This window comes from Daphnia magna, unplaced genomic scaffold, assembly GCF_020631705.1.
Source record: "Daphnia magna isolate NIES unplaced genomic scaffold, ASM2063170v1.1 Dm_contigs021, whole genome shotgun sequence".
NCBI lineage: Eukaryota > Metazoa > Arthropoda > Branchiopoda > Diplostraca > Daphniidae > Daphnia > Daphnia magna.
In genome coordinates this window covers 1,196,715-1,340,040 of record NW_025533118.1, presented here as the reverse complement: position 1 = coordinate 1,340,040, position 143,326 = coordinate 1,196,715, and the positions used below count along the sequence as shown (strand labels likewise).

At 38.2% G+C, this 143,326-nt stretch overlaps 9 protein-coding genes, 3 long non-coding RNA genes and 3 pseudogenes across 23 annotated transcripts in view; 10 read left to right on the top strand and 5 right to left on the bottom strand.

The window, feature by feature from the left end:
- Positions 1 to 1,089, bottom strand: part of LOC116933997 — a 2,551-nt gene extending 1,462 nt beyond the window's left edge. The window contains exons 1-3 of the long non-coding RNA XR_006652578.1: positions 689 to 1,089; positions 365 to 620; positions 255 to 302 (exon numbers count right to left, since the gene is read on the bottom strand). This is a non-coding gene — a long non-coding RNA (uncharacterized LOC116933997). The remainder of the gene's footprint in view (positions 1 to 254; positions 303 to 364; positions 621 to 688) is intronic.
- Positions 1,090 to 24,965: 23,876 nt separating this feature from the next.
- LOC123477366 lies at positions 24,966 to 25,925 on the top strand (annotated as a pseudogene).
- A 92-nt stretch (positions 25,926 to 26,017) lies between these two features.
- On the bottom strand, positions 26,018 to 45,315 carry LOC116922286 (protein Star). 2 transcript variants are annotated; one of them, XM_032928661.2, is made up of 6 exons: positions 45,183 to 45,315; positions 36,392 to 36,567; positions 36,124 to 36,318; positions 32,721 to 32,969; positions 26,382 to 26,419; positions 26,018 to 26,302 (listed from the first exon to the last, which is right to left on the bottom strand). In XM_032928661.2, the coding sequence occupies exons 1-6, from the start codon at positions 45,250 to 45,252 to the stop codon at positions 26,254 to 26,256; spliced, it is 777 nt and encodes a 258-aa protein (XP_032784552.1). In that variant the 5' UTR covers positions 45,253 to 45,315; the 3' UTR covers positions 26,018 to 26,253. The 2 variants fall into 2 exon arrangements, with proteins under 2 accessions (XP_032784552.1, XP_032784554.1); XM_032928663.2 differs by lacking the exons at positions 26,018 to 26,302; positions 26,382 to 26,419 and adding an exon at positions 31,691 to 31,845.
- LOC116922287 lies at positions 31,132 to 32,165 on the top strand. 2 transcript variants are annotated; one of them, XM_032928665.2, is made up of 4 exons: positions 31,132 to 31,555; positions 31,640 to 31,742; positions 31,809 to 31,868; positions 31,938 to 32,165. In XM_032928665.2, the coding sequence occupies exons 1-4, from the start codon at positions 31,376 to 31,378 to the stop codon at positions 31,940 to 31,942; spliced, it is 348 nt and encodes a 115-aa protein (XP_032784556.1). In that variant the 5' UTR covers positions 31,132 to 31,375; the 3' UTR covers positions 31,943 to 32,165. The 2 variants fall into 2 exon arrangements, with proteins under 2 accessions (XP_032784556.1, XP_032784555.1); XM_032928664.2 differs by having other exon boundaries at positions 31,809 to 32,165.
- LOC123477367 lies at positions 40,213 to 41,362 on the top strand. The gene is made up of 2 exons (XR_006652567.1): positions 40,213 to 41,128; positions 41,203 to 41,362. It is a non-coding gene; the product is annotated as an uncharacterized LOC123477367 (long non-coding RNA).
- A 2,209-nt stretch (positions 45,316 to 47,524) lies between the features above and the next one.
- On the bottom strand, positions 47,525 to 50,220 carry LOC116922288. Its single transcript, XR_004393940.2, has 7 exons — positions 49,477 to 50,220; positions 49,288 to 49,412; positions 49,181 to 49,226; positions 49,002 to 49,095; positions 48,820 to 48,931; positions 48,223 to 48,751; positions 47,525 to 48,155 (listed from the first exon to the last, which is right to left on the bottom strand). It is a non-coding gene; the product is annotated as an uncharacterized LOC116922288 (long non-coding RNA).
- Positions 50,221 to 56,448: 6,228 nt separating this feature from the next.
- On the top strand, positions 56,449 to 61,299 carry LOC123477438. The gene is made up of 5 exons (XM_045180773.1): positions 56,449 to 57,803; positions 57,850 to 58,394; positions 58,446 to 59,459; positions 59,568 to 59,870; positions 60,254 to 61,299. The coding sequence occupies exons 1-5, from the start codon at positions 56,449 to 56,451 to the stop codon at positions 61,297 to 61,299; spliced, it is 4,263 nt and encodes a 1,420-aa protein (XP_045036708.1).
- Positions 61,300 to 70,525: 9,226 nt separating this feature from the next.
- Positions 70,526 to 71,401, bottom strand: LOC116923387. The gene has a single exon (XM_032929835.1). The coding sequence runs from the start codon at positions 71,399 to 71,401 to the stop codon at positions 70,526 to 70,528; it is 876 nt and encodes a 291-aa protein (XP_032785726.1).
- Positions 71,402 to 75,755: 4,354 nt separating this feature from the next.
- On the top strand, positions 75,756 to 78,188 carry LOC116922291. Of its 2 annotated transcripts, none has more exons than XR_006652573.1 (5): positions 75,756 to 75,939; positions 76,004 to 76,129; positions 76,202 to 76,325; positions 76,401 to 76,744; positions 76,804 to 76,893. XR_006652573.1 is itself a non-coding variant. In XM_032928668.2 (5 exons), the coding sequence occupies exons 3-5, from the start codon at positions 76,604 to 76,606 to the stop codon at positions 77,277 to 77,279; spliced, it is 549 nt and encodes a 182-aa protein (XP_032784559.1). In that variant the 5' UTR covers positions 75,756 to 75,939; positions 76,004 to 76,325; positions 76,401 to 76,603; the 3' UTR covers positions 77,280 to 78,188. The 2 variants fall into 2 exon arrangements, 1 of the variants encoding a protein (XP_032784559.1); XM_032928668.2 differs by adding an exon at positions 77,023 to 78,188 and having other exon boundaries at positions 76,004 to 76,325; positions 76,804 to 76,954.
- Positions 78,189 to 96,312: 18,124 nt separating this feature from the next.
- LOC116923388 lies at positions 96,313 to 108,716 on the top strand (annotated as a pseudogene).
- Positions 108,717 to 108,827: 111 nt separating this feature from the next.
- Positions 108,828 to 110,957, top strand: LOC116923389. Its single transcript, XM_032929837.2, has 4 exons — positions 108,828 to 108,860; positions 108,923 to 109,450; positions 109,713 to 110,016; positions 110,095 to 110,957. Exons 1-4 carry the CDS (start codon positions 108,828 to 108,830, stop codon positions 110,955 to 110,957), a joined length of 1,728 nt encoding a protein of 575 aa, XP_032785728.1.
- An 87-nt stretch (positions 110,958 to 111,044) lies between these two features.
- Positions 111,045 to 111,848, top strand: LOC116923390. The gene has a single exon (XM_032929838.1). It carries the CDS (start codon positions 111,045 to 111,047, stop codon positions 111,846 to 111,848), a length of 804 nt encoding a protein of 267 aa, XP_032785729.1.
- Positions 111,849 to 112,627: 779 nt separating this feature from the next.
- On the top strand, positions 112,628 to 113,599 carry LOC116922293. Its single transcript, XM_032928669.2, has one exon. The coding sequence runs from the start codon at positions 112,640 to 112,642 to the stop codon at positions 113,411 to 113,413; it is 774 nt and encodes a 257-aa protein (XP_032784560.1). The 5' UTR covers positions 112,628 to 112,639; the 3' UTR covers positions 113,414 to 113,599.
- Positions 113,600 to 115,582: 1,983 nt separating this feature from the next.
- LOC116922294 lies at positions 115,583 to 140,892 on the bottom strand. Of its 9 annotated transcripts, none has more exons than XR_006652562.1 (7): positions 134,973 to 135,130; positions 134,408 to 134,876; positions 116,610 to 116,823; positions 116,286 to 116,535; positions 116,001 to 116,203; positions 115,875 to 115,941; positions 115,583 to 115,713 (listed from the first exon to the last, which is right to left on the bottom strand). XR_006652562.1 is itself a non-coding variant. In XM_045180649.1 (6 exons), the coding sequence occupies exons 2-6, from the start codon at positions 134,984 to 134,986 to the stop codon at positions 116,017 to 116,019; spliced, it is 1,134 nt and encodes a 377-aa protein (XP_045036584.1). In that variant the 5' UTR covers positions 134,987 to 135,056; positions 135,154 to 138,545; the 3' UTR covers positions 115,583 to 116,016. The 9 variants fall into 9 exon arrangements, 6 of the variants coding, with proteins under 6 accessions (XP_045036584.1, XP_045036582.1, XP_045036583.1 ...); XR_006652563.1 differs by having other exon boundaries at positions 115,875 to 115,926; XR_006652561.1 differs by having other exon boundaries at positions 115,875 to 116,203.
- Positions 124,064 to 126,122, top strand: LOC116922295 (annotated as a pseudogene).
- Positions 140,893 to 143,326: the final 2,434 nt, after the last annotated feature.

The following is a 143,326-nucleotide window of genomic DNA, read 5'->3' as shown; positions in this document are numbered from 1 at the left end:
AATTTAGTAGTGAAATCTACATTCATATTTGATTGTACATTCCACAATTTTAACTTCATCAGTTAGCCTGTAATCTTTATCGGTTACAACTAACCCAAGCACAACAGACATGCCATAGTAGATCTTTCTAAATATGGAGTGCATGCCATGAAGCTATTGTGTTGGGGCTATAATAAATTTGTAAATATACACTAATTACTATATCTTACAATCACACCCAAGTTCTCAATAACAAAGTGTTATAAAAAACTTACCTCGATTAGTGTTTAGCCCTGAGTTTGCCATGGATAGCATGCCAGCACCTACACATAATGAAACAATATAAATGAAGAAGCCGTGGTTCTATATTTATTCAGGAAATAACCTGTATTGTATCATTCATCATGTAGTTCATCAGAGTAGTTCACTAATATATGTAGTGAGCTCACCACCTATTTCTTTTATAATCAAAATAATAAAACAATTATTTTGTCACCTTGAATCGTAACTCTCAGATGATGCGATGAAATTTTATGCCAGAATAACAATTCCAAAAAGCTGTGCACAGTTTCTGCAGGTATTATAGTGTCACGGTTCCAAAACAACTATATAAAAAGTTCTCCCATGCTGCAAGAAAACATCTGAATACCAAAACATGCATTATAAGAAGATCATGTGAAATCTTAATCAGAGTATAACAAAAGTTTACCAACGTAGTTTGAAGTACTGAAAACAGTGTTCCCCAGAATCAACAGGAATCGATACCAACCTACAGCAAAACACTATATTTAAGTTAGCAACATTGACAGGTAATTGAACATGGAAAAAAATACAACTGTTAGTATTTTAATAAATTAAATCAAAGCATCCTTTGTGCACAGTAGTATGCATAGTATATTATGGAAAACACCCTGCGACGAGCATAAAATGCGGAACGAGGACTGCAGAATACATTTGCATAGTCGGAACAACTAATATCATCAACAATTATAGATCAATTAATAAATTTGTCAACATATTAATATTTTTACAGTAATACAACAGTAATACAAACAACAGTAATACCTTAAAGATGTCAAAAAAACCAATCCACTGGTCCAAAAAATTAAAACTTACTATAGCCAATTTAGAAACAGAAAACGAAACATTAAAATTAGCACTAGCAGAATCAAATGGAACCATAAAATATGTTGAAGAAGAAACTAAAAAATTAGAAACGGTAATAATTATTAATTATAACATCACATATATTTAACTTCATACTATTTTTCCATTTCTGGTTTAGAAAATAACAATAGCATTAGGACAAGAAGAAACAAAATCAACTAAACCGGATCTCAAATCAACTTTCCAAAACCTATCAATATTAACCGATGTAAATATAACTATTACTATAATAAAACTTTCTATTACTAGTTACAAGGAAAACAACAAACTTTAGGAACTAATATCAAAAACAATAATCGACGCAACTGAAAAGTCTATTAAAACAGAAGAAAACACCACACATCACCAAATTTGCTCCACCCCATTAAACAATACGGTAATGAATTTTACTTTTCAATCGACACTCTAACACACTTAAAAAACTATTTCATAGGCATCTAACTTTACATTCAGTGTAGACTCCTCAAACATAAACTTCTCCACAGACATAGTTGACGAGACACCTATTCCTAATCAATTTTGTTTTTCCGAATAATCTGTATTCTTAGTTTCAGTTCTTAGTTTAGTTTCAGTAGTAATTATGTATTCTTCAAATAACTTTTTTTCTAAGTTATCCTACACAGGCAAATTAGCGTTGTCTTATGTATTGAATTTTGTAATTGCTTTCCTTGAAATCGGGGATTGCACCGAGCACCGAAATCACCGCACCGAGCACCGCAATCACCGCACCGAAAAAAAATTCACCGCACCGAATCGACTAAAAAACTCCCCGATTAGTGCGGGGCCGAGCCCTAATATCTATATACGAATTTAATCTATATTACCAATTAATGACGGCAACATTGCATTCCAACAGTTGGCAACATTGGAATTTAAGCCGAACATTTATTCAGTTTACAAGTAAATACAGATCAGTTCAGTATACTTGCTTCTCTGAATTCAGTAAAAGTAAAGTAACAACAAAGTAACAATAAAGTATACTTTGGTCGGGTAAAATAGACTTTATCCAAAGGATATTTATTCATCCTAACGGCACCACTAGGATTTCTTTATTCTGTCCTGAAATCCTACAATGACGACTTAAAGACGATTTTCGCAGTTGTAGATGACCGGCAAAAACTGCTCTAATACACGTATTTTTATGGTCACCAAAGCTCTCATTTAGGCGTTCACTGGGACGACTTTTTGTTCTTTAAAAAAAAATTCAAAAAGTAGTTTTATTCCATGGGATTCGAACACGAGTCTCCCGCTTGACAGTCGAGTAGTCTACCATATACGCATCATTCAAATATATTTAAATATTTTTAGACTGACATATTTTACAGTGAAATAGTTTTGGCTTCCATCATTAAAAAATGAATTTTTGAATAAAATTTAGCATTTAATAAATCTACACCTTGCGCTCTTTTACCAAAATACCAGAAGATAAACATAACTATTATGAGTTTTGATCATTGGACTCCCGCATCATAGACTGAGCTTCTTCTTCTTAACCAATCACTACGTATTGAAAAAGAAATTCTGGATTATTATTTGATTTTGTGTACGTAATTCTTACAAAATTGAATCCCAACGCTACACTGTTAATTGTGGAAACGTGGCTTTTAAAGAAATGGATCAAAATAAGACGTCTTTAGAAGGACGTGATTTATTTTTTAAAAGAACCGTGGCTTAAGCGCGTCGTTATAACGTCATTTGGCGGTCCAGTACTGCATGTCCTAGTAAGATAGATTTAGGATGAGTTCCTGTATTAAATTGTTATGTGGGACCTAATGGCGAAGTTATGATTTCCACGTGGTCGGTGTCGATTTTTACCTCCGATTTTTCACATGCTTGACGTTGTTGATCAGGCAAGCTTCCCATATACATGTGGTGAAGTTCTTTGATGTCTTCGTAGATACGAATTATTTCGTCTCGTCATGCTGCAACTTGCAACTTCTTGAGTTTGATGGCTCCCATCTTGTGATCTGCCACTGCTTTTCTCAGCTGATTCGTTAACTTTTTATGAGCCACCTTTCTCTTGCCACGTTTCTGCTTGAGATTGACGTTGTCTGGGAGGAGGGGGCCTTCATTCTTCACTGCTTCTGGCTTCATTTTGTCTTCTTCAGAGATATTGCCGCCCGACTCAATACTTTCGGCTTTTGCTACGGCTTCACTCATGACGTAGAAACGTTCAAAGACAAGGAAGTGGTCACACGTAAACAGATGTCTATGATTCACGTAGATACAGTGACGATACAGTCAGATGCTTAACGCGTGGTAGACCGGGCATAGCCTTCAGGCTGGCGTGGACGTATGCCAAAGTCTTACAAAGGGGAATTCCCGACAATTTTACTGAATCTAACACGTTTTTACTGAAATTACGAAATAAATGCACGTAATCGTTAAATCCCGGGTTTGGTCGCCATTTGTTCCGAACGTCAGGTGCAGATGGACGTTGGAACAGAGTTTAAGTATGAAAGGGATGATGATGAAATGAAAATCCTGCCCGTTAGGGCAGGATTGTAGGTGCAATTGATTGAGGCACTGTAACATAGATAGGAATTGTTGTCTCATAGTGGCTCCAAAGCCGTACCAATGACAACGCTGCGACCCGTTCATCCAGTAGATGTCCCAATAAAATCCCTTGAAAAAAGAAGTACTTCCGTTTTTCCGCTATATTTCGTTTGTCCCCCGTCAATGTCCCTAGCCCATTCCATTTCTTTTCTTTTGGCTCTCTATCAACACTTAGAAAAATTCGTTATTATCATGTCTTTGTTCAGCGGGGGGAAATTTTCTCACTCCTTTTTTACGACAGAGTTAAGGTTTCTCTCACTAAATGGCTAGTTCAATAAATTTTGTAAACAGTTTCTATTATTTTTTAGAATAATTTTTTATATGCTATTTTTATTATCCTTGTTGCTGTAGATTTCTTATTGTTTATTGGTAATTTATGGGAAAAATATTTTTACTTGGCTGTTCACAAACAGTGCTTGGCAACGTTTACGCTTATTCTGGACTTTGATTGTAGCGTCTGTGTTCTGTCTCGTTCAATTTTTACTCTACAAGGTATTTTTTTTACTATTTTTCTATGATTCCAGGGCTCTATTTGTTGATTGAGCTTATTACGTTCTTTTAGAAACATTTAACTCCGATTGTGTTATTGTAGTTGAGTCACGAGCAAGTCAACCAATGCGTTCTACAATTTTAACGCTAGATGGTTGACAGATATTTATAAATTCTGAGTGGTTTGCTTTGACGCATTACGACTTACATTCACGACATAATACGGCATTAAATTTACTTTTGGTCTTATTAATTTACACTTTTATGTTTGATTTGTTATCGGTAGGAAAGATACTGATACTGACACATCGTTTGGAACTTCAAAGAGTCATCAGTGTTGACAATAATGGCTGCAAGTGTTTCTTCAAGACATAAACGAAGACTCATTCAGAAAAAATTTGTTACCGATAGTGTGTTTTACGAGGAAGATACCGAAAAACATTCATCTGCTACTAAAAGTGTCACAGGTGCGAGTGAATCAAACAGTGTTCAAAGTGATTCATTCCCTAACAATCTATTTCAAGGTGATTTCATTGCAGAAGTTGTCGAAGTTGTTATGCAATGATTAAATTACCTATTTTGAGTTTTATATTGTACCTGATAAGTTAAACTATTTTGTATTTCATATTGTAATTGATTAATTTGATTATTTTGAGTTTCATATTGTACCTGAAGAAATAAAATAAATTTGAGTTTTTTTTAGATAAATTACTGAGTCTCTTTATTTTATTGAAAAAAGCGAGATTGCCGCAAATTCATCAATATATGCAGCGGAGAAATTGAGAACGAATGAGGATACTATTCGTATACAAGACGTTTATTACGCATCTCACTTGTTTCATTGACATCCCCATTCCGTCCGAATGACGTCCAAGGTCTATCCAATGGGACGAGATAGGTACGAATATGAGATCTCGGGGAAGCGGACATTACCCATACGTAAAAGAAGTCCAAGGAATGTAAATTTGGAAATCTGGTATGTTCCAAGTACATCTCAGACGTTTCAAAATGACGTGTTTGGGACGTCTCTGGGACGGCACTGTGTTATCTGGAAAGTGACAAGCCGCTTTTTCCCCTTATTTTTCGCCTTCCAATTTTGTCCCTCCCTCATTCATTTTCCTTTTCGTTTTGTATTATCATCTTTTTATGCTTTCGTTTTTCATGGAAAAAAAATAAATAAAAAATAAATAAAATGAAGCAAAAAATATATAAAATAAAAAAATACATTTTCTTAACTTGTGACTACCGAATATATTTTTTTATCATTGGTAAAAATAAATAACGAACAACAACAAACAAATAAAAATATACTTATACATATATTTATAATTAACATACTTGTAGATATATGCTTAGGGACAACTTTTACTTTCTCCTTTCTTTTTAAGGAATATGTATCAAATAGTAAGTAAGCAATAGTAACATTTTTCCCCATCAAACAGTACAATTCTTTGATCTTTGACATGAAACTTATTCAAGTATACCTTCAGAAAATCCTGCTGTACTAACAATGTTCTGCACCATGGCATAGACATTCGAGATTATAATCTGCAGCTTCGATAACCCATCAGCAAGAAAACATTTACAAACGAATGACGAGAATTGCCTGCCATTGCTAAAACCAAAGCAAAAAGATGTCGATTATATGCTATGGACGAACAGAACGGCTGGAATTAAATTCCAAGCTTCAATCTGCGGAAGATATATGAAAATCAACCATATCACAACAGATTTCTTCGGTCAACAAATAATTGTCCCAGAAACAGTCGCTATGGAAACTTCACTGACCGAATGCACAATTATATCCAAAACAAAAAGATGCAACAACCTTCGATGAACCTAACCAATGATAAATGGACCTATACACCAGATCCATCTACAATTCGAAACTGGTTTTACAACGGCGGAGAAGGCGCTCTCATCAAAACATCGACTCCAGGAACATTTCCCCTCGAAGACGAGAAACAGCAATTGGCATTTCATATTAAGCCCGAAGGCAGATGCCTCACAACTGCATGCCACCACAATAATGAATCTTTTAAAGTTACAGGGGATGAGTATCTATTCATCTCAATTCCCCATCTTGACGACGACAGCGAAGAATCAGAGTATGAACCTCCTCAAAGAGAAACGACAACCTTATCAAACACAAGCAAAAATATTACATTAACTCCACTCGAACAAATACCCAATACTCAAGTCGGTTTAGCCGCACACGTACAGTTTGTACGCGACAAATTGACAAATTCAGAAAACGATATTCTTAGAATCTTGAGGAATACCCAATGCGAATTAATACGGACTAAAAGAGTTCTTGCAATTTCAGCTGCTCAAAACGATGGACGGCTAGCAGCCAGCATCCTTCAACTTCCCGAATGCGTGATTCTTCAAGCACAAGGAGAGACTGTACTATTGAAGCAATGTAAACCCTTAAGAATAACATCCGCTACCGATACTGTGGACCTCAACATCGATTTAAAACTTCGCCATCGCCACAAACGGCTGGGAACTTGTCCCATACGGTCCTTGGTAACGGATGGACCATTACATCAACTTCAATGGAAGATGTCATGTGTATCGTAACGGCACTTGGAAGAAAACTAGTTAAATGTGAAATAGATTGCCCATTTTTTATTCCACAACAAATGTGGGTAGTGGAAGCCGTTGTTATCGAAAAACTGTGCCCTTCGTTATAATAATTAATTCATTAATTATAATGGGCAATCTAATTCACATTTAGCTAGTTTTTCTACATACTGTCATTTGTCTTTTTCATCAAGTCTCTGTGCATAGTCACTTAATTCACAGATTGTTATTATGGGCTCCCTTATCAGCCCACCAGTTTCCTCTACAACATCCATTTGTCTGCTACAGACACGTCTACAAAAAAATTAAAAATAAATAAAGTACAGTCTATATCGAGGTCAAATAAAAATTACAAGATTACCTGATAACGAAGGAATTTCGTGATCCAATTATAAATGGAACGGAAGATCATTTCAATGGAAAAAATTAAAACTAGAACTACAACGTGCGAAACTCCGTAAGCCGCCATGCAAGAACTGTTACTAGTTCGTGTCCAATTTTTTTTTCACAATTTCATCGAACTGGCAACTTCGGACGTTAGCCAACTCTATTCGGGACGATACCGTCCATACGGCTCATAAAAACCGTGACTGTTCCTCCCAGGTGATGACCGCCTGTCAAATCTCTATCTAAATTATTTATCAAAATATTTTTTTTTTGTCCCGGAAAGAATGCGCGTTTTGAAAATAAGGTAAAAAAATGGCGTGTTTCATGGGCGGTGAGTTGAAAGCATCAATCGTCTTGATCGATACGATAGTTTACATCTGCCGCAATGAAATTTGAACGCAAAAGATCGATTTGTTTATAGTGTTTTCAATCAATCTTTTCCCATTTTTTGAATTTAAAACTTTAGGACTTAATTTTTGAGTGCTAAGTTTGGGACTTAATTTGTGGAGCAAGATTTAAGTCTATTTTTATTGTTTTTTGATTTTTTTTTTTAATATTATAAATTAAAGTTTTAAAAATAATTTTTAATGGTTAATAAATAGTTGTGTTCATTGTTACTTTTGAGATGGAAGCATTAGAAATCGATTTTCCGTGCCCGACGATCAAAAAATTTCGATTCGCCCACTTAAGCGTTAAACCAAGTAGGACCTGCAGCTGGCTGCACCTTTATTCCTTTACACTATCATTAAGATAGTACTCGGCGTCGAATGCCTTCTTTCCAGCCACTCGGACGTATTTCAGATCCAATGCACCCTGTCTTTCATTTTCTTCCTGATCTTCTACAGTCAGCAAGTCAGTATGGAGGGTTTTGGCTCGTTTCAGTAAGGGTTTCAGTTATCAAACTAGGTAGGAAACTATTCCACGTGAACTGACTGCCTAGAGGTGTTAGTCGAGTTGGCGGATTGTCATGGTAAGGCTGCATTTTGTGGTCAACCTGAAGTTGAACTGCTCAACTTTTTGGTTGACCATAGAATGCCTTTTTGGTTGATTAATGTAGTCAATACGTTCTAGTTTAAGTATTGTAGTATTTTATCACACTTTATTTGTACGAGCACGTAAGTTCAAATTACTGGCATTTACAGTTTCAAACGGGTACAATGAAAAACGAGCGATGTGACTGTAACTTGCGAATTCTTGTACCTCTAAATACTGTCGCAAAAACGTGTTCTTCCCTAGTCACTGCGTCGTCCATGTTCCCCTGCCTCCATTCTCGCCTATGGCACAATGCCAATCGTGACGAAGGCTCTGCTAGCTATTTCGGAGTTGTAGGATTCAGAACAGTTGAGTGCAACTTTTTAGTTGAACTATTGTATTAATAATAAAATGTAAAATGAACTCACCTTGAAGAAAGCCCTTTCTCTTTTCACATCCTTTTCTTGAATGTTTATTTGTAATTTGGATTAACGTATACAAAAATAGTTGTTTTTAGTTATTTCAGTTTTTTTTATTTAAAAAATTTTAATAAAATTATTACATTGATAACTGGAATACACTAAAATGATTTAAAATATTTGGAATTGTGTGCAGTAGCAGGCCTAAATTTAAACGTAAAACGTAAGAAAACAAATAACACATTTTCATTTTTCAATGTTTCTTGAATCGTGTTCGTCGATTCGTCTCTCATCTCTCATTTCCAGAATTGTAATTAATTAATTTCCCAATAAATTCCCACTTATTATTATAATTAATATTTCCATACAAAAACTACATTGTAGTAAACGTGCACTTAGTTTGAGTACGTACTTCAAGTCTAGATTTCCGTCTGCAATGACGGCTAGAATAAAAACATCAGTGTTTCCACTTTCCAGATGAAAGAAAATATGATTTCTTATAAACTTGGAGGGTCAACCAATTTGGAGTTATTTCAACCATGTTCTGGACTGTGGACTGGGAAGTGTCCCCACTCGTTTGTTTCAGTTGTTGTCTTTGTATTGTATAAGAAAGTAGACTATAACGCCTAGTTTGCCCCCCCGTATTGTATCCAAGTAAATCCCCAGTCTATCTTTAAGTTTCCCCACTCCGGTGGCAGTGATTTGTTCCCCCCTTACACTCTCAATTTTTGATTTCTACCTTTTTCCTACTTTTCGGCCACCATGCGTAGTAGAACGAAAAAGGTAGAGAAATGGTAGAAAATTTTGTTTACTTTTAGCTAGTAGGGGAATGGAAGATGACCTACCATATGGTAGACAAATGCGTGTCTAATGTAAAATTAATGGAATGTAAAATTTATACAGATATTTGTACTTTGAGCTTTCATTTAAGACTTAAACCGTTTTCTTTTGTTAATTTCCTTATTTTTACTTATATCGAACAAGCAAAAAGAATTAATTCGACACACAAATAATTGATTAACTCTTTCAACCATTTATTGATTTTACCAATTTTTTAGCATTACGTTGTTAACTTTTAAAAAAAGTAACATTTCCAAATGTTTGTCGTTAAGTTGATATCTCTTCGCGGTAAAAATTAGTCCAGCTTGACTAAAAAGTTTCCCTAGTGCACGACTTCAATAGTAACATTCTTGGCACTTAATTATATTTACTATTACTAGATGGCGTGCAGTAAGAAATATTGATTGGAAAATTGAGTTTGAGTTCGATCAAAAATTTTGAGTTTGATCGCGATCAAACTCATTCCTAAATGAGTTTAGCGATCGATCAATTTTGGAGTTTGAGTTTGATCTCGATCAAAAATTGAGTTCGATCACGGCAACTCTGCGCTATCGTGATTTACGTTCGGAATCAGTACTCAGATGGACGAGTATTCCCGGGTAGGAATTTTATCTAGGTCCAATGTTGTTGCCGATACAGAATCGGCCATTGGTTCAGGATCAGAATCGCACATCGGCCCGGGTCATTTCCAACTTGAGTCGCCAAACCTTGTCCATTTCTGCTATGCCAATATTACACATGTATTTTGGTAGAACACCGGCAAGCAGTGTTGATCCGGGATTAATTTATCAATATTGGCATAACAGAAATGGACAAGGTTTGGCGACTCAAGTTGGAAATTACCCGGGCCGATGTGCGATTTCGATATGCAGCCAATAATGGCGCAAAACAACATTGTATCAATGTTAAAAATTGAACACCTAACCAATGTTATAAATTTATTTTGGTAGAACATTGGCGAGCAGTGTTTATCCGGGATAATTTTATCAGTAGTGGCATAACAGAAATGGACAAGGTTTGGCGACTCAAGTTGGAAATGACCCGGGCCGATGTGCGATTTCGATATGCAGCCAATAATGGCGCAAAACAACATTGGACCAACATTCAACATTCCAACATCAAAAATTAAATAGTAGCCTAAAACAAAACAATAGCTTTATTCATCGTAACATAAAGTAAAGACAGACCTAGCCGGATTTGCCGGATTTGAACCCTAGACCACTGTACAACAATTTTATCTTTCAGACGCTTTATCCACTTAGCTATTTCTATACATATCAAGAAATATGTTTTCCGGAGTAATTCCGGAATTTGGTTAAAAACTTAGAAAAAATTTCCCAGTGAAAACCAAAGTTAGTTTAAATTTAGTACGTGGTTACAGTTTTATTATTTTTACTGATTATAGATACTAATTAACACAACAATCATTTGATTTTCATGTTTAATCGTTAATTTAGACCAAACATTTCAAAAATACAACAAAAAATGTAATTAAGAATAACAAATTTAAAAAGCACACCCGGGTAGGAAACAATACTGACCATTCTGTTTTCTTCATCCGATGTTGATTTTAGGTCGGTTCACATCGTAAATGCGTTATCAGTTACATGAGATTGGTCCATGGTTGGAAAAATATTGGAATGTGGTTTTCCAAAAACCAAATCAATTCCATCCTGGGCCATTCTTAGAAAGTTGAGTTTTAACGATGCATGTATCCCGCTACTAAACCAATGTCGATACAATTTCGAACCTTTGCTGTTGTTCGATATCGACTAGCCAATAATAATCCAATGTCCAAAACCCAAATTTCAACGATTTATATATCCCAATATTTATCCAATGTCAATACAATTTCGAATTTTTGATGCTGTTTGATATCGAAATGCCAATAGTACCCCAAAGTCAGAAATTCAAATTTAAACGATATATATATCCATATACTAATCCAATGTTGGTACCATTTCGAATTTTAGCTGCTGGTTGATATCAAAATGCCACTAGTACCCCAAAGTTAGAAACTCAAGTTTAAACGATATATATATCCATATACTAATCCAATGTTGGTACAATATCAAATTTTTGCTGCTGTTTGATATCGAAATGCCACTAGTACCGTAGTACCCCAAAGTCAGAAACCGAAGCTTAAACGATACATATATCCATATACTAATCCAATGTTGGTACAATTTTGAAGTTTTGCTGCTGTTCGATATCAAAATGCCACTAGTACCCCATAGTTAGAAACTCAAGTTTAAACGATATATATATCCATATACTAATCCAATGCTGGTACAATTTCAAATTTTTGCTCTTGTTCGATATTGATTAGCCAACAGTAAACCAATGTCAGAAATCGATGTTTATCTCCCGATACTAATCTAATGTTGAAACAATTTCGAATTTTTGCTGTTGATCGATATCAATTTGACAATACTAAACCAAAATTAGTAAAAAAAGATTAAATGATCTATATATTTCGATACTAATCCAATGTCGATACAATTTCAAATTTATGTTATTGTTCGATATATACCCGGGCAGGAAACAACATTCGCCAAAACTAATCCGATGTTCGTATAGGCTTGGATTGATACACAAAAATACAAGCTTTCTATTGGCAAGCCAATGCTCGGCCAATGATGGAATTCTGCACTTATATCAGTTATCGAATGACGAGACTAGGTAACATCGTAGGACCTATGTTAAAAATTCCTCACTAAAATTAAACCCGGTTCCAAAAACCAGTTCCAAACACAGGGTGTTTACCGTTCCCCGACTTCTACCCCAAAACTATACATATATACATACATACCAATAATATTATCGTTAAACAACAACAAAAATTCGTATCGCATCGACATTTGGTTGGTATCGTGGTATAAAGATCGTTTAATCTTGTTTGTCCAATATTGGCTTATAATTGGCTAATCGATATCGATCAAGAGCAAAAAATTGAAATTATACCAACATTGGATTAGTATATGGATATATAAATCGTTTAAACTTCGCTTTCTGACTTTGGGATACTATTGGCATTTCGATATCAAACAAGAGCAAAAATTTGAAATTGTACCAACATTGGATTAGTATATTGATATATAAATCGTTTAAACTTGGGTTTTTGACTTTGAAATACTATTGACCTTTCGATATCGAACAAGAGCAAAAATTTTAAATTGTACCAACATTGGATTTGTATAGGGATATATGAATCGTTTAAACTTCGGTTTCTGACTTTGTGGTATTAGTGGCATTTCGATATCGATCAGCAGCAAAAATTCGAAATTGTACCAGCATTGGATTAGTATGTGGATATATATATCGTTTAAACTTGAGTTTCTAACTATGGGGTACTAGTGGCATTTTGATAACGAACAGCAGCAAAACTTCAAAATTGTACCAACATTGGATTAGTATATGGATATATGTATCGTCTAAGCTTCGGTTTCTGACTTTGGGGTACTAGTGGCATTTCGATATCAAACAGCAGCAAAAATTTGATATTGTACCAACATTGGATTAGTATATGGATATATATATCGTTTAAACTTGAGTTTCTAACTTTGGGGTACTAGTGGCATTTCGATATCGAACAGCAGCAAAAATTCGAAATTGTATTGACATTGGAAAAATATTGGGATATATACATCGTTGAAATTTGTGTTTTGGACATTGGGTTATTATTCGCTAGTCGATATCGAACAACAGCAAAGGTTCGAAATTGTATCTACATTGGTTTAGTAGCGGGATACATGCATCGTTAAAAATCAACTTTCTAAGAATGGCCCAGGATGGATTTGAGTTGGTTTTTGAAAAACCACATTCCAATATTTTTCCAACCATGGACCAATCTCATGTAACTTATAACGCATTTACGACGTGAACCGACCTAAAATCAACATTGGATTAAGAATGGTCAGTATTGTTTCCTACCCGGGATTAGTACGGCACGTGCGGGCAACAACTAAATTAGCACCCAAAAAGACGATCGCGCTGCCGAAGCTAGAACTAAATACTTCTCTGCCAGCAGCACGTTTGGCGCGTTCGGTGCAAGGTGCAGTCACCCGAGTCTTACATCGTCGGTATTTATGGATCGATAGCAGCACTGTAAGTTACTGGATTAGGGCGACCGCGTCAAATTATCAGATTTTTGTCAGTCATCGGAATGGAGAAATAAAAATACTGACACACCCGGAAGAATAGCGTTTTGTACCGGGCAAGGAAAGTCAGCTGATATCGCTACCCGCTCAACGATTGGAGAAGAAGCCCTTCCAACATATTGGTGGAACGGACTGGCATGCCTACAAGAACATGAGGAGAACTGTCCTGCCGATTTACCATGGATCGCTGTGGTAGAAGAAATAAGGCCTGTAAGATCACATCAAATCACTGTCGATGCCTCAACATTCGATTGCGAAAATGTCAGGATCAGAGTAGAAGATATTCCAGCCTTGGTGAGACTGGATAATGTGTTTTACGATCTCGTAAAAAGGTGCCAATCTGAAGCATACAGTGAAGATGTCCCTCGCCTCAAGAAAGGTAAATGGCTTCAACCCACCTCAAGTCTAATCTCTCTAGCACCAATTTTAGGAAAAGACGGTCTTTTAAGACTCGGTGGACGAGCCGAGCTGGCTAAATTGCCCTACGAAGAGATACATCCGCCATTGCTACCCGTGCATCAGAGTTTTACAAGAGTCATCGTTTTAGTGTTCCACGTTTTATTGAAGCACGTTGGAACAGTCTACCAGATTAGTTACATCAGACAGCACTTCTGGATACCAAGAGGCAGAGAACTAGTCAAAAGGATTAGATAGGAGTGTGAGAAATGCAAACGGGATCGAGTCAAACCCGGAGAACAACTTATGGCCGAGCTTCCAGATTCTCGCCTTGAAGCTGGCTCAACTCCTTTTTCCCAAATAGCCTGTGACTTCTCTGGACCACTGGAGGTCGGGCTCCCACGAAATCGTACTACAAAGCGATGGGACGTTCTGTACACCTACCTCGTAACCCACGCTGTCTATTTGGATCTTGTGAACTCTCTCTCGACTGATGATTACCTCATTAGTCTTCGTCGTTTAATTGGACTCTACGGTAAACTCCGTGTAATGCACTCCGATAACGGAACAAACTTTGTTGGTACCGAGCATGAACTGCGAGAAGAAATGGAAACATTGCATGCCAGTGAGAAAATCAACGATTTCATGAAGAATAAGAAAATTGATTGGCGATTTCAGCCCCCTCGGACACCACATTTTGGTGGAACACATGAGTCGCCCGTGAGATCAGCCAAAAGAGCGTTGTACACCGCTCTAGACTTGGAAAGCCAGAAAATGCGACATCTGACGGAAGCAACACTTCACACCCTCCTGTACGAGGTAACTGGCCTATTAAATGGACGTCCTCTAACAGCGGCCAGTACGGATCCTGATGACTTCCACGCGTTGACTCCCAACGGTTTTATGAATCGTCCGAATTCAGCCGATCAACCAGCAGGAACGTCCGATGACGCATTGCCCAGAGAATATTACAGATATGTTCAAAGGATGGCCGATTTGTTTTGGTATTTATGGAAGAAGTTTTACCTCCAATCCCTTGTCGTAAGAAAGAAGTGGAAAACCCCGTAACTCAACTTTAAGGTTTGCGATATCGTCTTGGAGATAGACAAAAGCTTAAGGCGTGGGCAATGGAACATCGGCCGAATTGTCAAGACATTCCTAGAACCAGATGGACTAGTTCCAGTCGTAGATGTACAACTTGAAAGAGGACTACTTCGTCGCGGGATCGACACTCATGCGCTGTTGGAGTCTAGCTCATCCGGTGATTCCGTTCCAGCTCCACCGGCTACGGGGGAGGATGTTCCGGCGAAGAGTTAAATTTATTGGTTGTCTTATTTGTAGATGCGGCCACTAGAGGCCTATTTACGTATTCGCTTTATGCCCCTCTTTTGTTTTACCTCCCCTCCCCTCTGTTCTGCGTCTTTGTCCCGTAACCCGCGTAAGAATCGTTGATGTAGGCCTGCTGGAATGCACAGTCTTGAGACACGAACGACGAACCCATCACTGGACACTGTTAATTCTTCTTTCACTCTTTCGTATTGGGATTTTGCTTCTGGTGACACAATTCTCCATGTTCCCGACAGGAGCGCTTCCTTCACCTTACCCAGTTCCAGGTCTTTTTCCATTTCTGCCAGGATTTCTTCGTGTGACACTCGTTTTGGCCGCATTGAATTTACTATGAAGTTTACATGGGCATCCGCGACTTCCACTTGTTTTGTTGTTTTCGCGGAATCGCCTTCCGGATGTCGAGACAGGTAATCTGCTGCATTGGTTTCTCCAGGCGTGTATGCCACAGTCATGTCGAAAGCTTGCTTTCTCAACATCCAGCGCTCCAGACGAGGGGAAAGCTGAGCCGTGGGTTTGTTAAAAATGTGAACGAGTGGTTTGTGGTCTGTAAGAACCACAAATTTTTTGTCCAGGGTGAACAGCCGGAAGTGTTCGGCTACCCAGATGACAGCTAGAGCTTCTTGATCTATCTAGGGGTATCTGTTTTCAGCCGGGCTGAGTGCTCGGCTGGCATATGCCACAATGTGGACGCCTTCCTGGGATCGTTGAGTCAGCACCGCTCCTAGTCCAACCGGGCTGGCGTCGACAAAAAGTTCTGTTGCGCGTTTGGCATCGAATGAATCCAGCGTCTCAGCGGTTGTTATTGCCTCTTTCAACTGTGTGAATGCTCGTTTGGCGACCTGGGACCAGTAGAACTCCACGTCGTTCCGCGTTAGACTGCGAAGTGGCTCGGATAGAGAGGCATAGTTTGGAATGAACTACCGACTTACTACTTCCGACTTCGAGTTGGGTTTGGTTGCTTTGACAATTGCTTTTACTTTACCGAGATCCACTTCACAGCCTTTGTCTGACAAAATTAGTCCAAAGAACTTCATTCGATTTGTGAACTGCTCGCCTTTCTTTTGGTTTACTGTGATGCCGTGTTCAGCTAATCTGTTGTCAAGAGCACTTATTCTTTAACTTAACTGCTCCTTTGTTTCAGCGTGCACAAGAATGTCGTCACTGGGGTTCATGACTCCCTTTAGGTCACTCACATGTTTTCTAATTAAGTTGTGGAAGATTTCGCTTGCACTGTTAATGCCGAAGATCAGCCGCTTGTAGCGTTGTAGCCCGACATGCGTGGAGAAGGTCGTGATATATCGCGACTCAGCGGCGAGTTCCACTTCATGGTTTGCACTGTTCATGTCCCGGTTCGCAAACCATTTAGACCGGTGCACTTCATGCAAAATGTCATCAACAGTCGGCATGATGTGTCTCTCACACTTTATGGCTTTGTTCGCACACCACATGTCTACACAGATTCGGATTGGGTCCTTAGGATCTTGTCTCGGAACACACACGATTGGTGAAACCCATGGTGTTGGACCTTCAACATGTTCGATGACGTCCTGTTCTTCAAGCCACTTCAGCTGGGCTTCAACTGCAGGCCTTAGGTGGTGAAGAATCCGTCTGTGTGGCTTGGCCACTGGCGGAACCGTGTCATCTATGTGCAACTTCATTTTATAGCCCTTGATCTTACCAATTTTATCCACCATCGAAACTTGATTTACAGTTTCAGAGGTGACGCTTGGGTCTAGCTTTAGGAGTCCAAGTGTTTCGGATAGTTTCTTGCTTAGGATGCATCCACTTTTATGCTTGTTGACAACGTAAACTGTACTCGTTGTTTTATCGTTACAGCTCTGAAATGTGGCCTGTAACTGGTCTTTTAGTTTTAGTGGTTTCTTTGATCCATATGGCACGATTTTCAGATTTGCTTCCTCAAGAGAGGGCTGTTTCATGTTGTTATAAGCCCTTCTGTCCATGACCGTTACTCCTGTCGGAGTCTACGATGAATCTGATCGTAACACCATTCACCTGGATATTCGCCACTGGATGTTTCGCCCCAACTATACTGTTAAGGGTAAAGGCTTGTTCGAAATCGCTTTCCGAGGATGAGTCCACCAGGCAGTCGACTCGTTTTACAGATGCTCTGTCCCAGGTTTCCGGCTGGTTATTCTGCTTTACAGCCTTAGAAAGACATTGCGTGGCAAAATGATTGGGCTTACTACATGATCTGCAATAATTTCCCCGGGCTGCAAAAGCTTCCAGGCCCTCTCTGTGGTAATCTCGTCCACAGAACAATTTCTCTGCAATTGTTGGCTGTTGCCGCTTCGGCTTGAGCCAGAAGTTCACCCGCGGCGTTTCATAAAAGCTACTTCGGCCACCTGCCCGCGATCATCCATTTCGTTCATATGGAGTTTGACGACCTCTGCAGTCCTGGCAAAGTCTAGTAGGTTGGCCAATTCCCATTCTGGCTTCCGAAGACCCTCTTTTCTGAGACTGCTCGATCTGCAGCCAAAAATGATCTGGCGTTTGATGGCTTTGTCTATGTCTGCAAAGTCACACTCTTCCGTCAGCTGTCAAAGACGTGTGCAATATTGATCCACCGTCTCGATCTCTTCCTGGTTAGTTTTCCGGAAGACATATTTACCATACTCTGGGTTTCGTTTGGCTGTGAAATGTTCCGCTAAGGCACGTTTTGTTGCATCGTACTCTGTTTCCTCCGCTACATCACCTTGTGCTTCTCTCGGCGTGATAGTGAGGGTGTTCACCAGGTCAAAGAGCTTCCCCCCGCCACAATGGATGAGCAGCGCCCGAAGTCTGGTGTTGTCTGTGACGCCTGATACCAAGGCGAATAACTCGAATCTATTGAGCCAAGTCACCCACTTTGCACCAATGTTTGTGCGTGCAGCATCACAATTAAAATGTTCAATACGTGCGATAGTACCTTGTAACATCTTCAGCTTATTCTCTTCGTCGCAAAAATGTAGTGATGTGCAGAGGGGTGTATTGTCAACCGTGTCCTACAGAAAGAACTTCGCCCACCTCAGCCCCATACACTCCATCCCTAAAAACGGTTACTTATTACAGAAGGGTAGGGGAAAGAAACAAAAGAATGGAACAAATAAGGTATCTCAACCTCTGCCATAGGCATATACCATCCGCCAATACACAGTAAAAGGGCGGGTTTTTTAGTAACATGTAAAGAAAGATACAGCCACGAGTGTAGATAGCAAAAAAAGATATTGTTAGTACGAATATAAAGCTGAGTGGTTAGAGCGGCTGACTATCTATGATGTTGCATAGAGGACTAGAGTTCAATGCTTAACAAGGACCGAAATTTGTTCGTTTTGTCGGGATTTTAATAGAAAAACACCATTAACGAATTAAAATGTCTTGATTTCTTGTTGATTGATTGGTGTTTTTCTATTAAAATCCCGTCATTTTTTTCAGCGTTTTTTTTGTCACCTTAGAGCACACAAGCGCCCCTAGTGAATGAAGGGGAAGTTTAGATTTTCTCTCTCGAAGTGTTTAGGGAGTTAACTACAAGAGATAAGAAAGTTTTCCAAATAAAAATTTGAAATAAATAAATAATGCTATTAAATAAAGAACGGTGCATTTTTTGGTGCAGTTCAAAATATTTTATTTTCATTGGTGAAAAACGTGGTTTTAACACAGTGCTTATGGAGGAAAAAGCTCGTATTTGTAACAGAATTCCCATTCTGCAAGCATGGCTTCTCCAATTTATCTCCCCCACATCCCTCGTCCCACAGCCTCCACTTGAACCTACCATAAGACTGCAAGCAGCAACAGAATAGACCTTTTTTCCATCGACTTCCTAAAAGACACCAGCGCCGCCCGAAGACATATTCTTACATCAACCGACTAACACGGGAGCACCCTCGTCTAGCCGGAAACTCCTCGAACATCTTCTTGGGTCAATCCGCACGGATTTGACAAATCCGATGCGTGACCAAAACAATGTTCAGAGTGTGTCTTACAAAAGTAGACCTGAACAGATTCGCTTCTGAGATTTATTTGTAAATTTTGCACTAAAAAAAAGAGGACATATGGTAGTCCCCCTTTAGTCAAGGTCAAAAAGGGGAGACAGGGTAAAGGGATGAGTGAAAATGGCCGCCGAAGCATATATTTACATCAAAATAGGGAGATTTCAAACAATTAAATCGGCACTATGGAGAATTTAACCCTAGCGAAAAAAATAGAGCATATACTATGATATGTCCTCTTTTTTTTGTGTGCAAAAATTACAAATAAATCTCAGAAGCGAATCTGTTCAGGTCTACTTTTGTAAGAAACACTCTGAACATTTAAAAGACAAATAACGTAATTAAATTTAAAAATTTTGAAAAAAAATACCATTAAAAAGAGCGTGAAAATTGAATAAGACGTACTTATTCAAAAATCAATAGAGAAATAAAAACTAGTCTAAAAATAAATGAAAATGAAAACGCAGAAAAAATCCTAAGTTACGGCAAAATGAAAAAATCTGATTTTCATTTTGCTGTAACTTTTTCCCTAATTGCGCAAAAAAAAAATCCTTTAGCCAATAAATTTTAAACATATTTATTGATTCACTTACCAAATGTGAACGAAATCCGAGTTTTGGTCGCGCATCGGATTTGTCAAATCCGCGCGGATTGACCCTCTTACCTGTTCCCTTGCCTAGAATATTCATGCAACTGCACCACACGTGCCAGAAAATTCAACCCTTTTTAGATTAAGATCACAATGCATAAATAACCGTAGATATAGAAATATTTTTACTAATTATTCACTTAAACCCTAGTTAAGTGACCTGTCCGAACTGTCACCACAGTTCAGAGGTGGGTTTAACACAGGACTATTAAATACTAATTTATACCTCAAACTCACGCTTTCTCCCGTAAATCTCACGACTTAAAACTATAATTCTTCCTACCCCTCCGTGACTCATCCTAGCGGATGGGTACCCTTTAACTTCCCAAAAATTTGACTTAAGTGAGTTGACAGAACTGACAAATCGAGTCGGAGGTGGCTTTTGCACGGAGCCTTCTTTCCCTATTGTTTTCTTTATTCAGGTCACGGCTGCATCTTTTCCATATAAAAGGCGATGACTTTCCTCTCATAGTTCATTTCTGTTAGTTCAGACAGTTCCGTTAGCTCTGTCTAGCTCGTTAATTCCTTTAGTTCCTCTTGAGCATCTTGCAGCTCCTTTCGAGCTCTGTGACTTAACAGCTCTGTTTAAAGTACCAGTTTAGTTCAGTTAACTTAATTCGGTGAACCAGGTATTCCCTCTCCCATCGTTCAACTGTTCCCAATTGGTATGTCACACCTCATTTAACTTATAATTGTAGACTTAGACTTAGTAACCAATAAATTTGCATTGTGGATCAGCCGTCTCCTTTTTATTTATTTAAACCACTTTTAATTTAATTATTCCGTAAAGGGAAGAATGAGTAAATCCATGAGCCCTTTACATATTCTTAATCGATGAACGAGTGTGTAGGGGCGCGGGGGTTACTCCTATAAAAAAGTCAGGGTGCGTTATTTGAAGATCTATTCTTCTTCTGATCAGAAAAAAAGAAAATAAAATTCTATTTCTAGCCGTTAAATAGTTATTTGAGTTTTACTGACACACGTAGCGTCATAAGAATACATGGAAATAGAGGGGATGTTCTTAATCATTTGCTGGGTACTGTATATATCGGGGGGTTGTCAACTCGAAAAAATATTCGTACACCCCAATATTTTTAAGCAAAAAGTACGGAAAAATACAAAAAAATACAAAAAATACAAAAAAAAAATGAAAATATAAAAAATATATAAAATACACAAATTTTCAAACTCAATATTTTGAAATGATCAGCATAAGGGCGCATATGTGATCTTAAAGGATGTGACCAAGGTATAAGACCTGTACTGGGAAACGAGATTTCTGCAGCAGAATTTAATTTTCAACATAATTTTATACTGACACTGAAACAATTTAGCTTACAATTGTAATAGGGTACTACTAGATGCCGCAGATCAACAATCACATTCCTTCAAAGCGTTTCCATCGTCTGCTAAACCTCAGTGCAGTTTTAAGTTTCCCGCCCACGCCGGTTTGTTTTCTTTAAGAAGAAAAATGAGTGAAGAAGAAGAAATTGAGTGTTAGCTAATCTAAAACATATTCTTGTAACCAACAATCTTGTAGGCATTCGAGTGCTGGCCGAAATTAACGAAGGAGTGATCAGTGAACTCGAATGCGACGTCAGGGATCTCGGAACGCTTGAGCTATCAAGCCAAATGACTCAACTAGATAAGGTCAGACTCTTTGGCCCAATTTTCACTTTCAGTCCTCAAAACTTTAAGTTTTCTGTGGGGGACAAAATGGTTTTGCGAGTTATCCAAAAGGTAAGTAAACAATTAGTGGATGGCTTAAAAATTGTGACAAAGGTCAAAGCCTCTACTTATGCTATTCAAGGTAATTGATTTATTTAGATATTGTAATACTTGTGATTTATATGATTTTCATTCAACATGACATTTACTCTTCTAATACCCCACACAGCACCGGGCTGTCTTTAAGACGTCCTGAAGATGTCCAGTTGTCCCGAGTGGGGATGTCCAAAGGATGTCTTTGAGCTTTCTTAAAGACTCCTTACTTGTGTCCCAATTGACCGGGACAAGTACTATTTTTAGGATGTCTTTCAGATTAGCTCAAAGACTTCCTAAAGACGTTCTTACGCCATCTTGCCACCGTCTTAAAGACATCCTTATGACATCTTTAACATGTCTTCCGGTTAGCGTGAGGACTTCCTAAAGACGTTCTTACGACATCTTGCCGCCGTCTTAAAGGCATTCTTGTGCCGTCTTTTACATGTCTTCCGATAAGCCTAAAGACTTCCTCAAGAAGACCTAACGACATTTTTCGAAATTTACAAAGAAATCCTTTGGTCATCTTTCTGATGACATCTTAATGATATCTTTATGACTTCTTAAAGCCATCTGTTGGTAATCACAAAAAAATTTCGCAATGTTTGCGGGATTGTTGGCTTATTTTTTATTTGGTCCTTTTGTCAGTTCTTAATTCATCTGCACATATTTATTATATTACAACATGTTTAAGACGCTTTGACATATATTTTTAAACTGTTTTAAGGCAAGATATTTTTCTTACGTAGATTGTTGGATTCGAACTGCAGACCTCTGACTTCTTGGCTCAGTATCCTAACCATTATGCCACTTTAGTACATAAACAATGAAATCAAAGTACTTATTGAACTGACCTATGGATTTGTTACTTAGGTAGTATCATTGTCAAGTCCCGACTTAGTCTTGCTCATGGATATATTTAAGAATTTCTTTTTAGTCTTCGACAGCTTTATCCAAAGGTAGTCCTGGACGGACATCTTAAAGACATCTCTATATAGTCCCAAATTGCTTTGGCTATAAGTGTCCCCTACAGGACATCTTAAAGTCATCTCTATATAGTCCTAAATTCCTTTGTTTATAACTATCTCTAAGAGGACATCTTAAAGACTTCTTTATATAGTCCTTAATTTCTTTGTCCATAACTGTCCCCTACCGGACATCTTAATGACATCTCTATATAGTCCTCAATTACTTCGTCCATAATTATCTCTTATAGGACATCTTAAAGACATTTTTATATTGTCCTTAATTTCTTTGTCCATAAGTATTCCTTACAGGACATCTTAAGGACATCTTGATATTGTCCTTAATTGCTTTCTCCATAAGTGTCCCTTATAGGACATCTTAAAGACATCTCTATATAGTCCTAAATTGCTTTGTCCATAACTATCCCTTAGAGGACATCTTTAAGACATCTTTATATTGTCCTTAATTGCTTTCTCCATATGTCCATCTTTATTTTGTCAGGCAGGTCCCTGTCCCAAAGTATCCCCGACAAGACATCCAAAAGACATCTTTTTTTGGTCTGGCATGCCCTTGTCCTAAAGTATCCCCGACAGGACATCTTTAAGACATCTGTTTGTAGTCCGAAAAGGCCTTGTCCAAAAGTATTCTTGACAGTACATCTAAAAGACATCTTTTTTTGTTCTGTCATGCCCTTGTCCTAAAGTATCCCCGGCAGGACATCTTAAAGACATCCTTTTCTAGTCTTTTTTTGTCTTGTCCCAATAGTAGGCATAACGGGACATCTTATAGACATCTTTTTTTTGTCAGTCATGTCCCTGTCCCAAAGTATCCCCAACAAGACATCCAAAAGACATCTTTTTTTGGTCTGGCATGCCCTTGGCCTAAAGTATCCCCGACAGGACGTCTTCAAGACATCCTTTTTTAGTCTTCTTTTGTCTTGTCCCAAAAGTAGGCCTGACGGGACATCTTAAAGACATCTTTTTTTTGTCAGGCATGTCCTTGTACCAAAATATCCCTAACAAGACATCCTAAGGACATCTTTTTCTAGTCCGGGATGTCTTTTGGACTACCGGATATCCTTTGGATGTCTTAAAGATTACCCGTTGCTATGTGGGACATTTTCAGGTCACACAACCATTGAAAAACCTATCAATACATCCTTTTAAAAAAGAGGATCTTCAAAGGAGTTTATTGATGGCTGTAGTCAAAATCCAATTTTCCTGGATGTTATTAAAAGCACTCAACCTAAATGTACATTAGAAGAATGTATTTTGCAATGGGGAAAGAAAAAAAATCTGGAATGTGAAAACCAATTCAAAGTGGAAGGAAACACTGTTTTCTGTAAATTCGAAAAATCTGCTTCTTCCTACTGCAACAAGAGCTTTAAATTAAATCAAACAAAAGATGGTTCCTGGAAAATATCTAATTTTACAAACTACTTTAGTAGTGTGGTAGAATACATAAAAACAAACAACGCCCCTCCTTTCGTCGTGTTGTCGGCGGATACAACAGGAGTTGTCGGGCGGGTGGATTGTCACGAAAAAACCAATACATTGATTAGTTTTTATTATTTGATTAGCTCAATTAAAAAAAATGGGTTTCCTGATTCAAATGTCTTGATTGCCCGGACTGCAGAAGATATCGTTAAACAAATTAACCAATACGACAGATCCAGGTATCCTACATATTTTGTTGCAAAACATTTTAATCCTTTTCTTAATTTTTTTTTCCTTTATTTTTCTTTCTAGTCTCGTCATGATAGGAATGATTCAACCACTTGTTGATGGGCTGCCACGTCTCCGTTTGTTCTCTTTTGATACCCAACAACAAATTCACTGCCATTGACGTTAACAACCGACTGAATTTTGTGGGAAAAAAGCTAAAAGTTTTCGGCATAGAACTGGCTGCCTATTCAGCTGATTCGCGAGAAATGAAAGTGATGAGAAATCACCTTTGTCTCGGCGCCCCTTTACCACCTTTACCTCGAGGTTTACCTGACGAAGAATCCAGCCTACCAACCAGTCTGTCAAGGTCAGATCCTCTCAGTCTCCGGAGAACGATCCCTTTTTTCGTATGTGATTTTCTACCAAGCTGTGTTATATTTTTCTAAGACGTAACGCATCTCGGAGCTAAGTTAAGAACCAGGCTGAACAAAACGCAAAAATCTATACCATTGGGAAATTTTTTAGCTACTACAGCTCACATAGTCGCTCTACAGGAGACCGTAGGTAAAGACTGACATGGGCTAAGAGCTGAGGATCTGCTGTTCGAAGACAAAATGAATTACGGTGCTGTCCGTCGCCTTACAAAGCCGCACGTTCGTGAATTGTTGTTGGAACACGTGTCAAAATCTGAAGGAACTTGTTTTTATCTTGAACTTATGGATAATTTAACATCGAGTTATCTCAATAAGAAACTTGTTCCTTTGGATCGTGTTTATAAAATGTGGAAATCCATTTTTGAGCTACGATACTGGCGTTACTGGATGTCTTGTGATAATGTATATCCTCTATGCAATCACTTTATTACTCTAAACGCATATTTATGTGCAGAGATAAATGCCCATACTTTGGTGATGTTAATAGTTAAGCTTAGTGGAGATGGCACTTCACAACTCTTTAAGCCGTGGCTGTTTTCAAGTCAACCGTGTGAATCTTACTTCAAAGCTTGCCGTTCTTTCACTCCCGTAGGAAGCACACAATTGAATTTTACTCTGCTAGATTTCATTTATACTCGTTGCCGTAAAGTTGACGTTTCGCTACGTTTGACCGGAATCGGATGTTCAGACAACATTATTTACCCGAGGCATGTAAAAAACTTTGAGCGATACGGTGGTTCTGACGAGAGCTATTTGTGTTGTGCGCTCCCTTCGATAGATGAGCCACAATGGAGAGGGCGAGAATAGACGCAAAGGCAGCTTTAATGAAACTCGGAGTTGATGTGGCTGATCCTGACGATCAGGTGTTTACTTTTGATTCACGCTTAGCTTCTAAACTGAACGAACCTTTGGAGAGTCCGGCGCCAACAGATGATGTTAATGAAATTGACTAATGAGAGGAGGTTGAAGACGAGGGCGACGAATAATTAGAAAAAGTACTGTAATACTATAATTTAGAAAAACATACAATCATTCTGGAAGAATAGAAAATATAAACGAAACAAAGAGTTGTAGAAAATGCAAAAAATATCGAAAATATGGAAAAAATACAACAAAATACGAAAAAATATAAAAAAATATGAAAAAATTTGAAAAATGTAAAAAAATATGAAAAAATATGAAAAAATAAAAAAAAAAAAGAAAACAAAAAAAATAGGAAAAAATATGAAAAAGTACAAAAAATGTGAAAAAATGAGAAATATATTTTAAAATATAAATTTTTATTTTAATTCGTACACCCAAATGACGAATCGACAACCCCCCGGTATATAGCTATATTTTTATTACTTAGCGTTTTTTGTAGACTCAAATTTTAGTTAATCAAACTCAAATTGTCGGAAATCCTCTAAAAAATCTTTAATGTAAACGATTTCACGAGAAAACGCCATTTCAATATGTCCAAATTTGACGAATTTGTTTCTCTGCATTAATTGTGTCATGGCTGCTTCACCTTCCGGTATGTGATTCCACTCCACGGACAGCGTCTGTAAACATATGAAATAAAGTATCATGCATATTTGACAATTTAAAAACCACATAATAGTTCAAGTGCATGATGCGTACCCTGGCAAATTTGTGAATGCACTACAGCATTCTGCCATCTAGCGGGACAGTAATTTTAGTATTTTTTGACGTTGGAAAATCTGTATTTTTGATTTCAAACTATTTTGTAATTTTTATTTTACTGAGCTGGATTTTAAAAATTTAACCACGTTACTTGTCGTTCACGTCGTTCAAAGAGGTACACTCTCAATTTCTGATTCCTACTTTTTCACTGCTTTTGGCTACCATTTGGTAGCGAAATGAAACATGCTACTTTTTGGTAGAAACTGCTACCATTTGGACGGAAAACCGTCGATTTTTGAAAAGTAGGGTAAAGTAGATCCTCTACCATCTGCCTACCATTTGCAATGGTAGACTAGTCTACCATTGACAAAAACGGAAAAAAAGAAAAGACTTCGTCGGGGAACGAACACTGAAAGTCATATCGCTGATGTTCGCAGTCAAGCTTCTTAACCACTCAGCTATTTCATCATGTTTATAATGAAACATTTTCCTGACTATTTCGAGGATTCAGTTAAGAACTTAGAAAAAATTCTGACTGAAAACTAAAGTATGTTTACATTTAAGATATTTGAGTATTTGTTAATAATAAAATCCTACTTTGAATAATTATATATTAATTTTAAACTATAATTTCTATCTTTTTTATTTTTAATCGCTAATTTAACCCAAATATTTCAAAATAACAAAGGAAATGTTAATGTTCAAAAACAAATTTAAAAAGCTAAAGTGGAAATAGTTGTATAAAATCAAATAAAATATGACAAATTTAAAAAGAGGAAGTAAAATTAACCTGTAAGTCATCAGAAGAAAGTTTGTTTGCTTCCCAAGTTTTGTTTTGTTATATTCCAACGAAAAGTGCATATTTACTTGGGAATCGCCCCTCCATTTTTGTTGTGATTTTGCGTTTTCGTCTGCTATTTCTTACTTTATGGTAGACACGCATTTGTCTACCATATGGTAGGTCATCTTCCATTTCCCTACTAGCTAAAAGTAAACATAATTTTCTACCATTTCTCTACCTTTTTCGTTCTACTACGCATGGTGGCCGAAAAGTAGGAAAAAGGTAGAAATCAAAAATTGAGAGTGTATCCTTTAATGCCTGGTTTGTAAAGGTTTCTGTTTTTTGAAGTGTTGAAATTTTAAATATGATAGACTGTTTACTTGATGATCATTAGCAGTTTAAAACAAATATTTTTCTTAAAAATCACACGCTTCTGAATGTATCAAAGTTTTTTTCAGAAAAATACCCTACGGATCTTACTCTTAAGAGAAGTTGGTTTAAATTAAATCAGGTAATAATTTAATTGAAAGTGCGCTAGAAACGAGGGTTTGCCGACTTTTTTCGGGTTGAACCTCGAGAGATTATTCCGTATTATCTTTTTTTTTCTATTTCCGTGATTTCCGTCAATTTCCGTAATTTCTAGTTTTTCCCAAAATACCGCAAATTTCTGCAATTCCCGTACTTTTTATAAAACTTCCGCGATTTCCCTATTTTTTCGTGATTTCTATATTTTTCCGCGATTTATACTATTTCCCATCGAATAAACCAAGAGTAAATGGAATCAAATTAAAGAAAATGATTTTATTTTATTTTATTTGTAATGTCAAACCACATTTATTGTAAAAAACCGGGGCAATCGGGTCGAAATACTAGATTGATTAGGTTTTTTTATAAATCGATTAGTTGCAATCGGGGTTGCATCGCTGATTACGTACCCCGATTGAGCCCTGAAAGCCCCACCCCTATGCCCTGAGAAGTGAACCCCGATTGGTAAAAAAGCACCCCGATTGGCTCATGGTTGATCCCTACACAGCGGTTGAAGAGTACTTATTTTTCGCCATTTAAGTGTTTTCTGTACACTGCACAGTACTTTAAAGTTTAAGTAGGGATTTTAGCGTACTGAAATGAGAAAATAACATTTTAACATTTTTATTCGTTTTTACCATGCTTAAACTAAAATGACAATACTTATCACATTAAACATACTTAAAAATAGCAAAGTGTTTTTAAAGGAATTAAGTACTTTAAAAAAATAAAGTGTCATAAGTTAACGTACTTAATTTTTATTGACATACTTATTTGTAAGACAAAAACTTTTCATTTAAGTATTTTATGGAAAAGCAAGTGCTTTTATACTTTTATTTCAATTTCCCGTCGCCTACATTACCTCACAGCCTCACACACTCACATTTCTCAATTAACTCACATGTTTGTGAGGAAAAATTTTTTTTCTAAGTTCTGTTTCGAATTCCCAATATACATAGCAAAATAAGTTATTATTACAATGAAAAATTAGTTGATTGGTTAGATTGGCTGACTATCTAGGATGTTGCATAGAGGTCCAGAGTCAAATCCCCACCAAACACTGACATTTTCTCGTTTTTAAGTTTACTTACATACTTAAATACGAAGCTCAAAATTACAGATAAGTAGGAGCAAAATTTAGGTCGGATAATTAAATAAGTAGAATTGGCCTTTTATTAAGTATGAAAAATAAGTAATCTATACCCGCTGTTTAACTTGATTGAAATAGATATAATTAAAAAACAGTAAATGATCGACCCCGAAACCATTGTATCTGTTTTAACTATGTAAACGAAAGCTTGATTTTGGGTACCATTATTTCACGCAGTTAGGAATTTGGTGGTTTAAAAAATTGCTTCTCATTGCGGAAAATTTGTCTTTATTTGTGAGACTTATCGAACTGTATTATTCGATAACAAAGTCCAGTCTTTCCTAATTGAAAAAAGAGTAGATAATGTTTAAATTGCTCAGATTTCCTTAAAACGGAAGAATTTTGATCTCAATCAGTTTCATCACGCCTTTTTTCGTTCCTGTAAGTATGTACTTTTATGAATAATACTAGTAACTTTTGGTCCGTCCTGGGCCGGGAGAAAGGTGACGCTAGCGTATTTGTAACGCTTTTTTCGCCATTTAATTCTGCCAAACTGTTAACGTTAAATTTTTGCCCGTCTACTCTTTAAGCTTTCTGCGTTCCCATTTTTTGCCTGCCGACCAGTTTACTGTCTCTACCCGCCAAGGTGTCCGTCTAGTTACCCGTCCTCTCCCTCATAGTCTGCACGTCAACCTATTTTGCCTGCAAAAACGACCGCTGTAGGTGCCCGTCGACCCAATCGGTGGCCCTGCCCGTTTAAACCCTAACAGTCTCGGCCCGTCAAACGCTACCTGTATCTGCCCGTCTAATCCCTCACAGTCTCTGCCCATCGGCCCAATCTCTGTCCACTAAAACGCCCGCTGTAGTAGACCGTCTGCCCTGTCCTTGCCCCTGCCCGCCCTTTCCGTCACAGTTTCTGATCGTCGACCCACTCGCTGCCCACAAAAAACCCGCTGTAGTTGCCCGTCAACTCCCTAACAGTCTCTGGCCGTCAAACTCCTCTCTGCCCGTCAATCAACAATGAATCCGCAAAAACGCCCAGTATAGTGACCCGTCAATCCTTTTGTTGCCTCTGTTCATTTCTCCCCTCTCAGTATCTGCCCGTCGACCGACTTACTGCCCGCCAAATTGCCCGCTGTAGTTGCCCGTCAACCCACTCTTTACCTCTGCCCGTTAACCCACAACCTGCCCGTCAAAATGTCCAATTAAGTTGCTCGACGGTTTTTTCGTTGCCTCTGTCCGTCGACCCGGTTTTAGCCTCTGCCCACCTACCGACTCTTTGTCTCTGCCCGTCGATCCACTTACTGCCTTTGCCCGTCACATCACTCACAGCCTCTGTCCGTCAACACCCTCTCTGCCCGTCGACGCACTCTCTGTCCGCCAAAACGCCCGCTGTAGTTACCCGTCGACCCTGTTGTTGCCTTTGCCCGTCCGCCCCCTCATAGTCTGTGCCCGTCAACCCAATCCCTGTATCTGCCCGTCGACTCACTCACAGTCTCTGCCCGTCGACCCAATCACTGCCCGCCAAAAATTTCCGTTTTATTTGCTCGTCGAATCACTCACAGTCTCTGCCCGTCGTCCCACTCGCGGCCCACATAAATGCCCAATGAAGTTGCCCGTCAACTTATATATTGCCTCTGGCTATCTTATCCCTAACAGTCTTTGCCCGTCGACCCCTTCTCTGCCCGTCAACCCCCTCTTTGCCCATCGATCAACAATCGATCAGCAAAAATAACCACTGTAGGGGGCCCATCGACCATATCATTGCCTCTGTTTATCATCCTCCTCACAGTCTCTGCCCGTCAACCAACATACTGCCCACCAAAATGTCCGTTTTAGTTGGCCGTCAACCTACTTATTGCCCCTGTTCGTCGGCTCACATGCTGTCTCGTCCACCCGTCCTACTAAATGCCCATGGACTGAAAAATTGCCAATTTCCACGTTTTCGTCCACCTTTTACGAATCTAGTCTTCCAAAGTCCTATCCCACCAATTCCTCCCAAGGCCAGCCAATCACAGGATGCGTGCATCGCAAAAGTCTCAAAACTCATTTTTCCTAAGATTTTTATAGAGTATAGATACCTGTGTCTTTTCTTCGAAAATATCTTTCTCTTTGTAGCCCAGAAATTTCGGGATTATTTGTCCAAAAAAATTTTATTAAATTTTAAAAAATGTGAATAGTAGTTGGAACCCCGAAATTTTCGAAAAAAGGCAAAATTTCGTACATTCTTAACTTTTTCGAGGTTGACAATCCCAAATAAGTGGTACCCTTTTTAACAGTGATCACTCCCGCTGTCCCATAAACAACGTTTTTGCTGGAAAAATGTTGTCTTCAATAGGGTACACGCATGGAAAATAAAGATTTTTTGTTTTTAACTAGGCTAGGGTAAATTTTCACGGGGATAATTTTTTCGAGAGGTTTTGATACCTCGAAAAAATTTATTTCGTGATATATTTAAGTTTAAAGTTGAATTAGGCTCCTCCTTCCCAAATTTGGCTGTTCAGCCATCTTTGGTAGGAGGAGCCTAATTAGGGCCCCAAACAATGCAGACGACGCTAGAACGGTAAAGTCATTGAAGTCTTTTTGTTAGTGAGCATGAGTAACCACAAGTATTGTGTTGTGAGCACTTGCTCCAACACATTGAGTAATTATAGTGAATTCTTCACTTTCCCGAAAAACAATAAGAAGAGAGCTTTGTGGCTAAATAAAATTGGTTTTGAGGCTAATAAATTTTCACCAAAAACACATCTTCATATTTGTAGTCGTCATTTTGACGTAATTATTGTTCATTTTCGGCATATTGCTTGACATGTGATGTTATATTATAATGTGAATGACATTGTTTTCCTTTTATTATAGTTGAAAAACGACCTTAAAGATTACAACAAATATTGTAATAGAACTGGACGGTACAGTTTCAAGGAACACATAGTTCCACATTTGAACTTGTCGTTAAGTGATGGTAAGTCTGTAATTTACAGAAATTGTATACATAAATTTGTTTAAAGAAGTCGTTCTGCTTTTGTAGATGTGTCAGCCACAGAAATTCAGTTATCTGGGGAAAACTATGAAACAGAACTTTGTGCCAGTAAGTTCATGTTACTCAAATAGGGTACACGCATGGAAAATAAAGATTTTTTGTTTTTAACTATGCTAGGGTAAATTTTCACGGGGATCATTTTTTCGAGAGGTTTGTTACCTCGAAAAAATTTATTTCGCGATATATTAAAGTTTAAGAAGGAACGACTGCTTTAAACAAATTTATGTATACAATTTCTGTAAATTACAGACTTACCATCACTTAACGACAAGTTCAAATGTGGAACTATGTGTTCCTTGAAACTGTACCGTCCAGTTCTATTACAATATTTGTTGTAATCTTTAAGGTCGTTTTTCAACTATAATAAAAGGAAAACAATGTCATTCACATTATAATATAACATCACATGTCAAGCAATATGCCGAAAATGAACAATAATAACGTCAAAATGACGACTACAAATATGAAGATGTGTTTTTGGTGAAAATTTATTAGCCTCAAAACCAATTTTATTTAGCCACAAAGCTCTCTTCTTATTGTTTTTCGGGAAAGTGAAGAATTCACTATAATTACTCAATGTGTTGGAGCAAGTGCTCACAACACAATACTTGTGGTTACTCATGCTCACTAACAAAAAGACTTCAATGACTTTACCGTTCTAGCGTCGTCTGCATTGTTTGGGGCCCTAATTAGGCTCCTCCTACCAAAGATGGCTGAACAGCCAAATTTGGGAAGGAGGAGCCTAATTCAACTTTAAACTTAAATATATCACGAAATAAATTTTTTCGAGGTATCAAAACCTCTCGAAAAAATTATCCCCGTGAAAATTTACCCTAGCCTAGTTAAAAACAAAAAATCTTTATTTTCCATGCGTGTACCCTATTGCAAAATGCGATTTACCTTGATGTCAATTTTGTGCCAAGGTATGGTTTTGAGTATTTTGAACTCGGATCCCTCCACATCCAGGCCAAAAAAATCTATTTCTGTTTTCCCCACAGCTAGAAGTATGGAGTATAGGGGAAAACACTGAACTTTGTAGACAGTATTTGAATTTTCATGGTCATTTTTCCGAATTTCTTCATGAAACATTTCTGATCTGTTTTCTTCCATAATAAAGCTTCCAGACCAGCTGGAGACATTAAACGCAACCTGTGAGAATATTGGAATTGGTTGGTTAACTTTTATTTATTTGAGCCAAACGCGAAAGAGATTAAACTTTTTCGGCCATACTGATATATATAGTTGATCAGGCATTGAAAAACACAAATCGGCCCAATTAATTTTGTTGGTGGCTACTTTTTTCTACTTTTCAGCTACCATAGTAAGTAGTAGAACCAAAAAGGTAGAGAACTGGTAGAAAATTTTGTTTACTTCTAGCTAGTAGATTAATGGGAAAAGATCTACCATGTGGTAGACGAATACACCCGTGTCTAACATAAATTAGGAAAAAGTAAACGAAAAGAAAAAATCACGACATATTTGTGGGACAGTTCCAAATGACCATTGTATTTAATTGGCTAAATTTTTCATATTTAGACTACTTTGTTATTACATAATTGGTTCCATTTATTCTTTTTAAATTTGTTATTTAATATTAAATAGTAGCAAGTAAGGCGACAAAAAATGCGTGTAGTCTATATCAACGACGAGATTTTAATAGAAAAATGCCAATCAATCAACAAGAAATATATATTTTTTAATTCGTTAATGGCATTTTTCTATTACAATCCCAACATTGATTTCTGTGTGTTTTCTTTTGTCACCTTATAGCACACTAGCGCCCCTAGTAACTGAAGGGGAAGTTTGTATTTTCTCTCTCGAAGTGTATAGGGAGTTAACTACAAAAGATAGGAAAGGGTTCCAAATAAACAAATTTTTAATAAAATAAATAAATAATGCTATTAAATAAAGAACGGTGCATTTTTTGCACCAAAAAATTAATTTCGCGTAGTTCAAAATATTTTATTTTCATTGGTTAAAAACGCGGTTTTAACACAGCGCTTATGGGGGGAAAAGCTCGTATTCTTAATCGATGAACGAGTGTGTAGGGGCGTGTGGGTTGCTCCTACAAAAAAAACAAGTGTAAGTGATTTAAAGATCTACTCTTCTTCTAATCAACAAAAAAGAAAAAAAAATCTATTTCTAGCCGTTAAATAGTTATTTGAGTTTTAGTGACACACGTAGCGCCATAAGAATACATGAAAATAGAGGGGGATGTTCTTAATCGGGGGGTTGGCAACTGTTCCAAAACTCGTACACTAGGCCGAGGATCATTCTGGATCTTCAGCAGAATTTCAGGCAAAAATTGAAAATTTTAAGCCAATTTTAAGCCAAAGTAAGGCCAATCCGTACACTTTGGTTGGGAGTTGCCAACCCCCCGTTTTTAATCATTTGAAGGGTACTGTATGCCGACATGACCCAATGTTGCCATGTATCAACTTGCCCCAACCCAGTATGTATTCAAAAAACAATATTTATAATTCATTTGTAATTGATTAAAACAAATCCAATGTAACAGTTCAATAGAGGACAACATTTTCTATAATATTCATATTTTTTAAATTATATGCGAAGGCCCTACCAAGTAAAGATATAAATGATAAATACCAAGCACGCAACTATTGTGGATTTGACGCAAAATATTTCGTTATTTTCTGTTTACTTAACTTTTTGCGATAAAGCTATAAAATATAAAAACCTTAACCAAGATAAACACGACACCAAACACAACAACACCAAAGATAAACACATTTGACCACAAATTATTTCAATTAAATCTCTTGGACATAATTCTTCTAAATTAAGAAATGTCTACACAGCAGCGGTAACCTACTTTAATGTAAGTATTTCAGTAGGAAATTTCCTACTGATTGATTAAGTAGGTCGGAAATCTACTAAATTTGCAATTTTCTTACTTAAAACGAGTTTTCCAAGTCACTTACTGTAAATTGCAAATACTTATATGTGGTTATGCTACTTACACTTACCATCCCACTTATAAATAAGATGGTAAATGGCATTTTAAGTATGAAACATTCGAAATAAGTATGTTTTAATTTAAGTATCTTTATTCAAGTTTTGCGAAACATACTTTACCCATTTTTAATACTTACATTTAAAAGCTGTATCAAAATTAAGTATCGTTTTCCCAAATGTAAGTACTTTTTATACCATTTAAGTTCTTTAGTTAAGTACCTTGCACAGTGAAGCAGGTTGACTAAATCAAAGTTATTAAAATTGCAAGTATCTTGTAACTCTGACGAATTTTAATGATCAAACACTACTCATGAACTGTCAATTGAAAATCCAACAACTTTTTTTGAACACATCAAATTCCATCACAGGAATACCGGGAAGTTTATAATGTTGCACTGTTAAAAAAGGTAATGATTTTCGGTAGATAATTGAACATTATTCTTTCTATCTTTTTCTATTTCAACTAAGAAAACGATATTTAATTTAATCAAATTAATATTAGTATAAATTTATTCAAATTATAACTATGAAATTCAAAAATTTTATCAATCGGTGGTGTTTGATTACAGAATTTTAGCACGTAAAATCAAATGATACCATTTCTTAAAAATTTTTCCTAAAATTTTTCTATCACCCAACAGACCTTTATAGTATATTATGCTATGTTTGCAACTTACTTATTATTGAGTGTAACTCAGTGGTAAAGCATCGGAATACGACTCAGAAGGTCTGATGTTCGAATCACGCGGTATGCGATATATATTTTTTTCATTTCTAAACCCCATTTATGGATATATCTTTATAACCACAAAAAATTTCGATATGATAGAAGTCATTTGCTGAATTTTTTACTAAAGATTATATAATTGCCCTATAGAAAAAAAAGTATGCGAATGAATTTTAAGTAGGCTAGACCCTTTATTGAGCCTACTTAACTACTTACAACATTCTTACATGAAACAGGTTTTTTTAGTAGGAAATCTCGTGTAAGTATGGGCGGAATTTAAGTATCCAAAGCCATGTAAGAGACCCTGGCACCTCTTAAGTAGGAAACAATAAGTAGGCAGCCGCTGCTGTGTACTTGCCCTCCTGCCAACTATAGCGCTACTCTCCCCTACTGGTTTATGTTGAGAGTTGACGGGGAAATTTCACCGAATTTTTACTTGTTTTGATAAAGCAAAAGAAAACTTCAAGAAAAAACATAGAAAAAAATGGAAGAGGAAAAAAAAATTACACTTTAAACCCCGCCACTTCAGCTTTTTTCTCACTCTGACTTCATGGGAAAAATACCAATTGTATAGGTAAAAAACTGGGTAAATTCTCTTACCTGGATAGGATAAGGTTTTGTACTAAGGCAGACTGGCAAAGAGTAGGCTTTTCGATTACGAGCAGTCAGCTGGCTAAAAGCCTTTTGATCAGCTTCAATCAATATTCCTTCCCAGTTCAGTGCTCGCTCCATATACAAAGTATTTGAGAGATATTCGCCATCCAAAGCCCCGCATTCAATAAAAAATCCATTCGTCTGTAAAACGGAACGGAATTGTGGCTCATCAAAAATCTTGTTTCATTTTAGAATTTTAAAAAACTACACCTACTTGGTTGCGCAAAAGACGCAAAATAGCTTGAGATTGCCCATCTGATGGGTCTACCAAAGTAGGTTGGCTCATTTGGTAAGGAAGATTTCTAGATGCTGGTGGGCGTAGAAACTTTTTCCGTATAAGATGAATGACACATGGATGGTCTTGCTCCAGCTCAAATGTATTGGCATATTCTTTCAGAAACACAAATTAAGTTACAGCGAAATAAAAGATTTTTTCGGCAAAAACTAGAAAAAATTGACCAAAGCCGTTAATAATTAACTGCCACGTCTATACAGAAGGCAAGAATGAGGTTGTTTGGCTATAGGATACAGATGCTTATTTTGGATAGTTTGTTTGTAGCGGAGAGGAAGGCTAGTTCTCAGGTAGGGCAAAGTGACTTATTCCTAGATAGAACTCTTAAAAAGCAAAACAATTCAAGTGTGTTACGTCAAAATAAGAATAGCAGTAAAGAAGTTTTTTTCAAAAAATGCTAAAAAGCTGTGACGCACCAATCGGAAATTCTCTTAAAAGTAATATAAACAAAAAGTAGAGGAGGGTAGGGGTAAATGAAAACCACACTGTTAAAAAAAGCCCCCATTTTCGGTGAAATTTGGAAAGTAGGACTCTGCCAATTCGGTGGAAATTTCACCGAAAAAAAAAATTAATGGGATGCTCTCTAAAATCGGTAAAAAAGGGTAAACAAAAAAAGGTTTAAAAAACCCATAAATTTATCCTTGAAAGAAGAAAAAAGTTTAGTGTGTGATGAGGTTGAACCTGGGACCCACGTCTATCAACGTCTGTTACCAGTCGCTTTAACAACTCAGCTATTTTTACAAAATAAATCTACTTTATTTTTGTATGTTTATCGGTGATTTGAATGAAACCTTAGAAAAAATTTTCACTAAAAACTAAAGTAATTTTACATTTAGAACATACGAGAATATGTTTACAGTTAGAACCTTTTTTTTACTAATTAGAAACTAATTTTGCACAACAATTTTCCTATTTATCACGTTTAGTCGTTAATTATCCCAAATATTCCAAAATAACAACAACAAAAAGTAGCGTGCAACTTAAAGGCTACAAGGATTTGTGAGATAACATACCAAAAAACATATAGTCAAAGATTCAAAGCTTTAGAAACAACCACTTCAGTAAGCTAGGTATAATTTAAAGTTAAGTTAGTGCCTCCAACAGTAGGGGAGAGTGGGGTTAGTTGGCAGGAGGGCATGTTTGCCTTTCCTAATTTAGAAGAATTGTGTGAAAGAGGTTTTATTGAAACAATTCATAGTCAAAGATGTTTATCGTGCGCACATTTGTGCAAAGTTTTATAAATTTATCCCAAATAGTTTAGGAAATAGAAAATAACGAAATTTTTTGCATCAAATCCACAATAGTTGCGTGCTTGGTATTCATCAATTTTATCGTTTCTTGGTATGCATATAATTTTAAAAAATATTTGTTTTCTAAAAAATTGTGTCCTCTATTGAACTGTAACAATGCATTTGTTTTAATCAATTATAAAGGAGTAACAAAAATTGTTATTTGAATAAACCCCGGGTTGGGGCAAGTTGATACATTGCAACATGGGGCATGTCGGCATAGGCATTATAGGGGAGGGTGGGGCTAGTTGGTACAATTTTTTTTATTTCTTCTCTGGTTTCTTTAATTTTTCATATTTTGACACCCAAAAAATTGTAAAAGAAAGCTCAGATAACCAGCTTTCTCGTGCTATTTTTTTATTTGATCTACGTTGAAGAATTCATATCGAAATCAACGTTCAAAAAGCTAAAAAAAATTTGCCTACATGCCCCACTAACGGGGTAAGTTGGCAGTGGTAGTGGGGTAAGTTGGCCCCATGTATTTCAAATACGGATTTCAGTGAAATGTTGATGTTGTAAACAAACTAGAATAACATTACAATAAACAAAAATCCTATAGTTATTTTAGAGTGGGAAACTCAGAAATAAGTTGTGATAACTTACATAAAGATAAATAGCCTTAAATGCAAAAAATTAAAAAAAATATACATAATTCAGGCAAACATTTCACAGGTGAACATCGTATAAAGTGAAAAACTTAAAATTTGCCAAATTTTGGCCTCTAATGCATACCACTGTTCACCATAAGTCATATCTAGCAAAAATTTGACTTACAATTCCCTGACATTTTGACAGGCCATGTACTCTATACATATGCATGTATAATGCCTATGCCGACATGCCCCATGTTGCAATGTATCAACTTGCCCCAACCCGGGGTTTATTCAAATAAAAATTTTTATTACTCCTTTATAATTGATTAAAACAAATCCATTGTTACAGTTCGATAGAGGACACAATTTTCTATAAAACTAATATTTTTTAAAAATTATATGCATACCAAGAAAAGATCAAATTGATGAATACCAAGCACGCAACTATTGTGGATTTGACGCAAAAAATTTTGTTATTTTCTATTTCCTAAACTATTTGGGATAAATTTATAAAACTTTGCACAAATGTGCGCACGATAAACATCTTTGACTATGAATTATTTCAATAAAACCTCTTTCACACAATTTGTCTAAATTAAGAATTGCAAACTTGCCCTCCTGCCAACTAGCCCCACTCTCCCCTACATGCATATGTATGGTACATGGTCTGTCAAAATGTCAGGGAATTGTAAGTCGAATTTTTGCTAGATATGACTTATGGTTAACAGTGATATGCATTAGAGGCCAAAATTTGGCACATTTTAGGTGTTTTACTTTATACGATGTTCGTAAAATCAAAATCACGAAATCTCAGCAGCCACAAATGCTAGTGTGATCAAATTTTACCATTAGGTACAATGCGATTATAGATTTTTAAAATATGCTTACGGTAAACAGTAAAATATTTAAATAATTAAATTTTAAAAAAAACATTAAGCAAATGCTTTTTTAAATAAATCCCAAACAGCTAATACAAGTATTATAGTTGTGTTAATATGATGATTTACATTTGTTGAAATGAATTACGTCAAATACTTGCAAAAAAATGCAACCACTCGCAGACAGGGAATATAAACAAGGTGTTTCAATTGCCCCACAATAGGGTTATCGTTACATTTAATTATATAAAATTATTTAAGAATGCAGGGAAAAAATACATGACATTAAGTTTTAGAAAAATGAATTGCAAATCGTCTAAAACTAGTTTTATTATTAAAGCGTAGCGTTTTAGGGGTCAAAACAAAAAAATTGAAAACGCAAAATTAACAGACGGAGAAAAAAAAATTTCGAGATATCTTAAGAAGTTTTGAATAAAAAAACTCGTACAGTTTCCTAAACTTGTAAACACCCTCATTCTATTAACCCTAATTATTTCAAGAAAATTCCTCTTACGGTGAGAGAAACAATTTTAGTTTCAATTGCCCTGTGTCTCAATTGACCCCACTCTCCTCTACTTAATTCTATACTCAGGTAAGGAGAGTAGGGCAAATTATAATGCAGGGCAATTGAAAAAAATATATAGCCTTCGACGTATGAGAAGGTTATTGATTTTAAGAAAAATTTTTGAATGAGTGGTTATGAAAGTTTTTTATTTATCTTATTAAAAAAAACAACATTTTGATTTCCGTTTGATTATTTTTCCCGCTTTATTTTTTTATTTGACCCACTAAATGCTAAAAACAATTATTATAAATAGTTGTATTTTAAATAAATCTGCGGTCATTTATACTTACAAGTTCATAACATTCTCTTTTGTCTAAGCGTTTAAAAAATTACATTAAATAATCATTTTGTGAAGGTTCATGCAAGCGGCAATTGATACACCCTTGATTTTAGCACTCTTTCTCTGGATGCGCACGAAAGCACACTTCGTTTTCTTAAAATCGGCAACAGTGTCCTAGTGTCTCGCTTATGGGGAAGCCCATGTTGCTATTGCTCCGACGACGTGTTTTAATTGCCCCAACATTTTTGTGTTTTCAGAATTTTAAGTGTCTCTAGGTTTTTTTACAGTTAACGGCTACAAATATTTGTGCGACACAAACCCCAAAAAATTGGTTAATATCTAGTTTAGCCGAGCATGTTTTACGTTAACTCATTTATTTACATTACATTACAATATTACATTAGGTTAGGCTAAATTTTTTACGTTACCTTATTTATTAACAATACATTATATATTACATTAGGTTAGGTTAGGTTAGGTTAGGTTAGATTAGGTTAGGTTATATTATATTACGTTATATAGGTTATGTTAGGTTAGGTTGGTTAGAAGATGTAAGGCCGCCTAAATTAGGTTACACGGTAAAAAATTGAATACCCCACTGTACTATACTTCTTTAAGTGTACCGGTGAAAGTGTAGTTTCGTGGGGTATCGGGCATATATTTCTTTTAGTGGGCTTACCCACATATTAGTGTAGTACTTGATAAGTGTGCGGTACACTTATCAAGTTCTTTGTAGGAATTCGCGCGGTAATCGTCAGCCACCATGTTGTCACTGCGTTGTGTGTTTCAGTGTGCAAACCTCCCAATTATTCCCCATTGGGGAATCATGGGGAGGGTTCCCTACCCTCGTTTTTCATACTTCACCCCTTCAAGTCCTGAGGCTGGTGTTTGCGTACACACCACCACATGCACCATTCCCATACTGCCCCGTTTTCAAGTTAGTTGTTTTTTAAAACTTGGAGAGAAATGGCAGTGTTATATGCAGCTGTGATGTACGGTAGTGGATTTATCCCATGTATACCATGGAAGCTTTTTCGTGTTTAGTGTGTTGGAAGTAAGTAAAATTTTGATTCAAGATTTAGAAAGTAAGTTCTTAATTGAGGTAATTTTTCTTTTACGGCCTCATAGCGAGATTAAGGAGAGCGGCTGACGTCGACATTGGCCATGAAATAGACTATTTGTTAGGTACAAATATTCAGCCATCGTTTTTTTTTATTGTTTTTTTTTTCGCCAAATGTATTTTTGTTTTCGTCTTTCCTTTCGAAATACATCTCTGTATTACACTGAACTGAAATCTAGTATTTGTTCTCATTTACACTTTCGACAACCACACTCATGACCCACGTATTGGTGTATAATTTGGTGGATCTAACCCCACGAAATTGTGCCAAAATGGGGGAAAAACATGTTCACTTTCCTACTCTCCACTTAGCCCCACTATTTTCCCCACGAAATGGTGTACAATTTGTCGGTACACTTAAACCCACGAAGCCTATAAGTGTATTGATCCACCTAAGTTTAAGTGTACCAATATGTGTACCACTATACTAATTTGAGGGGTACACCACTAAATAGGTGGGGACTTACATTTTCCCACTTAAAAGTGGGCCTAAGTGGGTTTAAATTTTTTTACCGTGTAGGTTAGGTAGATTAATATTACGTCATTTTTATTTCTGTTGTCATAATTTAAATTTTTTTGATAGTCTCATTGTAATGTAATTTAAGTAAATAATGTAACGCAAAAAACGCTCTGCTAAACTAGACTTTTACCAAAGATATTTTTGTATAGTTAAGATAATTTACTACCTAACTATATAATAAAATTTATCTGAAACTATTAATTTCTATTACAAAATCAAAGGCTATTTTGAAAAAATCTTTTTCTATCTTAGGACTTGAATCATAAGGCTTTTATTTCTCAGTCTCATATCTTACTATACTCTCTAAGAAATATGTCGGGGAAAAATTCCGAGATTACATTTCGGTACATTTTTACCGATATACTTGTCGGTTTTTCACTGATTTTACGCCAAAATTCCTACAATATGATTTTTTAAAGGCTAAAAAAAATATCGGACAATCAATCACGGTATTCCGATTGAAGGACAAACATATTAGGGCGGGTTGGCGATCGTAACAAAGTTAAGTAAACAAAAGCATTGCCAGAGGCCTTGCCTAATTACCTAATTGATTTTTATCCTAGGTGTAGGGGACATTTTTGTTTGTATTGTTTATGTAAGAATGAAGGATTACAAAAAAAAATGTAGTTTTCCCTTAGGTTTGGCAAATTGGTTATCCTAACAAATAAGGGTTTTTTAACGGGGAGGCACATTTTTTTCCATTTTGGCCTCAAGATGAAGAGAATGAGTGCCGTTGTTAATTTGCAATTCTTTTTTCGACAATTCGACAATTCGACAATCGTAAAATCAATTTATATGGAGTGTTAATGGCCAAAAGTCTAATTCATATACATAACATATAAGATTTTCAATTCTATGAAAATTTTCGTGTCGCGAGAAAATATGGAGAACGGAAAACTTGAGATAAAAAGTCGGGGTGGCGGAAACGTAGGGGAGAGTGGGGGCAATTGATACACTTTTTGGTTTTTTGTATTTCTTGAAAAAAAAACTGAAAATAACTTAATATAAAAGTTATATAGAATTGTAGCCTATTATCTCAGCTACTAAACGATATTTTTTTTATGAGAAAAAATTTATTATAATAGTAGTAAATTGTAAAAAACTGAGGTCGCTTCGAGTGTTTCAATTGCCATGGTAGCAGGGCAATGTTTCAATTGCCGGTGTGTCGACGCAATTGCAACGTGGGCTTTCCCATAAGGAAGCTTCTTTATACCCACATAAAAGGAAAATCACGATATCTCAGCAGCCACAACTGCTAGTGTGATAAAATTTTACCATTAGGTACAATGCGATTAACAGATTTTTAAAATATGCTTAAAATAGATCATAATTAAGTTTAAAATATTTAAATAATTAAATAAAAAAAACCATTAAGCAACATGCTTTTTTAAATAAATCCCAAACAGCGAATACAAGTATTATAGTTGTGTTAACAAGATGATTTACATTTGTTTAAATGAATTACGTCAAATACTTGCAAAAAAAATGCAACCACTCGCAGACAGGGAATATAAACAAATTGTTTCAATTGCCCTGCAATAGGGTCATCGTTACATTTAATTATTTAAAATTATTTAAGAATGCAGGGAAAAATTTAATGACATTAAATTGTATAAAAATGAATTGCAAATCATCTGAAACTAATTTTATTACTAAAGCGTAGCGTTTAAGGGGTTAAAACAAATAAATTGAAAACGCAAATTTAACAGACGGAGAACAAAAAACAGTTTTTTCGAGATATCTTAAAAAGTTTTGAATACAAAAACTCGTAAATTTTTCTAAACTTGTAAACCCCTTCATTCTATTAACCCTAATTTTTTCAAGAAAATTCCTCTTATACGGTGAGAGAAACAATTTTTGTTTCAATTGCCCTGTCTCAATTGCCCCCACTCTCCTCTAACAATTCAGAGGTTTTAGCCTTTCCCTGACTTTTTCTCAAATTCTCCGTTTTCCAAATTTTGCTCGCAGCCAAAAATACTGAAATCATGGCAACCGTCTTGCTTTTGCAGTCAAAATAAAACAAAAACTTGCATGCTCTTTTTGTTTGTATTTTGCAATTGAAAACAATGCCATCTAGCGCTCATAAAGAATTTTTTTTTTTGACTACCGGGGGGGGGGGTGCCTCTTTTTTGTGGAGGATACTGTACATACGTGGAAAGAAAAAACAACTGGTGTTCTGTTAAAGCAATTAAGGTATAGTTAGTTTAAAGACAATTAAGTGTTCCGAAATACTTCTTTCGGAAATCCATTCAAAACGACCTTAAAAGCAAAGTTAAGGAAAAACATCACTTTTGTTTTAACCTTAAAAATTGAGGGGCGTATCGGTTGCCTAGGTAACACAGGGAACGGCAAAGGACATTTACCCGCCACACCACAAGACACAGTGTATATATAATTTTAGACATAATGTCCCGGAGCTCCTAAGTTTACAAAAATGTCTAGATAAAAGTAGACAGTTGTCTACCTTTTCTAGACATCTCTTTTTAGAGAGTACCATGAAATATGCATTTTTTTTTCATAAAACAAGTAGATTAATGTTAAACTTAGAAAGCGTTCCCTGATTTTTTTTCATCTTTAAAAAAGTCCTATTTCTCCTTTTGCCAGTCCTATTTCTATTAGAGTTAGGCCTTTTTTCTTCATCCTGCTCTTATATATTTCTAGACAAATAGCCTCCAAACTGGTAGGCAAAATGGGAAGGAAAAGTTTGAAATAAGTTATATATCCTTAAGTCCTTGAAAATTACCGTTTCCAAAATTTCACCGCTTAATTCACTTACAGCTTAAGCTTAATCCACTAACTCCTTATAATTAAAAATAATTTTTTTCTGTATTTTAAACGGAATTTTTTTACAATACATTTACAGTTCATTTATCAAAAAATTAATCATTTCATAAATGTGAGTGTGATTTTACTTTGGTTATTATTTATCCTTCTTACGACCTGCATAATAGAGGGACTACGGTGGGTGTGGTCCTCACCCTTCTAGGGAGGGAGATGGTTCACCAAAGGAGCTGTGATTCCTAGAGCCGAATGATCCCCCGCAACCCCCCAAATCCCCAAACCCACATCTTGCCTACCGGTTTGGAGGATCGTTGCCCTCAAAGATCTAAGATAAAAGCGAGCAAAATAGTTTTAATTTCAAGGAGAAATAGGACTGTTTAAATGTGTTTTAAAAGCAGTTCTATTTCTCCCAGGCCTATTCCTACAGGAGAAATAGGACTGAAAATTTTTAGGACTATTTGGTTTTGGTCCTATTTCACCGCCAATCGACTGGAATTGTCGGTTTAGTAACTAGATAGTTACCTAAATGTGTGAAAAACTACATATTTTAGGTAAAATTTCATGAAATAATCAAATTTTTTAAAAATTTGACTTTCCTATTACCTATAACAAGTAATCATTTTTTTTACAGTGAAGATATTAAAAAGAAAAAATGTCAATGCCTAAAACTTAGACATAATTTTTCACCTGCAGTGCAATCGACAAGGAAATATTTTTTCGGTATCTTCTGCCATTTTTTTCCATGAGTTTCCTCCATTAAGTTAAATTTTGCAATCTTCCGGCCATATTGTAGAAATTCAGTCTCAGTTATCTGTGTATGCCATGCGCTTGTTGTTTCAAAATCCTGATTTTAGGAAGAGAAACCCACCACAAGCGTTAATTTTGTAACATTTTATTCCTCTATTATAGAGTTTCAGACTCACGCGGCCAGATGTGTAATGCAACTCGGAAATTTTATGATGATTGTTTGCTGTTTTGGCCGAAGCCTGATTTGGCTTAAAGCCGTGACGTAATAAGACTAATAAGAAGAACATCACAGCAAACAACGCCATTCTATAGCGTGCTAAATAACAAATAATTTTAAACTTCCACATTTTGTGTGGTTCTATTATGTTGTTCGTCTTCTGTCTTTTGTTGCCAGCACAATATGCACGTTTAAGCTATTGTCCTATATTTGAACTGTTTAAATCATTAACGTTTCTTCTTCTTTTTGGTCTCGTTTAGTTGCTAGAAAACATGAAAATCATCTCATATATACTTAGACAACAACGATAAGAGGGAGGAGTAAGAAGATTTTTTCTTCTTTTCGTAAAAGAATATTTCCGAAAAAAACAAGAACAACTACTATCCTACTAAATGCACCCCCGAGCGGTGGACAGTGGTCCAATATCTCGAAAATTTCGAAAAAAAAAATCAGATACAGTGCAGGTCCAGTTATAGAACCGGCCTGTGCGTGGTTCTATAACTGAATGGTTCTATAACCAAGCACCCGATCTTAGTGCCACCTATCGTCGGTTCTTTCATCCCTCAAACTTTGACGGTCTTATAATGTAAGGGCACATAGCAGAGTGGTAATGCTGTTCGCTATGGATCTAGAGTCCCGTGTTCGAACCGCTGCTATGACTAAATTAAAAAGATTTTAAAAATATGTGTATAGCTATGAATGGTGAGATATTAGTGTATCATCATTGGTGGGGGACCATCCACAGAGGAAGCGGTTTGATGGACTAGAAGAACTGCTTTCATACCAGAAGGAAAAAGAAATTAGAGTTGGTAGAAGGACTGGAATGGAACAAGGTGCTAGAAGATAAGAATGAATAGTGGAAGCTGTTGTATTCTATTGTATTGGGTATGGATAACTTTACCGCCTATTACTATTGTATTTGGTATGAATAACTTTAACGCCTATTATTATTAGTTGGGTCATTGAACCGATGTAAACATTGCCTAAAAAGACAAAACCCATTACAGTAATATTTTTTAGCATGTTTTAAAAGGCAAAAGCCATTCATTCCCGCCATAGAAAATCGATATAGTTCATAATACGGCAAACGGTGGCGCTGAAACACGGCAAAGAAAAATCGGTTCGATAACCGAGCCGGTTCTATAGCTAGGCGGTTCTGTAACTGGACCGGCACTGTATTTAGTTTTATTGAATGAATTTTTTCAGGATGAAAATTTAAATTAGGAACAGTGGCATTCCTTAATTTTTAAAGATGCTTCATGTATATGGTTTTTGAGTTACTAATATTTAAATAATTTGAAAAAAATTGCACTAAGCAAAAAAGGTTTGGAACACCCAATAGCTAATACAATGAATAAAAGCGTCTATAAAAAATAATTATGAATAATGGCGTCGGGCAATCGGGGATACCTCGATTCTCTCCCCATCCCGCCCCGGCTGACGAGGTGGCACAAATAGTTTAGTAAATAGAAAATAATGACATTTTTTGCGTCAAATCAACAATTGTTGCGCTTTTGTTTTTTATCAATTATATCTTTACGTAGTTTGCAAATAATTAAAAAAATATACAAATACCATAGAAAATGTTGTCCTCTATTAATCGGTAACAATGGATTTGTTGCAATCAATTATTGATGACTAATTAAGATTGTTATTTGAATACACCCTGGGTTGGGGCAAGTTGATATACCTGGCAAAATAAGGCATGTCGGCATCAATCGGTCTGTCAAAACGTCAGTGAATTGTAAGTTAAGTTTTTGCTAGATATGACTTATGGTGAACAGTGGTATGCATATAAGAGGCCACAACTGGGCACTTGTTAAGTGTGTATCAATATCTACGATGGTCATCTGTGAAAACTTTGCCTGAATTACCTATATTATTTTTTTATTGGTTTTATTTAAGGCATTTAATCTTTATGTTAGCTATCAGAATTTATTTCTGAGGTTCTCACCCAGAAATAAATTTTGAATTTTCCTTTATTGTAATATTATTGTTGTCGGTTTACAACATCAACATTTGACTCAAATTCCTATTTTAAATACATGGGGATTGAGGCCTAATACTTACCCTGTTACCACTGCCAACTTAACCCATTAGAGGGGCATGTAGACAAAAAAATTTTAATTTTTTGGACGTTTATTTCGGTATGAATTCTTTAAGATAGATCAAATTAAAAAATAACACGAGAAAGCTGGTTATCTGAACTTTCTTTCACATCTTGTCGGATGTCAAAATAATGAAAACTTAAGAAACTGGAGAGGAAAATAAAAAAAATTGTACCAACTAGCCCCACCCTCCCCTACTAGCCTACGGACGGTAAGACACAATTTTCTTACTTTACGAAACAATACTAACACTGATTAAACAGAAGAAAAACACTTCCAGACGTAAACGCAGGAAGGCCCTTCCCAAAATCCTGCCCATGAGGGCAGCACTGTAGGTGACACCTACGTTACGTGTTTCCCGAGTTTATCTAGAAGTGTTAATTGTGTGTTGAACAGTTTCTAACTAACTTCATTCGAAGCGTATTTACCAAAATCCAGAAGTAGGACAGCAGATTGATTCATTTAAACCAACCTTTTTTCGCGCGTATATTAAAATATTTTAAAAGTAGGAAAATAGTAGAACAAAAATAGGGGAAAAGGTAGAAAAATAAAAGGAAAATGGTAGCTGAATTTCATTGGTTGTATGTCCTATAAATGCGAAATTATTTAATAGTAGTCGAATTGGTTAGGCTAAAAAATCTACTGTGTTCTATACCTTTCCTCTACGGTATGAAATTCGACGACTTTTCCAAAGCTCGTATGGTACTTGCTATAACTTTTGGTAGCATGTTTCATTTCGCTAGCCGAAAGCAGTGAAAAAGTAGAAATCAGAAATCGAGAGTGTATATTCTCTGCAAGAGGTAAAAATCTTTTTTTACTAAACTTGCCATACTTTTCTTTTAACGGTTCTTTGTTTTTACTGTAAAATTAATTATAGACTTATTGCTATACTAAAAGAAACGACCTAACAACCAACGTCCACCCTTCATATTGGAGAGCAGTGTTGGGCATCGATCACCAAATGGCGATCGATGATCTCGATCTCGATCCCACCAAATTTTTTATCGAAATGATCGAAATCGATCGCGATTCTTTTTTGATCGAATTGATCGAATCGATCTCGATCTCGATCAATTTTCAAAAACAGTTTATTTCCGGATTCCGTGGCAGATTGTTTGCCAGCACTTGCTTTTTTACAACGATTGGCATTAGCACTGGAAGTACCTGCAGCAGCATCTTCCTCACTGATATAGAATTTTATTATTTAGCTAATTAGGGAATTAAGCTAAACATTTAAGATTAATGTACTCACAAATTTATTTCTTCGGAGTGTTCTTCTGAGTTTGATGAAGCTACACCACTATCGACAGAAGCCATTGGATTCAGACTGGTCTGCAGAATGAAGAAAATAAAACTATCGAAAACTATTTTGATAACAAAAAAAAAACAAATAAATAGAAAGAACATACACAATCTATTGACAGTAAATAATACCTTATACCAGCTTACACCTTGTAAACACACAGAGCCGAATTAACTAACAACGTAAAAGAAAAACACCACGTGAAGATTCTCGTCGACTCGTCGTCTGAAAAACAAGAGAAAAATATAAGAGTAAATAATACCTTATACCAGCTTACACCTTGTAAACACACAGAGCCGAATTAACTAACAACGTAAAAGAAAAACACCACGTGAAGATCCTCGTCGACTCGTCGTCTGAAAAATAAGATATTATTGAGTATATTTGACCATACGGTTCCTGAGCCAGGAAGATTACAATGAGAATAGGTTGGGCGACACTGAAGAGTTACGAAAATATCCGTTGTAAAATGCAGGTGACGCGTAGAGGGCACGCACACGACATCCAATGCACAACAAGATATATATAACGAGTCAGGCGACCTGCATCGGAATGATGTGTTAAAGGACAAAAGTCATAATTGCGAACATTGTAATCGACAGTTACCCAGGACAAAAGAATGTGCTCAATCTGAGCTAGAGCTGCCAGGAGGTTGGATAATAAACCACCTTCCAGAATTGGTAACGTTTAAAGACACAGCCAATTTACAGTGACTAACTGCGATCGCAGTGTGACAGCCTATAATATCTCAGACTGAACGGTATAGCAGACGGAGGAGAGAGGTGAGAACTGGGAACAGGAAGGAGAAGGGGGTTAAACAGCAGATTCAAAGCCTCGGAAAGACAAGATCTGAGAACAGAGTTGCCACGTCGAATTAACACGACTTTCACAGGAACAACATAGACTACATATTTTGTTTTTCAACCAACTTTTTTCGTCACCTTACAGCCCACTAGCGCCAGTAGTGACTGAAGGAGAAGTTAAGATTTTTTCTCTCGAAGTGTATAGGGAGTAAACTACAAGTGATGGGAAAGGGTTCAAAATAAAAATATTTTTAATAAAATAAATAAATAATGCTGTTAAATAAAAAACGCTGCATTTTTTTGGGCAAGAAAAAATAATTTCGCGTAGTTTAAAATATTTTAATTTTATTGGTGAAAAACGCGGTTTTAACACAGTGCTTATGGGAGAAAAAGCTCGTGTTCTTAATCGATGAGCGAGTGTGTAGGGGCGCAGGGTGTACTCCTACAAAAAAGTCAAGTGTGAGTTATTTGAAGATCTATTCTTCTTCTGATCAGCAAAAAAAAAACAAAATAAAATTCTATCTGTAATATTTTCTAGACTGTGTATTTGCCAGTAAACAACTCTTCTCAAGATGATACAACCATGCACTTATATACCAAAAGATTGAAGGTTAAGAAAGGAGGGGTTTACAATAACTTTTACTTTATCCCAAACTATTATCCTCAGGGAAGGTTACATTCGTGACGACCTTCTTGCTGGGTGGGGCTGCTGTTGCTGGGAGGAGTTGCTGCGGTCTATTACATTCCTTCCCCCCTTCGGCAAGAAGAAATTGGTCCTCCAATTTTCCTCTTTTTCATCTGATTTTCTTCTTCTCCTTACTTCCTTTCGGCATGTGGCGTGACAATGGCTAAATGAAAACTTGTTTTTACCTGTCACCAGCTTAACCTATTTTCTTTCCTTCACCGTTTTCCTGGTTTCCTTCACCGTTTTCCTCGTTTTCTGGGCTATGTGTATATGGTGGAAGACACAAAATACAAGATATGTTTCCTTTACCGTTATTCGTTGCCTTTAGGCTAATAAGAGTGTTAGTTGATAAATGATGGTCAACGTTCCTTTTTTACTGGAATACTACGACAGATTTCAATCATTTTTTTTTCTTGTATGCTTTTCTTCTCTTTTCTTCCTTTAGTTTTTCTTCTTGAATTTTAGTTTTATTCGCTATCAAAAGTTTTCTCTTGCGGGCTCTTATATAGTCCCAATCTTCGAATATGTTTCTCCTTTGTTCGTCAAACGCGTAATCCCGCGGGGTATTTCCATTGACATCAGTTATCTCTGGATATGCTCCGTGTTCCAATAAAATATTGTCGCGGTTATTTGAGGCCCCATGGACTAGTTGTCACGTCCGGCGCTTCTGTATCGGATATTGACCGCAACTCTACCCGAGATGTCCGGCAGTCTTGTCAGCAGATATTTCTCCCGGTAGCTGCTGTCTACGTTAGTGCATAAATACTTGTGTGTGTCCCTTGCTGTGCCCCAGTCTACTTATATCTGTTGTAGTGTTATGTACGTTTACGGTGAATAAACGTGTCTTAATCGCTACTTGAGTCTCAGCGTTATTCCTCGGCGCGACATGGTGGAGATGCAGAACTTGTGGTAAGTCTTTGCGCTGTTTCATTCTATTGTGCTCTAGTTGTGCGGAGGCGGAGGCTGTCAGGGGCTTCCGAGAGTCGTCGACCCAACTGGCCCATGCGCCTTAAACTGTTGGGGTACGAAGCCACAGCACCGGCCGTGTGACAGGCGATTAGAATGCGATAGCGCGGGGACGGCCATAAGAATTTCTGGGGAGGTAGGTGGGACCTAGTGGTGATTAAGGGGGCGTAGAGGCGGACAGTGGTGCGCTGCAAGGCGGTAGATCACCGCCGGTAACGATTGAAAAATCGGGAGTTTAGACGAAGAGTCGTTCGTCGGGAGGCGGTAGGTTACCGTTGTGAGCGATCGGAAGATCGGATTTAGACGAAGAGTCGTTCGTCGGGAGGCGGTAGGTTACCGTTGTGAGCGATCTGAGGATCGGGTTTTAGACGAAGAGTCGTTCGTCGGGAGGCGGTAGGTTACCGTTGTGAGCGATCGGAAGATCGGATTTAGACGAAGAGTCGTTCGTCGGGAGGCGGTAGGTTACCGTTGTGAGCGATCTGAGGATCGGGTTTTAGACGAAGAGTCGTTCGTCGGGAGGCGGTAGGTTACCGTTGTGAGCGATCGGAATATCGGATTTAGACGAAGAGTCGTTCGTCGGGAGGCGGTAGGTTACCGTTCTGAGCGATCTGAGGATCGGGTTTTAGACGAAGAGTCGTTCGTCGGGAGGCGGTAGGTTACCGTTGTGAGCGATCGGAAGATCGGATTTAGACGAAGAGTCGTTCGTCGGGAGGCGGTAGGTTACCGTTGTGAGCGATCGGAAGATCGGATTTAGACGAAGAGTCATTCGTCGGGAGGCGGTAGGTTACCGTTGTGGGCGATCTGAGGATCGAGCTTTAGACAAATAGTCAGAAGGCAGTAGATGAGTGGGGGTGCTTGTAGAGCCAGGGGAAGACAACGCCCTCGCGACGAGTTTGGGCGATTTGCGCCAAGGGTTGATCAAGCAATTGTAGGTGGTATCGTCGAAACCCTCAACCCGAGTAACCTTGTGCGAAGGAACGGGAGTCGAGTGGACGACTGTGTAGGTGAGCCAGGAGGATTATCCGGGTGGGAAGACCGTACACGGGTAATAACGAGAGAATGCTGGGAGTTATAGGAAGGGAGGTTAAACCCACGTATGACCCATCGCAGCAAGATGCAACGGTAGAAACGAGGTTGGAAAAGATCGAGAGAATGTTGGAGGAATTAATGTAGAGAAGAAAAAGAGCGGCGTGAAAGCAGCCGGAGACAGAGAAGGAGAAGCAGAGGGGAGGACTTGGCCAAGCTGAAGACCCAATTGGTAGAGAAGAGCGACACTGCATGGAAATTCTTCGATGCCGGGAGCGGTTGACTTGCTGAAAGTGGAAAAATCCCCCAACTTATGTTATTTTATGAACTCATGTACTGTTTTTTTTTTCTCTCTCTCTCTCGGTTGATGTTTGGCAAGGTATTGTCTTTGTAGAGTGTAGAGGGGTCAAATGTTCCCCATGGTATGTTGAGTTTTTGGGATATAGAGTTTTATAGGAAAGTAATAGCGGTCGGGACGACTCGCTATCTAGGGAGGGAGATGTCGCGGTTATTTGAGGCCCCATGGACTAGTTGTCACGTCCGGCGCTTCTGTATCGGCTATTGACCGCAACTCTACCCGAGATGTCCGGCAGTCTTGTCAGCAGATATTTCTCCCGGTAGCTGCTGTCTACGTTAGTGCATAAATACTTGTGTGTGTCCCTTGCTGTGCCCCAGTCTACTTATATCTGTTGTAGTGTTATGTACGTTTACGGTGAATAAACGTGTCTTAATCGCTACTTGAGTCTCAGCGTTATTCCTCGGCGCGACAATATTTACTATGTGATCCTGCTTATACATTGTGACTAGGTGTAGGCCGTATAGTTCCATGGTCTAGTCGTTTGATTGATGTTAATGTGGATTTTCCTTTCGCATGCCGCCCTAGCGAGACTATTGTTTCCATGTTTGGCGGCATAATGTAGGACGGTGCTGTTGTCCTTTGCCATTTGGGCAACGTTGCAACTTATCCACAAATAACTAGCCACTTCTTAATGCCCGTAGGCGATGGCGACCATTAGTGGTGTTTCTCCAAGGCTATTATACGATGAAAACTTGTATTTGTGATATCCCCAGACGGCACAAAACATGCCTGAGGACCTCCAACGGAGTATTTTGTGGAAGGTATGGGATCTTCTAGGGAATGCCTATAAGCATTCCAAAAAGGATCTCCTGAAGCTCCCGGTGTCACTCCTCGCAAGTTCCAACGGATCTCCCGCTTCCTTAAGACTACCTTATAACCTCCTAGGTGTATCCCATTTGTATCTACCCCCTTTTTTTCCCCCAGCAAGTTGTATACCCTTATACGAAAATAAAAAAGTACAAAACATACACATTTCAAAACATTTCTGTATTGCTCGCCTGACGTGGCTTCATTTCTTTATTTTTGACAAAAAACATGAGCAAATGAGATTCTAGGTGGGCAATGTTGTTCGAAGTTGAAAGTAGAACAGTGGCTGCTATACCTATAGCACAATTTAAAATATTCTTTAAGTCTCAAATTTATATAAGTATAGTATTATATTATATAAGTAAGTAGCTAACCTGTAGCTGAATTTCCACAACTGCGAAGAAGGGATGAGCCCTGTGGACAATGTTGTTCGAAGTCAAAAGAACAGGGACTACTATACCTGTGGCACAATTTAAATGACTATTTAACTTTTCCAATTTATATAAGTAAGTTGCAAACCTGTAGCTGAAGTTCCACAACTGCGAAGAAGTGATAAACCCATAGCATTCCAAAGTCGTGATTAGTATTGTTTCTTGGGAGTAAACTGTATCGAAGGATCCGATCCAGAACGATCCGGTTATTTTCTTTGTTTTAGTCCACTGTCGACATGTCCATCCTTTCCAAGTGGCTGCTGGTTTTTGCTTGGTTACTAAGGTGTAAGTAGTTGGTATCCTTGGTAAGTGTTGTGTTTCTGGTTTTTCATTGTCACAGTAGTAAGGCAATTCGAAGTCTAGGATTCCTCGTATTTTCATATTGTTACAATCGCAGACAGAAGCGTAGATAGGGAAAGTAGGGTTTAGTGAATGAAGGAGGCCAAGAAGGAAGAGTAATGTCTGCATGTGAATAAAAAATTTAAGGGTTTAGTGATCTGTTCCTTGATATCGTCTTCGTAAGTTGTATTGGTGATTCGTTATAGGATCTTTTCGGATTTGGTTACGGTAAAGGTTGGGTATTGTGTGGTTTGTTTGTTCTTTTGGTTCTCCTTGGTTCCTGCGTGGTTTGATGTTCATCTTCCCTGGATGTATCAGCAGCTGCTTCCTTGGTCAGCCTGGTCGGCATTGGTGAATTGTTGGTCGTCCTTGGGCTTCAACATTTTCTGGTAGGTTTTGTAGTATTTCTTCTTCCTTAGATGTTTTTTGTTTTCTTGGGATGTTAAGTTTGAGATGGTTGGTATGTACAATAGATTTCAGTTTTTTGTTTTCAGTGTGCTGGATCTCGTAGTTGATATCCGAAAGCTTCTTGAAATTTCAAATGATTCTTTCCATCGATTTATGAATTTTCCTGCTGCTGGTGGCACCTTCAGTAATACGTAGTTACCTATGTTGTATTTAGTAATTTTCGTTGTTACGTGGTAGTATTTTTTCTGTCTTGTTTGGGATTTGAAGAGATATTCTCTTGCCAGTTTTTGAGCTTTTTCCCACTGCTGTGAATACATTACACTGGTATCTTCAAAGGTCTCGTATCTTCTGTTAATCTTGATATCATTGGGCATAATTGGTTCTCGTCCGAAGAATAGTGTTAACGACAGAAGTCGTTAGTAATAAATGTAAATTTAATTGTTGGTTTTGTATGTCTGTATGTACGCGTGTGTGTGTTTGTTCGTGTCATTGCCGATGGGCAGACAAGTCTGAACTTGTCTGACCTTGGCTAAACTAATACCCTTTGGTTTTGCTATAGGTTAATCTCCCTTACACTTCCGCCACCCCATTTACACCTAAAGCTAATTGTTCGCGTTAGCGCCCTTTTTTTTGTTTTACCCCTTTTTCTACATTTCCACCGTAGTCTCAGACGGAGGGAGGTGCGGCAACGAGGTCATTCTGATTCATTTTAGTCTTGGCTGCAGTCGCAACCTGTTCTTCCCGTTTTCGCCTTTGTAACCTCGTGTTCTTGTTAAATACATCGCAGCGTGGCCCTTTTGGCCACTGAGTTAGCCACATTTTCATCTCGATTATTTCGTTGGTTAACATTTTGGTGCATCGACCGGAAAACTCATCGTTCGTGTTTATCTTAGCCACCGCCTGATTCACGTGGCCATTCATCCCTGGGTATCCCGGCTAATCATTTGAACACTTCAATCAGGACGTAAGCATTGTTAGCTGGCATAGTTTTGTCCGACCTATGGTAATTGGTCAATTCTTGTCAGTATTTGCTTATCTAGTCCTATTTACCATCGTCGATACCTTTTCAGGGCCGTCGATTGGTAATTTTCGGTGTCCAACACATATTTGCAATCGTCGATACCTTTACAGGGCCGTCGATTGTTAATTCCGTTTTCGTCCGTCACATTTTCAATCGTCGATACCTTTACAGGGCCGTCGATTGTTAATTCCGTTTTCGTCCGTCATATTTTCAATCGTCGATACCTTTACTGGGCCGTCGATTGTTAATTCCGTTTTCACCCGTCTTCCATATTTTCAGTCGTCGATACCTTTACAGGGCCGTCGATTTTTAATTTTCGTCCGTCATTTTATACAATCGTCGATACTTTTACAGGGCCGTCGATTGTTGATTTCGTTTTTTCGTTTGTGCACATTCACAATCGTCGATACCTTTACAGGGCTGTCGATTGTTCATTTCGTTTTCGCTTGTGCACATTCACAATCGTCGATACTTTTACAGGGCCGTCAATGGTTCGTTCCGTTTTCGCAGTCTCTCTAATTTTCAATCGTCGAAACCTTTACAGGGCCGTAGATTGTCAATTTAGTCCTCGTCAGTCGTTTATATTTCAATCGTCGACACCTTTACAGGGCCGTCGATTGTTAATTACCTTTTCGTCCGTCTCGTATCCTCGATACCTTCTTAGGACCGTCGATTATACAGTGGTGATTCGCAGAGGAAACTTTAAGTTACCGAAAACAAATTTGCCTAGTGAAATGGCTCAACCACGGACACGTGACGGCAGCACAACTAGTATGCCAGATATTGGTATTCCGGTTCATCGTAACAGAAATGATACTGGATTTGGCAGTCAAAGTCGATCATCAGATTCCAGAAGTCAAATATCCCTTACACCGGAAGAACGACTTCGAACAATTGAGGTGGCACGGGCCCACGTCCGGCACGGGCCAACGCCTGAGTACAATCCTAGACCATTACAGCGATCGGGGAGAGGTGGTCCACCACCTCCTTTAATGCCATCGTTCAGCAGCGATGATTGGATTAACAGGCGTACACCTCCACCAAGGGGAGCTTCAGCGGGGTTCAGCCCATATTGTCTAATGAATGCGTTACCACAGATAAAGATCACGCCATTCAATGTTGATCCAAAGGAATGGCCGACCTTTATCTCTTCGTTAAGGGACATGATCCATAATTTGGTACCATCGGACGCTCAACGCCATGCTTTCTTAAAGCAGTTGCTCACTACAGAAGTTCGTTCCTACATAGCCGAATACTTCGACAATCCGTCCACTTATTATGATGCCTTAGTAGAACTGAAAAAGCGATATGGTCAACCACAAGTGGTTGCTCGGATCCATTTGATGGCTCTTATTAATCTTCCATCGATCCGAGATGATGACTCAGAGGCACTAGCCAAGCTCAATCGAATTCTTCCTGGAGCCATGCATGCCCTGAGGACCGGCGGATATGAGCAAGACTTGGAATCGGGAATGACTCTGGAACACGTCGTCTCCCGTTTACCTCCGCGAATGAGAAGTAGCTGGGGCGTGAAAGTGTACCGGATGACTCCAACACGAGCTACTCTCAAGGATCTAGAAAAGTGGATAGACGAGATGGTGATGGGTGAATTGATGACCAGTCCGTCAACTCATAGATCACCAGCTCCACAGAAGGAAAAGAAAGCGGGAAGTGCTAAGCCTTCCACCAAACCAACTCCTCTCTTTGGTAAAGGTCCTGTTGTTTTTCACACCTCCACAACTCCACCAGTCAAGAAACCGCAGCAAAGTCCTCCCTCTGAGAGTAATTCGTCATCGCTGAAGAAAGGCGTTATTAAGAAGTGCATTTATTGTGATAACACCCATTCGATAAAAACCTGTTCCACATTCAAAGATCTAGATGTTACAGCTAGAGTGGAGTGGATAAAAGAGAAACAATTATGTTTCAGGTGTCTGATTGGAACACATCGGGGAACTGAGTGTCCCACCGAAATCGTCTGCAACATTGGGAACTGTGGTCAACGACACCACCCTCTAATGCACGGAGCACCTCGAGTTTATCCCACGAATGCTTCAACCACTAAAAATGCAGGCCAGCCATCAGCAAAATCGTCTGATGGTCGCGCAATGACCATTAAAAACAGGGATTAAAAACAGGGATACGGCTATCAACACTTTCCTAGCTATCGTTCCTGTGTTACTTCAAGCTAACGGGGTGGAAATAGAAACTTTCGCTTTTCTAGATCCAGGAGCGACCGTTAACTTAATTCGAGAGGATGTAGCTAAACAGCTCAAATGCAAAGGGAATGCAAGGAATGTATCCTTTGGCTCGTTTCACGGCCAAGACCCACAGTTTCAATCAACTACGGTTAGTCTGACTGTGAAGGCTCGTGATAGATCTTTCGAATCGGATTTAAAGCAGGTCTCTACTGTGCCGACTCAGTACCTAAAGTTACCATGCCCACCGAAGGAGTTAATGGAGATCCGAAGTCGTTACCCTCATCTCAAAGACGTAAAACTGGTTGATGTTGGAGAACCAACCATCCTTATTGGAGCAGGAAACCAATGGCTGCACTTACGTCTCGATGAAAGACTACCTCCTGTTGGAACCGACCCTCCCTTTGGTTTATTGACAACATTTGGTTGGACTTGCGTTGGCGATCTAACATTAGGGACACAGCAACATGATTCAATGGTTTGTCGTTCGAACAAACCCTTACTGACGGTGCATAAACTCTGCTAACATGTACAAGAATCACCGACGGAAGCATTACTTTTGCGCCAAGTTAAACAATTGTGGGAAACGGAAAGCTTTCCTATTGTTACTCGAGCTCAACCGCTAGAATCAACCGAGGATAAACTAGCGAGGAAGAAATTCGATGCAACTATTCAATTCGACGGAACCAGGTATGAAGTAGGTCTACCATGGGTTTCAGAAGATATCGCATTACTCGACAATTACAATAGTGCATTGCGTCGACTTTTCTCCATCTTTTACAAATTTGTTCACAATTCTAATTTTCCTGAGAGATACAAAGCCGTAATCGATGACTATGTGGCAAAGGGATTCGCGCGGCCTCTCAAAGAAAGTGTATTGAAGGGCACTTTTGGGAGAAATTGGTACCTTCCCCATCATGGAGTCGTAAATCCTCGAAAACCCGAAAAGGTTAGGGTGGTCTTCGACGCTTCGGCACAGTTTCAAGGAGTTGCACTCAACGAAGTATTGTTAAAGGGTCCCAATCTTATCAATGACATAGGTGCTACCCTTCTACTCTTCAGAGAAAAGTCTGTGTCCATATCTGGGGATATTCAACAAATGTTTCTTCAAATTGGCGTGAAGAAAGAAGACCGTTCTGCCCTACGATTTCTATGGCGTCCACCTGGTTCTCGAAAAAGACCCACCGTATATGAGATGCAGCGACAAATCTTTGGATCTGTCTCATCCCCTTTCATCTGCTCTCAAGTGCTCCGACATATTGCTGACCAACATCGTGGAGAATTTCCTGAAGCTGCTGAACGAGTCTACAAGAACTTCTATGTAGATAACCTTCTGGATTCTTTTTACACCGAAGAGGAGGCTAGTCGAGCGGTCAAAGATTTTACAGCATTGCTAAAAAAGGGAGGATTCCACCTGAACCAATGGCATTCTTCATCTCGACGGGTATTGTCACTTGTACCAGAAGGTGATCGTAATCAGCCTCGCCTGAATTTGGAACTGGAAGATTTGCCCACGGAGAGAACCTTAGGTGTTTTATATGACAGCGAAAGTGACAGCTTCATCTTTGATGTTTAAACCGACGTCGAAGCGAGTACTAAGCGTCGGATCTTGAGTGCTGTGTCTACCTTGTATGACTCACTGGGGTTTTTATCACCAGTGATCCTTAGTGCCAAAAGAATTCTACAAGAATTGTGGCTTGTCGGTGTTGACTGGGATGACCAAGTTCCCGAAGTAATTCAACACCAGTGGAACAAGTGGACTACTAATCTTAGCCAGCTCGAAGCGTTCAAGATCCCGCGAGCTCTAACTTCGTCTAGTGACATCCAAGACATTCAGCTGCATGCCTTTTGCGATGCATCCACCGTTGGGTTTGGCTCTGTGGTATATCTGCGAGTAACCTATCGCAACAATATCGTCGCCGTAAATTTCGTTACGTCAAAGTCTCGCGTGGCACCCCTTCGTCCGCTGACCGTTCCGAAATTATAACTCCAAGGAGCAGTTGTGGCACTACGCCTTGTGAAGTTCGTCAATCAACCCTTCGTATTCCCATGAATCAAATCATCTATTGGCCTGACTCTAAAACTGTCCTTCAGTGGATAGCCTCAAAGACATGTCGCTTTCAGACGTTCGTCGCAAATCGAATATCCGAAATCTTAGAGCATTCTCAACCAACTGAATGAAGACATGTCCCTGGTATCGAAAATCCAGCAGATGAGTGCAGCAGAGGACTTTTTCCTGATGAAATTATGAAGAATTACCGTTGGGTTAATGTCCCAGACTTCTTGCAGCAAGAAGAAAACGCATGGCTGATATCCATTTAACTTCCCGAACTTTCTGTCGAAGATCCAGAGGTATCAGCCACCAACTGGATTGGGCTCGTTTACGGCCATGCTGAAGAAAACAGGCTCCGCTCACTTTTGGAACGAAATTCCAACTCAGACGTAGTGATTCGAATTGTTGCATGGATCCTTCGTTTCATTTTCAACTCGAAATTGAAATTGCTGGATCGTGACCAATCACGCATTGGTGTCAAATGCATTCAGCACACTGCTAATCATTGCATCAAATCTGCGCAATTGGAGAAATATTCCGAAGAAATAGAGGCTTTAAAGAATAAAAGGCCTTTAAAATTGAGTTCGACGCTGATTACTTTATCACCATTTCTGGATGAAGAAGGAATATTGCGAGTAGGAGGACGCTCGAATTACGCCCCCCTTTCGTTCGACATCAAGCATCCCAAAATCCTGCCTCACGATCATCCAGTCACGCGTTTAATCGTCATGAGAGAGCATGATATTCTGTTTCATCCATCTCCAGAAAGACTGCTCAGCTCAATAAGATCTCAATATTGGATCATTAAAGGACGAGTGGCTATCAAAAGGTATCTGCACAAGTGCTTTACTTGCAAACGCCATAGAGCTACTCCCTGCATTCCTTTAATGGCCCCGCTTCCACGTCATCGTCTTATTCCGTTCCAACGTCCACTCACTCATGTTGGTTTGGACTATTTCGGCCCGTGCAACATCACCATTTATCGTCGCACAGTAAAACGATATGTTTTGCTGATAACCTGGCTCAACACTAGAGCGGTACACTTGGAAGTTGCAGCCTCACTCGACTTGTCGTCTTTTTTTATCGCCTTTGCTTCCTTCACCGCCCGAAGAGGTCGTCCGTTAGTCGTGTATAGCGACAATGGAACTCAAAATGTTGCTGGGGACAAGGCAATCCAACAAGGCATCGAGCGTCTCAAGGAGCAAAACATCGTTGGTCAAATGGTGAAACAAGAAATTGAATGGCATTTTTCACCACCATTAGCGCCTTATTTCGGAGGCGTTTGGGAAAGTCTCGTAAAATCAGCAAAGGTGGCTCTGGAAGCCATTGTGGAATAACGTTCGCTTACCGAAAAGCTTTTACGTGGTTTCGTGATTCAGGCCGAATCGTTGTTGAATGGATGTCTACTGACCTATGTCAGTGTGGACCCTCGAGATCCCGAACTACTTACCTCTTATCATTTTTTGTTAGTCCAGAGCTCGCCTAACACCGAAGACGACGTCATCGAGGACGAGAAATTGCATTCTCGAAAACAATGGGAAGCTATGCAAGTCATGACGACACACTTTTGGCGCTGATGGCTTCAAGAATATCTCCCCACACTCACTGACCGTCGAAAATAGCTTTTCGATAAGAAGAATTTGGCTGTGGACGATACCGTGCTTGTGGTGGCCCCGAACTCTCCTAGAGGACATTGGCCTACTGGTCGAGTAACTCGGATCACCCCCAGTCCAGAGAGAATCGTCAGGTCGGTGTTCGTCAAGACCTCTACTGGAGAATACCACCGCCCGGTGTCCAAATTATGCCTATTAGAATCTGAATGTATCTGATGTTACTGATGTATAATTGTTTCTCTCTTTAATCAGTAACAGGCCCCGCTGTTAACGACAGAAGTCGTTAGTAATAAATGTAAATTTAATTGTTGGTTTTGTATGTCTGTATGTACGCGTGTGTGTGTATGTGTGTGTTCGTGTCATTGCCGAGGGGCAGACAAGTCTGAACTTGTCTGACCTTGGCTAAACTAATACTCTTTGGTTTTGCTATAGGTTACCCTCCCTTACAGTTCCGCCATCCCATTTACACCAAAAGCTAATTGTTCGCGTTAGCGCCCTTCTTTTGTTTTACCCCTTTTTCTGCATTTTTACCGTAGTCAAAGACGGAGGGAGATCTTGCAACGAGGTCATTCTGATTCGTTTTAGTCTTGGCTGCAGTCGCAACCTGTCGTTCCTGTTTTCGCCTTTGTAACCTCGTGTTCGTGTTAAAAAAAACGCAGCGTGGCATTTTTGGCCACTGAGTTAGCCACATTTTCATCTCGATTATTTCGGTGGTTAACAAATAGAAAGAATGGTGTTTCTTGAGTTGAAGCTTGTTTTGCTGTGTTGTAAGCGAAAGTCACGAACGGAAGATATTTGTCGCAGTTAGCAGGTTGGTTTGAGACATAACAAGCTAGCATGTCACAGAGAGTTCGATTGAACCTCTCAACCAATCCATCGGTTTGTGGATGATAGGCCGTAGTCCTTATTTGTTTGACTTTGAATAGTTTACACACCTCTTGTATCAAGCTGGATATAAAGTTAGTACCTTGGTCTGTTAGAACTACTTCTGGAGATCCATATTTACTAAATATTTTGTTAACTACAACCTTCACAATTGTTTGGGCAGTTTGATTTCTCATTGGAACTGTAAAAACAAACCTTCTGGCATAATCTGAAATAACTATTATATATCTGTATCCCTAAGCGCTTTCTTGAATTGGGCCCACTATCCATTGCGATCCTTTTCCATACTCCTTCAACTAAATGCAAAGGATGGAATGGTGCTTTACTTCCACCTACCGCTTTTCTCTTAATACACATCAAACAACTTTTAACGTATTCCACTACGGCGGTACGCATGCATGGCCATGTATACTGCCTTTGAAGTCTAGCCAACGTTTTTCCTACTCCCAAATGTCCTGCCAATATGTGATCGTGATTTTCCTTTAAAATTTGTGGCACCAGTCTTACTGGAGTTACAATTCTTCCTCTGATATCTGCTAATAATCCTTTTTCGTTTATTATAAATTTATTTTTAACGTCCTTACTTGGATTGGCCTTTGCCATTTCTTTTAATATTGTTCGGCAATACTCATCTTTGTGTTGGAGTTCGTTTCATTTTTCCGTGTGTTTGGACTGATTACTTTCCGTTTCGAAAATAACTTGTTTTGTTCTAGTTTCCTTGGTTTCGTTTTTTACTTCTGACTTCTCTTTTGTACCTGTTGACCTTGTTTCTACTTTCGCTAACGGTACTATTGGGGGGCGACTAACCCATATAGCACATTTCTGCCGTCGGATGTCCGAATCATGGCCGAACATCCGTTAGATATCTATGTACTCAATGGGTAGTTCCAGGGATGTCCGTCGGCTAGTCACCTTGGAAGTGCAATGGATGTGCGAAAATTATATTCTACGGACCTCCTTCCAACAGCCAAAAAGATTTTCAATTGTTTCATTTAAGGATCGGCCTCGAGCCAATCGGGGCGCTTTTTTGCAAATCGGGTTTCTCATTTCGGGCCAAGGAGGCGTGGCTCAGGGTGGAAAATTCTTCTCCCCGAATTCAATTGGGGTTTGCAATCAATTGGATTGCAATCAATCGATTCATCAATGAAAAAAACATTATCGATTGACCCGATCTATCCGATAACAACCCCGATAATAGCTCGTTCTACCCGCTTGCCCCGATTTTTACTCTGAAACCGAAAGAACGGCATTTTTTTTTTATTGCTTCGGGGCAACGGGTTAACCTCAAATTTTTTCCCCGCACCGCCCCGGTTGAAAAAGTGGCACCTCATTTCAACCCCGAATGCACTTTATCGGTGCGGGGCGGTTAACTCGATTAGAACTAATTGGGGTCGATCACTAAGTTTCATTATTAATTGTCAAAATTTCTTGAGAGGGGGAAAACTTAACCGTGTTCAAATTTTTCCCTTGAACGTATTTTTATTTGAAGTCCAGCATTTAAAATGAAAAATTTAAAAAATAAAGGAGTAATGATCTATTTGCCGGATGGTTTATTTTAAAATTTATTACAAAAAATGAATAAAATATATGAAAGTCGTGAGTTTGTTTGCACAAGCTTTCCGTTTAGCTTACGGGAACCAAGCCATTGAAAATTAACTCACAGAAAATAAATATTATTCGGCATCTAATAATATTAAAACCAAGTATACTTATGATAGGATTATAATTTCAAATAATAAAAAACTACTTTAAACTTAATAAATCATGCTGAAGTTTAAAATTCAAAAAATATTTAGCATAAATTGTTTAATTTCAATTTATACACCTCTGGTTTAACCTAAGTTCGACATCATCTTGACTTCTTAAAAATCCTGTATGTGATTTGTTATCGAAAAAGCTCAAGTGTTTTACAACAATTCCATTGTATTGTTCGAAAATGATACATAATATATCTGTAGATTGGCACAGTGGAATAAGATTCGACTGTGATGCGGGAGACCCGAGTTCGAATCCTGGTATAGCCTAATGTTTTTTCATGAATAGATGTCCAATACATGTCATATTTATAGCCAAATGAAAGCCCGTTCGGATATCCTTAGAATGTCTGACGGCGCTGTTTAGGGCGGTCAAAACCAAAAAAAAATACATCCGTAGGACATCCAAATCGGATATCGGGCTGTCCGGAGGATATAAAAAAGATGTACTCAACATCCGACCCCGACATCTGTCGGACATCCGACGGACTGCCTTGTGTTATGTGGGAAGTGTGTCAGCATTTTGGTGTGACTCTCCTGGTCGGTACCCAATAATGATATCAAATTCTTGGATCTTAAGAGCCCATCGAGCTAATCTTCCTGCTGGTTCTGTCTTACTCATTAGCCATTCTAAAGGTCTATGATCTGTAAATACGGTAAACTTACGCCCGTATAGGTACGTCCTAAACACGTCGATGGCGTGGATTATTGAGTATGCCTCTTTCTCTGTGGTTGACCACTTGGCCTTGTGGTCGTACAGATGTTTAGAGGTATAGGCTTTGACGACTTCTACGCCGTCTGATTTACGAAGGTCCTGTCCGTCGGACTCAGCTAAATCCGCTGATTGAGGTGAAGGTTGTATTTGAGCCAAGACTGCTCCTATTCCATACGCTGAAGCCTCCGTGTAGATGATAAATTCTCGAGAAAAATCCAGATAACCTAGAACAGGTCTAGTGATGAGACAGTTCTTAATAAATCCAAAGGCGTCCCTTTGTTCTTCCCCCCATTTCCATTCCGCTGACTTTCTAGTGAGCGCAGTTAGTGGATGGGCTTTATCAGCAAAAGCCCGAATAAATTTTCTGTAGAAGCTAGCTAGACCTAAAAATGAGCTCAATTCTTTTACGTTTTTGGGAGCGGGATATTTAATAATCGCGTCTGATTTCTTTGTACTGGTGTTATTCCTTTTCCGGATACGATGTAACCTAAATAATCTAATTCTTCATTAAAAAATTCGCATTTCTTCCTTTTCAACTTTAAACCCGCTTGTTTAAGGAGTCTTAAAACTGCTTTCAAGTGTGTCACATGATCTAGTAATTGAATTACTGTACACTATGATGTCATCTAGGTAAACCAATGCGAATTTGTACAATACCATTTTCAAGATGTTATTCATTGCTCTTTGAAAAGTCCTGGGGGCATTTGTTAAACCAAATGGCATTCGATTAAATTCGTATTGGCTAAATTCACAAATGAAAGCTGTTTTGTGTTTATCACTTTCTTCTATTTCTATCTGCCAGTAGCCGCTCAGTAAGTCCAATGTTGAAAAATAAACAGATCCGCACAACGCGTCAATCTATCCTAGGTAGAGGGTACTTATCCTTAACAGTATTTTTGTTCAAAGCTCTGTAGTCGATGCACATTCGCATCTCTCCATCTTTTTTATGTACCATTACTATGACTGCAGCAAAAGGACTGTGGCTTTCTCTTATTATTTTGTTACTTAGCATTACCTCTATTTTAGTCTTAACAAAAAGTTTTAGGGATTCGGGTGATCTTCGTAGTCTTTGATTAATGGGAGCGTTATGGCCTATGTTGACGCGATGTTTCACTTATGTAGCTAGACCCAAGTCGGATTCTTGGTCTGCGAAAAGATCTTCGTGTTTCTTTAGTAAAATTTCAAATTTAGTTTGTATGTCGTCTGATGCATTGAGTGCTTATTCTTCTTTTTCAGCAATCTTAGCTATCTGCTTAGTTTTATTATTAAAGTCTAATTGAGTGAAGGATTCTAAATTACGATAATTTTGTTGTGTAAGATCTTCGTCTGAAAATTCAAATTTCCCTATCGATTTAAGTTCTTGTCCCTACACCGTTCTAAAAATAGGAGGATTAGTATTTTCTACTTGTTTTAAGTTCTCATTACACTCTAGAGTATCCAATATTTTACTGGATACTAAACAAGCGGCGGCGCCAGTGTCCACCAAAGCTATGATTTCCTTATAAAAAATTCTAACGGGAATACGTATCAGTTTAGGAATTTCTACTTCTACATCTGATCCTAAATTGTATGTTAGTTGGAAGTTACGGATTGGTTTTATGGTGTTTATCGGGTACGTTGGTTGTTGGTACGTGCCATATCTGTCCAACATTCTCTTGCAATATGTCCTCTTCGGTTACACTTGTAGCAGGTTATTTCTCGATTTTCAGTGGTTCGAGGGTTGTTGCCAGTGTGCTGTTGCTGCTGGGTTTGTTGGTTGCTGTTATAACGTGCTTGATGTCTGTAGTTGTTTGGTCCGTTGTAGTTTCCTTGTCGGTTGGGGTAGTCGTTCCGATATGAGGGACGTTGGTGAGATGGAAATCTGGTTTGCCTGTATCCTGAAGGGTTATAATTTCTTCGTCCTGACGAATTGTAATCTCTGCGGAAGGGGCTGTTGTCTCTGTTCCTACTTAGACTTCTTTCTCGACTTGATTCTCGGCTGTTACGACTGTCAGCAAATCGCACTCGCGAATCACGTGATCTTGAGTAACGTTCACTTGGACGTGGACTCCCGTTTTTGTATTGGTCAGTTGCAGCTATGGTAACGTCGTTTTCCTGTGAGGATCCACGTTTCGTATTAGTACATTTTAATTCTGACAGAGCTTTTGATAATTTTTGCTCAAGTAGTTGGATTTTATCGTCTTGTTGTTTTTCGTGGTGCGTTATCCCTGCTATGACAGGTGACATCTCTTTGTCGTCTGTAGCTTCTTTTGTGATAAGAATTTTTTCAGAAATGAAAAGTTGTTTACATAATGCGTCAAAGTCTTCTGTGTTTTCTGGCATTCGTAGATAAAGTTCTGCTTTATACTTTGGTAGTAATCCTTGTAGTAGGATTTTGCTTTTTCTGTGATCCCTTATATTTTTCACTTTGTTTAGTAATTGTCCTTCAATAATAGTTTGGTTATGGTCAGCCCTTTCTTCTTTACCAACTATCGTAAAGATTATTTAACCTTGACACAAAAGCTCTGCAGTTTTCTTCCGGTTTTTTGAGTTAATTTTTAAAGTTTATTCTCCAGCGTGGCTAAGTCGTAGGTGCCTTGAAATCTTGTTATTAGTGCTTCTTTCCAATCCTGGTAATTTAGATCATCGCCTTCCTCCTCAGCGTAGTTTTCATGCCATTCAAAGGCTTCGCCTTTCAATCGATCAGAGAAGAAACGTAACTTTTGATTGTCATCCCATTCGTTGTTTCGTGCTACCTGATCGGCACCACGTAACCACTCTGATATTAGTTTATCAGTGCTTTTTCCTTTAAAGATTGGAATTGCCTTTTTGTCTTCTCTGGAGAATTTCAACTTTCAACTTCACTATTGGCTGAGTAAAGTACCTGTTCACTTTCTTCGCGTCTTCGTCGTCCTGCTCAGTTGCTGGAATATCGTCATCCTTTGGATTTTTCTTGGAGGTATTCGCTAACGTCTTTTCCGAAGTGTCCTCGTCGTGGTGTGTTACGCCCATGTCGACCTTCTTTTTTAACTGTTGATTTTCTTGCTCCAAATAGATGATTGTTTTGTTTAAGTGTTCTATTTGCGTTTTAAGGTTTTCTATTGTTTGTTAAAATCGCTTGTTTGTTCTATTTCCAGCTCGTAGTGGAGTGACTTGTCTCCACTGTCTGTCGGCAAGGTTAGTTTGTTTATGTCTCCCACTAGTTTGGTTATTTCTCCTGGTTCGTCCTCGTCTAAACTTGAGTCGTTGGAGTCTTCAGTCTCGATGAATTTAACTTGAAGTTTTTTGTATTCTTTCACCCGGTTTTCTAGAAATGTTATTTGATTTTCTTGTCCTCGTACCCGATCTTGTGGTTCTTGAAGGTCTTTTTCAAGGTTCTTGTTCTTCGAAGTAAAATCTAGCAATTTTTCTTTAAATTGATTTTCTCTGTCGAAGCCTTGTCGAGTCTGTCTGCCAAAACTTTTATCTCTTTCTGGAGCTGCTCTGCTGTTTCTGAAACTTGTTTTATCTGGTTTTAAGCAGTGCTGAGTTTCTGGATCAGTCTGGTCTTTTCACCTTCAAGTTTGTTGATTATTTCTTGCCCTTCGGTCCCGACAGTTGCGTTGTTTTCCTCTTTTCTTTTGAGAAGGTTCTGCAATGGGTTTTCGGTTGCTAAGGTGGTTTCAAGGCTTTGTTCTAGGTCGGTGATTCGGGAATTAACTTTGTCAAGGGAGTTCTTCAGGGTCTCGTTGTTTTCTTGCAGTTGCTCTAATGAACTGCTTGAAGTGTATTTGGAACTTTTTGCCTTCTTTTTGTTACTCTCCAATTGTTTTTGCGCGTTTGAAAATTCAAATTTTAGGGTAGATATCTTCTTTTTATCTTCAATTACTGCAATTACTGACTCTTTCTGCAATACACTGATGGTAACGAACAAAAATTCTTTTTCCTTTCCGAGCAATGTGTGTAGCTGTTGGAGTAAACTATCGAGTGTTCTGGGGTTCCCAACTTGTGCGACTTTATCGTCTTTGAGTGTTTTAGTAGCATTTGCAATGGTTTCTGCCGTTACACCATCTGTTACTTTTAAAGTTTGTTCTAGAAGGTAATAAGCGTAAAAATGCAGTGAATTTTGCGTCGCCTGACTTGCTTCTTGTTTCTGTGTTTGTAACTGTTATATATTTTCAGTTGTTGAGATTGTCTGGTATGATTTACTTCTTTCTAAGTCTTGCTTAAATTCTAAGTCTATTAGGGTCTTCCAATGGTCCAAAAATTGTTCTCGATGGTGACTTAGGTTTGGGTCTTGGTCGGTTAAATCAGATTCTTTTAGTACGGGGTATAAAGGTAGTAGTTTGTTCTCGTTGAGAGCAGTCTTTTGTACAGGTGAATCAAACAGCATTCGCTTACCTCGATGGTGTTCCGATGTCGGTTGCTTGAAGACTTGTTGATAGAAGCGTAGAACACTTGCAACTGGCAAATGAAGCACAGATCAGAAACTTTCCATCCAGAGTCTCGTTGTTATTCTTGACAGTCTCGTTGGGACCTCCAAATGTAATAGTTTCTAGACTGTGTATTTGCCAGTAAACAACTCTACTCAAGATGATACAACCATGCACTTATATACCAAAAGATTGAAGGTTAAGAAGGGAGGGGTTTACAATAACTTTTACTTTTATCCTAAACTATTATCCTCAGGGAAGGTTGCATTCGTGACGACCTTCTTGCTGGGTGGGGCTGCTGTTGCTGGGAGGAGTTGCTGCGGTCTATTACACTATCTCTAGCCGTAAATAATTATTTGAGATTTACTGACATACGTAGCATCATAATAATACATGGAAATAGAGGGGCGTGTTCTTAATTATTTCGTGGGTACTGTACAGTATACTGCACAAAAATCCGAAAACCGATTTAAATGTTGAAAGCCACCTATTGGCGGGGTAACGGGTTTTTTTGTTGTTTTTTTATGTTGCAAAAAATTGATACAGTTAAGATAGGCTTAAGATAGCGTAGCCGGAACTTGTCGTTAATCGATTCTTCTATCGTCATGCCCTTCATCTGCAGTCATTGTGTGATTTTGACTTGTTGAGTAATGGCTGCTGACGAGCTTGCCAAAAATTCGTTTTTCGGCTACATTCATTTTGTTTCGCTTGATGAAAACTCAGGAAAATAAAATTTTTTTGATCTTTGGCGATTATAGTTCAAAGTTTTTCAACAATAAAACTGCCGAATTATTTTTTGTTCAGTTAAGCCAATTATGATTTACCTCATCCTCATGATATCGATTTCATTCGGAATTGAACATATTCTGAAAACGTTTATAAAAAACAACTTAATCTCGGTCGCCGGGGCAAACCCTACCGTTTTTCATGGGTACACAGAAAGGTGGTAGGGTTCTCTCCGACGACACTAGGGGAATTATTCACATCGTGAAGATGCGCATCTTCCCTCCTCTACACAAAACCCCCGAGCCGTTATTTTTTTGTTTTGTGTTTGTTATTATTTATGTTTATTGTTTATTTTTCTTTCGGTTTGCTTTCCGTAATACAATGTCTGTTATCGATACGCACTGCCTTTATACTGTAGGTAAATTTTCGACACTCCGTATTATTTTACGAGCACGTTAGATCAAACTGACATTTAAGTGTTACAATACTGTTACATGGAAAACGATTGACGCGACTGTAACTGGCGAATTCTGGTCTTTAATTAACGCCGCCAAACGTGTTCTTCCCTTGTCTTTACAGTCGTCAATGTTCCCCTGCCTCCGTTCTCGCCTATGGCACAATACCGATCGCGACAAAGCCTCTTCTAGCTCTTTCGGAGTTGTAGGATTCGGAACATAGCCGGCTCTGCGTTTGTAAGCGGATGCACCATCCGTATCCCAAGACTCCAACAAGCAGAGTTTCACAGCCGGGCGGTGAAGTTCGGAGATTTTGGTAGCCGAACGAAGGGAAACGATCGCGGAACGGACTACGCCATCTGGGCCGGAAAACACCTTGACGACACGAGCGATTAGCCATTCTCCACGGGGTGTACCTGGTTCGATAACGATCACGATGTTGCCAACGTTGAGATTCTTTTGTCCATGTAGCCATTTTCGTCGTTCCGTAAGACTGGGAAGATATTCTCTCATCCAATGTCTCCAGAAAAATTCAGTGAGGTACTGAGCAATGCGGTACTTCCTTTTGGTCGTCATGTCGTTTTCGTCGAACAGATCAAAAGGTATGTACGGATTTTCGTGCCCAAGGAGAAGATGATTTGGCGTTATGGGTTCAGGATCCAACGGGTTTACGCTTACATACCTTAACGGGCGGCCATTGAGAATCTTCTCAACTTGAATTTGCGTGGTGACTAAGGTATCGTCGGTTAGAATTTGCTCGTTGAGTACGAAATTGAAGGCACGTTTTGAATATTGAACTAGACGTTCCCAGGTTCCACCAAAATATGGCGCGGCAGGTGGGATGAAACTCCAAGTCACAGTTCTTCGTTTTCGCCCATCTTGAATGGGTAGGTGCTCCATCCGACGGAGACACTCGGAAAATTCACGCACAGCTCCAACAAAATTCGTGCCATTATCACTGTGATAATGTTTCGGGGTTGTACGACGATCTTAGAAGCGACTGATGCAGTTGATGAAGGAAAAAGTGTCAAGAGAGTATGACATTTCCAGGTGCACGTCTCTTGATGACATGCAAGTAAACAAACAGGCCCAGCGTTTTACCTTCCGTCTGAATATCGTTACGTTGTACGGGCCAAAGAAATCTACTGTGTGCGTAAAGGCGGGGAAGAAAGGCTTCAGACGGTAACCGGGAAGAGCGGCCGTCATTGGACAAATTGCCTTTCCGTAGTGTTGTTTGCATTTAAAACACTTGTTTATAATTCTTCTCACCTTTTTTCGTCTGCGTTGAACCCAGTAGACAGTAGTTTACGTAATTCGTGAAAGGTTCTCTCTGTTGTGGAGTGTACGAACTCGAGATGGAGACTACAAATTAGCAATTTTGTAATTTTTCGTCGGCTGGGATTATGATCGGATGGCGGGCTTCCGGTGGGGCTGAAGCATTTTCAATACGTCCTCCGACCCGTAAAACTCCTTGATCGTCGACCAATGGCGTTAACGTGATTAGGCTTGAACCAGGATCGAGCTGCTTTCCCTTCTTTAAATTACTGTAATCTTCAGAAAAGGCAGACATCTGGGCGCGCCTAAAGCATTCCAAATCCGCATTCTTGACCTCAGTGTTCGATAGTTTGCCGAAACCACGACGGGTTTTTTCTTTCCGAGCGTTATTAATTAAACGTTTGACGTAGCCGACGACGCCGACTAAAAACGGATAGCGGGAGGTGTACGTGGTGAGCCGGTCGATGGAATCATTTACGTGTAGTGTCGCACCCACCCATCTCGTACAGCGAACTTCGGGATCCTCTGTTTCGTCAATTTCCTGTTTTATATCGGGGAAGTCCAGCCAGTTTTGCGGTGATTGATACAGGAAAGATGACCCGGTAAAGAAACGATTGTCGATGGAAAATTCTGTGGATGTGACGCCGCGACTGACGTCGTCTGCTGGGTTTTGTGTAGTAGGGACATAACGCCAATGACTACTTTCGGACAGCTCCAATATTTCGCCTATTCGGTTTTCAACGTAAATATGAAATCGATAGTGGGGAGAGTTGATCCATCTCAAAACCGTTGTGGAGTCCGACCAGAATGTGGCTTGGTCGATTTTAAGTTGGAGTTCTGACTTGATCACTGATGCTATACGGGCGGCGAGTAATGCTGCACATAGCTCAAGTCTGGTATCGAAACGTATTTGATGGGTGCCACTCTTGCCTTAGCCATAACAAATGACCCCCTTACGCCGTCGGGACTGTCAAATCGGAGATAGGCGATGGCAACAAATGCTGATTTGGATGCGACCACACCGACAAAAATATCCGATCGGTTTACTACTCGGTTAGGTATTTTTTAAGCAAAAATTTAACGGAAGTGGATAGCCCCCATCATTGGCTATCCGTTTCTGTAAAATGTGTTTGTTTATACCTAATATTTTTACCTATGAAGCTATTTTAATTTTGTGTAGTGGGATAGAGCGATTACCCGAGACACGGTAAACCGCCCCAACCTACGTACCTGGAAAATAGCTAATCGGTCATAACTCGGGTAGGTGCTTTTCAAGCGGTTTTCTTTCGTTCGAAATACCCACTTTAAAATATATGGCCCAGCCTTAACTTAAAAAAGGGTGGGCAAGTGAAGGAAAATAAATAAGACTATAATGTATTGCAAAAAAACAAGTCAAATCGGTACCTCATAGTCACATGTATGTTCGCCAAAATAGGCTATTTGTACCCAAACTGATTTTTAATCACACATTCTATCATTATGAATAATGGAAAACGTTAACGTTGAAATTTTTAAAGGCTTGGATTAATTTATATTACCTTTCAACTTTCACCTCTTGGGTCAACGGTTCGTGGAATACTATGACCAGTGGTGCCACCAGTGGTGCCACCAGTGGTGCCACTTTGAAAATAGGGAAAACATGAAAATGTTTATCAAAAACCTGCTGAAAACCTGCCATTTTTAGTAAAAAATTTGCAAAAACTTGAAATTTTTCTAAAAAAACCGCAAAAACCTGCAAAAAAATATTTAGATTTTCAAATTTTGCATAAAAAATGTATTTTTTGCCTTCATACAGAGTCAAAGACCCCTGGTTCCTCCACTATGGCTATTTTCCCTCTCAGAAAAGGGGTACTCTAGTGCGGGGAATCCTATACAAAAAAACGAGGGTCGGGGCGTTAAAGTGATTTTCCGTTCTGTGTGGAGTGAAACAACACAACCGCAAGAGAGGAGCAATTTGGTGATAACTCACCAGTGAAGCACAAACTATCAATAAGGTGTACCCTAGGGAATAAAAGAACATTAAGTTTTTCTGAGTTGCCACAACAGCAAGAAAAATATCAAATAAAATTAAGTGAATCTGAAACGCAACTGCATCAGAATGGTAACTTGTTACTTTCTTCTCTTTTTAAATGCTATCAACCCTAACTGATTTTCATATTTTTTTTTTACCAAATGAAGGTTGTTAAAGCAAGATTATCCCTGAGGGATTTAGTTTACTAAATTACCAAAGGTTTAGGGGCCTTTAACACAACTTACAATAGGCTCTTCCTCCAGATAGGGACCCGAAAAGGTTTATTGGAATTTTTTGGAAAGCGGATTTTAGAGGAATGAAGGAAAGCGAAAAAACAGCATTAACGATATTTTTAAGGTGAAATTAGTACATTTAAATTACGACAAAGGCAACAAATTATAATGCACGTCAATTTATTTTCTTAATTGTAAAATTATGTGACAACTAGGATCTTTTTTTCGTATATAACAAAGTCAACAATCGGCCATTTTGTACTGTTTGGGGGGCTTCAACATTTTGAAAACAGATGGCACCTTTGTACTTTTCCTAATTCAAAATTTAAAAACTAGATGTCTTTATTTCTTATGTAAACAAAATTGGAAAACGGCAATTGAGATTTGAGACAGATAGTTGTCCGGATTATGTTAGGTTTCGAAGCCGATCAATAAAACAAACACGAAAATGAGAAAAAAATGTTACATTGCTACATGTAGCAGTAATTGTAATAGAAACCAAACTAAATTGTTTTGTATTCCGCAAGAGCTCAACGAAAACAAAAAAGATTGGAAAACGTGTCAGAGTAACAAATTAAGAAGACAGACTTGGATTAGGAATCTTGGAAGTGAAGAGATAATTTAACAACTATAACAACTAAAAGTAAACTTAAATCCCGAAGGCGCCCAAGGGGCTTTATAAGTAATATTGGAGAACGAGTGAAGTTTTCTTCGAATTCATTACCCAAAAAACCTTCAAAACCATGTAGTACTTCGTCAGATGTCTACGATGAACAACACTCTGGTAACACATTATTCACAACACCTTTCTTATGTAAACACTAATACTTTTTACAACTTTGTTATCCAGGTGAAGGTTTCAGACCTTTACTTACAAGTAGGGGAGAACGGGGTCAAACTGGACAAAAAATTTCTTTCCTCTTTATTTAGATTTCTATTTTCTAATATTTATTTTTAGTTAATGGTGCAGCACCTTCTTGGGTAACTCCACATTTTTTTTGTAATTTTTAAGTCTTAAAATAAACGAGTTATAAGGATTTTAATGAAGTCGGTTTTTTTTAGTTTTTATTTAAGCGGTGGGGCGAAACTGGACAGGGACGGTGTGAGATTGGACACAGCCAGTTTTCCTCATAAGGAGACATAAAATAAATTAAAAAAAAATATGGGTAGACTGCTTATTCAATATTTTATTCATTCATATTGAAATATTTGCAATAGAAATGAAAAATAGAGAGTTATGTCATTTTTACGAAATAGGGGGCTGAAATCGACAATTTGTAGGCCGGTAGAGCAAAATGGGAGGGCTTAACAGAGTATCGAGTTTCGATTTGTAATCGATATCTTATTTTTAGTAAACGGGCGTATATGGCTTCTCCACAAGCACCTCCCACTCCAATATCGAAGTTGTCCGATATGACCCCAAAACTGTGTGTCCAAAATGACCCAACCCGGTGCTATTTAGTATTTCGTTAATAACTTAACACTGGAAAGGCATTATAATTTAAGTTTTTTATCAATCATTAAAAAAATGAATTGGCTATTTCACATATCATTATTTTATTCATTTGTAGTGTTTTTCACTTTAAAAATGCTTACAGTAATAGGGAAGAATATTACATCAAACAGGGCCATTTTTTAAATTCTGCGATAACAAGAACAATAATGATTCGATTTTAATCAATATTTTTTCTAGAACGTTAAACATTGCAGTCTATAAAAAAATTTTAAAAAAATTTTTTTTCCATAACATGTAGCACTTAGGGTCTTTGTCCAATATGACCCGTGTCCAAGTTGACCCCGTTCTCCCCTACAGGTAACGAAAAAAAGGAAATTGACTTCTGAGTCAACATACATATTCAAACATTGTATATCACCATCAATGTTTTCCGATAACAGTAGTGATGATGAAGTACTGTCTGGTAATGCATTACTTGGCATTGGTTAAGTCAACTCTTATACTGACTATACTTTGGCTTATTGCAGATGTAGTCGAAGCAATGACCATTGGGTCTCAATACTTTTAAAAATGGAAAAAGGGGAAGTCATCACAGGACAGTTATCAACAACCATCGACTTCTTTATTTGGTTACAATACTGAACAACAGTCTGGTAAAAACCCATTTTAATTTTTCTGTTAGAACACTGGTAGTATTACTACGTTTTGTGATAACGTTACTACAGTTTTAAAACATAATAATAATGAAAAAAGATCAAAATGTCCTTCAAAGCTGTCACTGAAGCACAAACTATAGAAATACTGCACCACAATTTTCGTCATCTGAGTGCTATGAGGATACACAGTCAGGTAACAAAAACATTATTTGACGTCTTTTGGGCAAACTGCTGCTGTTAGTGACTAAACGATATCTTTCTTATGCAGACGAATTGAATTCCAAAAGCACTCTGAATAAGGGGAAAAAAAGGAAAGATCAATCTGTCGCTAAACGTAAACAGTCTTCATCAGTTCATCTTCGGCCATCTGAGAGACTTGATTTTGGAAAATGGAAATTGCCGAACAATTTTGGAGTCGTACTTAACAAGATATTGACGAATAGAGGAAGTCTGAACGAGGCAAATTTGTCTATGGTATATCGACGCGTTGTCGACTCAATTGAAGAATTTTCGCTATGCTCCTGTGGGAATTTCTTAAGGATGGTGGTTCAGCAAATGTTTGCAACAAACCCTTCAATACAGATCAATCCTAAAGACCCAGTATCATCTTCGGTAAAACAGCATTTTAATTGTACAAACATTAAATACTATACTTTTCACGTGTTTTGTAGCAAGCTTTAGTCGCAAAGCTTCAGAGAATTTTATCGAGACGAAGACAAGCTGCAGGCGAAACCCTTAGTACCAATGGAGGAAGACCATTCCTAAAAAGGAATATTTCCTATTTGGATCCAGGTGTACATTCTGAAAGTACAGATAATGCAGGTATAGAAAAATAGAAATAATTTAGAAAGTTCAGTAATATTAATTTTATCTGTATTCTTGTTTTACAGATGACAACCTCGACATGGAATCTTACAAAACTAATTATGAAAAGTTAATTCAACTGTACAAAAGCAGTGGAAGTACAGTTGCGATTAAGTCACTTTGCCAGCTTACTTTCAAAGGTCGCCGTTATGAGATCAGCAAAGGTTATATAACATCTCCAGAAGACATCTTGAAGACTAGGTGTCCATTATTGAACCAACAACATTATGTAGGGAAGAGTGGGGCCAATTTAAACGTGGGGCAATTGAAACAAAAAATCTAGCTCTCGATGTATGAGAGGGAGAGATTTGAAAAAATTTGTGGTAATAGCAATAGAGGGTGTTGATTTTTATAAAAAATTTTAACTTAGTAGCTCTCATAGTTTTTTAGTTATCTCAATAAAATTAAATTTTGACTTGCGCTTGATTATTTTTATCGTTTTATTTTTCAAATTTTACCCCCTAAAAGTAAAAAACAATTATTTTAAATAGTATACTAAATTAATCTGCGCTCATTTCTCTACAAGTTCGTTGCATTTGTTTTTAAATAATTGCTTATTAAATTACATAAAATAATTGATTCAGCGAAGACCCATGCGAGGGGAAATTGAAACCCCCCTGTTTTTAGCACCCTTTCCGTTTATGCGCGCAAAATCGGAACTCCTTTTCTTAAAACCAGCAACATTGTTCGGGTAGCTCGCTTATGGGGAAACCCATGTTGCTATTTCCCCGACGACGTGTATCAATTGCCCCGACGTTTTTTCGTTTTTTTTTTCTTGAGGTGTCTCTAGTTTTTTACAGTTAACAGCAAGTAATATCGGTGTAACTCCACCAAAAAAAAAAATATTGTTGTGTAGCTAAGATAGTTTGCTATATTACATATATATTATAACCGTATAATATACATATATATATATATTACAACCAGGTTTACTTATATGACATGGTTTAATTGGTGTTGTTTCATTTAAACATGACTATGTCTTCTAGTAGAAGAAAGTGCTCGTGAAGAAAATGAGGCTGAAGACATTTTTAATCAAGTATGGCCAGTTGCAGAAACGAAAAGCCATGAATACGTTTATCTCAATACGACCACAGACCAAGAATGTAAAGACTGCGATCACCTATAGGGGAGGGTGGGGCTAGTTGGTAAAATTTTTTTTATTTCTTCTCTGGTTTCTTTAATTTTTCATATTTTGACACCCAAAAAATTGTAAAAGAAAGCTCAGATAACCAGCTTTCTTGTGCTATTTTTTTATTTGATCTACGTTGAAGAATTCATATCGAAATTAACGTTCAAAAAGCTAAAAAAAAAATTGCCTACATGCCCCACTAACGGGGTAAGTTGGCAGTGATAGTGGGGTAAGTTGGCCCCATGTATTTCAAATATGAATTTCAGTGAAATGTTGATGTTGTAAACAAACTAGAATAACATTACAATAAACAAAAATCTTATAGTTATTTTAGAGTGGGAAACTCAGAAATAAGTTGTGATAACTTACATAAAGATTAATAGCCTTAAATGCAAAAAATTAAAAAAAATATACATAATTCAGGCAAACATTTCACAGGTGAACATCGTATAAAGTGAAACACTTAAAATTTGCCAAATTTTGGCCTCTAATGCATACCACTGTTCACATAAGTCATATCTAGCAAAAAATTTGACTTACAATTCCCTGACATTTTGACAGGCCATGTACTCTATACATATGCATGTATAATGCCTATGCCGACATGCCCCATGTTGCAATGTATCAACTTGCCCCAACCCGGGGTTTATTCAAATAAAAATTTTTATTACTCCTTTATAATTGATAAAAACAAATCCATTGTTACAGTTCGATAGAGGACACAATTTTCTATAAAACTAATATCTTTTAAAAATTATATGCATACCAAGAAAAGATCAAATTGATGAATACCAAGCACGCAACTATTGTGGATTTGACGCAAAAAATTTTTTTATTTTCTACTTCCTAAACTATTTGGGATAAATTTATAAAACTTTGCACAAATGTGCGCACGATAAACATCTTTGACTATGAATTATTTCAATAAAACCTCTTTCACACAATTCGTCTAAATTAAGAATTGCAAACTTGCCCTCCTTACAATTAGCCCCACTCTCCCCTACTGGCCAAAGGGTGATGCTCGTAACTGCCGTCAGGTTCGCGTCGTGTGTTTTAAGCAAGTTTTTTAATGAATTTTCTTATTTCCCTACTGTTCACATGCTTCACACACCCTGAGTTTGTGAGCAAAGTATTGAATCCAATTTTTTAATTTATATTTCTTAATCATCCCTTCCTTATATCCCTTGAATTACTTTAAAATTTTTGTACAACTTATAGGTTACTAAATAAATTCATGTTCAAGACCCCCTTTTCTCAAATTTTCTCTCCCATTTATTATGAATCGTGAACCGCTGTACTCATACGTCAATACGGAATAAAGCCTAAATTGGGCGCGAAGTTCCAGAGTTTCAATCACAGACAACGAAGTAATTTCAATAGTTTGATTATTTACGTAATTACTAGTTTACTACTTATTTAAAAAAATGAACGTAACGCTGTTATGTCCTCAGGTAGCTTAAGAAATTTAATCGGCGATGATATTGTAATTTGAAACGTTAACGAATTGTGATTGAATCAAATTCAAAAACAAATAAATAAACTGCAATTTTGATAAACATCGTTACATTCCGTTTTTTTATGAAACGGAATGTAATGTCCCTGCATCCTCTCACTCTTATGGGGCTGATCGCAGTTTTCACTTCGTTGTCTGTGATACGACTAAGTTCTAACTACCCAACCGATATGGATTTGTAATTTATGAAAAGCTTAAGAAGAAGGGAATTTTTGTTAAAGAGGATTACAGTGCTATATGTAGACACTTAGCCATCGCAATAGAAGAGTTCACTATTCATCCTCACCCAGATTCAATTCGGTTTTGTTGGGGATGAATCCAGACCCGCTTCAAGTACTACTTTCAGGGCAATAACTATTGAGATGCTGTTAAGCATCTGGCCCAGAAAAGCATAGTAGAAAGGGTTTTTGTCGTATGACGTCTCTCTTACTGTTAGCATCTCGTGCAGAAAGGTAATGTGTCCTGGTATTTAAATAACTCTATCTATGACTATCTTGATGCATTCCCTTCACCTGTATTGGATGATCATCTATGACACTCTTTAAACGGTTGTCCAGTAAATAAAGTGCCCACTAGTTCAAGGGGTGATACGGTTTGGGTTGTACCCTTTTTATTTAAACTTATCAGGTTTGTTGTTGAGCAATTAATCGCTAAGAATGCTGTCCTTGCCAAATAAGTGTTTTATGCCTATTATTTATTACTTTTTTTAGATGATTTTGTACATGAAACTGAAACGAATTTTTGAAGGGAAAAGGCGGGTCGCCAAACAACAATTTTCTGCAAAGGGTGGACGACCGCGTGTTATTGTTGTTGACGAAGGTCCTGCTTCCAAAAAAAGCCTCAAACATGATGGTTAGTTTCCCTTTGTTAGTACTTTGTTGAAAATTAATTACTTTTTCTTCATATATTTCGATGTGATATCATACGATGAGAATGTTCTAAGGCTAATTAAACTCGTAACAGATAAGGGAAGTAAGGGGAGCATTCTTGTGCTTTTTTAACTGACGTTTGACGGGCGCCGTAAAGAAGTAGCAGAAAGATCATATTCGGACATTAACGATTTCATGCAGAAGTGCTGTCCACCATTGAATGAAGTCTATTTTGTAAGAACTTTAATAACAATTACATTATGGAATTTTAATTTTGAAAAATTTAAAAAGTTACAAACACAGTTAGAATTGGTGTTGGGAAAAGGAATATGCAGAAAATTTGTTGATTGCTGGACACAGTAGGGGAGGGTGGGGCTAGTTGGTACAATTTTTTAAATTTCTTCTCTGGTTTCTTTAATTTTTCATATTTTGACACCCAAAAAAATGTAAAAGAAAGCTGATATAACCAGCTTTCTCGTGCTATTTTTTAATTTCATCTACGTTGAAGAATTTATATCGAAATCAACTTTCAAAAAGCTAAAAAAAAATTGCCTACATGCCCCACTAACGGGGTAAGTTGGCAGTGGTAGTGGGGTAAGTTGGCCCCATGTATTTCAAATACGGAATTCAGTGAAATGTTGATGTTGTAAACAAACTAGAATAACATTACAATAAACAAAAATCCTATAGTTATTTTAGAGTGGGAAACTCAGAAATAAGTTGTGATAACTTACATAAAGTTTAATAGCCTAAAATGCAAAAAATAAAAAATAATATACATAATTCAGGCAAACATTTCACAGGTGAACATTGTATAAAGTGAAACACCTAAAATGTGCCAAATTTTGGCCTCTAATGCATACCACTGTTCACCATAAGTCATATCTAGCAAAAATTCGACTTACAATTCCCTGACATTTTGACAGGCCATGTACAGTATCCTGCACAAAAATCCGAACACCGATTTAATTTTTTTAAGCCACCTATTGGCGGCGTAGCGGGTTTTTTTTTTTTTAAGGGGGAGGGTAGACGGGGTGATGGACACGACAGGGCAGGGTTGGGTAAGTCTAGACATTAAAAAAAAATGCCTTAAGGTATTACGCTTTAAGGCAAGTTACAGGTCAGGACATTTTTGCAACCCTCAGGGTGGTGTGTTTTTTTAAACGACAGTTGGAAATTTATGGCTTGGGCTTGGGAATGTTGCTTACCGAAACAATTTAGCTTATCTTCCAGCTGCCTGTGAATGTTTACGTCGTTGTCAATGGCGTAGGTGTAGCGTTTCTGAATGTGATGCTGGAGATCGGTGTTCGATTCCAGATGAGGTGATGAATTATTGTGTTAATCATACGAGGAATTCTTGTTCATATATAAAACAAATTTTCATTGAGCTATATGTGCTTTTTTTTGTTTATTAAATAACTTAAAAAAATAATAATTTAATTCGTTCTAAGAAAAATAATATTCCAGCATATGCAATTGAAGAATATTACAAAGATACAAAATATATTGCAATTCCTTATCGGGAATCGAACACTGAATTCCACCGTCGCAATTAGAGGCTCTACACATATGCCATCGGTATCGACGAAATTGTGCACAGGCAGCTGTATAATTTATTTTGGGTAAAGAATATTACAGAGCCTAAATCCAACATTTCCAACTGTCGTTTAAAAAAAACACATCACCGTGGGGGTTGCAAAATGTCCCGACCTGTTACTTGCCTTAAAGCGTAATAGCTTAAAGGCATAAAAAAAAAAATTCTAGACTTACCCAACCCTGCCTTATGTGTCCGTCACCCCGTCTACCCTCCCTCTTAAAGAAAAACAAACAAAAAACCCTTTACCCCGCCAATAGGTGGCTTTAAAAAATTTAAGCGTTGTTCGGATTTTTGTGCAGGATACTGTACTATATATATGCATGTAAGGGAGACCGGGGCTAGTTGGCCTGGTTTTTACACACCCTGTCTTACCACTTGTAATTTTTCCTGTAATGATAACATTTATGGCCTAGCTGATGCTTTGTTATCTTATCTAAATTGTGGCGTAAAAAAATACTAATTTAGAAAAACTTTCTGCCCAAAAAACAGTTTTATTCGGACACTTTCAGCTGGCAACTTACCCCGTAAGTGGGGCAAGTTGCCCGTGAAGTCGGGGCAAGTTGGCCTTACATCTTTGCAGAACACTTTGAACACACGTATGAACTTTCATCTTCTCCTCTGTCATCCACATACGACTCGCACGCCCATAAGCAACATTTTTTAATTGTACAACGAATCCAATCTTCTTTAATGGTCGAATAACGCCCTCCGCATTCTGGGCAAAATGATTCTTTTTCTTGACTTCTTTTTTTTTCCCGCTTTGCTGGCTTGCTTTTCTTGAATTCATCAGCTTTAGAGTTGGGCGGCTGTTCAGATAACACAATCTTCCTTGTGGCTTCTCGTAATTGTCAAAAAAGGCGTCGCAGTTGTGTTTGTTGAAATATGATGTTCTTTCCCAGGAGATAGCCTTGGGTTTCCTAATTGACAAAGTATTATGTCTCTTAAGAAATGAGCTAAGCCAGCCAGGGCCAGCTAAGCATTTTGCAGTCCACGACAAGGGAATTTTGATGTTCATTTTGGTGGCCAATTGAAATGCTAGCTTCCTAACGTCCAGTGGTGACCATCCAAAATAAATATCTGCTGCTCGATGCAAATATTTCACTAGTATAGCCTCCTCCTCATCTGTGAACCTGCTCGACAAAATGTTTACACTCATTAGCCTAACTTACTATGCCTATAGCCTAAACTCAATGTATTTCTTACCTGACGAATCTTTGAATAACCATATTTTTGTTTACAGGGTAGCTCATTCTTATTCTTGTCTACGTATCTAGCAAGACTTCTTCTGGGAATCTGAAACATTTCTCCCACCTCAGTTATTCCTCTTCCTTCTGTAAGAACAACATCAATTGCTCTTTCGATAGACCCACTAGGCGTTTTTCCCCTGTCAGTTTTTCGTACATAGTTCCTCATCCTCGTGTAATACTAAAAAAACAGAAGATTTTGACACACAAATAAACAAGGTCAGAAGCTAAAACACAAGGCCAACTTGCCCCCCCAAAAAACAGTCAACCTACCCCATGGGTAGGGGTCATTGTTTTCTTTAAAATAATTTACTTAAAAATAAATTATATTGAATTTTAGAATTGACTGACCCTTAGCTAAAAGACTAAGGTATCTAAAGAAAAAAATTCATTAACATCCACTACATACCTTATTTCTGAAAAAGAAAAGTGCACGGAAAAAAAAAGTTCGCGGCGAAGCGTAAGACGGTTTTCGCAGTACAACGTCAGCATTTAAGTGCAGACAAAATCAAAATTTTGTACAGACCATCTAGTGATATTAATTAACACTTCGGCTATACTGAAAAATTCTACTTTTTAAGTGGCGTTAAATAATACGCAAAAGAGCGACTTACCCCTAAGCCAACTAGCCCCGGTCTCCCCTATAATGCTTATGCCGACATGCCCCATGTTGCAATGTATCAACTTAACCCAACCCGGGGTTTATTAAAAAAAAATTTTATTACTCCTTTATAATTGTTTAAAGCAAATCCATTGTTACAGTTCAATAGAGGACACAATTTTCTATAAAACTAATATTTTTTAAAAATTATATGCATACCAAGAAAAGGTAAAATTGATGAATACCAAACACGCAACTATTGTGGATTTGACGCAAAAAATTTCATTATTTTCTATTTCCTAAACTATTTGGGATAAATTTATAAAACTTTGCACAAATGTGCGCACGATAAACATCTTTGACTATGAATTATTTCAATAAAACCTCTTTCACACAATTCTTCAAAATTAGGAATTGCAAACTTGCCCTCCTGCCAACTAGCCCCACTCTCCCCTATTATAGAAAATTTTGTCCTTTATTGAACTGTAACAATGGATTTGTTTTCGGTTGCAAATCAGTAATAAATATTGTTATTTGAATACACCCTGGGTTAGGGCAAGTTGATACATGGCAACATTTGGCATGTCGGCATATCCATTATACATGCATATGTATAGTTGGGGAGACTGGAGTAAGCCGGGACGGTTTTTGTTTTCCCCCTATATCTCCCAAACTAATTATTAAATTAATTTATTATTTTGTTTTTATGTATCCCATACGGTAATGTACCCCCCATATTTTTAATATAATTTAATAATAAACCATTTTCCCATATAAGACCTTTAAAGTTTTCTTAGATTTGTGGGAGGAGCCTATTTTGAGGGGTAAGTGAGGACACTAGGGTGGGTGGTGAGGGACGTCCTCCGTTTTCGCCTTAAAATTCATTAAAAAAATTTGTAATAATTGAAATAGCGTCCCACTGCATAGACTCTATAAGTTAATAAATGTTTCAATTTGATTCTTCTGTTAATAAAATTTTTTTCTTATATGATAAAAAACCCCTATTACAAGATAGGTGGGGGTTTGGCTTATTGTAATCGATTAATATGCTGAATAATCGATTGCTTGTTATCATTGTAAGGAACAGTAATGGCGTCATGAGCTCGGTGATGATTGATGGGCTTGAAGGCCAAACCCGCCCACTAATGTCCCATTTTAGTCAAAAACAGCTGTCCTGATTTCCCGATAAAGACTATTTTTTTAAAACGTTAATGTTATCTACAGTAATTGATCGAAAATTATAATTTTTGTTTTTAACAATAAAGAAATGATTAAGCTTCATTTCCATATTAAATTTACATGCCATTTGCGATTATTTTTTTCTAGAAACATTAAATGGTGGATACAAAATTAACTAAAAAAACCGTTTTTTTTAGTTTTGTTAATAACTGATACAGTTATTGACAAAACTCAACCAAATTTCATGCCAAAGTAGATTGTATGTATCCAAATAACATACTAAAAAAATTTTTAATTCTATTAAAATCTACTATTTTTCCCCCTACTGTCCCTCTTGACCCGGTGTCCCGGAATACTCCAAGCAGTCTCCCCTACATGGCCTGTCAAACTCTCTAAAAAGAGATGTCTAGAAAAGGTAGACAATTGTATACATTTATCTAGATATTTTTGTAAACTTAGGAACTCCGAGACATTGTGTCTAAAATTATAGACACAGTGTCTTGTGGTGTGGCGGGTAAATGCCCTTATGCCGTTCCCCGTGTTACCTAGGCAACCGATACGCCCCTCAATTTTTAAGGTCAAAACAAAAGGGATTTTTTCCTTAATTTTGCTTTCAAGGTCGATTTGAATGTATTTCCGAAATAGAACTTTTGGAACACCTAATTGTCTTTCAATGAAATACCTTTAGCGTATAAACAAAACATAAATTGTTTTATATTTATACGCAAGCACATCTTCAGAATTCGAACCCCGATCCTGCAGGTTTGTTGGCATGTCTTCTTCCACTGTGCCACTTCTTTACACAATATCATAACTGAAGTATTGCCGTAATCTACGTCCTATGATGGCTGATAGAATATTTTAGGGGACAATTTTTTATGCTTTAAATATCACGAGAATATTTCGAGGACAATTTTTAAATGTTTTAAATATTACGTTTTATATTTTAAAATGCAGTTGTTATTATGGCGTGAGCTCGGTTCTTAATAAAACAATTATTTGTACTCCAACTAGCATCAATCAAAAATTAGCCATCTCAACAGGTAATAGAGGCAATTCACTTCGCGGTTTCGCGTGTCAATTGTTTCTTCGTCCGCCATATTTGCTGGTTGTTTGTGTTATTTTTCTCATTGTGTTTATAGGTTGAGGTTGAAATTTATAAACAGAAATTTAATTTTTGAAAAGACGGCTAATTTTTTTTTTAATTTTTATTCCTTCATCTCATTGCTACATGTTTCGGTAAGCATCTGTAAAAATTTTTTGTTAATGGACCTTTATTGTTAATTTTTTAAAAATGTTTTGTTTATGGCAGTCATGGGGCTAACATGAATCCAAGTATTGTACCGTCTGTTTAAATGAAAAAAAAAATTTTTTTAGATTCATTTCGAGTTTATTTTGAACACAAATGTAACAATAAACGGTAAAATTGACTGATTTACTGGACTATCAATTATTTCTCTTAAAAACATCTTTATTTTGGAACACAGTTAATTTGGTATCATATTTCCTTTGCTGCTTTATGTTTAGATCACAATTCATTGTTTCTTCGTAGGCAAAGTGGATTTTATTTAGCAGATACAGTACCCACCAAACGATTAGGTACACCCCCGTGTTTTAGTGCATTTTTATGGCGCTACGGGTCTCAGGAAAACTTAAATATCTTTTTATTGGTAAGGACTAATTTTTTTTTCTTTTTCCTCTATCAGAAGAAAAAGTGATCTTAAAGTTATCTTAACTTCTTATGTTAATACCGGCGTTTTCAAAAATATAAATAAAATACTTCAAAAAATCCTTAAATTAATTTTTTTATGCCGAACGACGCGTTTTTCTTTACTCTATAAGAATATAGTGCATGTTTTTGAATTAGTTGAACTAAAAAAGTGCTTCCCTATCCACCAAAGTTGTTACACTGGAATGTTTTACAGAGAAAATTAAGATTTGTGCTTGCGCCACCAAGGGCACTGGGATCAATTTCAAGTGCTCAGATTTTGTTTTCTTTAAACACAGCTAGATTATTCGTATAAAAAAAATTAAAAATAATTTAATTTTATCATAAGAAGAATGAATTTAATCTGTTTTGATTGTTGCTGTAATGTATAACAACAACTAAAAGAATGTCTGTGAATTTGTTGTTATCCATTACTGCAACAATCAAAACAGATAAAATACTTTCTTCTTATGATAAAAAAATCAATTATTTTTTATTTAATTTTTTTATATATGTTTTATGGGAAAAAAGATCCTTTTGAAATATTGGATCACCCCCGACATGTGCTGCATTCGTTGTCCCTACCCGCGGCTATGCCGTCGGGTAACTTGGTTTTAACTTGGGTCCTTTCTCACCCCTCGACCCTCTCCCATACCCGACGGCATAGCCGGGGGTACTGTACGTTGTCACCCATGGCAGCTCTGAACAAAATATTTTTTAAAAACAAAACCATATAGGTCCATTAACACAAATTTTAACAAATACTTACCAAGAGATGTAGACATTAGATGCTGGAATAAAAATAACAAAAAATTACACTGCTTTTCCACAAATGTTATTTGTATTCAAAAATTTTAACATCACCCTATACAAACGATGAGAATAAAAACAATAACAAACAGCAAACATGGCGGACGCAGAAACAATTGACACGCGAAACCGCGAAGTGAATTGCCTCTATTGTAAATAAATTTGTACTTCACTGTTAAAAAAGTACACCACTATTTCGGGCAGTGTTTCGGATTTTTTTTTTCAAATCAAATCCAAATCCAATCAAATCCAAATCCTCCCGGATTTTTAAGGGATTTGGATTTGCCTTATTTTTCAATGGCTTGGATTTGGATCGGATTTGATCCCCACAAAAAAAAACCCGGATTTTTTCAAATCAAATCCAAATCCTTTATAAAGATTTGTTTCGGATTTTTTTCCAATTTAGAACTTTTTCCTGTACCACCCAGCCACTGTTTAGTATTTACCTTTCTTGTCGTCTGCAGACTCTGCACTTGATCCTCTTACCTCCATCGTGTGTAAGACCAGACATATACTCTTTACCGTTTTATTAGATTGAAAAATTTCGTGATTTCGTCATCGTATATTAAAAATGTGGCTAACTCTTTTTTTTTTTTTGCTCTTTTCACCATTGTCAGTCCGAATAGAGCAGTAAAACATCCTACGTTGCACGTTCTCCACAAATGCGAAAATCTCATTTGTGTCCAAGTTGGTCTGCTGCGGCTGCAGCGTCTTATGGAGAAACCAACTTCTTCATGTTAAAAAATAAGTTTTCATAAATATAATTAAGATTTTCCCCCTTTTCTTCCTAGCAGAGGGTACCCTATTAATTTTTTTCATTTCCCAATTTTTTTTCTAGTCCTAGTTCTATCTGGTTTATTTTTATTTAGCTATTGTTTGTGAATGGTTTGTTGTTCATCCCCTTGTAGCAGACGAATTTCTGGCAGCAAACGAAATTCTTCGGCTAAAAGAGACGAGCAACTTACAAACAAAAATAAAATAAAAATAAAGTAGATAGAACTGAAGCTAGAAAAAAATATTGGGAAATAAAAAGATGAATAGGGTACCCACTGCTAGGAGGAAAAGGGGGAAATCTAAATTATAGTTATGAAAACTTAATTTTTAACGTGAAGAAGATGGTTTCTCCATAAGACGCTGCAGCCGCAGCAGTCCAACTTGGACACAAATGAGATTTTCGCATTTGTGGAAAACGCGCAACGCAGGATGTTTTACTGCTCTATACTCAGAAATATAAAGATTTAATCCAACTTAAGAAATCTAAAGGAACCTGTTATTATAGTTTAAAAAAAAATATGGATTTTGTAAGAAATCAAAAGTCGAACAGACTTTTTAGCAAAAATTCTATTAAAAAGTAAACTAATCCAATTAAGTCTTGGGTTTTTATATGATATTAAATTAGGGATTAAAGTAAAAAAAATAAATGGAAATTTAAAAAAGGTTTACCTTGACACAGAAATATGTAGAAGAACTTGTATGTAACTAAGTGTTACATGTTGCAATCATAAAATTAACAATTGATTGTGAATTGGATTGGATTTGGATCGGATTTGGATCGGATTTGGATCGGATTTTCTCAAATTTAAAATGATTTGGATTTGGATTTGGATTTGATTTGGATTGGATTTTGCTGATTTTTTCGAACTTAGGATTTGGAACGGATTTCAAAACACACGCAATGATTTGGATTTGAGTCAAATCCGGCAAATTTAGAAAATCCGAAACACTGATTTCGGGGTTAATTGTCCGAAAAATTCGGCAAATGAGATCTGGGGTTCTCAGCCCCGAAAACTTTGTATCGTATCGCAATACGAAATTTTTGGGGTTAACCCTAAATTTGTGGGGAATTATAGATAGGGAATGAAAAAAATATTAGTATGCCACGGGACTCAAACACCAGATGTTTCGATTTGTATTCCAATGCTTTGCCACTGAGCTACATTCGATGATATATGACTGGCAAACATCTCTTAAAATATAATTAAAGTCGGTTAGGTGATAGGAAAATTTAGGGGAAAATTTTTTAAGTTATGGTAACATTCGATTTTACGTGCTGAAACTCTGTTTTCGAACATCACCGATTAATAAAATTGGTGAAGTTGATAAATATTACCTAACTTAAATTGACATAATTAAAAAACATTAAATGAGCAACCCAAAACAATAGTCTGAGTTTTAACAGTGTTAAAGAAAGGTTGATTTTGGGTCCCATTATTTCACACAGCTCAAGAATTTGGTATGATTTTAAATATTGCTTCTCACTGAGAAAATTTTTTCTTAATTTGTAAGGTTTATCGAACTGCATTATTCTTTAAAAAAGTCCAGTCTTTCCTATAATTGAAAAAACACCAGATAATTTTCAAATTGCTCAGAATCTCTCAAAACTGAAGAATTTCATGTCTATCAGTTTCATCCTGCCTCTTTTCGTTCCTGTTTGTATGTAGACTACTTTTATGAATAATATTACATGCGTCTTTTCTTCGAAAATATTTTTCTCTTTGTATACAAACTCCGTTGTCCAAAAAATTTGCATTGAATTTGAAAAAAAATGTGAATAGTAGTTAAAACCCCGAAATTTTAGAAAAAGTCTAAATTTCGTACATTCTCACATTTTTCGGGGTTGTTAACCCCAAATAAGTGGTACCCTTTTTAACAGTGTTATTGTTTTAACTCAAACATTAGCTCAACCTAAGACCTAATTGCAGTGAACATGAAGGTCATGGGATAGAAGTTGGAAAAAGGAGGGGAATTTTTCACTTTTGTTTTCAGTAATGAGCGGTCGCTCGATGAAGGTGTCTGGCTTTCGCGAAAAGGGAGACGATAGGAGGCGTTTTTTTTTTCCTTTGAGCGCAAGAGGAGTGACCTTTAGGGGGATTACGAAGGCGGTTGAACGGCAAACCTCTTTTCAATACAAATTATTTGCCTTTTTCAGAAGAATTTGTAAAGAAAACGCGCAAGAAAAATTTTGTCTATTATTGTTTTCTAAACATCCCTTTTTAGAGAGAACCGTCAGTGAATTTTGAGTCTAATTTTTGGTAGATATGACTTATGGTGAACAGTACTATGCATAAGAGGTTAATATTGGGCACATGTTAGGTGTGTATCGCGTTCTAGGATGTTCACCTGTGAAAACTTTGCATGAATTACGTATATAATTTTTTTATTTTTTCAGGCCCCCTCAGAAATAACTATAGAATTTTCCTTCATTGTAATGTTATTCGAATTTGTTTGCAACATCAACATTTGCCTGAAATTCCCATTTGAAATACATGGGGCTTACTTACCCCACTACCAATGCCAACTTACCACGTTAGAGGGGCATGTAGAAATTTTTTTTTGCTTTTTGAACGTTTCTTTGGATATAAATTCTTTAACATGCAGTACCTAACAGAAGTCTTTGGAAGCCTGAGAGAACCTTATGCAAAAACGCTGTTTTTGCGGTTTTCTCAGTGCTACAATTTTCACCCAAATTGGTTTTTTTATCCCTATACTTTTACCAGAGTAATAGAATACTATATATATTATACATAGTATTCTTATACTCTGGTATATATATATAGTATTCTATTATATACATAGTATTCTTATACTCTTGTATATATATATAGTATTCTATTATATACATAGTATTCTTTTCATCATTTAGCTCCGTCATTTCACCCCATGCTAAAATAGTCCAAAAACGGAATATGTTCGGATACTTTTGGAACCTACTGTGCAATCAGTTATTTTAAATTTTTAATCCTATGAAAATTCATGCGTCGACTGCACTGTAAAAAATGGCTCCCATTTTTAGTTAAAATGCAATTTAAATTTTAGAAAAAAACCCTATATATCGATGATTAAAAATTTAAGACTACTTTTGTAAATCATGTTTTTATCTCAGGGAAAACCACCTAAATTTAACGATACGGCTAACTAATTTTTGAAAAGCATATGGCTATATCATGACATGTTACCTAAAGTAAATAGCTAGTTATAACTACAAATCAGTTAGTTAATCTAAGTGATTTCTGGACTTAAAACCACGCTTAGAATTTTTCGAGTTCTGATTTTGTTCATCCACGTATCCCAATATAATATTATAAAATAAATTTTATATGATCATTAGCAGTTTAAAGCAACATTTTAGCTTCCAAATTATATGTTTCTAAAAGTATCAAAAACTTAAGCTGTTTAATCGTGTTTCTAATTGCAATGTTAGTCGATTTCCAGTTTAGTCGTAACTGGATAAACATTTTCTGCGTTAATTTAGCAATTTCATCAACATTTTTTGAACAAGTGAAAATGTTTCTACTAAACAGCAATAAAAATGAGAATTTTTGCCAAAAAAAATAAAATTATTTATTCGAAATTGTATTCGAAATGATACAATTTGGAGTTACAACGAATAAGAATAACGAATGCGAATAAGTAAAATTTTTATTCGACGAATAATGAATAAATATTCGAATTTTTGCGTTATTCTATTCAAAATTTTATTCCAATGTTTTTTTTCGACAGAACACTGCTTTTGACTAGTTCTCTGCTTCTTGGTATCCAGAATGCTGTCTGATGTAACAAATCTGGTAGTCTGTTCCAACGTGCTTCAATAAAACGTAGAACAGGCGAACGATGGCTCTTGTAAAACTATGTTGCACGGGTAGCAATGGCGGATGTAACTCTTCGTAGGGCAATTTGCCTCGCCCGGCTCGTCCACCGAGTATTAAAAGACCGTCTTTCTTGGGTGCTAATTTTGTTGTTGCCCACACGTGCCGTACTAGTACTCGTCCGTCTGAGTACTGATTCGTAATGTAAATCACGGCAGCGTAGGCTTCCTCCGATGCGTCTCCAAATGCGTGAAGCTCCGATCGGACAATATTCTCTTCATCTTGGAATAAGCAGCGAGAAATGTCGATGATTTTGAGCTGCGTCAAAGTGCTAAACCATGTGTCCCACCAATCATGGTCTTCATTGCTGACGCTATCGTTCCACTGGAGCGCTTTTGTTCCAAGCTCTCTAAGCTTGATCTTGGCTTTAACGATAAGAGGCGCTGCCTTCCGCGAACAGACTCACCACTTTACTTGCAATTCCGGCGCGAGGGTAGACTAATTCTTCCAGCCCGCCTAGTCTGAAATTTAACGTCTACGATTTCGGATTCCAGAAAACGCCAAGGACTTTCTCAGAGTCGTTACTGCTTAACAAAAGTTCGGACAGCTTTGAACTAACACCTATGCTTGCAGGTGCTACTGTTTTGAGAAAGGCTGCGGAATGGGATATCCAACCTTGAAGGTGCATGTCTCCCTTTGCTAAAGTTTCTTTAACACCTATAGCTTCTTCAATACCCTCCTCCAGTGACTTGGCGGAGCTAAGGTAATAGTCAACGTACATCTTTTTGTTTATTGCTTCGATTACTCTTGAATCATCACTGAAATCGGAAGCAATTCTCCGGGTGGTACTTATCGCGATAAACGGCAAACAGGGAGCACCAAAAGGGAGTTTCTTCATTTCACACACGCGAGCTTCCTCCTCTCCGTCTCCTTTCCATAGAAACTGGAAGTACCGTGCGTCTCCTTGTCTCAGCCAATTTCGGCTAAGCATAGCTTCTATGTCAGCTGCCCACGCAATCTGACGAAATTTGAGGATAACTGATGGCAGTGGGGTTTGTAAAGCCGGAACCCTGAGGATACTGTCGTTCAGACATTTCCCTTGAACGGCGCTGCAGCGTCAAACACGACGCGTAGCTTTGTACCTTCTCTCACCCCACGGTGAGCGAGATCTCTCCGGTGGATCGTAATCAGCATCTTTCAACACAATAGTATAGCCCTTTTCGAAGCTCTTTTCTATGGCCTTTGTATACTCCTGTCCGCAATCGGGTTATTGTTTAAACCGGTGCAACAGGGTTGCCAATCTTCTTTCAGTCAAATTGTGGTTATTTGGTAAATTTGGCTCCCCAATCTTCCAAGTGGAAGATTATGGGTGCCTCATAAATTATAGGATTATAAGTGTCTCCTAACCGACGGCTAATCTACCTGTTCCGCTCTCTAGAATGTTGAAAGCTTGTCTATTTGCTTCGGAAACGCAATCAATCTTGTACTCCGTCCCAAAATCTTCGGTATAGCAGAAGCGGCTCATCTGCTTCTCCAATGCATCTCCTTCTTCTTCGATGTTAGCGAACACTGCTGTGTCCTCACCATCAGATTTCTGATTGTAGTCCCGATTACTCCTCTTACAATCAATCCAAGACGAGTGCGAATCCCTGTTGGTTCGTTTTCTCGTCCTATGCGGGATTCAATAGCTGCCGTCAGGTGTGCTTGATCTATTCCAAGAAGAATGTCTATGCGTCCGCCATTACTTTCAACAGGAAGAACTGCCAAAAGTCTCCAACGTTTCTTGAATGTGTTCAAATCTACAAGCGGAACCGAACTTGTGACAGCAGGCATGGTCGAACCTTGCAGTGTCACTAAGTCGCCTGTGGGCAGTCTAGCCCTAAGTCGGATACGACCTGAAGTGTACTTCCTAAGACTTCTCCAGCGCAATCAACGGAAAGTGTTTGTGGATATCCGCTTAGCTTGAACCGACGAATAAATCCCTCCTTGAAAAGGGTGCTGTCGCTACCTTCGTCGAGAAACACGTTGGCTTTTACGGTTCTTCCCTCAGCATCTAGGACATCGAGTTGGATCATGCCGACGGCTGCATTTTTTCTTCTTGACTTGCTGGTACGTGCAGTGGCTGGACAAACGGATCCATCTTTTTCTTTTGACTGGTCGTGGAGCAAACCATGGTGCAGACGTCTGCAATTGGAGATACGGATACGCACGCGGAATAAATTTATCCACGCAAACCACTCTAAAGCTTTTCCCCCGAAATCAGGTAACTCTGCTCGTACTGCTGGATGTGTTCCGGATTCCATGCGTATAGGTGGGCGCAAAAGACCAAGACGATACATATTGATCCAGTCGTCTGGGGCCTCTGGATGATGTGGGTAGGTTTCTCTTGTTGCTCCCCACTGTCTGTTGTCTTGGCACCATCTATTAACTGCATCGTTGTCGCAGAATTATGCAAATGAATTGTGATCTCCGTCCTCTTCCACTTGGAGCGATTGTAATGCTCGTTCTGCTTCCTGTAAATCCAACTGGGCTGCATTTAGTTTCTGTCTTGGGCTTTAGTTTGGCGCTGTGTGTGTGTAGCTACTTGTGATCCTAATAACGGGTGTTGACTACCGTGTAGAGAGGTCCGAATTTGGTGGCGTTCATCTTGCTGCGATTGTCCGTGTTGCTGCTGACTACCTTGTAGCGGGAAATACCTTGATGGTTCCGGAGGTGGTTGATTACCTCTGATTGACGGTAGTAAATGTACGAGTGAGGCGAGATACCGTTGGAGCTCTGTCTCCACTGCCTTAATTTGCTGGACGTACTTAGTATGTGCCTCGTGTTGCCGGTCAAATTCTTCCGGCTCTGTCCCTTCTAGAAGTTGATTGTTGAAGTAACGTGCTTCTTTTAACAACTCCATTGCGTACTCTACAAGGACTTTCAAACCACTTCGCGATTCTCCTTTTCTGATGGCTGATGCAAACTGCGTACACGTGTTCGTGATCTGACGTCTTGTAGTGGTTCGTATTCGTGTTAACCATGCGATTTCTGCGATGACAGGATCAGAGACGACTGCTTGGGCTGCTGCTTCTGCTGCTGCATCCATGATTGTTATGGAAACAGAAGGGCTAACGGGATGCGACCTTGACGTCGCTGCAATTCTTGCTGCTGCATTGTTTGCTGCAAAAAGGGCTGGATCATCCATTTTGACTGCTGCTTGAACTAGATAGAGATCTTAACAGGGTAACTTGACAAACGATGTTTGGTTGAATAGTCCACGTGGTATTTTGATGATTTGATGACTAACCTTGTGTTAATCGAGATATCTTACAATCTTTAACTTCCAGTAAAGCTTCGGGTCATACCAGATGCTTTAATTGCTTACTGGTGCGGCTCCGGTTCGGCTCTGGTTCGGTTCGTTTTGTTCGGTAGCTCCTCAGTTTAGCAGAGAAAAGTTAAGTAGATTCGAGATGGGATATCCTTAAGCTTGTATTGATATAGTTGGCTATAGTGTTGTAAGGACTATAGCGTCACACCTTATGTGTGTGGCGAATACGGCAGTGTTGTAAGTACTGCAGAATAGAGTTGAGGCACACCTTATGTGTGAAGAGAATAAGACGACACGTCCGTCTGGGTAGGTTACAAAAATGCAAGGGAGAGACTGTGTCCTATAATAGGGTCTATTACCCTTCCTAGCGTCTTCTTACGTGGGTAACGGGGACAAAGACACATAACAGAGGGGGGGAGGTAAAACAAAAGAGGGATATAAAGCGAATAGGTCTCTAGTGGCCGCTTCTACAAATAAGACAACTAATAAATTTAACTCTTTGCCGGAACAATAGGGCTGCGTAATCGTAGGACACATCGTGGTAAAATATTAATAGAGCAAATGACTCACGCGTACCGCCTTTGTTTTACAAACGCACCTTGGTGTTTTAAGATTAGCTATTGCGGCTGGAAACCATGTTTGTTTCGAGATAAATATGGCCGCCAGCCGCAATTTCTCTCTTAAAATAGTAAGGTGCGTTCGTAAAACAGTAGGGGGTACGCGTCAGTCACTTGTTCTATTGTCGATAAAAGAAGAGTTAAGTAAACATGGGTGAAGGGGTAGGGTGTAAAAAACCAAAAAAAATTAACAAATAAGGTCTCTGCATATAGGCTCATACCATCCGCCAAAACACAGTAAAAAGGCGAGTTTTTGAGCTACAAGTAAAGAAACTTACAGCCGCGGCTGTAAATAGCGAAGAACGGGGCAAATTGAAACAATTTGTGTATTTGGTAGTATCCTAATTTCCCTAACTCTTAGATAGAAACTTATAATTAGCATTCAGGCGTAAGGGACAATTTTACCAAAAAATTTAAAATTATCCGAAGTTTAGATGTAGATCTAACTGGATTTGATCGCGGATCATCCGCGTCGCACACTGCATGCTCTATTGTAAAGCTTCCAGTAAACAATGACAATTGTTGTTGTATAAGTCTAACAGATTATTTTCGCACCAAATTTTGGGATATTGAACTTTAGAATACTGACATATAAACAGTGTTCTGTGACGATACAAAAATTTTAATTTTTTTTGCATTTTTGGGTAAAATTTTCCCCTACGCTTCAAGGGAATAAGAGCAAAATTTGCGTGGGGTAAGCGGGTATTACCCCGCCAGACGCGTGGGGAAGCTTCGGTTAATGAATATTTTCAAAGTAGATTTACAACCTCAAGACATGATTTGTACCCCCATACACTAGGTATGGTTAACTTCGTCTAATTAAGACAAATCTTTCTATGCTAATTATAAGTTTCTATCTAAACTGCTGACCGGTAAAATAAAAAAACAAGTTTTCTTCTAACTGTTGTCATGCCACATGCCGAAAAGAAGTCGGGAAAAGAATGAAATCGAATGACGGAGAGGAAAATTGGAGGACCAATTTCTTCTTGCTGAAGGGGGAAGGAATGTAACAGGCAGCAGCAACCCCACCCAGCAACAGCAACTCCACCTAGCATGAAGGTCGTCACGTATGCAACCTTTCCTTAGACTGATTGGTAATTACAGAAGTTAAAGTTATTGTAAACCCCTCCCTCCTTAACCTTCAATCTGTTGTATAAAAACGTATGAGTGTAATAGCATAATCAGATTTGTCTCAGAGTACTGAGAAGACTCCCCTCTGGAGTAAAACACGGTTTGGAAACTTTACAAGTCTTTCTGGAGACGGATTAGACAGTAGATCATGCTCTCTCATGACGATATGATTAAACAAGTGGGTGGATGATCATGAGAAGGGATTTTTGGATGTTTGACATCAAACATCAGATGGGCATAGTTTAAGCGACCTCACGCTCGTAGTATTCCTTCCTGATCCAGAAATGGTGATACGGTTATTAGTGTCACACTTAGTGTAATGGTTTTTTTATTTTCAAAGCCTCGATTTCTTCAGAATATTTCTCCAATTGTGCTGATTTTATGCAATGATTAGCAGCTAACTGAATGCATTTAACACCAATGAACGATTTGTCAAGACCAGGCGATTTCAATTCTTAGTAGGGAATGAAACGAAGCATCCCTCAAACAACTCGCATCATGAAATCATACGTGTAATTTTCGTTCTAAAAGTGAACGGAGTCTATTTTCTTTAGCGGGGCCGTAAATGAGCCAAATCCAGTTGCTGGCTGATACCTCAGGATCTTAGACAGAAGGTTCTGAAAATTTGACGGTTATCGGTCAGGCACCTTTATCTTGATGCAAGAAGGCTGAGTTATTCAAACAACGATTATGTTCCATTATTTCATCAAGAAATAGTCCTCTACTGCAGTCATCAGCTGGATTTTTTATACCTGGGACATGTCGCCATTCAATCGGTTGAAATGCTCTGAAGATATTGGATATTCGATTAGTGACGAACGTTTTAAATGGACAAGTCTTTGAGGCTATACAGTCATACGTGGAAGTTTCTTTAGCAGGCAAATGGGTCTATATCCTTCTATTTCTTTTCGATGGAGGGGATAGTTTGATGCCTACCGTACCCCTTTATGTTATTCCTATTTCTCTTTCTTTGCAACCCGCGAAAAAAGTGCAACATTAAAAGTAGGAAAATTGACTGAAACGTAGAGGAAGAGAAAAATAGAAAGAAAACGAGGGTAAGGTAGGCACCATAGTATCCCTTCCGTCCAAACCAAATGAAAGGATATAGACCCATTTGCCTGCTAAAGAAACTTGCACGTATGACTGTATACTGGGGGACAGATTTAGGGTCAGACCAATAGAAGATTCGATCGATTTTGATACGAATTATCGATTGAACGAACTTTGCAAGTCACAGTGCCACAACTGCTCCTTAGAGCTCTAATTTCGGAATGGTAATCGGACGACGGGGTGCCACAAAGGACTTTTACGCGACAAAATTCACGTCGACGAGATCGTTGCAGTAGGTTACTCTTAGATGTACCACAGAGCCAAAGTCTACGGTGGATGCCTCACAAAAGGCGTGCAGCTGAATATTGTCGCGGGTGAAAAGGGAGATTGGTTATCTCTTCACAGAGATGTCATCCGCTCCTTGGACAACGCTGCGATCGTGGTGAAGAAATTATCGGGAGAAGTCCGCTCTAAGAAAGATACGCAGATATGCAGTCCGGAAGGGGAGTAATTCGCGCGACGGTATAAAACGCTGCCCCGAATCTGCGTTAGAGGAGTCTCCATCGGGTGAGCTCCCGGAGCTGGGCTCCAAAAGAGGAGTTCCCTGGTAGTTCCCTGGAGTCTTCAGACGCTCTCCGAGTTTGGTATGGTCATCCCTTATTGTTATTAGTCAAAAGTGAATAATTGTCTAGAATTTAAGTCATCACTTGTTGTATTCGTTTATTCTTGTTCCAATACAACTCGTGTGACAATTGGTGAAGACGCAGCTCGTTACCCGTAAGTGACGAATTAGTGCAGCAGAGTTTTAATTTTTGAGACGCAGCTCGTTACCAGTAAGTAACAAATTTTTTGCTGTGGTGTGGCAATAATTGAAGACGCAGCTCGTGGCCTGAGAGTAAATGAAGTCGTGCTGCAGTCATTGTTTGCCGATGCCAAAGAGGACAAACCAACGGCTACCTAGTTGCCCAAGAGACCCCAGCCGACGATTACATCCGCTTCGAGAACTGTCAAGCGTTCCGGTAGAAACTTCACCTACCCCAGCCTCATCGTTGGAGAGTGGAATTTCCTTTGTTGGTGAAGCCCTAAATTTTGAAGGTCCTATTCCAAAGGACCATTTGACCGAAGAAGCTGACAGCAAGGGTGAATCAGTCGAGACTTCAAGAGGCTTATACTCGGATCCAGAAACCGAGGTTGATTTGAGAGCGGCGACGAGTCCAGTTGTTCCGGTCGGGGTACAACAATTTGTATTGCCATCAAGGCATATTGAGCAGCCGCAAAGACAAGCTATGGAAGCTGTCAGAAAATGTATTAGCCCGCCAATCTTCTGAAAAAATTCAGAAGAAGATGCGCACCAATGGATGGAGCGCTTTGAATAACATTCTACCTACAAAAGATTGGGAGCTGGTTCAAGTGTACAAGGCTCCCGAACGAGTGGATGTTAAATCTCAAACGGCCGGAAGATATGCGATTGCAGCGCCTCTTCCGTGGCCGAAGGCAGGCGGTTTAAAGAAAAAAAAAAAAAAAAAAAAAAGGGAAAATCCTTAAGACTATCCGGGAAATACAAGAAACATTTAAACAAGTAAGCGCAAACGGAAAGAAGAAAAACGAAGGAGTAAAACTCCCTTATTTGCCAAGAGGACACAAGCTGATTTTTAGTCTCATCAACCTTCGTGGATCGCAGAAGATTAGTACAGTCGGGTCGCCTGTCTTGAAGAAGGGGGACCTGTCGCGGGTGAAAAGGGAGATTGGTTATCTCTTCACAGAGATGAGTCATCCGCTCCTTGGACAACGCTGCGATCGTGGTGAAGAAATTATCGGGAGAAGTACGCTCTAAGAAAGATACGCAGATATGCAGTCCGGAAGGGGAGTAATTCGCGCGACGGTATAAAACACTGCCCCGAATCTGCGTTAGAGGAGTTTCCATCGGGTGAGCTTCCGGAGCTGGGCTCCGTAAGAGGAGTTCCCTGGTAGTTCCCTGGAGTCTTCAGACGCTCTCCGAGTTTGGTATGGTCATCCCTTATTGTTATTAGTTAAAAGTGAATAATTGTCTAGAATTTAAGTCATCACTTGTTGTATTCGTTTATTCTTGTTCCAATACAACTCGTGTGACAATATCTTTGATGTCATAGGAAGAAATTTGAGTTCGTGGGACGATGAACGCTTCAAGGTTGTTGAGGCTAGCAGTCCACCTTTTTTCATTGTTGTTTAATTATCTCAGGGATTGGTTCGTCCCAGTCAACCCTGACAACCCACAATTCTTGTAGCAACCATTTAGCGCTAAGTATCACTGGTGATAAAAATCCCAGGGGTTCATATTGTAACAGTATGTTGTATTGACGGTTCACAAGACTAAGACTGGGGGCTTGATACACGACAACGGGGGACTATATATGGGGGGGAACACTGACGTCACACGTCCGGTAGCATTGCATACCGGATCACATAACGTGGTCATTGACCACGTGACATCCCCCCCTCTAGCTGCATTCGTCCCCGAATGCATTACTAAAAAACCAAACATTACAAAAAAAGATATACCGAAAGAAAACCGGGAACATTGGTACATGATATAGGCCACATGACACCCCCCCAAAAAAACAAAAACATCATCCTTTTTTTCGGCGGTACTCCACCGCCGCGCACGTCGCTTCTTAGCTTCTTCTTCTACGAACTCCTCCACTATCCGTAGGCGTTCCCGAAGGTCAGCCCTATTAACGGCTCCTTTTCTCCCACGGCACCACTGGATGCTGAACACAGCCACACTGGCCATAAACAACGCTGCTCCCACACCCCATAGCTCGAATGGGTATGTATGATGTTCCGCCGCCCGTTTTTCCCTCTCCGAGTCGTCTACTGAGTCGTCTACCGACCGCAGTTGAGTAGGTGGGAAAAGTTCCCCCATCCGCGGTCCTAGTAGTCCTAGCAGAAGGAGAAGAGCCCCCACTGCCACCTGCGGCATTTGTCCGTATCGTACCGGTGGCATCCGGACTCGTGTTGATCGACGCACCTGATCGTCCACACTTTCATTTCGAGCTTCTTGCACCTCCTCGTCCAGGGGTATAGTCTCTCTAGTTTCAGCCTCTCGGTCACGGATGTCCTTTCCCCTGGCCGCTATTGTCTGCCCTGCTGCCGTACTCAGTCCTAGTTGGTCTCCGGGCCGCGAAAAATAGTCGCCATATTCCACTAACACTTCTCGGATCTTTTCTCTGTCTGTCGGCATTAATCCTTCTCCAATCCTGCTGTCAAATTTGTGCTCCCGACGCGCTTTCTTCTCTGCCTCTGCTGTCGCGACGGCTACTGGCGTGTCTCCCTCCTTGATTTCGGTCACTGGCTCGATTATTCCTAACACCGTCCCCTCTTCGATCCATTGTTTGTGGTCCGATAAGTGGGTTATCGCCATCTGTCCGATTGTTCCCACGCCGCTAACTAGGACCTTACCCGTCGACACCCTTTTCGTCGTCTGCAATGCTTGGGATGGTTCCATCAGTGCACCTTCGCCAAACCCATTCAAATCTAGTGGTTGAGTTGCGACCACTTTCCTCGATCGGGGTGGGACCTCGCATCCATTCTGGACTACTAGTTTCGGTGCTTCCTCCGTCATCTCTTCCACCGGTGCTCCCATGGCAGTGTCTCCAATGAAGATCTCCGGTAGCGCCCCAATCTTCATCCGCGTTCCAAGTTTTTCCAACATGTCTTTCCCCAGAAGTAAGTCGATGTCGCCGTTCAGAACCAAAGCCTCTCCCTTGACGGTCATCCTCCCATCTGATACTGACAGCATTGCGGCTCCTCCCGGTTGAATCTCCTTGCCGTCAACTGATACTAGACGATTTGCGCGCCATGGTGTCACTGTTATCCCTAGTTCTCTTACTAATTTGGGCGAACACACGGACACTCCCGCCCCTGTATCTATCACGGCAGCCACCCGTTTTCCCCAGCACCACACATCCAGTACTACCATCCTCTGGATGTCGATTTTCAGAATTGGCCATGCTAGCACCTCCGGGTCTACATGCTGTGTCCCTACTAGACCAATTACTTGCCTACCCTCTCCAGTGAATCGCACCTGCCGTTGCTGTTGTGGTGCCCCTCCTTCTCGCTGGGAGCTCGGGCAGTCACGACGTATGTGTCCTATCCCTTCACACCCGTAGCATACGACCTGTCCGTCCGGTGTCCGACCCCTCAGGCCTCCCTGACCATTTGTTCTTGTTGGACACTCTCTCCCGATGTGTCCCTCCGTCTTACATCTGCTGCAGATAGGTTCCCCATCCGAAGTCCATTTCAGTATCGATCGGTTATCCGACCGATACTGTTGACTCTCCGCTCTTTCTCCTTGCTGTGCGGCTGCCCCTGATGCGTTCCTTAATGCAACGGCTCCCATCAGTCCCTCTAGCAATTTTTCTATTCGATCCATTCTCTCACTTCCCGCCGTTGGTGTTGGTTTTCCGACCACGCCCATCGCCCATTCCTCGTGTCTTGCTCGAGAAGTCATTTCCTGATACCGCTTAATTTCTTGAAGGAATTCGTCACATGAGTTGGGTTTCAAACTCCAGAGTTTCTCTAGTAAACTTGGCTTGAGTCCTCTCCATAGGTGCGCCAATCTCGTAGCTTCGGACATATTCGGGTCTACTCTGCGGCATAAATCCATGATGTCGTAAAAATACTCGATCGTGGATTCCTCGATTCCTTGTTTGCGTTCTCTCAGTTTCGCTTCATTGAATCGATTCTGATTGATTGGCTTGAATTGCTCCAACAGCTGTGTTTTTACTCCGGGTACAATTGGCGGTCCTGCAACATCCTCTCATTCGGCTGCTAGTTGTCCCGCGGCCTCTTTGTATGAGTACCACTTCTGCGCTGCCCCGGACAGCGACAGCTCAACGTGGTCGCGAAGTTCTTCATCTCCTCCGGTTTCCGCTATCCACGTTCCCTCAATGTACCCGTCTGCCCCGCCTTAGCCCTTTTCACCGTTTTCCCCCCGGCGTCTCTCCTTCGTTATGCTTCCCCCGATTGCCCTACGGTCGGAGCCGTGACCCCGTACCCCAACAATTTAAGGTACTAAAACCAGTTGGGTCGTCGACTCTCAGGGGTCCCTGACAGCCACCGCCTCCGCAGCACAGAATCGAAGAGAAACACAACCACAAAAGAGACTTACCGGGGGTTCTGCATCTCCACCATGTAACAGTATGTTGTATTGACGGTTCACAAGACTAAGACTGGGGGCTTGATACACGACAACGGGGGACTATATATGGGGGGGAACACTGACGTCACACGTCCGGTAGCATTGCATACCGGATCACATAACGTGGTCATTGACCACGTGACAATATAAGGTCGCAATCGCACTCAAAAGTTGACGCTTAGTGTTTGCTTTAATGTCGGATTTAACGTGGACGAAGATGATGAAGATAACGAAAAATGAAGCTGTCACTCTTGTTGTTGTATTTAACACATAATGTTCTCTCGGTTGGTAAACCTTTGAGATCCAAATCTAGAAAATGCACGAGACTGACGAAAAAGGAAATAAACATTCGACGATCGACGGTATCAAGGATTGAAAATGCACACGTGCTGGGCACTGAAATTTACCAATCGATGACCCTGAAAAGGTATTAACCATGATAAATTGGACAAAGTTTGCAAAACTGACGAGAATTGTTCAACCACCATGTCAATGAGGAGTTTAAAAAAAAGAAGGGTGAGAGTGCAAAATTATTATTCCTAGAGGTGTAAAAGGGGTGAGTGAGGTGGCGGAAGTGTAAGGGAGGGTAACATATTAGCAAAAACGATGGAATGTGAGTTCAGTCAAGGTCAGACAAATCCAGACATGTCTCCCCTCCAGCGATCGCAAAGGGCGCCTACACAAACACAGAAAAAAAAATCAGATAAATACCAAAATAACACTATTAAAGCGGGGTTAACACTAACTAAGTCCTTTAGGATGTTTAGTTGTTCCATTTTCATTCCATTTCCTTCATCCTCTTCGTCTTTATCCATTGTTTACAAGCCCATCCCTTCCAGGTTTTAGTTTGTGTTCATTAACGTGTAACTGGTTTGGAAACGTAGATGATGTTGTCTGGTGTCAGAGTTTTCTTTTTTGCAATAGTATGGTGAGTTTATATCCAATATGCCTGTGATTTTCAGATTTTTACAATCGTATGCAGATACGTAAATGATCTGAGAAGGTTAAACGATTAAGAAGGTTAAGATCAATTATAAAGGAGTAATAAAAATTTTTATTTTAATAAACCCCGGGATGGGGCAAGTTGATACATTGCAACATGGGGCATGTCGGCATAGGCGTTATACATGCATATGTATAGTACATAGCCTGTCAAAATGTCAGGGAATTGTAAGTCGAATTTTTGCTAGATATGACTTATGGTAAACAGTGGTATGCATTAGATGCCAAAATTTGGCAAATTTTAGGTGTTTCACTTTATACGATGTTCACCTGTGAAATGTTTGCCTGAATTATGTATATATTTTTATAATTTTTGCATTTAAGGCTATTAATCTTTATGTAAGTTATCACAACTTATTTCTGAGTTTCCCACTCTAAAATAACTATAGGATGTTTGTTTATTGTAATGTTATTCTAGTTTGTTTACAACATCAACATTACACTGAAATCCGTATTTGAAATACATGGGGCCAACTTACCCCACTACCACTGCCAACTTACCCCGTTAGTGGGGCATGTAGGCAAATTTTTTTTAGCTTTTTGAACGTTGATTTCGATATGAATTCTTCAACGTAGATCAAATTAAAAAATAGCAAGAGAAAGCTGGTTATCTGAGCTTTCTTTTTCAATGTTTTGGGTGTCAAAATATGAAAAATTAAAGAAACCAGAGAAGAAATTAAAAAAACTCTACCAACTAGCCCCACCCTCCCCTATGCTACGCAGGATACTTTAATATTTTAAATACTTAAAAAGCATTTTGTCACACTTAAAAAAAATTTTCAATGCTTAAAATCGATAGGATAGGTATGAAACTGAGTTTTAGTAGGGTAAACAAAATTTTAATTATCTTTTTTCAAAATCAGGTATCATTTAAGGATACTTAATTTTTTCAGTAGCTTTTTCCTACTGAAAGACCCTTAATTAAGTATTCAGTCGCTGCTGTGTACTTCGACCTTTTTGCCTTTTTATTTCTCTCGATCTGATTTCGTCGATTGGTATTTTCAGAAATTATTCGGTCTTTTAGTTTTCTCTCTTCCACTTGTTGGTCGAGAATTCCTTTTTTGAAAGGCCTTCACTCAAGATTCCTTTTCTTTGCGTTGTATAATTTTCAACCGGTGTATAAGGGTATCTACCAGGTTACTTTCTTCACCAGATTTCACTAGTTGATTTTTTAAAGCTTCTGCGGTCTCGTTGGCTGCTTCGTGTGTGGTACCGTTGGTTTTTTCAAGTGCATGTTTTAGCAGTGAATGAGTGTTAAGTTATAGGGCGTTATTTAGTGTTCTGTTATCCTCTTTTCTCTTTTTTTTCTAATTGATTTAAATTCGCTCTTGTAGTGGTTGTTTGATAAGGTTTACTTTTTTTGAGAATGTAGCTTTCCAAGTACGCTGTAAGCTCTACGAGCTTTCTCTACTTTATGACAAAATTCTCTCTGGGATATTGTTTTCAGAGGTTATAGTCTCCTCTATTAGGGTTTTCCATGGCAGGGTGAATGAAAGTAATGTCGCAGAGGATAAGTCTGGGTATATCGGGTTGTTATTGAGAGATACCACTACTGGTGCATTTTAAAAAATACTGTGGCGCACCAGCACCAAAGGAAAAGAGAAGCGGCACCGTGGCAGCGAAGCAGACGAAAAAAAAGGCACTTGCCGGCGACATTCTTAAAAGTGTAGTCCTGTCTTTTTTGCTGAGCAACAAAAAAAATAGAAACTCTTTTTCCGTATTCAATTCAAAGTCGTCCTGTGTCTTACTTTCTTTCCGTGAAACAATATTGCGGATTCCCCATCCGTCACATTGGTGCCGAAACCCATTTGACGAACAATTCAGGTGACAAGTGGAAACAGAAGAAAATCTCTCAAGGTATGTCCCACTCTACTTAACGGCAGGCGGCCGTTTTCTTCTGTATGGTATACTGCTACTAGCCACCGAGTTCTAAATCGTAAATTACGAAACTTGTTAAAATCTAAGTGCAATTATCGAACAAATGCATGAAAATGTCGGTTTCAAAAATCCATTTTGAGCGGCCATGCGCCATGCGGAACATTTCGAAATCCACCTCCACCCGCAAACCAAATTTTCAGTGTTCTACCGAATAAGGAAAAAATTTATTTGAATATCAATACGAATGAAATGAAAATTGAATCGAATAAAGAATAAGAATAAAGAATAAAAAAAAAAATGAAGAATAAAGAATAAAGAATAAAAATAAAATTTATTTTTATTCGTATTTCGAATAAATTTTCGAATAAATTTTCGAATAAAATAAATTCTAATGATTTTCTTAATTTAAGGATGATGTTTCGATTTTTGAATCATAAAATTAAAAACAATTAATAATAAATAATTAAGCAAGTGATTTCTTTATTTTGGTGACACAGCCAGTCCAATCAAATCAAACAAAAAAAACTTCAAAATCAACGGAATCCAGATTCATGGAACAGTAGAAAATGAAAACGGAAAATTAAAATTGAAACAAGTCCAAATTAATACGTAAACGTAACAGCTTAGTTTTGTACTTTAAGTTCTTCCAGAAGTAGTATCACTAATTCAAGAGTGTGCTAGTAGCAGACAATTATTGGCCTCATGACATTTTCAATGGCTAAACGGAAAAAATAACTCCAAACAAAAGAGCAACGGCTAGTGGGAACAAAGATTTTTAAACTTAGAGGAACTTTATTTTTTATTCGATTTTCCATTTAAATTTTGGATAATCGAATAAAAAATAAAAATAAAATACAGGTAAAAAATATTCGAGAATAAAGAATAAGAATAAATCGAATAAAAATTTATTCGAAATAAAGAATAAGATTTTATTCGTATTCTTATTCAGAATACGTTTTTTATTCGAAAGAGCTTTATTCGGCAGAACACTGCAAATTTTCCTTTTTTTGCAATCGGGCGCTAAAGAAAAGAAAAGTTTTTGAAACTCTGCCTCTTCCCACTTAACCTTCGCGTTCCCTTATTCATTCCATTTTTTTGTTCCACTGCGATTGTGTTTTCCTTTTTGTTAAAAAAAAAAATGTTTTCTTGTTGAAATATTAAATGAAAAGGTAGTGGTGGCGTACAAAACTAGAGGTATATCACTATGTACAGTATCCTGCACAACAAGGTGAACACCGATTTGTTTTGAAAAAGCCATCTGTGTGTAGAAAATATGAATAGTTTACCTTTTTAAGGAGAGGAAGGGCGGTTTTGGCGCAAAATCATCATAAGGGGGGTTGGGTAATGTCAGTCCAGACACTTTTTTTTTTGCCCTAGGTATTAAATGTCTGGAAAAGTGTAGACTGCATCATCGGTAGACTCACCTACCCCCCGGCTAAGTAGAACTATTTTTGCAATACAAAATCGAGTCTTTCCATTACTCGTTATTGTCATTATCGGGTCGGGTAATCGGGTAGCATATAGAAACACAAAATTGTTGTTATGTTATGTAGCTGCATAACACTTGCGTCGAAGCAATCAATCGCGTCCGTCAAGTGAGGGTTGGTCGTCAGGGATGAAATGTATCCAACAGCGGCCATGAACCTAATTGTTCTAATCCACGCGACGACCAAACAGAATCGCTCAACAATACCATTCAGCCTTACGATTCGTCAGGTGCTATTCAACAGCCTGAACCGCAAGATCACACCAGCCATCTAAACGTACCTGATGAAGAATTTGACGCTACTGCTCAATTAACGGCAGCGAGAAACCGAAAGCTCAATCTCGAGTTCTTGTTGGTTCAGAAAAAAGTTCAGCAAGAACGAGAAGTCAAAGATTTGGCGACAAAAAACGAACGTGAACAAGAGGATCTCATGATGGAAATCCGTCGCGAATCGCAACTTCTTGCGGGACTCGGAGCTGTAGCGTTCGAAGATTACCACTTAACTTCGTCTCCATTGCAAACTTATCAGAACAATCTTCCTAAGGCATTCGTGCAACAAACCCCAACATCGGCGATATGATTCATCAAGTTCCTGTTACGCCGCGTCATCATAATTCATCCTATCGCGAACCAAGGCTAGTAGTAGCTAAGTTTGACGGCGATCCCCGTAGATGGCCGAAATATGCGGCTGGTATTAAAGCCACTCTAGCCGACACAGACTTCGCGGAGTCAGTGAAACTGCTTTCGCTCCAAGAAACTTTGCTAGAGAGTATCCAACGAAGAATGGCGAATATCTTCACTGACGGCTATTCCTTCGAATCAGCGTAGGCTCAGCTCCAAAGCAAATACGGCGACCCAGCCTTGATTATTCAAGCTCATAATCAGTACCTCCTACAGCTTCTACCTTTCAAGAACGGTGACTTTGATTCCCTTTTACACATGGCAACTGCCGTGCATAACACCGTTTCGAGCGTAGGCCTGAACACATCGATTTGTTCACTTACTCCACGGTAGTTGGCTCCCTCCACGTCAAGCTACCGATTAATCTTCAAACTGATTGGGGCAAGTATGCCTACGAATTGAGACGAGTTCCATCACTAAAGGATTTTGTCAGCTGGATCGACGCAATTGTTGGTGCGGAAGAGCTTCGTGGTGCCAAACTATCTTCGACGGTCAGTGCAAACGCAGCAAAACCACCCGCTCCCGGTTCGACAAATAGAAACAACAGCAATCAAAATCAATCGGGCAGCATCAACTATAACAACCACAACCCAACTGTCCTTGCGCAATCGTTATTGGATGTAGCAGTCTTCCCAGAGTGTCCTGCCTGCAAGGAGAATCCAGGCCACAGGCTCGAGATATGTAACGTTTTCAAACGAATGATTGTCAACGCTCGCGCCGCATTATGCGCCTCCTACAACCACTGCTTCAAATGTCTAATTCGCGACCATTACACCCGAAAATGCAGAAGACAAAACGCTGGTGCAAAGAATGTGGCAGGCCCTACCATTCGTTATTACATGGAGCTAATCGGCAGTTTCCAGAATCATCAACCAATAAAGGTAACAAGCCTCACGTACTTCTCGTTAAATCCATAGATAGCGGTGTACGGCCAGTTTTATTGGCTATTGTTAAACTGTTGGTTGAAACATTTGACCCAGTTGGCACAACCTATGCTGTCCTTTATCCGGGTAGCGAAGCAAACCTTGTAACACGCAACTTGGCAAACTCGCTAAATCTGAAAGGTCCGCCTTTGCTCGTTCGCTTCGGTTCGTTCTACGACTCGCTTTTAATTGAATCGAATGTAGTAACGTTCAAACTTAGCTCACTGGATGGGAAACAAACCATGGAGGCGTCCAACGTCTAAGTCGTCCAAAAATTACTCTGTCCCGGCGTAAAATAGATTGGCCCAGTATGAAAACTAATAGGGAACACTTGTCCGGCCTCGAACTTCCTAGTATCGATTCGTCCAAAGTCGAAGTTTTAATCGGAATGGATTTTCCATCCGCTGATCATACGCTCCAAGTCGCCTTACCGATCGAAGGTGAAGATGGCCCTACAGCGCACCAGACTTGCTTCAGTTGGGCCGTCGTTGGCAAAATACCTCGATGTCTCGTTACCGGCCCTAGTAAGAAGTGAAGCGTTAATTTAGGTTACGTACAACTCCACTCGTCGGCCTTCGAAGCTTCGGGAAACTCGTAATCAGCACAGCCATGTAAAAATTCACCCGAGCCTCTAGCTGCTTACTCCATTTCTGACGAAGACGATCAAATGGTAGCCATCATCAATCGGTCTATGACGCGCTTAAAATGTGATTACCAGATCGAGCTGCCAGTAAAACCGAACCACCCGTTAATTCCCAACAACAGAAGCCAAGCTCTTTCGCGTTTCTACGGACTTGAACCTCGCCTTCTTGACCCGAATATGCGTGGCCTCGCCAAACATTACGAACAAAAGATAGATAATCTCATCGCTTCCGACACTGCAGTCCTTGTGGATCGGTCAGAAATCGACAAACCGTCGGGTTTTATTTGGCATTTACCGCATTTCTTCGTCGTAAACAACAACAAACCGGATAAAGGGATTCGAGTCGTTTTCGACTGCGCCGCTCGTTACAAGGGAGTATCTCTCAACTGTTTTCTATTGCGTGGACCCCCATCTATTTCTTATCTGGTTGGTATCCTACTTCGAGCGCGCCAGCATTCCGTCGCTTTTTCGGCCGATATTACTTCATTTTACCATCGTATCGGTGTTGACGAAAAGCATCAGTCACTTCAACGCTTCGTTTTCCGCAAATTTGGCAGCAATTCTCCGATCCTCACGTTCACGACGTTAGTATTTGGTGAAATTTGTGCATCATCTGCCGCCGTTCAAACCTTGCAACGCGCAGCGAACGACAACGTCCGTTTTCCCCACGTTGCCACCAGATTAAAGGACAATTTTTACTCCGATAATTTTTGTGACTCTTTCGAAACTGAGGAGGGAACTTTAAATTTTGCGAAAGATGTGACGAAATCTCTCGCGTCTGGTGGTTTCGCGTTAACCGGTTTTGCTTCATCTTCCTTGTGAGTTATCAACAGTATACCAGCGCATCTTAGATCGACACCAATAGCGGATCTTGACCCGAACGCCTCGCCGGTTGACTTTATTTTTGGCATGGAGTGGCATCTCATCGACGACTCTTACAGAATCAGGGTAAAGCAAATGCCCGAAGTATCCACAAAGCGGGAATTGATATCAGCCATTTTCTTGACTTTCGACCCTCTCGGTATTTGCCTTCCAGTGATGTCAGGAGCGAGGCTCCTGTTTCAATATATCCATCGATTAGAGCGCGAGAAGAAAATGCCTCGTGGCTGGGACCACCCATTGCCTGAAGAAAATCTGGCAAAGTGGAAAGAATGGACGAAAGGACTGAACAAGCTGTCTCTTATGTATGCCAGCCGCGGCTTCCGCCCGACCGAATTTCCTCTCGACAAATCAGTGTTTACGCTAATTATTTTTGCAGACGCCTCATCAGTAGCATACGGAGCCGTTGCTTATCTTCGCGTGAATTACGGAAGCAGAACGCACGTCAGTTTTATTATGGAAAAGGGCCGCCTCGCGCCTCTCACCCCTATTACGATTCCACGACTCGAGCTAAAATCCGCCGTCCTGGCTGTTCAAATCTCAGCAATTATCAAGAAGGAGCTTCGGCTCATCATCTCCGCGACGGCGTTTTATTCGGACTCAGAAATAGTGCTACATCAGTTGCGCACCAGGCGCCCTCGTCAAACAGCGTTCGTCACGGGAAGAAGAAATGAAATTCTTGCACACTCGTCGGCAGACCAATGGCATTATGTCTGCAGCGAAGACAATCCCGCAGACGCTTGCACACGGGGCGTTGTTCCAAAAGATTTTGGGCCAGACTGTCAATGGATCACAGGACCTAGAATTTGTCGGATCCAGCGTTCGTCCCAGTAGCGTTTCACTCGCCTTCCGTTTTGGATCATGATGAGACGGAGCAAGTCGTTAGTGTCAGTCAGCTAAGCGTGGTACAACCATCTCGCCACCCGTCATTTCTCGTAGTATCTAAACTAATTGCTTAAAGTACCCAGCTCAACATCTTGAAACGTGATGTCGCCCAAGTGCTACGGACTGACCCGGATTCCGTCAAGGAACCAACCGCCGATGAGCTTGCTAATGCCTTTCGCCTCTGCCTAGCCATCTCGCAAGAAGAGGCATTTCCGCACGAGAGCGATGCTCTGGCAAAGGGCGCCTCGTTTCCCAGAAATTCGATCTTGAAGCGAGTGGGGCCATACATCGACCCCGTCGACGGTTTATTGAAGGCGGACGGGCGGCTTCAACACGCAGAGCTCCCTCCTCGTACTCGTCACCCAATCATCATAGCAGCAGACCACCACCTCTCCAAACTCATAATCGAAGATTGTCATTTCAGAGTCCACCATTCTGGCGTGGAACATACGCTGAGTGTTGTGAGGCAAAATTTTTATCTTCTTCAGGGACGAAGAGCGATCCGCCGAACCCTTGGAAAGTGTGTGAAATGTAGAGTCCTTCATGCACTGCCACAGGCTCCTCGAATGGCCAGTCTACCGAAAGAACGCCTCCAGGCATTTACCCGCGTATTTACTAACATCGGCTTGGATGGTTTTGGTCCCTTTCAGGTCGTCATCTGTCGGTGAACTGTTAAAAGATATGGTTTGCTAATAACCTGCCTCTCCACTAGGGCCGTGCACCTAGAGGTACTAGACACAATGGATGCTGACTCTTTTATAATGGCACTGCGCCGCTTCATCTCCCTCCGCGGTCACCCTAAAGTGATATTCAGCGATAATGGCACAAACATCGTCGCGGGAGAAAAGGAGCTGCGAGAAGGAATCAACAACCTAAACTCTGTTCGGGTTACAACTGAGATGATTGACCGAGGGATCGATTGGCGGTTTTCGCCACCGTCAGCACCATCGTTTGGTGGCATTTGGGAGAGACTCATTAGTTCAAGCAAGAAGGCCATGAAGGCCATTCTGGAAAATCGATCCGTCACCGACGAAGTCCTGCGGACATTTTTCGCAGAAGTCACGTCCTTGTTGAACTACCGCCCTCTAACGAACGTCCTGACCGACCCGGCAGAACCAGAGCCTCTCACTCCCTTTCACTTTATCTTGGGCTGTGCAAACCCACACCAGGCCCCTGACTCTGAAAGTGCCTTTAACGGACTCTCAAGAAGAAAATGGAAGCAGGCGCAATTCATTACCGACCAGTTTTGGAGACGCTGGATGCGTGAGTACCTGCCCAGCTTGATTGAAAGGAAGAAGTGGGACAAATCGGTCCGACCGCTCCGTGTCGGCGACAACGTCTTGATAATGGACGAAAACACTCGAAGAGGAGAGTGGCTTACTGGACAGATAACAAAAGTCTTTCCTAGTAGCGATAACGTTATAAGGAAGGCTGCCGTCAAGACCGCTCGATCCGTACTAATCCGCCCCGTTCTTAAATTATGCTACATTTCAGGTCCTCGCCCGCAGGATTGATTCCGCCGGCCGGCTGGACTGTGGCGCACCAGTGCCAAAGGAAAAGAGAAACGGCACCATGGCAGCGAAGCAGACGAAAAAAAGGCACTTGCCGGCGACATTCTTAAAAGTGTAGTCCTGTCTTTTTCGCTGAGCAACAAAAAAATAGAAACTCTTTTTCCGTATTCAATCCAAAGTCGTCCTGTGTCTTACTTTCTTTCCGTGAAACAATATTGCGGATTCCCCATCCGTCACAAATACTATGTATTCACTTACCTAGTCGATTTAAACTTCAAACTTGAGTACATGCTTGCGTTTCTTTATTATACATGTACTTTCATAATTTATTATAACACGGCAAAAGTTTAAAGTCGCTTTAATTTCATTTGTTAGTTTAGTTGAGACCTCCAAATGCAAGAGTTTATAAGCCATTTGTTTATTTTCGCGGTACAAGTGTTACACGAGATGCGAGTACTGGCAACTCTGAGCTCAATAGCAAAAAGTACGGGTTTTTTTTACAACTTGGCTGGCGACAGTGGCGCACGTCATAGGAGAAATCTGCAACTCACCTAGGTGGTAGAAGCGTGTGGTGAGGTGGGCGTGGCGCGTGAGTCATGCACTAAGCGCTATCCCTGACTCCGCGGCACGGTGACTTACCACTAATATTAATGATAGCGGCTAGCATCCCTCGCGTGGTAACGTAGTGTGTACACTACGCGTCTTATTCACTTCACGGTTACGTCAAGTTGCCGACAAGCATAACCAAAGCGGTTTCAGCTCATTGCACAAGGATTTAAATTTGACAGTGCTGTCTGACAACCAAATTAACAAAGTGATCGGAGCCAAATGTTTGTGCTGTCAAAACAGTCTTAAAAAGAAAACCAAATCGAACGATTTCCAACTCCAGCTTCTATAGAAGACGATGACCATCATCAGTATTTCTTGTTTCGAATGCCAAGGTAGGCTATATCAGAGTTATGATGGGACGCGTGTATACTAATCTGAACCAAAACGGGACATGTTTTAATGGCAACGTTTTGGTCGAATGGGCCAGTTTTTACGGGACTAACTTGAATAAATGAACTCACCATGTTGTAAAAACATGTTTTAAACATATTAATCCCTGGGGATACGTACGAAAGTACCAGCCGAAGGCTTAGCGTCTCTTACTAAGCTCGGTCTGGTGACCCCCAGGCTATTATCGGGAACTGTATCTCCTCCTGAACGGTGCGTCGTAGAAAATAACGGATTGTACCATTAAGTTCAGAATCACGTGGACTCCTCCCCTATAGAAACGGAACTGATCAGGAGAATTTTTTTCTTTTTTGGAATAAAGGAGCTCCGCAGAAAAAGGGTGCGGATAGTCTCGGGTTAATTTGGAGTGGCTAGGGATGCTCGTTTCCTAATTTTGCCATCTCTCTGTCCTCGGGTTAATAAATTTGAATTATAATTTTTATACGTGCTATCCGAAGGCTGAAAACCGTAGGTTCTTTATAAAAATTGAGTTAATTTATTACGTTTATTTCATCGGCCAATAATCTGTTTGAAAATCAAAGAAAAATATTGTGATTTGGCATCGGCCGAGAGAGAAGCTGGTAATAGAATACTATATATATGATACATAGTATTCTATTACTCTGGTAAAACTGTAGAAAAAAAACCAAGGGGTTTCTAAGAATTCGGCAACTCCGGTTGATGCCGCAAAAAAGGGATTTCCATAATTTCGTTTTTTACCCCCTGTAAAATCGTTGGATAAAAAGAAAAAAATTTGAAAATTAGACTACAGGTAGAACTATCGTAGCTCTTTTTTAAAGCCATTTTGCTTCTTCATAGCCCTAGCTGTTTGTAAAAAAAAAAGCCAAAGTGACGTCATTTGCATAAGGTCCTCTCGGCTTTCTAAAGAATTTTTCATCGAACTTTAACCCACCCTTCCCATAAAAAAAAATTCTGGAAAAAATTAAGGACGTTCTCACTATTTATGAGAACGTTCACACAAAAAATTGTACCATTTTGGGTGAAAATTGTAGCACTGAGAGAACCGCAAAAACGGCGTTTTTGCATAAGGTTCTCTCAGGCTTCCAGACTTCTGGTAGGTACCGTACATTCAGACGTACTGTACTTACAGACATACACACACACACACGCATACACACACACTCAGGCCATACATCAGACATCCATAGATTCGTGTACGTGACAATATTGTTGTATAGGTAAGATAATTTTCTACATTTCTTTACACTTTTGGCTGAATTAAATCAGTATTTTAGTTGCAGGGACAACAAATACGTAGTTTTTTTTTCAATTTGCCGCACTCGCCCCTAAAAAAATATTTGTTCTAAAAATCAAAATTGACAATTTCCAAAATTGGTTTGTTAAAATATAAGAAACTAAAGATTGTTAGCTCTGGTACTCCGGTGCTCGTTCAAAGCAATTTTGTAGAAAAATTGTACAGTTTCTTTCATTATTGAAAGGTTGCTACCTCTGTTAAGTCTCCGTCTCTCGTGGATTTTGACCAGCTTCAGTTTATTTCTCTAGATGAGGTTCAACTGGGATCAATAAATGGGTAGTTTATGAGATGTCTCAGTTCTATCGAAGGAGTCCATACTTGGAAACAGGGTTGTTTAATCACACAGGTGATTTAAAATAAGCTGACTTCCAATCGACAATATTTGGTGTCCGGAGTGAAGAAAATCGCCACATAGCTGGTATCCTCTATTGTCCACTCGTTGAAAGTTTTGAAGAGCACAAGCACGTATGCTTTCCTCTATGACGGGATTTATGGAATCCCAGAGGGCTACCCGGGTTCCACTGGAAAAATCATGGTTTATTTGATTAACTACTGAAGAAGACTTGAAAAATGGGAGAAATGAGAAAAAATGGCATCATTTACCTAAAAATTTGACGTACGATGTTGTTATAATCCTGAATCTTTTTCACGTGAATGATGTTATTAAATGAAGGAAAAACTATGGGACCTAACAGATCTTCAGTGGGATTTTGAATAATCCAAAACAGTTGTTTTTTAGGATGAGCCATAAGGTAAACGGACAGTGCCGGCAATAAATCGTGTGCTATCGTTTCATTAAACGATTGTTCATCCAAGTTATATAGTTTTTTCAGCATATTGTGAGCGGTGCAACCTTAAGTATGTAGCCATGGTGTTAAATTTAGGATTGCAGGCTGGCATGGTAAAGCTATATAACAGAACACTCACCTATAAATACAACGTCGGGAACTTGATAATCTTCCAATGTAGCCCATAGCTTAAAATCGGCAATTAATTCAGCATTGATGATTGCCCGCCATCGAAAAGAAACCAGAAGATCGTCTAAAATTTTACTGCTTATACTCTTATCTTCGTGAAATTTAGATTGCATCATTCCACTTGTCGTAGTATGAGTTAATTTTCTATCATAATCTGGGATGAGCTGCAAATGTCAAAGAACAAGTATAAGATTTAAGTTTACTTCTATTAAACGTTTAAAAAGACCAGCTAAATTAATGTGATTAGAAGAGGTTTATGAGAAAGTCGAAGAGCTATCATATAAAACGGCTAGAAAAACGTGCACTGTACAAAGTGATTGCTAAATTTCAGGTAGGCGAAGGTGGGGCTATAGTTGGCAGGAGAGCAAGTATGAAATTCTTAATTTCGAAGAATTGTGTGCAAGAGATTTTATTGAAATAATACGTGATCAAAGATGTTTATCGTCCGCACATTTGTGCAAAGTTTTAAAGCTTTATTGCAAACTAGTAACTTTGGGCCCATCCAGGGCCGGGGGATAGGTGGTGCTAGCGTAATTTTAACTCTATTTATTTTTTGCCATTTGAGTCTGCCAAACGGCCCACGCCAAATATTTGCCTGTCGACTCTTTAGGCTTTCTGCATTCCTTATTTTTTGGCGGCCTACCAGCCAAAACATTTACTTTAGTTGCCCGTCCCCCCTCTCATAGTCTCTGCACGTCAAACCATTTTGTCTTCCAAAACGCCTACTGTAGCTGCCCGTCGACCAAATCGTTGCTTCTCCCGTTTAAGCGTTCACAGTCTCTGCCCGTCTAATCCCTCACCGTCTCTATCCATCAGTCTTATCTCTGTCCACTAAAACGCCCACTAGAACACAGCAGCGACAAAATACTTAATTTTTGATACTTAAAAAAGGCCAGCCTACTAGATTTTTTTTCGTACTTAATTTCTATAAGATACTTAATTCTTTAAGACTACTGAAAAATTCAGTAACTTGAGGTTAATTTTTGGAAAAAAGAGTTGGCCGTGCTAGGATTTGAACCATGGACCCTTAGATTCGCTGTCTTATACTCTACCGCTGCGCCACATCAGTTATTAACTATCTAACTAATTTAGCTAAAAGTCGTCATAAGATAGAAAAAGTGATTGAAAATTTTCGGAAATTTTTTTGATACATTTACAAACATGTGATTTTGCAGCTAACCAGCTAAAGTTTTTAATACATTGAAAAGTCATGATCGTACAAAATGTATTTCATAAAATTTAAGTGGCATATATTTCAGAAATTAAAGAAAATTAACATAAAAAAATTTTAAGCGTGGTTCAAAAACCCAGAAATCCCTTAGATTAAATAACTGATTTGTAGTTATAACTAGTAGGCAACCTGTCATATGATGGGCTTTTTTTTGCCAAAAAATAGTTAGCCTTATTGCTAAATTTAAGTTTGGTTCCTTAAGATTAACACATGGTTTTGAGAACGAAGAAATTTTAGTCACCGATACTTGTGAAAAGGTGATGTAACCAAATTTAGGGTTTTTGTAAAATTGTCATTGCATATTAGACCTAGTCTACCTAACAATAGAGGCCATTATTTAACAGTGCAGTCAATGCATTTCATATGATTAAAATGACTGATTGTATATGTTGACTTGAAATCAAAACCTGACCGATTGGGCACTTTCAAAGATTTGCCAGTTGTTAAACCAAGGTGACATCAGTTTGCCAAATTATTGTAATAATACGTATTAATAGCCAAAGTCCTAATATTATTGTATAATATCATTTTAAAATATTAATTAATCCTAATTTAAAGATTGTTAGTTAATCCTAATAAGCATATATACATCAGTAATTCAGTATGCTACGCAGGATACTTTAATATTTTAAATACTTAAAAAGCATTTTGTCATACTTAAAAAAATTTTTCAATGCTTAAAATCGATAGGATAAGTATGAAATTGGGTTTCAGTAGGGGAATTGAAATTTTAAGTATCTTTTTTCAAAATCAGGTATCTTTTAAGGATACTTAATTTTTTCAGTAGCTTTTTCCTACTGAAAGACCCTTAATTAAGTATTCAGTCGCTGCTGTGAATGGACCGTCATCCCTGTTGTTGCCTCTGTGTGCCCTCCCCGTCACAGTCTCTGCCCGTCGATCCACTCATTAACGGCCAAAACACCCGCCGTAGCCCACTTTTTGCCTCTTTCCGTCTGCCTTCTCACAGTCTCTGCCCGTTAACACCCTTTCTGCCCGACGACCAATCTATGTCCACCAAAATGCCCACTGTTGTGGACAATCGACCCTAGCGTTGCTTTTTACCGCCTTTTTTATCACAGTTTCTGCCCGTCGACCCACTTAACGCCCGCAAAAATGCCACTGAACTTGCCCGTCAACTCTATCTTTGCCCCTGCCCATTTTTCCTTTTCACAATCTCAGCCCGTCGACCCACTCCCTGGCCACCAAATTCCACGCTGAGGCTGCCCTTTCAAGCCACCTTTTACCTCTGCCCGTCAACTCACTCACCGCCCACCAAAATGCCCAATTAAGTTGCTCGGGAGATTTTTCGTTGGCTTTGCCCGTCCTCCCCTTCATAGTTTCTTCCCGTCGACCCGGTCTTTGCATCTGCCCACCTACCCACTCTTTGCCTCTGCCCGTCGATCTACTTACTGCCTTTGCTCGTCATATCACTCACCGCCTCTGTCCGTTAACATCCTCTCTGCCCGTCAACGCACTCTCTGTCCGTAAAAACGCCCGCTGTAGTTGCCCGTCGAACCTATCTTTGCCTTTGCCAGTCCTCCTCATAGCCCCCTCCCGTCAACTCAATCTCTGTATCTGCCCGTCGACTTACTCACTTCCCGCAAAAATTTCAAATGTATTTGTCCGTCGACTCACTCACAGTCTCTGCCCGTCGACTTAGATGCTGCCTATTGCAATTTAATCCCTCACAGTTTCCGCCCGTCGACCTCCTATCTGCCCGTCAAACCCAAAAATATAAGTATTATAAAAAATTTTGTCCTCTATTGAAGTGTAACAATGGATGTGTTTTAATCAATTATAAATGAGTAATAAACATTGTTTTTTGAATAAACCCCGGGTTGGGGCAAGTTGATATATTGCAAAATGGGGCATATCAGCATATGCATTATACTTGCATATCTATATAATTTTATAATTTTTTTCGTTTAAGGCTTTTAATCTTTATGTAAGCTATCACAACTGATTTCTTAGTTTCCCACTCTGAAATAACTATAGATTGTCTTTATTGTGATGTTATTCTAGTTTGTTTACAACATCAACATTTGACTGAAATTCCCATTTGAAACACATGGGGCCTACTTACCCAACTACCACTGCCAACTTACCCCGTTAGAGGGGCATGTAGACTATTTTTCTTTGCTTGTTGACCATTTTTTTCAATATGAATTCTTTAACATAGATCAAATTAAAAAATAGCACAAGAAAGCTGGTTATCTGTACTTTCTTTTACATATTTCCGGATTTTGAAATATGATAAACTAAAGAAACGAAATAAAAAAATAAAAAAATAGTACCAACTAGCCCCACCCTCCCCTACATATCAGTTAGTTAATGTAAGGTATTTTTGTATTTTAGAACCACGCGTAGAATTTTTCAGGTTTTATTTTTTTATCTACTTATTTTATAAATATCCAAAAAAATACACAATTTAACTTTACAAAATCATGTTACATGATAATTAGCAGTTAAAAAGTAAATTTTAGCTTTAAAGTCATACACAGCAGCGACTGAATACTTAATTAAGGGTCTTTAGTAGGAAAATGCTACTGAAAAAATTAGGCATCCTTAAATGATACCTGATTTTGGAAAGAGATACTTAAAATTTGGCTTCCTCTACTGAACCCCAGTTCCATACCTATCTTATCGATTTAAAGAAATGACAGATTTTTTTAAGTATTACAAAAGGCTTTTTAAGTATTTAAAATATTAAAGTATCCTGCGTAGCATACCCGGGTAGGAAACAATACTGACCATTCTTAATCCAATGTTGATTTTAGGTCGGTTCACGTCGTAAATGCGTTATAAGTTACATGAGATTGGTCCATGGTTGGAAAAATATTGGAATGTGGTTTTTCAAAAACCAACTCAAATCCATCCTGGGCCATTCTTAGAAAGTTGATTTTTAACGATGCATGTATCCCGCTACTAAACCAATGTAGATACAATTTCGAACCTTTGCTGTTGTTCGATATCGACTAGCGAATAATAACCCAATGTCCAAAACACAAATTTCAACGATGTATATATCCCAATATTTATCCAATGTCAATACAATTTCGAATTTTTGCTGCTGTTCGATATCGAAATGCCACTAGTACCCCAAAGTTAGAAACTCAAGTTTAAACGATATATATATCCATATACTAATCCAATGTTGGTACAATATCAAATTTTTGCTGCTGTTTGATATCGAAATGCCACTAGTACCCCAAAGTCAGAAACCGAAGCTTAGACGATACATATATCCATATACTAATCCAATGTTGGTACAATTTTGAAGTTTTGCTGCTGTTCGTTATCAAAATGCCACTAGTACCCCATAGTTAGAAACTCAAGTTTAAACGATATATATATCCATATACTAATCCAATGCTGGTACAATTTCGAATTTTTGCTGCTGATCGATATCGAAATGCCACTAATACCACAAAGTCAGAAACCGAAGTTTAAACGATTCATATATCCCTATACAAATCCAATGTTGGTACAATTTAAAATTTTTGCTCTTGTTCGATATCGAAAGGTCAATAGTATTTCAAAGTCAAAAACCCAAGTTTAAACGATTTATATATCAATATACTAATCCAATGTTGGTACAATTTCAAATTTTTGCTCTTGTTCGATATCGAAATGCCAATAGTATCCCAAAGTCAGAAAGCGAAGTTTAAACGATTTATATATCCATATACTAATCCAATGTTGGTATAATTTCAATTTTTTGCTCTTGATCGATATCGATTAGCCAATTATAAGCCAATATTGGACAAACAAGATTAAACGATCTTTATACCACGATACCAACCAAATGTCGATGCGATACGAATTTTTGTTGTTGTTTAACGATAATATTATTGGTATGTATGTATATATGTATAGTTTTGGGGTAGAAGTCGGGGAACGGTAAACACCCTGTGTTTGGAACTGGTTTTTGGAACCGGGTTTAATTTTAGTGAGGAATTTTTAACATAGGTCCTACGATGTTACCTAGTCTCGTCATTCGATAACTGATATAAGTGCAGAATTCCATCATTGGCCGAGCATTGGCTTGCCAATAGAAAGCTTGTATTTTTGTGTATCAATCCAAGCCTATACGAACATCGGATTAGTTTTGGCGAATGTTGTTTCCTGCCCGGGTATATATCGAACAATAACATAAATTTGAAATTGTATCGACATTGGATTAGTATCGAAATATATAGATCATTTAATCTTTTTTTCCTAATTTTGGTTTAGTATTGTCAAATTGATATCGATCAACAGCAAAAATTCGAAATTGTTTCAACATTAGATTAGTATCGGGAGATAAACATCGATTTCTGACATTGGTTTACTGTTGGCTAATCAATATCGAACAAGAGCAAAAATTTGAAATTGTACCAGCATTGGATTAGTATATGGATATATATATCGTTTAAACTTGAGTTTCTAACTATGGGGTACTAGTGGCATTTTGATATCGAACAGCAGCAAAACTTCAAAATTGTACCAACATTGGATTAGTATATGGATATATGTATCGTTTAAGCTTCGGTTTCTGACTTTGGGGTACTAGTGGCATTTCGATATTAAACAGCAGCAAAAATTTGATATTGTACCAACATTGGATTAGTATATGGATATATATATCGTTTAAACTTGAGTTTCTAACTTTGGGGTACTAGTGGCATTTTGATATCGAACAGCAGCTAAAATTCGAAATGGTACCAACATTGGATTAGTATATGGATATATATATCGTTTAAATTTGAATTTCTGACTTTGGGGTACTATTGGCATTTCGATATCAAACAGCATCAAAAATTCGAAATTGTATTGACATTGGATAAATATTGGGATATATAAATCGTTGAAATTTGGGTTTTGGACATTGGATTATTATTGGCTAGTCGATATCGAACAACAGCAAAGGTTCGAAATTGTATCGACATTGGTTTAGTAGCGGGATACATGCATCGTTAAAACTCAACTTTCTAAGAATGGCCCAGGATGGAATTGATTTGGTTTTTGGAAAACCACATTCCAATATTTTTCCAACCATGGACCAATCTCATGTAACTGATAACGCATTTACGATGTGAACCGACCTAAAATCAACATCGGATGAAGAAAACAGAATGGTCAGTATTGTTTCCTACCCGGCTGTGCTTTTTAAATTTGTTATTCTTAATTACATTTTTTGTTGTATTTTTGAAATGTTTGGTCTAAATTAACGATTAAACATGAAAATCAAATGATTGTTGTGTAAATTAGTATCTATAATCAGTAAAAATAATAAAACTGTAACCACGTACTAAATTTAAACTAACTTTGGTTTTCACTGGGAAATTTTTTCTAAGTTTTTAACCAAATTCCGGAATTACTCCGGAAAACATATTTCTTGATATGTATAGAAATAGCTAAGTGGATAAAGCGTCTGAAAGATAAAGTTGTTGTACAGTGGTCTAGGGTTCAAATCCGGCAAATCCGGCTAGGTCTGTCTTTACTTTATGTTACGATGAATAAAGCTATTGTTTTGTTTTAGGCTACTATTTAATTTTTGATGTTGGAATGTTGAATGTTGGTCCAATGTTGTTTTGCGCCATTATTGGCTGCATATCGAAATCGCACATCGGCCCGGGTCATTTCCAACTTGAGTCGCCAAACCTTGTCCATTTCTGTTATGCCACTACTGATAAAATTATCCCGGATAAACACTGCTCGCCAATGTTCTACCAAAATAAATTTATAACATTGGTTAGGTGTTCAATTTTTAACATTGATACAATGTTGTTTTGCGCCATTATTGGCTGCATATCGAAATCGCACATCGGCCCGGGTAATTTCCAACTTGAGTCGCCAAACCTTGTCCATTTCTGTTATGCCAATATTGATAAATTAATCCCGGATCAACACTGCTTGCCGGTGTTCTACCAAAATACATGTGTAATATTGGCATAGCAGAAATGGACAAGGTTTGGCGACTCAAGTTGGAAATGACCCGGGCCGATGTGCGATTCTGATCCTGAACCAATGGCCGATTCTGTATCGGCAACAACATTGGACCTAGATAAAATTCCTACCCGGGATACATGCATGGTATATGCTTATTAAGATTAGGAAAACTTGAATATCTTTTTACTGATTGGTCCCTATTTTTTTTTCTTTTTTCCTCTATAAGAAGAGAAATTATTCTAAAAGTTATCTTTACATGATAAAATTGTAGGAGTTACAACCAAGGCGCTAAAGTATCGTCCACATGATTAGGTACACCAATTTCCCCCCATAAACGCCATGTTAATACCGGCGTTTCCTTTAATCTCTCGCTTCCACGGATTTTAGAAAATGGCCAGCAATAAGACTGCTCAGATCATCAACAGTCTTAGTCAAGGTGCCATAGCCGCAGGTGGAGACCCCGAAACTTTTGCCATGCCAACCGGAAGAAACCACACCAAACGGCCTCTGTCAGCGGACAGCAGTCTCGAGGAAGAAAAAACTGAACCAAAAAAAATCCGTTACGAAGACCTTTCCAGCATCATGGAGTGTAAGGTCCTCACACTTCTCGACTCGCTGAACAAGGAGGATATAGCGTAAAACTCCTAACTGCAATCGAGTATATTAAATTCCAGCAGGAACGGGTCATCCAGCTCGAAGCCAATTTGGTCGACTTTAAGCTGGCCAATGCGGACGCTATGACTGACCAGTTCGTCCGTCAGCACTTAAACCCCCCGTTTTTCCACTCACTGAGGATCTGCATCACGTGCCCGAACCATCCTACGCTCAAGCAACTAAGGTCCAGCAAGCCCCGGTACTGGTAGCCAGCTATGCAGCTGGTGCAGCACCAGTTGACTGAATTTCCCTAGCTGAAATGGAAAAACTGCTGGAATCCAGTGCTGGTGGTCCTGTTCCATCATCGGTCAGGCAAAAGGACAACAACATCTAAGTCCGAGTCAACGACCCAGCGGACCTGGAACGAGCAAAATCCATCATGGAATCCAAAGAGGGACCAAACCGTAAAAGTTTCTTTAATTCGGTTTCTCATCCTCGCAAATTGTACCCTTTGGTAGCACTCTTCGTAGACCTAAGCTATCTACCCACCTTAAAAGACGAATTAATGGTTAGAAATTATGGTCTAAAGGGAAAAGTTGAGTCTGTGAGTCAATTGTATGCCAAGCCTGACTCGTCTAGTGGTCAAATGAAGATCCTGTTTAATTGTAAGGCCCCTAGAGATTCGGTACTGCTTGGCGGAGAGATTGATTTTATCAATATTTCTGAACGCGTGGTTGAAGTGTTGCTGGTTCGAGAGGTCCATCCTTGTTTTTCTCTGCCAGGGATATGGCTACGTGAAACCCTTCTGTCGGGCCAAAAAACCCAGCTGTGGTAAATGTGCCGGTACCCAACTCACCAGAGAATCCAATAGTCAGGAGAGAAAATGCATCAATTGTTCTGGCAATCATCAGTCTGGCGAACGTTTTTGTCAAGTCCAGATGAAAGCCGTGGCAAGATACAGAGCCCGAATTGAAAGAGATTGATGTGCTCCACCCGGCCTGCCCTCAATCGTCTCTTCACTTGCCTCCAGGTCAATCTTCGTCATTCTAAGGACGCCTCAGATTCCTTGGCTAAAGCGATCTTAGAAAATAATTTAGATGTTATCCTAACTCAGGAGCCGTTTGGTTAAAATCGCTCTGATCTTAGCGAGCTTCTCACTACATCGTCAATCGTTGCCGTTGACTCCAATGCCATGATCAAACTGTGGAACAGCAAGATCACAAATAAAAAGGGTTCAGAAATCAAATCGCTCATCTATAATCAAATCCTCAGCCTTTTAAATCGCTCTGTCGCACAACTTTACTTTGTCACTGTCGGTACATCCTTCCTGGATATTACGCTTGCGGGGGACAAGATTTTAGTGCCTCGATGGTTTTTCCAAACTATTCCCTCTATGTCTGATCACCCGTGTATTTATTTTCAAATATCACGCACTCTCTTACACATTTCTGACAGGCCGTCTTCAGCTAAGTTCTCACCCAGAGTTTCACATATATCCCGCAATGATGTAGAACGCTTTCGGGAAACCCTATTACCAAGCGTGCAGTCTCAAAACCTTCTCCCCTTTCCAGTAAAGACTAATGTAGAAATTCTCATTAAAAACCTGGCAAATTCCACCGTCCAGGAAGCTCGCAGTTCTTTACATCAAGACTACATGGTTTAACCTCGTATTATTCCATGGTGGAGCAAAGAGCTGAGTGCTATGCGCAACAGAACAAGACGAGCTTTCAAAACTCTGGTCTCGTGAGAAAACGTACAACAACAAAGTCATTTACTCGACCACTAAAGCCAATTACCAGAGGGAGTTACGCCGGGCAAAAGGGCTAGCATGGCAGCAATTATGCAAGACAAATCCGACAGGAAAAGAGCTCTTCTTGGCACTAAAAACCCTATCGGGAAAAACTTCCAGCGAGAAACTACCAACCACCATATTGACTGATGGCGCCTTGGTTTCGGAAACTTTTCCCATCCTGGCGAGATGTGCAGCCCACTTCTTTACGAAAGAACAAACACCACTTCCCATGCACACAACATTGGTTTCTGATGTGGAAACCTACATCGACACAGTTAGTTCTTCTCATTATCCCCCAGTCAAAGAAAGGGAGCTTGAAGCCCCTGTTGACTCCCTTAATCCCAAAGCCACACCCTGTGAAGATGGAGTATCCCCAACAATCATTAAAGTATTAAGTAATTTTGTGTCGGCTGCAGTAGTTTGCGCATAATGACAAATCAAGCAGTTCGAGCCAACACGGTTTTATGGACGGAAGGTCGACGGAATCGGCAGGGCATGCCCTCGTTTCCAGAAGAAGAAGAAGAAGCCATTGACTGCAAACAATATATATTTAAGTAGTTAAACAACATCATCACCCAGAAATTCTAGCGTGGTTTTAAAACCCAGAAATCCCTTAGATTCAATAATTGATTTGTAGTTATAACTAGTACCTTAGTTCAGGTAACTTGTCACGAAATGGGCTTTTGTTTGCCAAAAAAAAGTTATACTTATTTCAAAATTTAAGTCTGGTTCTCTCTAAGAAATATGTCGGGAATTTTACCGAAAAATAACCCGCTAATCAACGTCCAGAGTTTATTGTCGGCAATTTTTTACCGACAATTTAAATCGGAGAAACAGTGCTAATCCGATTGCTATTGTCGGTTTACCTTTACTTTTCCTAAATTTGGGGGGAAGGGGTGTATGCACCCCTTTCGTTGTCAAGGTCCAGACGTCTGGTAACCCCCTTCTACCCTTACTGTTTTCTCGTATTTTCAAGGTCTGTCTGTCTAAATGTGTGCAGACGTTCTTCATCATCATACAGTACTTTGTAATATCATTAACGCTTAAGACATTTTTTGAATTGTTATTGAATAACGTAAACTTAACAATTTTTATTTCTAATTATTTTTTTTTTGTAATGACAACTTTTTAATTTTTTTTTCGATAGTTTAAAACTGAAAGCCTACCTCTCCTCTCCTTCAACCTAGTATTCGTTTAGTTTTAATCTGTTGGCATTTGCAGGATTCATAGTAGGCTACCATTTGGCTTTAGCTCAATAGTATGATATTTTACCACTGTGCCACATTGACCGATAATTGTGCATTACAGAATGCAGTACATTGTGAGACATGTGTAGGGTGATAGAATAGATTTCGGAAAATTTTTTATAGAATTGAAAATCTTATATGTTATGTATATTTTTTAAAAACTGGGTTTAGCTCCTATGGGGGAGTACTGCCCGGAATGTATTTACCGGTATAAAACCGATGTTATTTAATGTATATGAATTAGATTTTCAACCATTGACGCTCCAAATAAATTGATTTTACGATTGTCGAATTGTCGAAAAAACATTGCAAATCAACAACTGCGCTCACTCTCACCCTTCATTTTGAGACCAAAATTGAAAATTGTGCCCGCCGTAAAAAATCCTTATTTGTTAGAATAACAAATTGGCCAAAGCTAAGGGAAAACAACATTTTCCTTAACTAAATCCTTCATTTTACATAAACAATACAAACAAAAATGTCCCCCATACCTAGGATAAAAAATCAGTTAGGTAATTAGGCAAGGCTTCTGGCAACACTTTCGTTTATTTTTCTTTGTTACGACCGCCAGCTCGCCCTGATATGTTTGTCCTTCAATCGAAATACCAAGATTGATTATCGGATTTTTTTCTCAGCCTTTAAAAAATCATATTGTAGGAATTCCGGCGGAAAAATCTGTGAAAACCGACAAGTATATCGGGAAAAATGTACCGAAATGTAAACTCGGAATTTTTTCCAGACATATTTGTTAGAGAGTTCCTTAAGATGAACACATGGTTTTAAAAACGAAGAAGTTTTAGTCACCGATACTTGTGAAAACGTGATGTAACCAAATCTAGGGTTTTTTTTCTAAAATTGTCATTGCATATTAGTCTACCTAAAAATGGAGGCCATTATTTAACAGTGCAGTCGATGCACGAATTTTATATGATTAAAATGACTGATTGTATATGTTGGCTTGAAATAAAAACCTGACCGATTGGGCACTTTCAAAGATTTGCCAGTTGTTAAACCAAAGTGACACCAGTTTCCAAAAATATAGTAATAAGTATGAATAGTCAAAGTCCCAATGATATTGTCTAAAATAAATTTTAAATTTTAATTAATCCTAATTTAAAAATTGTTAGTTAATCTTAATAAGCATATACATCAGTATGCTATGCAGAATACTTTAATATTTTAAATACTTAAACTCTTGAGTACTACTTTAATATTTGTCATACTTAACAAGTCATGTGTTGTACTTAAAAAAATGTGTCAATGCTTAAAATCGATAGGATATAGGTATGAAACTGGGTTTCAGTAGCGTAAGCCAAATTTTAAGTATCTTTTTCAAAATCAGGTATCATTTTAAGATACTTAAGTTTTTCAGTAGCTTTTTCCTACTGAAAGACTCTTAATTAAGTATTCAGTCGCTCCTGTGTTGCCCAGAAGTAAGTGGTTGTAGCTCCTCAGAGAACTTTCTCCCATCCACATTCAACACACGGAAAGAAATTCGCCAACATATTATAGAGTTTGAATCTGGAATGGGTAAAGTCGTCATCCGTGTCAACTACCCGGTCTTTCTTTCCAGACGTTAAATCTGCGGAAGCTTAGTCAAGCCACCCTCCATCAGGCCAGGTTAGCCAAATTGTTTCGGGACAATTACTCCTAAACTCCCACCAATTCTGCTTAAATTTTCGATATCACCTACATGCACGTGCGGCCAGCCGGTTGAAACCACGGAACATTTTTTATTTCACTGTCCCTTGTTTTACCAGCCTCGTGTCGCTTTTCAGTCATTTTGCCAAGCGAACTCAGTGGATTGGCCACCAAGTCTAGCAATCATACCCAAGGTCCCAGATATTTGGAGAGCAATGAGCTTGTTTATCCAGAGTACAAAGCGCCTTCGTTGACACAAAGCGTCCCATGTCTTGCATACAGAAAGGGAAAAAAAGACTTGTTGGTATATTCAGGGCCAATCGATCTTCCTCCAGGTCCATGTGACTCACGAGGTAAAGTGTCATAGGGCATATAGGGAATCAAATAGGCTTAACTATTAAACTGACTATCACTATCTCTTGATTCCTTTATTACTATCTCTTTTTTGTCTTCACAATTCCCACTCCCAACACCCTAGTACTATTATCTTTGCATACTGTAACTGTGACCAACGCTTTCTTAGCGGTTGAGGCTATACCGGAGGCCGTCGGCTGGCGAAGCAACCAAGCCGGGAAGACTCTGCAGGCCATATTAGAACTCGTCATGGCTACCCGATCAGTATGGCGTAAACAGGCCCAATTTCAAAATTAAATTTGTAAAATTATATTAGCCATTTATCCATTTCAACGTATTTGCCCATCTATATACTGGTTCTTAAGTCCAGCCAAAAATTTTACACCTCGATCAGTTCTGACTTATGATTTCTGTAAATAAATGTCCTGTCATCGGTAAATACATTCCGGGCAGTACTCCCCGGAAAAAATACGTACTCCCAGTAAAAAATATTACACCACGATCGGTTCTGACATATGATTTCTGAACATAATCACCCTGTTTTTCGGTAACTACATTCCGGGCAGTACTCCCCCATAGGAGCTGAGCCCGGTAAAAAAAAAAAAACTACTTGCCCTCCTGCCAACTAGCCCCACTCTCTCCTAACCTACGAAAATTTGATTGGCAACGAATTTGTCGGATTACCAACCCAAAATATACGTTTGCCTACGAAAATTTGGTTAGCAAAAAATTTTTCGTTGTTGCTTCAAAAGGTTTTTCTTTCTGTAAAACGACGAAAAATTCAAAGAAGCAAACCTCGTCAAATTGTGGAATAGGTAGGACTAGAAAATCACTGTTAAAAAGAATAAAATTTCTTAGGAATTAGGTAATATCAATGTTAAATAACGCTACTGGGTGTCGGCCTTCGAGATTTATGTGGGGCTGCGTAGGCTGAACCGTCGAAAAACCTGACGTTTTCCGCTTCTCTCCATGACAGCATTAAAAACAAATGACAAATGACAGCCGCTCTCGTCGTTTCTAAACCAACACAAATTAAAAATTAACAAACCAACCTTTCATCACAAAAAATACCCTATTTCATACAGTTTACATGGAGAATCCAACTGTAATAATATTTAACCCAAAAAATGAAAACCTGCGGCACAGGAGGGTCCCTAAATCCACCAACCTGCCACCAACCAATCAGAACCCGACTTTCACGACCGAAATTTGAAATCCGACCAAAAAAAAAAATATAAAATTAACAAACAAACCTACATATTTAGAAACAACCCATTGGCACGAAGTTGAATACGGTGAATCAGATGAAAAATAAATGAAAACGAACAACTCCCCTGTTTACGCACAATAATTTTCAACCAATCAAAACCCGGCTGGAACCCCTGGGGAACAATAAACATTTTGGGGCCCAATAACCACGGCATAGCCTTCCATCTTTACCAAGGTAAATCTCTCAGGGATAAATAGTACATAATATGTCAAAGGTGGTGCAGTGGTAAGACATTAGGTTAAATATCAAAAGTTCTCATTTTCAAGTCACGTGGGAGACAAACATTTTCAGAAAAATCGTTTTATCACTAAATTTTGGGGGTAAAAACAACGAATTTTTTTTTGGTCAAAACCACGAAAATTCGTTGTGCATACCAATAATGAAGCCTAATTTTCAATTTTGAGCAAGCGAATACTATATATACAATAGAATACTATATATATATACCAGAGTAATAGAATACTATGTATAATATACATAGTATTCTATTGCTCTGGTAAAACTGTAGGAAAAAAAACAAAGGGTTTCTAAGAATTCGGCAACTCCGGTTGATGCCGCAAAAAAGGGATTTCCATAATTTTGTTTTTTAACCACCTCTAAAATCGTTGTATAAAAGCAAAAAAATTTGAAAATTAGGCTACAGGTAGAGCTAACGTAGCTATTTTTTAAAAGCCATTTTGCGTCTTCGTAGCCCTAGCTGTTTGCAAAAAAAAAACCAAAGTGACGTCATTTGCATCAGGTCCTGTCAGCTTTCTAAAGACTTTTTCATCGAATTTTTACCCACCCTTCCCATTAAAATAAAATTCTGTAAAAAATTACGAACGTTCTCACTATTTGTGAGAACGTACACACAAAAAATAGTATCATTTGGATGAAAATTGAAGCACTGAGAGAACCGCAAAAACGGCATTTTTGCATTATGTTCTCTCAGGCTTCCAAAGACTTCTGATAGGTACTGTATTTTATACAAGACTATTAGGACTTTCCCTATTAATACTTATTATTACTATTTTTTGGCAAACTGGTGTCACCTCGGTTTAACAACTGGCAAATCTTTGAAAGTGCCCAATCGGTCAGGTTTTTATTTCAAATGAACATATACAATCAGTCATTTCAATCGTACGAAAATTCATGCATCGGCTGCACTGTTAAATAATGGCCTCCATTTTTAGGTTGACTAATATTCAATGACAATATTAGAAAAAACCCTATATTTGGTTACAACACTTTCTCACAAGTATCGGTGACTAAAATGTCTTCATTTTTAAAATTTTCTGTTAATCTTAAGGAACCAAACCTAATTTAGCGATAAGGCTAACTACGTTTTGAAAAACATAAGCCTATTTTGTGACAAGTTACCTGAAGTAAGTTACTAGCTATAACTACAAATCAGTTATTTAATCTAAGGGAATTTCTGAGTTTTAGAACCACGCTTAGAATTTTTTGGGCTATTTTTTGTGATTTTGTTTACCCTCTTAAAAATAGGCTACTTAAATTTTATAAAATACATTTTGTACGATTTTTACTTTTTAATGTATTATAAACTTTAGCTGCAAAATCACATGTTAGTAATATCAAAAATTTTTCAGAAAATTTTTTATCACCTTACCTATCTTACCCGTATTTTTAGCTGAATTAGGTTATTAACTAATAACTAATGTGGCGTAGCGGTAGAGTATGAGACTGCAAATATAAAGTTCCATGGCCATCCTGAAAATACAGTCGCGGTTGTAAGTTTCTTTACGTGTAGCTAAAAAACCCGCCCTTTTAGTTTGTATTGGCGGATGGTAGGGGAGAGTGGGGCTAGTTGGCAGGAGGGCAAGTTTTCAATTCCTAATTTAGAAGAATTGTGTGAAAGAGGTTTTATTGAAATAATTCATAGTCAAAGATGTTTATCGTGCGCACATTTTTGCAAAGTTTTATAAATTTATCCCAAATATTTTAGGAAATAGAAAATAACGAAATTTTTTGCGTCAAATCCACAATAGTTGCGTGCTTGGTATTCATCAATTTTATCTTTTCTTGGTACGCATATAATTTTTATAAAATATAATTTTTATAGAAAATTGTGTCCTCTATTGAACTGTAACAATGGATTTGTTTTAATCAATTATAAAGGAGTAATAAAAATTTTTATTTGAATAAACCCCGGGTTGGGGCAAGTTGATACATTGCAACATGGGGCATGTCGGCATAGGCATTATACATGCATATGTATAGTACATGGCCTGTCAAAATGTCAGGGAATTGTAAGTCGAATTTTTGCTAGATATGACTTATGGTGAACAGTGGTATGCATTAGAGGCCAAAATTTAGCACCTTTTAGGTTTTTCACTTTATACGATGTTCACCTGTGAAATGTTTGCCTGAATTATGTATATTATTTTTTTATTTTTTGCATTTAAGGCTATTAATCTTTATGTAAGTTATCACAACTTATTTCTGAGTTTCCTACTCTAAAAAACTATAGGATTTTTGTTTATTGTAATGTTATTCTAGTTAGTTTACAACATCAACATTTCACTGAAATCCGTATTTGAAATACATGGGGCCAACTTACCCCACTACCACTGCCATCTTACCCCGCTAGTGGGGCATGTAGGCAAATTTTTTTTAGCTTTTTGAACGTTAATTTCGATATGAATTCTTCAACGTAGATCAAATTAAAAAATAGCACGAGAAAGCTGGTTATCTGAGCTTTCTTTTACAATGTTTTGGGTGTCAAAATATGAAAAATTAAAGAACCCAGAGAAGAAATTAAAAAAATAGTACCAACTAGCTCCACCCTCCCCAATGTGCCTATGGCAGAGGTTGAGATACCTTATTTGTTCTATTTTTTTTTTCTTACACCCTACCCCTCCGCCCATATTTACTTAACCCTTCTTTTATCGAAAATTACTATTTTACCACGATGTGTCATACGATTACGTAGCCCTATTATCTCACACTCTAAAGAAATGAATAAAGAAGGCGTTTTCTGATTCAGTCAAACGATGGACTTAACGTTAATTTCCATGCCCAAGTAAGTCAGAGTGTAGCTTAATACTAAGTCGTTATTGTTAACACGTTAAATAGGGTTGCTTACCGTATGCCACATCGTTTTAAAATAGTAATTGATGTTAAGCAGAACAATTAAGTAAATATGGGTGGAAGGGTAGGGGAAAGAAACAAAAGAATGGAACAAATAAGCTATCTCAACCTCTGCCATAGGTATATACCATCCGCCAATACACAGTAAAAGGGCGGATTTTTGAGCTACACGTAAAGAAACGTACAGCCACGACTGTAAGTATTCAGTCGCCGCTGTGTAGTTACCGAGACATCGTATGTTCCTGTATAACGGAAAGTTCCTTGTGGGAAAACCCTGGTTCCAATGACTACGATGAAGGGTTTCAATTGCCCAGACATTGGGAACTTCAAAATTTTGAAGTGTCTCTATTTTCTGACAATGATGGTCTATTTATCTTTGCGCACCTCCACCAAAGAAATTAGAGCGGTGTATAGAAACACAGCTACTAGCAAAAGCGATAACATTAGCTCAATCCGATTTCCGATTACACACAATAAAAACGTATTATGTTATTGATTTGTATGGTTTTTCACAGATTATAGCAAAGTTATTCCTGTTAAGATACTGTCACCCAGATTTCTTTTTTCCCCACATAATCATATGATAATTATTACGAACCGAGATGAAATTCGTAAACTGGTTGCGAGTGAGAGAGTCACCGATAAAACTGATGTGAAAACGACGATTTTTTGTAACGTGAAAAGAATCCAGACAACACACGACGTCCTCCATTTTGTATGTGTGCAAATACCTTTTATTGGTTTTGCGCAATATATTATGACTCATTTTTACGATGTCTCGGCTGGAATTGAAGCTGACGCTGCTGGCTGTATGTGAGGTGTAAGGTTGACTGAACTCATTTAGATAATCCCATATATTTTTGTTGAAGTAATGTCGATTAAGAAATTGATTTCTTTCAGAATTATTCGATGTCAACTCAAAATGCTCTTGTGGCGACAATTCATGTTGCGTTTTAAGGCTTTGGGATGGAATAATATCCTTGTATAGAGCGAGAATTATCCAAAGCAGGACGGTTTCTTTCCTAGCGATCCCAACTAACATCTTGAAAGTGTGCTCTTCAGTATATCTTAATAAAATATTTTTAAAAATATCATTCACATTAAACATTCTTTCTTCTTTCTAAAAGTATGATAAGCTTTCCTTAATATACAATTTTAATTACTTAAAAAGATACATTTTTAAGACAACTCCATTTCGGGGCAAGTTGGCTTGACAGCAGTTGGCAAGATGCCTGAGTGAATTGTACCTGTCATCGTATCGAATCATGCCACCAGTGGCCCATGTAAATTCAATATCTAACACTAGAACATGAAGCATTTGTATGTTTTGACCTAATAATTTACCTTTATCTTTAAATCCACTGTAGTTTTATCGTTTAATGGCATATGCTCTAGAACTCAGAAGCAAAAATTAATTTTAAATAATTTTGATTTCTTTGAAAATTTTTTAATTCTAGCACTATCAATACATTATTTTCCCCAAAAGACATACATGGAGCCAACTTACCCCTATGGCAGAGGCAACTCAGCCCCGACATGGTGCAAGTTGTCTTATTTTTTTCGATTTTTTTTCTAGACATTATCTTAACCATTTTCAATAATTTATTTAGCAAAGACCAAAAACAGGGTGAATATTAACAGAAATAATATGTCAGAACCGATCGTGGTGTTATATTTTTTACTGGATTAAGGTACAACTATAAAGTTAGCAAAGTTAGGAAAAATCGTTGTATGGCATGGATACGAAGCTGATTTAATTTTTTACAAATTTAATTTTTGGAAACTGGGCCTGCTTATGCCATACTGATCGGGTGACCATGACGAATTCTAGTACGGCCTGCAGAGTATTCCTGGCTTGGTTGAACCTTCCAGACCGCCAGTCGACGGCCTTTGGTATAGCCTCAACCGCATAGAAAGCCTTGCTCACAGTTACAGTAGGCTAAGACAATAGATCTAGGGTGTTGGGAGTGAGAATTGTGGACACAAAAAAAGAGATAGTAATAAAAGACTTACACAGCAGCGGTAACCTACTTTAATGTAAGTATTTCAGTAGGAAATTTCCTACTGATTGATTAAGTAGGTCGGAAATCTACTAAATTTGCAATTTTCTTACTTAAAACGAGTTTTCCAAGTCACTTACTGTAAATTGCAAATACTTATATGTGGTTATGCTACTTACACTTACCATCCCACTTATAAATAAGATGGTAAATGGCATTTTAAGTATGAAACATTCGAAATAAGTATGTTTTAATTTAAGTATCTTTATTCAAGTTTTGTGAAACATACTTTACCCATTTTTAATACTTACATTTAAAAGCTGTATCAAAATTAAGTATCGTTTTCCCAAATTTAAGTACTTTTTATACCATTTAAGTTCTTTATTAGTTAAGTACCTTGCACAGTGAAGCAGGTTGACTAAATCAAAGTCGTTAAAATTGCAAGTATCTTGTAACTCTGACGAATTTTAATGATCAAACACTACTCATGAACTGTCAACTGAAAATCCAACAATTTTTTTTGAACACATCAAATTCCATCACAGGAATACCGGGAAGTTTATAATGTTGCACTGTTAAAAAAGGTAATGATTTTCGGTAGATAATTGAACATTATTCTTTCTATCTTTTTCTATTTCAACTAAGAAAACGATATTTAATTTAATCAAATTAATATTAGTATAAATTTATTCAAATTATAACTATGAACTTCAAAAATTTTATCAATCGGTGGTGTTTGTTTACAGAATTTTAGCATGTAAAATCAAATGATACCATTTCTTAAAAATTTTTCTTAAAATTTTTCTATCACCCAACAGACCTCTATAGTATATTAAGCTATGTTTGCAACTTATATATCATCGAGTGTAGCTCAGTGGTAAAGCATCGGAATACGACTCAGAAGGTCTGATGTTCGGATCCCGCGGTATGCGATATATTTTTTTCATTTCTGAACCCCATTTATGGATATATCTTTATAACCACAACAAATTTCGATATGATAGAAGTCATTTGCTGAATTTTTTACTAAAGATTATATAATTGCCCTATAGAAAAAAAAGTATGCGAATGAATTTTAAGTAGGCTAGACCCTTTATTGAGCCTACTTAACTACTTACAACATTCTTACATGAAACAGGTTTTTTTAAGTAGGGAATCTCGTGTAAGTATGTGCGGAATTTAAGTATCCAAAGCCATGTAAGAGACCCTGGCACCTCTTAAGTAGGAAACAATAAGTAGGGAGCCGCTGCTGTGTAAGAGATTTGCCAACGAAGGCGCTTTGTACCACGAAATACGAACAGCTGCTTGTCGCAGATCTATGGAAGGAGGAACGACGAACAGTACTGTACTGAAACAGAGCGTGGCGTAAGTTGCCCCTCCCAGAGGTGTAGCTTCAAACGAAATGACAATTTTAACGTGGGCTCTTATGGAAGAACTCAAGTTTTCAGTTTTTTAGCAAAAACTGGTTAAGTTCACAGTCTGAAAAATATATATATATTTATGTTCAGGGAACGGTGCATTTTTTGGTATCTTTTGCGGCTCTGTCCTGCATTTCGAACTATTTTTAAATAATAAATGAAATTTAGCAACAAAGCGCACTTTTATTTTTTTTTAATTAGTGCAGCTTCCGCAAAGCCCGTTTTCGGATTTGTTTGTTTTTGCGCACTACTACGTGGACTGTGGAAAGTTGATTATTTTTGTTTATATAAACATGACATATTCTCGTATGTTTATTGATTTCAGAATCAAAAGGAATGGCTCTTTTCCACACCTAAAGCATTTTCTCCTCTTTAGGCAAACTAAAATATGAGTACGGGTTGGATTTGCTGGATACATGAGGGCACCCACGACTAGAGCAGGTCACCATTTTCCATTTTCCCACAGTTTTACCAGAGTAATAGAATAGGGGAGAGTGGGGCTAGTTGGCAGGAGGGCATGTTTGCAATTCCTAATTTAGAAGAATTGTGTGAAAGAGTTTGATTGAAAAAAATTCATAGTCAAAGATGTTTATCGTGCGCACATTTGTGCAAAGTTTTATAAATTTATCCTAAATAGTTTGGGAAATTGAAAATAACGAAATTTTTTGCGTGAATAGTAGATATATATTGAAATGCGATTAAAGTCCGTTAGGTGATAGAAAAATTTAACGGAAATTTTTAAAAAAGGGTAACATTATATTTTACATGCTGAAATTCTGTTTTTGAACATCGCTGATTCATCAAAAATTGAATTTGTGAAATTGAAAATAATAACTTGATTTAAATTGATATAATTAGAAAACAGTAAATGATCGACCCCGGAACAATTGTATCTGTTTTACAGTGTAAAAGAAAGATGAATTTTGGGCCTCATTATCTCAACCAGTCAAAATTTGGTATGATTTTAAATATTGCTTTTCATTGCGGAAAATTTGTCTTTACTTGTGAGATTTATCGAACTGTATTATTCGAAAACATAGTCCAGTTTTTCCTAATTGTGAAAAGACCAGATTATTTTCAAATTGCTCAGAATCTCTTAGAACTAAAGAATTTTGATGTATATCAGTTTCATCCTGCCTCTTTTCGTTCCTGTATGTTTGTACTTTTATGAATAATATACCTGCGTCGTTTCTTCGAAAATATCTTTCTCTTTGTAGCCCAGGAATTTCGGGGTTATTTGTTCAAAAAATGTGCATTAAATTTGAAAAAATGTGAATCGTAGGGGAGAGTGGGGCAATTGATACACTTTTTGGTTTTTTTTATCTCCTAAAAAAAAATCTTAAAAATTTAATATAAAAATAATATATGGCTGTAGCCTATTATCTCAGCTACTAAACAGTATTTTTCTTATGAGAAAAAATATATTTTAATAGTAGTAAATAGGGTCGTTGCACCAAAAATAAATGCGGTAAAAAATATATGGGTATACTCAGTTTTTCATGCTGAGTCGCGTGGTATTTTTTTTTAGTAGCTTCTAAGTAATTTAAATTATTATTTAAAGTTGAGATAAGCCCCTCCCCTTTCAAAACGAACCTTCCACCATGTTTGGTGGGCGGTCCTTCATTTGTGATCAAAGTGCAGACGAATTTTGTCTGAAATCACAAATTTGGTAGGCTCTCCTTCCTATATGTGTTTACCTTAGCTATTTCTATTTTTTTTAATTTAATGTTCAAGTTTCGAAATGATAAATTTATTTAATAAATAATATTTACTTTAGGAAGGTTTTCACTATTGGCTTTTTCAAAGCCTTCCAACAACTTGTTAGCCCTGTAAGCCATTTCCACAGCAGTAGGGCCAAAATTTGTAGGGTATAGAATAGATGCAGATGGTAGGCGTACTCGAGAGGGCGCATATGGACCAAAAAATGATATTCCGTAAATGGCAACGTTTAGGTCGAATGGGGCAGATTTTGCTTTGGGTTATATGGATCTACCACAAATTAATTCATTCAACTTTTAGAAAAAAAAAATTTTACTAAAATAAAATCTGATTCATATGTAGAATTGTTTTCTTTATACAGCTCATTTTATTTAAAAAGTGTTTAAATTTTTAAATAATTACTAAAAATTTAAGAAAGGAAAAAGCCTAATTAGGCGACAGCAGCACATTTTGTGGCACTACAACCAATATAAAGGATTTTTTAAAAAGGGGCGGTCCTTTGACATTTATTTTGTTATGCTTCGAATGCTTGTCAAACTGCGGGGCTTGTGTGGAGGTAAAATTTTAAAGTAATTTTTTAATTTTATTAATTTCTGCATAGTTTGGTTTTGCAATTTGACAAGCTTTTGATGCATAAAATAAACAAGTCAAAGGACCGCCCCTTTTTTAAAGATCAAGCTGTCGCCTAATTCTACCTATTCTTTTTTCTTATTTTTAATAATTATATAGAAATAAAAACAATCATTTTAATAAAATGAGCTGTATTAAGAAAGCAATTCTACATTTAAATCAGATTTTTTTAGTAATATATTTTTTTTCTTAAAGATGGATTTATTAATTCGTGGTAGTCCCATATAAACCCATGCTAAATCTGCCCCATTCGACCTAAACGTTTCCATTTACGGAATATCAAGATCTGGCCTAATTTTTGTGGGAAGAGCTACAGGAGTACGCCTACCATGCTATTTTAGGCTACCATGGTCGTGGTATAGAAGTAGTGAGTGGTTGCATGATGTAGGTGTCTGGCGTTTGCAAAAAGTCAGACGATAGAACGCTTTTTTTCCCTTTGAGTGCAATATGAGTGACCTTCAGAGGGATTGTGAAGACGAATTAACGATAAACCCCTTTTCCAGACAAATTGTCTGCTTTTTTTCAGAACAATGTGATAGAAAACGCGCTTGACCACTTTTGTATGTCTACCGTTTCCTAGGCATCCCTTTTTGGAGAGAATAAGAAAAATTTGCATTTAAGGAATAACGAATAAATATTAGAATTTTTGCGTTATTCTATTCGAAATTTTATTCGAAAGTTTTATTCGATAGAACACTGGGAATTTTAAAATGGGCTGCTTGCCCCCAGACGAAAAGTCGCACTCTCGTCAAAATTCAAGTTTCCAAGAGTGTCCAACGTAAATTTTTTTCTAAAATCAAAATTTTTATTTCCTATCGTGCCCTGAATATCTGAAAGGTAATTTCTTTCAGAAATAATGATTTTGTTTAAGTTTTCTTGCTTTACAATGTAACCTATTATTTACACAACGCAATCGTCTTGCGCTTGCCAATCCCTCTTAAAGATTCAGAGTTTCTTCATTTAAGAACATCGTTAACCATGAAACAATACAACCATATTAATAGTTACAAAGTTATGCTATCTTAGCCTGTGTTAAAACCTTAAAAAAATGATTTTAAAAATTGAAATGGTACAAAAAGTGCATTTTTAAAAAAGTAAGACATTTAAAGTGTTTTAAAAAGAAAACAAACTTTGTGCAATTAAAAGATGAGAACCACAAGTAACTTTTGTAAGCTGATCAATGCGAAGTCTGCCAAATTTGAACTGCTGCTTGTGAAGAAGCTCACGGAAATGGAATATAAATATTTAAGTATCTCCCACTTACAGTCATGGCTGCAAGTTTCTTTACGTTTAGCTAAAAAAACCGCATTTATAGCCTACTGTGTATAGCGGATGATATGAGCCCATGGTAGAGGTTGAGATACCTTTTTGTCAAGTTTTTTTTTCTTACACCCTATCTCTCCTTCCATACTTACTTAACTTTTCTTTTTAACATAATTTAATATTTTACCACGATGCGGCGTACTGTTACGCAACTGTATTAGTTACTACGTGTAAAAACAAAGACTGAGAATTAAGCTACACTCTTTATTGCATTGGCATGGAATTTAACGTTATTCCGGCTTGTTAATAACTGAATCAGAAAAACTTTTTCTTCATTCATTTCATTTAAGAATGACGTAACAAGATTGCGTAATCGTATGCCACATCGTGGTCAAATAGTAATTGAAATCAAAGCAAATTAAGTTAAAAATTCAGAGGAGAATGGGTGTGGTTGAACCAAATGATGGTGAACTGTATAATTACAGACAGCATCAAATTTCTCAAGGACAATGGACTACTATACCCAGATTCTTCTGCAGTATCCTCGCTTCAGAGATTGCCACACAGCAGCGGTAAACTACTTTAATGTAAGTATTTCAGTAGGAAATTTCCTACTGATTGATTAAGTAGGTCGGAAATCTACTAAATTTGCAATTTTCTTACTTAAAACGAGTTTTCCTAGTCACTTACTGTAAATTGCAAATACTTATATGTGGTTATGCTACTTACACTTACCATCCCACTTATAAATAAGATGGTAAATGGCATTTTAATTAAGAAACATTCGAAATAAGTATGTTTTAATTTAAGTATCTTTATTCAAGTTTTGCGAAACATACTTTACCCATTTTTAATACATACATTTAAAAGCTGTATCAAAATTAAGTATCGTTTTCCCAAATTTAAGTACTTTTTATACCATTTAAGTTCTTTAGTTTAGTACCTTGCACAGTGAAGCAGGTTGACTAAATCAAAGTCTTTAAAATTGCAAGTATCTTGTAACTCTGACGAATTTTAATGATCAAACACTACTCATGAACTGTCAATTGAAAATCCGACAACTTTTTTTGAACACATCAAATTCCATCACAGGAATACCGGGAAGTTTATAATGTTGCACTGTTAAAAAAGGTAATGATTTTCGGTAGATAATTGAACATTATTCTTTCTATCTTTTTCTATTTCAACTAAGAAAACGATATTTAATTTAATCAAATTAATATTAGTATAAATTTATTCAAATTATAACTATGAACTTCAAAAACTTTATCAATCGGTGGTGTTTGTTTACAGAATTTTAGCACGTAAAATCAAATGATACCATTTCTTAAAAATTTTTCCTAAAATTTTTCTATCACCCAACAGACCTATATAGTATATTACGCTATGTTTGCAATTTATATATCATCGAGTGTAGCTTAGTGGTAAAGCATCGGAATACGACTCAGAAGGTCTGATGTTCGGATCCCGCGGTATGCGATATATTTTTTTCATTTCTGAACCCCATTTATGGATATATCTTTATAACCACAACAAATTTCGATATGATAGAAGTCATTTGCTGAATTTTTTACTAATGATTATATAACTGCCCTATAGAAAAAAAAGTATGCGAATGAATTTTAAGTAGGCTAGACCCTTTATTGAGCCTACTTAACTACTTACAACATTCTTACATGAAACAGGTTTTTTTAGTAGGAAATCTTGTGTAAGTATGGGTGGAATTTAAGTATCCAAAGCCATGTAAGAGACCCTGGAACCTCTTAAGTAGGAAACAATAAGTAGGGAGCCGCTGCTGTGCATAATTTAATAATAGCTATATATACATTTACGCAAATATTTTATCTCTTTTCTAATAAGACCATAAAATTTTAGATTTTTCGCGATTTTCTACTGGCCTTTCCGAATGCGGGACACTTTGAAGACACTTTTGTTTGGGCGTACGCACCATTGATAAAGAAGTGTGCAGGAAGATCAAATACCTTGATTCCAGACACAGCTTTCCGTTATTATATCAAGAAATGTACCCGTTTATCCTACCTTACATGTTTCCCAAATCAACCACGAAATTTTAGTCGTGTTATGCTCCAGATACAGTAAGCAGTGGGGCTTAATTCAAACCAAAGCTATTTCGCACGTATTTTTGAAATAAATTTAAGAAGGAAAAGAGTAGGACGAAAAGGGGGGAAAAGGTAGAGGAAAAGGTAGAAGTAAAGAAGGTAAATGGTAGCCGAAATTCAATGGTAGTCAGCCCTACCAACGCGGGATTTACGAATGGTAGACCTATTGGTAAGGGATCAAATTTGCTCTACTTTTTGTCAACTTCACAAAAATCGGCGGTTTTTCTACCAAATGGTAGTACTTGCTACCATTAGGTAGCATGTTTCATTTCGCTACCAAATGGTAGCCAAAAGTAGGGAAAAAGTAGTATTAAAAAACTGAGAGTGTACTAATAATCGATGTAACATTCATTTCATAAAATTAATT

What these genes read in the sequence shown, in the direction of transcription:
- LOC116923389 (XM_032929837.2), top strand. Translation starts at nt 108,828, where the DNA reads ATGGCAACTGCCGTGCATAACACCGTTTCGAGC. An exon ending in AGAATCATCAACCAATAAAG is followed by an intron (nt 109,451 to 109,712) that starts GTAACAAGCCTC and finishes GTTCAAACTTAG; the next exon opens with CTCACTGGATGGGAAACAAA. An exon ending in ATGTCTCGTTACCGGCCCTA is followed by an intron (nt 110,017 to 110,094) that starts GTAAGAAGTGAA and finishes ACTCGTAATCAG; the next exon opens with CACAGCCATGTAAAAATTCA.
- LOC116923387 (XM_032929835.1), bottom strand. Translation starts at nt 71,401, where the DNA reads ATGGAGCACCTACCCATTCAAGATGGGCGAAAACGAAGAACTGTGACT.
- LOC116922294 (XM_045180646.1), bottom strand. Translation starts at nt 135,127, where the DNA reads ATGCTTCATGTTCTAGTGTTAGATATTGAATTTACATGGGCCACTGGT. An exon ending in TCCCGACGTTGTATTTATAG is followed by an intron (nt 116,536 to 116,609) that starts GTGAGTGTTCTG and finishes TACATACTTAAG; the next exon opens with GTTGCACCGCTCACAATATG. An exon ending in ATCGTACGTCAAATTTTTAG is followed by an intron (nt 116,204 to 116,285) that starts GTAAATGATGCC and finishes TGATTTTTCCAG; the next exon opens with TGGAACCCGGGTAGCCCTCT.
- LOC116922286 (XM_032928661.2), bottom strand. Translation starts at nt 45,252, where the DNA reads ATGGAGGAAACTCATGGAAAAAAATGGCAGAAGATACCGAAAAAATAT. An exon ending in CCTTGTCGATTGCACTGCAG is followed by an intron (nt 36,568 to 45,182) that starts GTGAAAAATTAT and finishes TGTTTCTGAAAG; the next exon opens with AATATGCCAATACATTTGAG. An exon ending in TGCGTCTTTTGCGCAACCAA is followed by an intron (nt 36,319 to 36,391) that starts GTAGGTGTAGTT and finishes TCCGTTTTACAG; the next exon opens with ACGAATGGATTTTTTATTGA.
- LOC116922291 (XM_032928668.2), top strand. Translation starts at nt 76,604, where the DNA reads ATGGTATATCGACGCGTTGTCGACTCAATTGAAGAATTTTCGCTATGC. An exon ending in AAGACCCAGTATCATCTTCG is followed by an intron (nt 76,745 to 76,803) that starts GTAAAACAGCAT and finishes CGTGTTTTGTAG; the next exon opens with CAAGCTTTAGTCGCAAAGCT. An exon ending in TGAAAGTACAGATAATGCAG is followed by an intron (nt 76,955 to 77,022) that starts GTATAGAAAAAT and finishes CTTGTTTTACAG; the next exon opens with ATGACAACCTCGACATGGAA.
- LOC116922293 (XM_032928669.2), top strand. Translation starts at nt 112,640, where the DNA reads ATGGATGCTGACTCTTTTATAATGGCACTGCGCCGCTTCATCTCCCTC.
- LOC116923390 (XM_032929838.1), top strand. Translation starts at nt 111,045, where the DNA reads ATGGAGTGGCATCTCATCGACGACTCTTACAGAATCAGGGTAAAGCAA.
- LOC123477438 (XM_045180773.1), top strand. Translation starts at nt 56,449, where the DNA reads ATGGCTCAACCACGGACACGTGACGGCAGCACAACTAGTATGCCAGAT. An exon ending in TGTTTTATATGACAGCGAAA is followed by an intron (nt 59,460 to 59,567) that starts GTGACAGCTTCA and finishes TTTTATCACCAG; the next exon opens with TGATCCTTAGTGCCAAAAGA. An exon ending in GTCTCGCGTGGCACCCCTTC is followed by an intron (nt 59,871 to 60,253) that starts GTCCGCTGACCG and finishes TTTCTGTCGAAG; the next exon opens with ATCCAGAGGTATCAGCCACC.
- LOC116922287 (XM_032928664.2), top strand. Translation starts at nt 31,376, where the DNA reads ATGAGTAACCACAAGTATTGTGTTGTGAGCACTTGCTCCAACACATTG. An exon ending in TTTGTAGTCGTCATTTTGAC is followed by an intron (nt 31,556 to 31,639) that starts GTAATTATTGTT and finishes CTTTTATTATAG; the next exon opens with TTGAAAAACGACCTTAAAGA. An exon ending in GAACTTGTCGTTAAGTGATG is followed by an intron (nt 31,743 to 31,808) that starts GTAAGTCTGTAA and finishes CTGCTTTTGTAG; the next exon opens with ATGTGTCAGCCACAGAAATT.